Below are 143,376 nucleotides of genomic sequence, written 5' to 3'. Positions count from 1 at the left end.
GCTAGGGAGAGGGCGGGGCTCAAGAGCCAGAGCCTATCAGAAGGAGAAGGGGGCTGTCTCTTTGGAAACGCTTCCTACAGTACAATAGAAACATTAAAAATGTCTTTCAAACATTTAAAAAAAAAATGTATGCTACAAGTTTGTTCTCATAGTACAGAACTAATTTATTTAAAAATGTTATTTCTATTACTATTGGGGAAAAAAAACCAGATGGGACTCGAACCCACAATCCCTGGTTTAAGAGGCCATAGTTTCTTATGATATTTCATTATAATTTCAATTGTGCAATCATTCTTACTGCTTTACTACCAATAAAATACCAGTGAATGCTCAAATATTTCAAAACGAGGAAAAGAAAGCTAATTGGTGGTATAATTGTGAGCATAGCTGCCTTCCAAGCAGTTGACCTGGGTTCGGGTTCCTGGCCAACGCAGGTGTTATTATTTTTAAATACTAAACCATTATTTAGCAAATCATGTTTGCGTGCAGATATAGGACATAGTTACAGTGTGCGTAAAAACAGCTTTTTTAAAGTAATATTGATTCTGGAAATTTGTTAATTTCTTTTTCATAGCTAAAAGTATATGCCTCGTTAGCGCAGTAGGTAGCGCGTCAGTCTCATAATCTGAAGGTCGTGAGTTCGATCCTCACATGGAGCATTACTTTTCATTTACTTTTTAATACAATTGTATTTACTTTTTGTTTACATTTGCATTTACTGTACGGTAGTAAATTTTTTGTATTTTGTATGAATATTGTTGTATCACTTTTATGTAACTATTGTTTTTTATAAATATTTGTAAATATTAATAAAAACTCATTGACCAATTACAGTACGCTCATGCCATCCAACAAACAACAAAAAAATGCGACGACCCCACGGGATGCCTCCTTTGTCTTTTAAAAACACAGTATGATCAAGAATCGTTGGTTGCGGGTGAAGACGCAGACCCAGAACCAGACTCCAATGAGGAAGTAGACACCCCACTCACTCATAAAGAAATGCTGGTATTTGTTCAGGATATCAAGAGCTCTTTTCACTCTGAGATACACAGCATCCACCGCAGTCACAAAGACAAAATAGCGTCTATAGGAGACCATATTGCGGACTTGGAAGAGAAGGTAGCTACAAACGCTCATGCTCAAAAAACCCAGGCCCAGGAAGTCCATGAGCTAAAACCCCAAGTTAAAATAATCTTTGAGAAACTGGAGAACACAGAGAACCGGTCAAGACACAACAATCTGCAGATCAGAGGAGTGCCGGAAGAAGTGGACAATGCCAAATTAGACACATATCTTACCTGGATTTTCACGTCCCTTCTACCAGAAACATTGGTAGATAAACTCATGATGGACAGAGCTCACAGGCTTCCTAGTCCTAAAAATCGTGACCTAGCAAAGCCACGGGATGTGATCACACGTCTGCACTATATCCGTACCAAAGAGGAGTATTAGATCATTTAGTGTTTCAAGTCATGTGGCAGAGAACGAGTGTTTTTACTTTGATCAGATTCTGATTCCCCATTAGATTTCTATTATTTAGAGAGAAGAATAATTTAATACAGCACTAGAGCTTTGGAAATGTGTTGTTTTTTATATACTATTATTCCTATAAAAATGGTTTATTAAGGCAGGGGTGCACAAACTTGGGGCCCTTGATTATTTATGGGGGGTACGGAGCTTACAGAGGCTCCGCTCTCTTCCTGAAAATCTTGCCTCAATATATAAATGCACTCATAACTTCCTTTTTCTAATACTTAGACAGACGCCATTTCACTGGTGGCGTCTTTGCTCTCCACATGCAAACATGCACACATGCACCTAATTTTTCCAGTCTTAATTCTTTTTTATAACTGCCATTTATGCTATCTTTATACAGCGTTGGTGGTATAGTGGTGAGCATAGCTGCCTACCAAGCAGTTGACCCGGGTTCGATTCCCAGCCAACGCAGGTGTTGCTATTTTTAAATACTAAAACATTATTATGAAATCATATTTGCGTGCTGATATATGTATGTGGTTTGTGCTAGTTTTATCTCTTTTTGATGACTTCCTAGTGACTCAACTCAGAATCATTTTAACTTTTTGGCAAGGACGACATACCTATATAAAGGCTAATTTTGTAAGCATCAAAACTCCAGAGTTATGAAGTGTAACATAAATCTTTTTGGACTTCAACTATTTTTTTGTACAATTAATTAACATCCAGAAAAGAAGTGGACGAAGAAAACATTAAAAGGCTAATAAGTGGTGCATGCGCGACACCAGATGGGATGGTCAAATATATTTATTTTTTGTTCACATTTGCATTTATGGTAGTAAATATTTGGTATTTTGAATGAATATTGCCACCAATCACACCAGTCACACCTTTGTTTACCGCGGTTGATTTCCTTGAATTACCTGGATTCTGATTTCTTTGGGTGCAATTCTTCGCGTATCTGCCAGGTGGCAGAAATGAATGAATACTAATGTGTACAGTACTGTGCAACTGCGTCAATTTGCAGGTGTTTAAAAAACAAATAAAAGCCAAGTCTACAGAACCACAGTGGTCCATTGTGAATCGATCTTGATCCTTAAAGACGCTGAAGACGTTATCAAACTTAGGCGTTGCATAATAAAAACCTCTAAAACACAATGTTGTGGGCTTTTTTCTACATTCTTATCCCTGCACAATTGCTGACTGAACTAGACACCATGTGTACACCGTAAACGTATAAGAAACCTGACTGTAGTTATGCATTTTTAATATGTTCTGCAATTAATGCTGCAACAGATAAGCTGGTGACTTTATCAGAAATATATGAATATTTCATTTCGAACTATGATTTTTACAAATGTTCACCTGACGTTCATGAGTGGAAGCATTCGGTAAGGCAAACCTTAACTAACGACCATTGCTTTTTTCGCATTGTCCCTCCTCCCGAAGATAGAAGAGGGTATTGGTGTATGATCCCAGATTTGGCAACTGCAAAATGAGAAAGGTCGGGTTTAATCCATTACGTTTAAAGCTGCAGTTCAAGCTGCTGTTTAAAAAAAACAAATGTATTCCTGCATTGTGATTGACTGAGCAGTTACTACAGTAGATACAATTGGTGAACTGCTAGGGAGAGGGCGGGGCTCACGAGCCAGAGCCTATCAGAAGGAGAAGGGGGCTGTCTCTTTGGAAACGCTTCCTACAGTACAATAGAAACATTAAAAATGTCTTTCAAACATTTAAAAAAAAAATGTATGCTACAAGTTTGTTCTCATAGTACAGAACTAATTTATTTAAAAATTTTATTTCTATTACTATTGGGGAAAAAAAACCAGATGGGACTCGAACCCACAATCCCTGGTTTAAGAGGCCATAGTTTCTTATGATATTTCATTATAATTTCAATTGTGCAATCATTCTTACTGCTTTACTACCAATAAAATACCAGTGAATGCTCAAATATTTCAAAACGAGGAAAAGAAAGCTAATTGGTGGTATAATTGTGAGCATAGCTGCCTTCCAAGCAGTTGACCTGGGTTCGGGTTCCTGGCCAACGCAGGTGTTATTATTTTTAAATACTAAACCATTATTTAGCAAATCATGTTTGCGTGCAGATATAGGACATAGTTACAGTGTGCGTAAAAACAGCTTTTTTAAAGTAATATTGATTCTGGAAATTTGTTAATTTCTTTTTCATAGCTAAAAGTATATGCCTCGTTAGCGCAGTAGGTAGCGCGTCAGTCTCATAATCTGAAGGTCGTGAGTTCGATCCTCACATGGAGCATTACTTTTCATTTACTTTTTAATACAATTGTATTTACTTTTTGTTTACATTTGCATTTACTGTACGGTAGTAAATTTTTTGTATTTTGTATGAATATTGTTGTATCACTTTTATGTAACTATTGTTTTTTATAAATATTTGTAAATATTAATAAAAACTCATTGACCAATTACAGTACGCTCATGCCATCCAACAAACAACAAAAAAATGCGACGACCCCACGGGATGCCTCCTTTGTCTTTTAAAAACACAGTATGATCAAGAATCGTTGGTTGCGGGTGAAGACGCAGACCCAGAACCAGACTCCAATGAGGAAGTAGACACCCCACTCACTCATAAAGAAATGCTGGTATTTGTTCAGGATATCAAGAGCTCTTTTCACTCTGAGATACACAGCATCCACCGCAGTCACAAAGACAAAATAGCGTCTATAGGAGACCATATTGCGGACTTGGAAGAGAAGGTAGCTACAAACGCTCATGCTCAAAAAACCCAGGCCCAGGAAGTCCATGAGCTAAAACCCCAAGTTAAAATAATCTTTGAGAAACTGGAGAACACAGAGAACCGGTCAAGACACAACAATCTGCAGATCAGAGGAGTGCCGGAAGAAGTGGACAATGCCAAATTAGACACATATCTTACCTGGATTTTCACGTCCCTTCTACCAGAAACATTGGTAGATAAACTCATGATGGACAGAGCTCACAGGCTTCCTAGTCCTAAAAATCGTGACCTAGCAAAGCCACGGGATGTGATCACACGTCTGCACTATATCCGTACCAAAGAGGAGTATTAGATCATTTAGTGTTTCAAGTCATGTGGCAGAGAACGAGTGTTTTTACTTTGATCAGATTCTGATTCCCCATTAGATTTCTATTATTTAGAGAGAAGAATAATTTAATACAGCACTAGAGCTTTGGAAATGTGTTGTTTTTTATATACTATTATTCCTATAAAAATGGTTTATTAAGGCAGGGGTGCACAAACTTGGGGCCCTTGATTATTTATGGGGGGTACGGAGCTTACAGAGGCTCCGCTCTCTTCCTGAAAATCTTGCCTCAATATATAAATGCACTCATAACTTCCTTTTTCTAATACTTAGACAGACGCCATTTCACTGGTGGCGTCTTTGCTCTCCACATGCAAACATGCACACATGCACCTAATTTTTCCAGTCTTAATTCTTTTTTATAACTGCCATTTATGCTATCTTTATACAGCGTTGGTGGTATAGTGGTGAGCATAGCTGCCTACCAAGCAGTTGACCCGGGTTCGATTCCCAGCCAACGCAGGTGTTGCTATTTTTAAATACTAAAACATTATTATGAAATCATATTTGCGTGCTGATATATGTATGTGGTTTGTGCTAGTTTTATCTCTTTTTGATGACTTCCTAGTGACTCAACTCAGAATCATTTTAACTTTTTGGCAAGGACGACATACCTATATAAAGGCTAATTTTGTAAGCATCAAAACTCCAGAGTTATGAAGTGTAACATAAATCTTTTTGGACTTCAACTATTTTTTTGTACAATTAATTAACATCCAGAAAAGAAGTGGACGAAGAAAACATTAAAAGGCTAATAAGTGGTGCATGCGCGACACCAGATGGGATGGTCAAATATATTTATTTTTTGTTCACATTTGCATTTATGGTAGTAAATATTTGGTATTTTGAATTAATATTGCCACCAATCACACCAGTCACACCTTTGTTTACCGCGGTTGATTTCCTTGAATTACCTGGATTCTGATTTCTTTGGGTGCAATTCTTCGCGTATCTGCCAGGTGGCAGAAATGAATGAATACTAATGTGTACAGTACTGTGCAACTGCGTCAATTTGCAGGTGTTTAAAAAACAAATAAAAGCCAAGTCTACAGAACCACAGTGGTCCATTGTGAATCGATCTTGATCCTTAAAGACGCTGAAGACGTTATCAAACTTAGGCGTTGCATAATAAAAACCTCTAAAACACAATGTTGTGGGCTTTTTTCTACATTCTTATCCCTGCACAATTGCTGACTGAACTAGACACCATGTGTACACCGTAAACGTATAAGAAACCTGACTGTAGTTATGCATTTTTAATATGTTCTGCAATTAATGCTGCAACAGATAAGCTGGTGACTTTATCAGAAATATATGAATATTTCATTTCGAACTATGATTTTTACAAATGTTCACCTGACGTTCATGAGTGGAAGCATTCGGTAAGGCAAACCTTAACTAACGACCATTGCTTTTTTCGCATTGTCCCTCCTCCCGAAGATAGAAGAGGGTATTGGTGTATGATCCCAGATTTGGCAACTGCAAAATGAGAAAGGTCGGGTTTAATCCATTACGTTTAAAGCTGCAGTTCAAGCTGCTGTTTAAAAAAAACAAATGTATTCCTGCATTGTGATTGACTGAGCAGTTACTACAGTAGATACAATTGGTGAACTGCTAGGGAGAGGGCGGGGCTCAAGAGCCAGAGCCTATCAGAAGGAGAAGGGGGCTGTCTCTTTGGAAACGCTTCCTACAGTACAATAGAAACATTAAAAATGTCTTTCAAACATTTTAAAAAAAAATGTATGCTACAAGTTTGTTCTCATAGTACAGAACTAATTTATTTAAAAATGTTATTTCTATTACTATTGGGGAAAAAAAACCAGATGGGACTCGAACCCACAATCCCTGGTTTAAGAGGCCATAGTTTCTTATGATATTTCATTATAATTTCAATTGTGCAATCATTCTTACTGCTTTACTACCAATAAAATACCAGTGAATGCTCAAATATTTCAAAACGAGGAAAAGAAAGCTAATTGGTGGTATAATTGTGAGCATAGCTGCCTTCCAAGCAGTTGACCTGGGTTCGGGTTCCTGGCCAACGCAGGTGTTATTATTTTTAAATACTAAACCATTATTTAGCAAATCATGTTTGCGTGCAGATATAGGACATAGTTACAGTGTGCGTAAAAACAGCTTTTTTAAAGTAATATTGATTCTGGAAATTTGTTAATTTCTTTTTCATAGCTAAAAGTATATGCCTCGTTAGCGCAGTAGGTAGCGCGTCAGTCTCATAATCTGAAGGTCGTGAGTTCGATCCTCACATGGAGCATTACTTTTCATTTACTTTTTAATACAATTGTATTTACTTTTTGTTTACATTTGCATTTACTGTACGGTAGTAAATATTTTGTATTTTGTATGAATATTGTTGTATCACTTTTATGTAACTATTGTTTTTTATAAATATTTGTAAATATTAATAAAAACTCATTGACCAATTACAGTACGCTCATGCCATCCAACAAACAACAAAAAAATGCGACGACCCCACGGGATGCCTCCTTTGTCTTTTAAAAACACAGTATGATCAAGAAGCGTTGGTCGCGGGTGAAGACGCAGACCCAGAACCAGACTCCAATGAGGAAGTAGACACCCCACTCACTCATAAAGAAATGCTGGTATTTGTTCAGGATATCAAGAGCTCTTTTCACTCTGAGATACACAGCATCCACCGCAGTCACAAAGACAAAATAGCGTCTATAGGAGACCATATTGCGGACTTGGAAGAGAAGGTAGCTACAAACGCTCATGCTCAAAAAACCCAGGCCCAGGAAGTCCATGAGCCAAAACCCCAAGTTAAAATAATCTTTGAGAAACTGGAGAACACAGAGAACCGGTCAAGACACAACAATCTGCAGATCAGAGGAGTGCCGGAAGAAGTGGACAATGCCAAATTAGACACATATCTTACCTGGATTTTCACGTCCCTTCTACCAGAAACATTGGTAGATAAACTCATGATGGACAGAGCTCACAGGCTTCCTAGTCCTAAAAATCATGACCTAGCAAAGCCACGGGATGTGATCACACGTCTGCACTATATCCGTACCAAAGAGGAGTATTAGATCATTTAGTGTTTCAAGTCATGTGGCAGAGAACGAGTGTTTTTACTTTGATCAGATTCTGATTCCCCATTAGATTTCTATTATTTAGAGAGAAGAATAATTTAATACAGCACTAGAGCTTTGGAAATGTGTTGTTTTTTATATACTATTATTCCTATAAAAATGGTTTATTAAGGCAGGGGTGCACAAACTTGCGGCCCTTGATTATTTATGGGGGGTACGGAGCTTACAGAGGCTCCGCTCTCTTCCTGAAAATCTTGCCTCAATATATAAATGCACTCATAACTTCCTTTTTCTAATACTTAGACAGACGCCATTTCACTGGTGGCGTCTTTGCTCTCCACATGCAAACATGCACACATGCACCTAATTTTTCCAGTCTTAATTCTTTTTTATAACTGCCATTTATGCTATCTTTATACAGCGTTGGTGGTATAGTGGTGAGCATAGCTGCCTTCCAAGCAGTTGACCCGGGTTCGATTCCCAGCCAACGCAGGTGTTGCTATTTTTAAATACTAAAACATTATTATGAAATCATATTTGCGTGCTGATATATGTATGTGGTTTGTGCTAGTTTTATCTCTTTTTGATGACTTCCTAGTGACTCAACTCAGAATCATTTTAACTTTTTGGCAAGGATGACATACCTATATAAAGGCTAATTTTGTAAGCATCAAAACTCCAGAGTTATGAAGTGTAACATAAATCTTTTTGGACTTCAACTATTTTTTTGTACAATTAATTAACATCCAGAAAAGAAGTGGACGAAGAAAACATTAAAAGGCTAATAAGTGGTGCATGCGCGACACCAGATGGGATGGTCAAATATATTTATTTTTTGTTCACATTTGCATTTATGGTAGTAAATATTTGGTATTTTGAATGAATATTGCCACCAATCACACCAGTCACACCTTTGTTTACCGCGGTTGATTTCCTTGAATTACCTGGATTCTGATTTCTTTGGGTGCAATTCTTCGCGTATCTGCCAGGTGGCAGAAATGAATGAATACTAATGTGTACAGTACTGTGCAACTGCGTCAATTTGCAGGTGTTTAAAAAACAAATAAAAGCCAAGTCTACAGAACCACAGTGGTCCATTGTGAATCGATCTTGATCCTTAAAGACGCTGAAGACGTTATCAAACTTAGGCGTTGCATAATAAAAACCTCTAAAACACAATGTTGTGGGCTTTTTTCTACATTCTTATCCCTGCACAATTGCTGACTGAACTAGACACCATGTGTACACCGTAAACGTATAAGAAACCTGACTGTAGTTATGCATTTTTAATATGTTCTGCAATTAATGCTGCAACAGATAAGCTGGTGACTTTATCAGAAATATATGAATATTTCATTTCGAACTATGATTTTTACAAATGTTCACCTGACGTTCATGAGTGGAAGCATTCGGTAAGGCAAACCTTAACTAACGACCATTGCTTTTTTCGCATTGTCCCTCCTCCCGAAGATAGAAGAGGGTATTGGTGTATGATCCCAGATTTGGCAACTGCAAAATGAGAAAGGTCGGGTTTAATCCATTACGTTTAAAGCTGCAGTTCAAGCTGCTGTTTAAAAAAAACAAATGTATTCCTGCATTGTGATTGACTGAGCAGTTACTACAGTAGATACAATTGGTGAACTGCTAGGGAGAGGGCGGGGCTCAAGAGCCAGAGCCTATCAGAAGGAGAAGGGGGCTGTCTCTTTGGAAACGCTTCCTACAGTACAATAGAAACATTAAAAATGTCTTTCAAACATTTAAAAAAAAAATGTATGCTACAAGTTTGTTCTCATAGTACAGAACTAATTTATTTAAAAATGTTATTTCTATTACTATTGGGGAAAAAAAACCAGATGGGACTCGAACCCACAATCCCTGGTTTAAGAGGCCATAGTTTCTTATGATATTTCATTATAATTTCAATTGTGCAATCATTCTTACTGCTTTACTACCAATAAAATACCAGTGAATGCTCAAATATTTCAAAACGAGGAAAAGAAAGCTAATTGGTGGTATAATTGTGAGCATAGCTGCCTTCCAAGCAGTTGACCTGGGTTCGGGTTCCTGGCCAACGCAGGTGTTATTATTTTTAAATACTAAACCATTATTTAGCAAATCATGTTTGCGTGCAGATATAGGACATAGTTACAGTGTGCGTAAAAACAGCTTTTTTAAAGTAATATTGATTCTGGAAATTTGTTAATTTCTTTTTCATAGCTAAAAGTATATGCCTCGTTAGCGCAGTAGGTAGCGCGTCAGTCTCATAATCTGAAGGTCGTGAGTTCGATCCTCACATGGAGCATTACTTTTCATTTACTTTTTAATACAATTGTATTTACTTTTTGTTTACATTTGCATTTACTGTACGGTAGTAAATTTTTTGTATTTTGTATGAATATTGTTGTATCACTTTTATGTAACTATTGTTTTTTATAAATATTTGTAAATATTAATAAAAACTCATTGACCAATTACAGTACGCTCATGCCATCCAACAAACAACAAAAAAATGCGACGACCCCACGGGATGCCTCCTTTGTCTTTTAAAAACACAGTATGATCAAGAATCGTTGGTTGCGGGTGAAGACGCAGACCCAGAACCAGACTCCAATGAGGAAGTAGACACCCCACTCACTCATAAAGAAATGCTGGTATTTGTTCAGGATATCAAGAGCTCTTTTCACTCTGAGATACACAGCATCCACCGCAGTCACAAAGACAAAATAGCGTCTATAGGAGACCATATTGCGGACTTGGAAGAGAAGGTAGCTACAAACGCTCATGCTCAAAAAACCCAGGCCCAGGAAGTCCATGAGCTAAAACCCCAAGTTAAAATAATCTTTGAGAAACTGGAGAACACAGAGAACCGGTCAAGACACAACAATCTGCAGATCAGAGGAGTGCCGGAAGAAGTGGACAATGCCAAATTAGACACATATCTTACCTGGATTTTCACGTCCCTTCTACCAGAAACATTGGTAGATAAACTCATGATGGACAGAGCTCACAGGCTTCCTAGTCCTAAAAATCGTGACCTAGCAAAGCCACGGGATGTGATCACACGTCTGCACTATATCCGTACCAAAGAGGAGTATTAGATCATTTAGTGTTTCAAGTCATGTGGCAGAGAACGAGTGTTTTTACTTTGATCAGATTCTGATTCCCCATTAGATTTCTATTATTTAGAGAGAAGAATAATTTAATACAGCACTAGAGCTTTGGAAATGTGTTGTTTTTTATATACTATTATTCCTATAAAAATGGTTTATTAAGGCAGGGGTGCACAAACTTGGGGCCCTTGATTATTTATGGGGGGTACGGAGCTTACAGAGGCTCCGCTCTCTTCCTGAAAATCTTGCCTCAATATATAAATGCACTCATAACTTCCTTTTTCTAATACTTAGACAGACGCCATTTCACTGGTGGCGTCTTTGCTCTCCACATGCAAACATGCACACATGCACCTAATTTTTCCAGTCTTAATTCTTTTTTATAACTGCCATTTATGCTATCTTTATACAGCGTTGGTGGTATAGTGGTGAGCATAGCTGCCTACCAAGCAGTTGACCCGGGTTCGATTCCCAGCCAACGCAGGTGTTGCTATTTTTAAATACTAAAACATTATTATGAAATCATATTTGCGTGCTGATATATGTATGTGGTTTGTGCTAGTTTTATCTCTTTTTGATGACTTCCTAGTGACTCAACTCAGAATCATTTTAACTTTTTGGCAAGGACGACATACCTATATAAAGGCTAATTTTGTAAGCATCAAAACTCCAGAGTTATGAAGTGTAACATAAATCTTTTTGGACTTCAACTATTTTTTTGTACAATTAATTAACATCCAGAAAAGAAGTGGACGAAGAAAACATTAAAAGGCTAATAAGTGGTGCATGCGCGACACCAGATGGGATGGTCAAATATATTTATTTTTTGTTCACATTTGCATTTATGGTAGTAAATATTTGGTATTTTGAATGAATATTGCCACCAATCACACCAGTCACACCTTTGTTTACCGCGGTTGATTTCCTTGAATTACCTGGATTCTGATTTCTTTGGGTGCAATTCTTCGCGTATCTGCCAGGTGGCAGAAATGAATGAATACTAATGTGTACAGTACTGTGCAACTGCGTCAATTTGCAGGTGTTTAAAAAACAAATAAAAGCCAAGTCTACAGAACCACAGTGGTCCATTGTGAATCGATCTTGATCCTTAAAGACGCTGAAGACGTTATCAAACTTAGGCGTTGCATAATAAAAACCTCTAAAACACAATGTTGTGGGCTTTTTTCTACATTCTTATCCCTGCACAATTGCTGACTGAACTAGACACCATGTGTACACCGTAAACGTATAAGAAACCTGACTGTAGTTATGCATTTTTAATATGTTCTGCAATTAATGCTGCAACAGATAAGCTGGTGACTTTATCAGAAATATATGAATATTTCATTTCGAACTATGATTTTTACAAATGTTCACCTGACGTTCATGAGTGGAAGCATTCGGTAAGGCAAACCTTAACTAACGACCATTGCTTTTTTCGCATTGTCCCTCCTCCCGAAGATAGAAGAGGGTATTGGTGTATGATCCCAGATTTGGCAACTGCAAAATGAGAAAGGTCGGGTTTAATCCATTACGTTTAAAGCTGCAGTTCAAGCTGCTGTTTAAAAAAAACAAATGTATTCCTGCATTGTGATTGACTGAGCAGTTACTACAGTAGATACAATTGGTGAACTGCTAGGGAGAGGGCGGGGCTCAAGAGCCAGAGCCTATCAGAAGGAGAAGGGGGCTGTCTCTTTGGAAACGCTTCCTACAGTACAATAGAAACATTAAAAATGTCTTTCAAACATTTAAAAAAAAAATGTATGCTACAAGTTTGTTCTCATAGTACAGAACTAATTTATTTAAAAATTTTATTTCTATTACTATTGGGGAAAAAAAACCAGATGGGACTCGAACCCACAATCCCTGGTTTAAGAGGCCATAGTTTCTTATGATATTTCATTATAATTTCAATTGTGCAATCATTCTTACTGCTTTACTACCAATAAAATACCAGTGAATGCTCAAATATTTCAAAACGAGGAAAAGAAACTAATTGGTGGTATAATTGTGAGCATAGCTGCCTTCCAAGCAGTTGACCTGGGTTCGGGTTCCTGGCCAACGCAGGTGTTATTATTTTTAAATACTAAACCATTATTTAGCAAATCATGTTTGCGTGCAGATATAGGACATAGTTACAGTGTGCGTAAAAACAGCTTTTTTAAAGTAATATTGATTCTGGAAATTTGTTAATTTCTTTTTCATAGCTAAAAGTATATGCCTCGTTAGCGCAGTAGGTAGCGCGTCAGTCTCATAATCTGAAGGTCGTGAGTTCGATCCTCACATGGAGCATTACTTTTCATTTACTTTTTAATACAATTGTATTTACTTTTTGTTTACATTTGCATTTACTGTACGGTAGTAAATTTTTTGTATTTTGTATGAATATTGTTGTATCACTTTTATGTAACTATTGTTTTTTATAAATATTTGTAAATATTAATAAAAACTCATTGACCAATTACAGTACGCTCATGCCATCCAACAAACAACAAAAAAATGCGACGACCCCACGGGATGCCTCCTTTGTCTTTTAAAAACACAGTATGATCAAGAATCGTTGGTTGCGGGTGAAGACGCAGACCCAGAACCAGACTGCAATGAGGAAGTAGACACCCCACTCACTCATAAAGAAATGCTGGTATTTGAACAGGATATCAAGAGCTCTTTTCACTCTGAGATACACAGCATCCACCGCAGTCACAAAGACAAAATAGCGTCTATAGGAGACCATATTGCGGACTTGGAAGAGAAGGTAGCTACAAACGCTCATGCTCAAAAAACCCAGGCCCAGGAAGTCCATGAGCTAAAACCCCAAGTTAAAATAATCTTTGAGAAACTGGAGAACACAGAGAACCGGTCAAGACACAACAATCTGCAGATCAGAGGAGTGCCGGAAGAAGTGGACAATGCCAAATTAGACACATATCTTACCTGGATTTTCACGTCCGTTCTACCAGAAACATTGGTAGATAAACTCATGATGGACAGAGCTCACAGGCTTCCTAGTCCTAAAAATCATGACCTAGCAAAGCCACGGGATGTGATCACACGTCTGCACTATATCCGTACCAAAGAGGAGTATTAGATCATTTAGTGTTTCAAGTCATGTGGCAGAGAACGAGTGTTTTTACTTTGATCAGATTCTGATTCCCCATTAGATTTCTATTATTTAGAGAGAAGAATAATTTAATACAGCACTAGAGCTTTGGAAATGTGTTGTTTTTTATATACTATTATTCCTATAAAAATGGTTTATTAAGGCAGGGGTGCACAAACTTGCGGCCCTTGATTATTTATGGGGGGTACGGAGCTTACAGAGGCTCCGCTCTCTTCCTGAAAATCTTGCCTCAATATATAAATGCACTCATAACTTCCTTTTTCTAATACTTAGACAGACGCCATTTCACTGGTGGCGTCTTTGCTCTCCACATGCAAACATGCACACATGCACCTAATTTTTCCAGTCTTAATTCTTTTTTATAACTGCCATTTATGCTATCTTTATACAGCGTTGGTGGTATAGTGGTGAGCATAGCTGCCTTCCAAGCAGTTGACCCGGGTTCGATTCCCGGCCAACGCAGGTGTTGCTATTTTTAAATACTAAAACATTATTATGAAATCATATTTGCGTGCTGATATATGTATGTGGTTTGTGCTAGTTTTATCTCTTTTTGATGACTTCCTAGTGACTCAACTCAGAATCATTTTAACTTTTTGGCAAGGACGACATACCTATATAAAGGCTAATTTTGTAAGCATCAAAACTCCAGAGTTATGAAGTGTAACATAAATCTTTTTGGACTTCAACTATTTTTTTGTACAATTAATTAACATCCAGAAAAGAAGTGGACGAAGAAAACATTAAAAGGCTAATAAGTGGTGCATGCGCGACACCAGATGGGATGGTCAAATATATTTATTTTTTGTTCACATTTGCATTTATGGTAGTAAATATTTGGTATTTTGAATGAATATTGCCACCAATCACACCAGTCACACCTTTGTTTACCGCGGTTGATTTCCTTGAATTACCTGGATTCTGATTTCTTTGGGTGCAATTCTTCGCGTATCTGCCAGGTGGCAGAAATGAATGAATACTAATGTGTACAGTACTGTGCAACTGCGTCAATTTGCAGGTGTTTAAAAAACAAATAAAAGCCAAGTCTACAGAACCACAGTGGTCCATTGTGAATCGATCTTGATCCTTAAAGACGCTGAAGACGTTATCAAACTTAGGCGTTGCATAATAAAAACCTCTAAAACACAATGTTGTGGGCTTTTTTCTACATTCTTATCCCTGCACAATTGCTGACTGAACTAGACACCATGTGTACACCGTAAACGTATAAGAAACCTGACTGTAGTTATGCATTTTTAATATGTTCTGCAATTAATGCTGCAACAGATAAGCTGGCGACTTTATCAGAAATATAAGAATATTTCATTTCGAACTATGATTTTTACAAATGTTCACCTGACGTTCATGGGTGGAAGCATTCGGTAAGGCAAACCTTAACTAACGACCATTGCTTTTTTCGCATTGTCCCTCCTCCCGAAGATAGAAGAGGGTATTGGTGTATGATCCCAGATTTGGCAACTGCAAAATGAGAAAGGTCGGGTTTAATCCATTACGTTTAAAGCTGCAGTTCAAGCTGCTGTTTAAAAAAAACAAATGTATTCCTGCATTGTGATTGACTGAGCAGTTACTACAGTAGATACAATTGGTGAACTGCTAGGGAGAGGGCGGGGCTCAAGAGCCAGAGCCTATCAGAAGGAGAAGGGGGCTGTCTCTTTGGAAACGCTTCCTACAGTACAATAGAAACATTAAAAATGTCTTTCAAACATTTAAAAAAAAAATGTATGCTACAAGTTTGTTCTCATAGTACAGAACTAATTTATTTAAAAATGTTATTTCTATTACTATTGGGGGAAAAAAACCAGATGGGACTCGAACCCACAATCCCTGGCTTAAGAGGCCATAGTTTCTTATGATATTTCATTATAATTTCAATTGTGCAATCATTCTTACTGCTTTACTACCAATAAAATACCAGTGAATGCTCAAATATTTCAAAACGAGGAAAAGAAAGCTAATTGGTGGTATAATTGTGAGCATAGCTGCCTTCCAAGCAGTTGACCTGGGTTCGGGTTCCTGGCCAACGCAGGTGTTATTATTTTTAAATACTAAACCATTATTTAGCAAATCATGTTTGCGTGCAGATATAGGACATAGTTACAGTGTGCGTAAAAACAGCTTTTTTAAAGTAATATTGATTCTGGAAATTTGTTAATTTCTTTTTCATAGCTAAAAGTATATGCCTCGTTAGCGCAGTAGGTAGCGCGTCAGTCTCATAATCTGAAGGTCGTGAGTTCGATCCTCACATGGGGCATTACTTTTCATTTACTTTTTAATACAAATGTATTTCCTTTTTGTTCACATTTGCATTTACTGTACGGTAGTAAATATTTTGTATTTTGTATGAATATTGTTGTATCACTTTTATGTAACTATTGTTTTTTATAAATATTTGTAAATATTAATAAAAACTCATTGACCAATTACAGTACGCTCATGCCATCCAACAAACAACAAAAAAATGCGACGACCCCACGGGATGCCTCCTTTGTCTTTTAAAAACACAGTATGATCAAGAATCGTTGGTCGCGGGTGAAGACGCAGACCCAGAACCAGACTCCAATGAGGAAGTAGACACCCCACTCACTCATAAAGAAATGCTGGTATTTGTTCAGGATATCAAGAGCTCTTTTCACTCTGAGATACACAGCATCCACCGCAGTCACAAAGACAAAATAGCGTCTATAGGAGACCATATTGCGGACTTGGAAGAGAAGGTAGCTACAAACGCTCATGCTCAAAAAACCCAGGCCCAGGAAGTCCATGAGCTAAAACCCCAAGTTAAAATAATCTTTGAGAAACTGGAGAACACAGAGAACCGGTCAAGACACAACAATCTGCAGATCAGAGGAGTGCCGGAAGAAGTGGACAATGCCAGATTAGACACATATCTTACCTGGATTTTCACGTCCCTTCTACCAGAAACATTGGTAGATAAACTCATGATGGACAGAGCTTACAGGCTTCCTAGTCCTAAAAATCGTGACCTAGCAAAGCCACGGGATGTGATCACACGTCTGCACTATATCCGTACCAAAGAGGAGTATTAGATAATTTAGTGTTTCAAGTCATGTGGCAGAGAACGAGTGTTTTTACTTTGATCAGATTCTGATTCCCCATTAGATTTCTATTATTTAGAGAGAAGAATAATTTAATACAGCACTAGAGCTTTGGAAATGTGTTGTTTTTTATATACTATTATTCCTATTAAAATGGTTTATTAAGGCAGGGGTGCACAAACTTGGGGCCCTTGATTATTTATGGGGGGTACGGAGCTTACAGAGGCTCCGCTCTCTTCCTGAAAATCTTGCCTCAATATATAAATGCACTCATAACTTCCTTTTTCTAATACTTAGACAGACGCCATTTCACTGGTGGCGTCTTTGCTCTCCACATGCAAACATGCACACATGCACCTAATTTTTCCAGTCTTAATTCTTTTTTATAACTGCCATTTATGCTATCTTTATACAGCGTTGGTGGTATAGTGGTGAGCATAGCTGCCTTCCAAGCAGTTGACCCGGGTTCGATTCCCGGCCAACGCAGGTGTTGCTATTTTTAAATACTAAAACATTATTATGAAATCATATTTGCGTGCTGATATATGTATGTGGTTTGTGCTAGTTTTATCTCTTTTTGATGACTTCCTAGTGACTCAACTCGGAATCATTTTAACTTTTTGGCAAGGACGACATAAATATATAAAGGCTAATTTTGTAAGCATCAAAACTCCAGAGTTATGAAGTGTAACATAAATCTTTTTGGACTTCAACTATTTTTTTGTACAATTAATTAACATCCAGAAAAGAAGTGGACGAAGAAAACATTAAAAGGCTAATAAGTGGTGCATGCGCGACACCAGATGGGATGGTCAAATATATTTATTTTTTGTTCACATTTGCATTTATGGTAGTAAATATTTGGTATTTTGTATGAATATTGCCACCAATCACACCAGTCACACCTTTGTTTACCGCGGTTGATTTCCTTGAATTACCTGGATTCTGATTTCTTTGGGTGCAATTCTTCGCGTATCTGCCAGGTGGCAGAAATGAATGAATACTAATGTGTACAGTACTGTGCAACTGCGTCAATTTGCAGGTGTTTAAAAAACAAATAAAAGCCAAGTCTACAGAACCACAGTGGTCCATTGTGAATCGATCTTGATCCTTAAAGACGCTGAAGACGTTATCAAACTTAGGCGTTGCATAATAAAAACCTCTAAAACACAATGTTGTGGGCTTTTTTCTACATTTTTATCCCTGCACAATTGCTGACTGAACTAGACACCATGTGTACACCGTAAACGTATAAGAAACCTGACTGTAGTTATGCATTTTTAATATGTTCTGCAATTAATGCTGCAACAGATAAGCTGACGACTTTATCAGAAATATATGAATATTTCATTTCGAACTATGATTTTTACAAATGTTCACCTGACGTTCATGGGTGGAAGCATTCGGTAAGGCAAACCTTAACTAACGACCATTGCTTTTTTCGCATTGTCCCTCCTCCCGAAGATAGAAGAGGGTATTGGTGTATGATCCCAGATTTGGCAACTGCAAAATGAGAAAGGTCGGGTTTAATCCATTACATTTAAAGCTGCAGTTCAAGCTGCTGTTTAAAAAAAACAAATGTATTCCTGCATTGTGATTGACTGAGCAGTTACTACAGTAGATACAATTGGTGAACTGCTAGGGAGAGGGTGGGGCTCAAGAGCCAGAGCCTATCAGAAGGAGAAGGGGGCTGTCACTTTGGAAACGCTTCCTACAGTACAATAGAAACATTAAAAATGTCTTTCAAACATTTTAAAAAAAAATGTATGCTACAAGTTTGTTCTCATAGTACAGAACCAATTTATATAAAAATGTTATTTCTATTACTATTGGGGGGAAAAAACCCAGATGGGACTCGAACTCACAATCCCTGGGTTAGGAGGCCATAGTTTCTTATGATATTTCATTATAATTTCAATTGTGCAATCTTTCTTACTGCTTTACTACCAATAAAATACCAGTGAATGCTCAAATATTTCAAAACGAGGAAAAGAAAGCTAATTGGTGGTATAATTGTGAGCATAGCTGCCTTCCAAGCAGTTGACCTGGGTTCGGGTTCCTGGCCAACGCAGGTGTTATTATTTTTAAATACTAAACCATTATTTAGCAAATCATGTTTGCGTGCAGATATAGGACATAGTTACAGTGTGCGTAAAAACAGCTTTTTTAAAGTAATATTGATTCTGGAAATTTGTTAATTTCTTTTTCATAGCTAAAAGTATATGCCTCGTTAGCGCAGTAGGTAGCGCGTCAGTCTCATAATCTGAAGGTCGTGAGTTCGATCCTCACATGGGGCATTACTTTTCATTTACTTTTTAATACAAATGTATTTCCTTTTTGTTCACATTTGCATTTACTGTACGGTAGTAAATATTTTGTATTTTGTATGAATATTGTTGTATCACTTTTATGTAACTATTGTTTTTTATAAATATTTGTAAATATTAATAAAAACTCATTGACCAATTACAGTACGCTCATGCCATCCAACAAACAACAAAAAAATGCGACGACCCCACGGGATGCCTCCTTTGTCTTTTAAAAACACAGTATGATCAAGAAGCATTGGTCGCGGGTGAAGACGCAGACCCAGAACCAGACTCCAATGAGGAAGTAGACACCCCACTCACTCATAAAGAAATGCTGGTATTTGTTCAGGATATCAAGAGCTCTTTTCACTCTGAGATACACAGCATCCACCGCAGTCACAAAGACAAAATAGCGTCTATAGGAGACCATATTGCGGACTTGGAAGAGAAGGTAGCTACAAACGCTCATGCTCAAAAAACCCAGGCCCAGGAAGTCCATGAGCTAAAACCCCAAGTTAAAATAATCTTTGAGAAACTGGAGAACACAGAGAACCGGTCAAGACACAACAATCTGCAGATCAGAGGAGTGCCGGAAGAAGTGGACAATGCCAAATTAGACACATATCTTACCTAGATTTTCACGTCCCTTCTACCAGAAACATTGGTAGATAAACTCATGATGGACAGAGCTCACAGGCTTCCTAGTCCTAAAAATCGTGACCTAGCAAAGCCACGGGATGTGATCACACGTCTGCACTATATCCGTACCAAAGAGGAGTATTAGATCATTTAGTGTTTCAAGTCATGTGGCAGAGAACGAGTGTTTTTACTTTGATCAGATTCTGATTCCCCATTAGATTTCTATTATTTAGAGAGAAGAATAATTTAATACAGCACTAGAGCTTTGGAAATGTGTTGTTTTTTATATACTATTATTCCTATAAAAATGGTTTATTAAGGCAGGGGTGCACAAACTTGCGGCCCTTGATTATTTATGGGGGGTACGGAGCTTACAGAGGCTCCGCTCTCTTCCTGAAAATCTTGCCTCAATATATAAATGCACTCATTACTTCCTTTTTCTAATACTTAGACAGACGCCATTTCACTAGTGGCGTCTTTGCTCTCCACATGCAAACATGCACACATGCACCTAATTTTTCCAGTCTTAATTCTTTTTTATAACTGCCATTTATGCTATCTTTATACAGCGTTGGTGGTATAGTGGTGAGCATAGCTGCCTTCCAAGCAATTGACCCGGGTTCGATTCCCGGCCAACGCAGGTGTTGCTATTTTTAAATACTAAAACATTATTATGAAATCATATTTGCGTGCTGATATATGTATGTGGTTTGTGCTAGTTTTATCTCTTTTTGATGACTTCCTAGTGACTCAACTCAGAATCATTTTAACTTTTTGGCAAGGACGACATACCTATATAAAGGCTAATTTTGTAAGCATCAAAACTCCAGAGTTATGAAGTGTAACATAAATCTTTTTGGACTTCAACTATTTTTTTGTACAATTAATTAACATCCAGAAAAGAAGTGGACGAAGAAAACATTAAAAGGCTAATAAGTGGTGCATGCGCGACACCAGATGGGATGGTCAAATATATTTATTTTTTGTTCACATTTGCATTTATGGTAGTAAATATTTGGTATTTTGAATGAATATTGCCACCAATCACACCAGTCACACCTTTGTTTACCGCGGTTGATTTCCTTGAATTACCTGGATTCTGATTTCTTTGGGTGCAATTCTTCGCGTATCTGCCAGGTGGCAGAAATGAATGAATACTAATGTGTACAGTACTGTGCAACTGCGTCAATTTGCAGGTGTTTAAAAAACAAATAAAAGCCAAGTCTACAGAACCACAGTGGTCCATTGTGAATCGATCTTGATCCTTAAAGACGCTGAAGACGTTATCAAACTTAGGCGTTGCATAATAAAAACCTCTAAAACACAATGTTGTGGGCTTTTTTCTACATTCTTATCCCTGCACAATTGCTGACTGAACTAGACACCATGTGTACACCGTAAACGTATAAGAAACCTGACTGTAGTTATGCATTTTTAATATGTTCTGCAATTAATGCTGCAACAGATAAGCTGGCGACTTTATCAGAAATATATGAATATTTCATTTCGAACTATGATTTTTACAAATGTTCACCTGACGTTCATGGGTGGAAGCATTCGGTAAGGCAAACCTTAACTAACGACCATTGCTTTTTTCGCATTGTCCCTCCTCCCGAAGATAGAAGATAGAAGAGGGTATTGGTGTATGATCCCAGATTTGGCAACTGCAAAATGAGAAAGGTCGGGTTTAATCCATTACGTTTAAAGCTGCAGTTCAAGCTGCTGTTTAAAAAAAACAAATGTATTCCTGCATTGTGATTGACTGAGCAGTTACTACAGTAGATACAATTGGTGAACTGCTAGGGAGAGGGCGGGGCTCAAGAGCCAGAGCCTATCAGAAGGAGAAGGGGGCTGTCTCTTTGGAAACACTTCCTACAGTACAATAGAAACATTAAAAATGTCTTTCAAACATTTAAAAAAAAAATGTATGCTACAAGTTTGTTCTCATAGTACAGAACTAATTTATTTAAAAATGTTATTTCTATTACTATTGGGGAAAAAAAACCAGATGGGACTCGAACCCACAATCCCTGGCTTAAGAGGCCATAGTTTCTTATGATATTTCATTATAATTTCAATTGTGCAATCATTCTTACTGCTTTACTACCAATAAAATACCAGTGAATGCTCAAATATTTCAAAACGAGGAAAAGAAAGCTAATTGAGCATAGCTGCCTTCCAAGCAGTTGACCTGGGTTCGGGTTCCTGGCCAACGCAGGTGTTATTATTTTTAAATACTAAACCATTATTTAGCAAATCATGTTTGCGTGCAGATATAGGACATAGTTACAGTGTGCGTAAAAACAGCTTTTTTAAAGTAATATTGATTCTGGAAATTTGTTAATTTCTTTTTCATAGCTAAAAGTATATGCCTCGTTAGCGCAGTAGGTAGCGCGTCAGTCTCATAATCTGAAGGTCGTGAGTTCGATCCTCACATGGGGCATTACTTTTCATTTACTTTTTAATACAAATGTATTTCCTTTTTGTTCACATTTGCATTTACTGTACGGTAGTAAATATTTTGTATTTTGTATGAATATTGTTGTATCACTTTTATGTAACTATTGTTTTTTATAAATATTTGTAAATATTAATAAAAACTCATTGACCAATTACAGTACGCTCATGCCATCCAACAAACAACAAAAAAATGCGACGACCCCACGGGATGCCTCCTTTGTCTTTTAAAAACACAGTATGATCAAGAAGCGTTGGTCGCGGGTGAAGACGCAGACCCAGAACCAGACTCCAAGGAGGAAGTAGACACCCCACTCACTCATAAAGAAATGCTGGTATTTGTTCAGGATATCAAGAGCTCTTTTCACTCTGAGATACACAGCATCCACCGCAGTCACAAAGACAAAATAGCGTCTATAGGAGACCATATTGCGGACTTGGAAGAGAAGGTAGCTACAAACGCTCATGCTCAAAAAACCCAGGCCCAGGAAGTCCATGAGCCAAAACCCCAAGTTAAAATAATCTTTGAGAAACTGGAGAACACAGAGAACCGGTCAAGACACAACAATCTGCAGATCAGAGGAGTGCCGGAAGAAGTGGACAATGCCAAATTAGACACATATCTTACCTGGATTTTCACGTCCCTTCTACCAGAAACATTGGTAGATAAACTCATGATGGACAGAGCTCACAGGCTTCCTAGTCCTAAAAATCATGACCTAGCAAAGCCACGGGATGTGATCACACGTCTGCACTATATCCGTACCAAAGAGGAGTATTAGATCATTTAGTGTTTCAAGTCATGTGGCAGAGAACGAGTGTTTTTACTTTGATCAGATTCTGATTCCCCATTAGATTTCTATTATTTAGAGAGAAGAATAATTTAATACAGCACTAGAGCTTTGGAAATGTGTTGTTTTTTATATACTATTATTCCTATAAAAATGGTTTATTAAGGCAGGGGTGCACAAACTTGCGGCCCTTGATTATTTATGGGGGGTACGGAGCTTACAGAGGCTCCGCTCTCTTCCTGAAAATCTTGCCTCAATATATAAATGCACTCATAACTTCCTTTTTCTAATACTTAGACAGACGCCATTTCACTGGTGGCGTCTTTGCTCTCCACATGCAAACATGCACACTTGCACCTAATTTTTCCAGTCTTAATTCTTTTTTATAACTGCCATTTATGCTATCTTTATACAGCGTTGGTGGTATAGTGGTGAGCATAGCTGCCTTCCAAGCAGTTGACCCGGGTTCGATTCCCGGCCAACGCAGGTGTTGCTATTTTTAAATACTAAAACATTATTATGAAATCATATTTGCGTGCTGATATATGTATGTGGTTTGTGCTAGTTTTATCTCTTTTTGATGACTTCCTAGTGACTCAACTCGGAATCATTTTAACTTTTTGGCAAGGACGACATAAATATATAAAGGCTAATTTTGTAAGCATCAAAACTCCAGAGTTATGAAGTGTAACATAAATCTTTTTGGACTTCAACTATTTTTTTGTACAATTAATTAACATCCAGAAAAGAAGTGGACGAAGAAAACATTAAAAGGCTAATAAGTGGTGCATGCGCGACACCAGATGGGATGGTCAAATATATTTATTTTTTGTTCACATTTGCATTTATGGTAGTAAATATTTGGTATTTTGTATGAATATTGCCACCAATCACACCAGTCACACCTTTGTTTACCGCGGTTGATTTCCTTGAATTACCTGGATTCTGATTTCTTTGGGTGCAATTCTTCGCGTATCTGCCAGGTGGCAGAAATGAATGAATACTAATGTGTACAGTACTGTGCAACTGCGTCAATTTGCAGGTGTTTAAAAAACAAATAAAAGCCAAGTCTACAGAACCACAGTGGTCCATTGTGAATCGATCTTGATCCTTAAAGACGCTGAAGACGTTATCAAACTTAGGCGTTGCATAATAAAAACCTCTAAAACACAATGTTGTGGGCTTTTTTCTACATTTTTATCCCTGCACAATTGCTGACTGAACTAGACACCATGTGTACACCGTAAACGTATAAGAAACCTGACTGTAGTTATGCATTTTTAATATGTTCTGCAATTAATGCTGCAACAGATAAGCTGGCGAATTTATCAGAAATATATGAATATTTCATTTCGAACTATGATTTTTACAAATGTTCACCTGACGTTCATGGGTGGAAGCATTCGGTAAGGCAAACCTTAACTAACGACCATTGCTTTTTTCGCATTGTCCCTCCTCCCGAAGATAGAAGAGGGTATTGGTGTATGATCCCAGATTTGGCAACTGCAAAATGAGAAAGGTCAGGTTTAATCCATTACGTTTAAAGCTGCAGTTCAAGCTGCTGTTTAAAAAAAACAAATGTATTCCTGCATTGTGATTGACTGAGCAGTTACTACAGTAGATACAATTGGTGAACTGCTAGGGAGAGGGCGGGGCTCAAGAGCCAGAGCCTATCAGAAGGAGAAGGGGGCTGTCTCTTTGGAAACGCTTCCTACAGTACAATAGAAACATTAAAAATGTCTTTCAAACATTTAAAAAAAAAATGTATGCTACAAGTTTGTTCTCATAGTACAGAACTAATTTATTTAAAAATGTTATTTCTATTACTATTGGGGAAAAAAAACCAGATGGGACTCGAACCCACAATCCCTGGCTTAAGAGGCCATAGTTTCTTATGATATTTCATTATAATTTCAATTGTGCAATCATTCTTACTGCTTTACTACCAATAAAATACCAGTGAATGCTCAAATATTTCAAAACGAGGAAAAGAAAGCTAATTGGTGGTATAATTGTGAGCATAGCTGCCTTCCAAGCAGTTGACCTGGGTTCGGGTTCCTGGCCAACGCAGGTGTTATTATTTTTAAATACTAAACCATTATTTAGCAAATCATGTTTGCGTGCAGATATAGGACATAGTTACAGTGTGCGTAAAAACAGCTTTATTAATGTAATATTGATTCTGGCAATTTGTTCATTTCTTTTTCATAACTAATAGTATATGCCTCATTAGCGCAGTAGGTAGCGCGTCAGCGCAGTAGGTAGCGCGTCAGTCTCATAATCTGAAGGTCGTGAGTTCGATCCTCACATGGGGCATTACTCTTCATTTACTTTTTAATACAAATGTATTTCCTTTTTGTTCACATTTGCATTTACTGTACGGTAGTAAATATTTTGTATTTTGTATGAATATTGTTGTATCACTTTTATGTAACTATTGTTTTTTATAAATATTTGTAAATATTAATAAAACCTCATTGACCAATTACAGTACGCTCATGCCATCCAACAAACAACAAAAAAATGCAACGACCCCACGGGATGCCTCCTTTGTCTTTTAAAAACACAGTATGGGGACTAAAGATCAAGAAGCGTTGGTCGCGGGTGAAGACGCAGACCCAGAACCAGACTCCAAGGAGGAAGTAGACACCCCACTCACTCATAAAGAAATGCTGGTACTTGTTCAGGATATCAAGAGCTCTTTTCACTCTGAGATACACAGCATCCACCGCAGTCTCAAAGACAAAATAGCGTCTATAGGAGACCATATTGCGGACTTGGAAGAGAAGGTAGCTACAAACGCTCATGCTCAAGAAACCCAGGCCCAGGAAGTCCATGAGCTAAAACCCCAAGTTAAAATAATCTTTGAGAAACTGGAGAACACAGAGAACCGGTCAAGACACAACAATCTGCAGATCAGAGGAGTGCCAGAAGAAGTGGACAATGCCAAATTAGACACATATCTTACCTGGATTTTCACGTCCCTTCTACCAGAAACATGGTAGATAAACTCATGATGGACAGAGCTCACAGGCTTCCTAGACCTAAAAATCTTGACCTAGCAAAGCCACGGAATGTGATCACACGTCTGCACTATATCCGTACCAAAGAGGAGTACTAGATCATTTAGTGTTTCAAGTCATGTGGCAGAGAAGGAGCGTTTTTACTTTGATCAGATTCTGATTCCCCATTAGATTTCTCTTATTTAGAGAGAAGAATAATTTAATACAGCACTAGAGCTTTGGAAATGTGTTGTTTTTTATATACTATTATTCCTATAAAAATGGTTTATTAAGGCAGGGGTGCACAAACTTGGGGCCCTTGATTATTTATGGGGGGTACGGAGCTTACAGAGGCTCCGCTCTCTTCCTGAAAATCTTGCCTCAATATATAAATGCACTCATAACTTCCTTTTTCTAATACTTAGACAGACGCCATTTCACTGGTGGCGTCTTTGCTCTCCACATGCAAACATGCACACATGCACCTAATTTTCCAGTCTTAATTCTTTTTTATAACTGCCATTTATGCTATCTTTATACAGCGTTGGTGGTATAGTGGTGAGCATAGCTGCCTTCCAAGCAATTGACCCGGGTTCGATTCCCGGCCAACGCAGGTGTTGCTATTTTTAAATACTAAAACATTATTATGAAATCATATTTGCGTGCTGATATATGTATGTGGTTTGTGCTAGTTTTATCTCTTTTTGATGACTTCCTAGTGACTCAACTCAGAATCATTTTAACTTTTTGGCAAGGACGACATACCTATATAAAGGCTAATTTTGTAAGCATCAAAACTCCAGAGTTATGAAGTGTAACATAAATCTTTTTGGACTTCAACTATTTTTTTGTACAATTAATTAACATCCAGAAAAGAAGTGGACGAAGAAAACATTAAAAGGCTAATAAGTGGTGCATGCGCGACACCAGATGGGATGGTCAAATATATTTATTTTTTGTTCACATTTGCATTTATGGTAGTAAATATTTGGTATTTTGAATGAATATTGCCACCAATCACACCAGTCACACCTTTGTTTACCGCGGTTGATTTCCTTGAATTACCTGGATTCTGATTTCTTTGGGTGCAATTCTTCGCGTATCTGCCAGGTGGCAGAAATGAATGAATACTAATGTGTACAGTACTGTGCAACTGCGTCAATTTGCAGGTGTTTAAAAAACAAATAAAAGCCAAGTCTACAGAACCACAGTGGTCCATTGTGAATCGATCTTGATCCTTAAAGACGCTGAAGACGTTATCAAACTTAGGCGTTGCATAATAAAAACCTCTAAAACACAATGTTGTGGGCTTTTTTCTACATTCTTATCCCTGCACAATTGCTGACTGAACTAGACACCATGTGTACACCGTAAACGTATAAGAAACCTGACTGTAGTTATGCATTTTTAATATGTTCTGCAATTAATGCTGCAACAGATAAGCTGGCGACTTTATCAGAAATATATGAATATTTCATTTCGAACTATGATTTTTACAAATGTTCACCTGACGTTCATGGGTGGAAGCATTCGGTAAGGCAAACCTTAACTAACGACCATTGCTTTTTTCGCATTGTCCCTCCTCCCGAAGATAGAAGAGGGTATTGGTGTATGATCCCAGATTTGGCAACTGCAAAATGAGAAAGGTCGGGTTTAATCCATTACGTTTAAAGCTGCAGTTCAAGCTGCTGTTTAAAAAAAACAAATGTATTCCTGCATTGTGATTGACTGAGCAGTTACTACAGTAGATACAATTGGTGAACTGCTAGGGAGAGGGCGGGGCTCAAGAGCCAGAGCCTATCAGAAGGAGAAGGGGGCTGTCTCTTTGGAAACGCTTCCTACAGTACAATAGAAACATTAAAAATGTCTTTCAAACATTTAAAAAAAAAATGTATGCTACAAGTTTGTTCTCATAGTACAGAACTAATTTATTTAAAAATGTTATTTCTATTACTATTGGGGAAAAAAAACCAGATGGGACTCGAACCCACAATCCCTGGCTTAAGAGGCCATAGTTTCTTATGATATTTCATTATAATTTCAATTGTGCAATCATTCTTACTGCTTTACTACCAATAAAATACCAGTGAATGCTCAAATATTTCAAAACGAGGAAAAGAAAGCTAATTGAGCATAGCTGCCTTCCAAGCAGTTGACCTGGGTTCGGGTTCCTGGCCAACGCAGGTGTTATTATTTTTAAATACTAAACCATTATTTAGCAAATCATGTTTGCGTGCAGATATAGGACATAGTTACAGTGTGCGTAAAAACAGCTTTTTTAAAGTAATATTGATTCTGGAAATTTGTTAATTTCTTTTTCATAGCTAAAAGTATATGCCTCGTTAGCGCAGTAGGTAGCGCGTCAGTCTCATAATCTGAAGGTCGTGAGTTCGATCCTCACATGGGGCATTACTTTTCATTTACTTTTTAATACAAATGTATTTCCTTTTTGTTCACATTTGCATTTACTGTACGGTAGTAAATATTTTGTATTTTGTATGAATATTGTTGTATCACTTTTATGTAACTATTGTTTTTTTATAAATATTTGTAAATATTAATAAAAACTCATTGACCAATTACAGTACGCTCATGCCATCCAACAAACAACAAAAAAATGCGACGACCCCACGGGATGCCTCCTTTGTCTTTTAAAAACACAGTATGATCAAGAAGCGTTGGTCGCGGGTGAAGACGCAGACCCAGAACCAGACTCCAATGAGGAAGTAGACACCCCACTCACTCATAAAGAAATGCTGGTATTTGTTCAGGATATCAAGAGCTCTTTTCACTCTGAGATACACAGCATCCACCGCAGTCACAAAGACAAAATAGCGTCTATAGGAGACCATATTGCGGACTTGGAAGAGAAGGTAGCTACAAACGCTCATGCTCAAAAAACCCAGGCCCAGGAAGTCCATGAGCCAAAACCCCAAGTTAAAATAATCTTTGAGAAACTGGAGAACACAGAGAACCGGTCAAGACACAACAATCTGCAGATCAGAGGAGTGCCGGAAGAAGTGGACAATGCCAAATTAGACACATATCTTACCTAGATTTTCACGTCCCTTCTACCAGAAACATTGGTAGATAAACTCATGATGGACAGAGCTCACAGGCTTCCTAGTCCTAAAAATCGTGACCTAGCAAAGCCACGGGATGTGATCACACGTCTGCACTATATCCGTACCAAAGAGGAGTATTAGATCATTTAGTGTTTCAAGTCATGTGGCAGAGAACGAGTGTTTTTACTTTGATCAGATTCTGATTCCCCATTAGATTTCTATTATTTAGAGAGAAGAATAATTTAATACAGCACTAGAGCTTTGGAAATGTGTTGTTTTTTATATACTATTATTCCTATTAAAATGGTTTATTAAGGCAGGGGGGCACAAACTTGGGGCCCTTGATTATTTATGGGGGGTACGGAGCTTACAGAGGCTCCGCTCTCTTCCTGAAAATCTTGCCTCAATATATAAATGCACTCATAACTTCCTTTTTCTAATACTTAGACAGACGCCATTTCACTGGTGGCGTCTTTGCTCTCCACATGCAAACATGCACACATGCACCTAATTTTTCCAGTCTTAATTCTTTTTTATAACTGCCATTTATGCTATCTTTATACAGCGTTGGTGGTATAGTGGTGAGCATAGCTGCCTTCCAAGCAGTTGACCCGGGTTCGATTCCCGGCCAACGCAGGTGTTGCTATTTTTAAATACTAAAACATTATTATGAAATCATATTTGCGTGCTGATATATGTATGTGGTTTGTGCTAGTTTTATCTCTTTTTGATGACTTCCTAGTGACTCAACTCGGAATCATTTTAACTTTTTGGCAAGGACGACATAAATATATAAAGGCTAATTTTGTAAGCATCAAAACTCCAGAGTTATGAAGTGTAACATAAATCTTTTTGGACTTCAACTATTTTTTTGTACAATTAATTAACATCCAGAAAAGAAGTGGACGAAGAAAACATTAAAAGGCTAATAAGTGGTGCATGCGCGACACCAGATGGGATGGTCAAATATATTTATTTTTTGTTCACATTTGCATTTATGGTAGTAAATATTTGGTATTTTGTATGAATATTTCCACCAATCACACCAGTCACACCTTTGTTTACCGCGGTTGATTTCCTTGAATTACCTGGATTCTGATTTCTTTGGGTGCAATTCTTCGCGTATCTGCCAGGTGGCAGAAATGAATGAATACTAATGTGTACAGTACTGTGCAACTGCGTCAATTTGCAGGTGTTTAAAAAACAAATAAAAGCCAAGTCTACAGAACCACAGTGGTCCATTGTGAATCGATCTTGATCCTTAAAGACGCTGAAGACGTTATCAAACTTAGGCGTTGCATAATAAAAACCTCTAAAACACAATGTTGTGGGCTTTTTTCTACATTTTTATCCCTGCACAATTGCTGACTGAACTAGACACCATGTGTACACCGTAAACGTATAAGAAACCTGACTGTAGTTATGCATTTTTAATATGTTCTGCAATTAATGCTGCAACAGATAAGCTGGCGACTTTATCAGAAATATATGAATATTTCATTTCGAACTATGATTTTTACAAATGTTCACCTGACGTTCATGGGTGGAAGCATTCGGTAAGGCAAACCTTAACTAACGACCATTGCTTTTTTCGCATTGTCCCTCCTCCCGAAGATAGAAGAGGGTATTGGTGTATGATCCCAGATTTGGCAACTGCAAAATGAGAAAGGTCGGGTTTAATCCATTACGTTTAAAGCTGCAGTTCAAGCTGCTGTTTAAAAAAAACAAATGTATTCCTGCATTGTGATTGACTGAGCAGTTACTACAGTAGATACAATTGGTGAACTGCTAGGGAGAGGGCGGGGCTCAAGAGCCAGAGCCTATCAGAAGGAGAAGGGGGCTGTCTCTTTGGAAACGCTTCCTACAGTACAATAGAAACATTAAAAATGTCTTTCAAACATTTAAAAAAAAAATGTATGCTACAAGTTTGTTCTCATAGTACAGAACTAATTTATTTAAAAATGTTATTTCTATTACTATTGGGGAAAAAAAACCAGATGGGACTCGAACCCACAATCCCTGGCTTAAGAGGCCATAGTTTCTTATGATATTTCATTATAATTTCAATTGTGCAATCATTCTTACTGCTTTACTACCAATAAAATACCAGTGAATGCTCAAATATTTCAAAACGAGGAAAAGAAAGCTAATTGGTGGTATAATTGTGAGCATAGCTGCCTTCCAAGCAGTTGACCTGGGTTCGGGTTCCTGGCCAACGCAGGTGTTATTATTTTTAAATACTAAACCATTATTTAGCAAATCATGTTTGCGTGCAGATATAGGACATAGTTACAGTGTGCGTAAAAACAGCTTTATTAATGTAATATTGATTCTGGCAATTTGTTCATTTCTTTTTCATAACTAATAGTATATGCCTCATTAGCGCAGTAGGTAGCGCGTCAGTCTCATAATCTGAAGGTCGTGAGTTCGATCCTCACATGGGGCATTACTCTTCATTTACTTTTTAATACAAATGTATTTCCTTTTTGTTCACATTTGCATTTACTGTACGGTAGTAAATATTTTGTATTTTGTATGAATATTGTTGTATCACTTTTATGTAACTATTGTTTTTTATAAATATTTGTAAATATTAATAAAACCTCATTGACCAATTACAGTACGCTCATGCCATCCAACAAACAACAAAAAAATGCAACGACCCCACGGGATGCCTCCTTTGTCTTTTAAAAACACAGTATGGGGACTAAAGATCAAGAAGCGTTGGTCGCGGGTGAAGACGCAGACCCAGAACCAGACTCCAAGGAGGAAGTAGACACCCCACTCACTCATAAAGAAATGCTGGTACTTGTTCAGGATATCAAGAGCTCTTTTCACTCTGAGATACACAGCATCCACCGCAGTCTCAAAGACAAAATAGCGTCTATAGGAGACCATATTGCGGACTTGGAAGAGAAGGTAGCTACAAACGCTCATGCTCAAGAAACCCAGGCCCAGGAAGTCCATGAGCTAAAACCCCAAGTTAAAATAATCTTTGAGAAACTGGAGAACACAGAGAACCGGTCAAGACACAACAATCTGCAGATCAGAGGAGTGCCAGAAGAAGTGGACAATGCCAAATTAGACACATATCTTACCTGGATTTTCACGTCCCTTCTACCAGAAACATGGTAGATAAACTCATGATGGACAGAGCTCACAGGCTTCCTAGACCTAAAAATCTTGACCTAGCAAAGCCACGGAATGTGATCACACGTCTGCACTATATCCGTACCAAAGAGGAGTACTAGATCATTTAGTGTTTCAAGTCATGTGGCAGAGAACGAGCGTTTTTACTTTGATCAGATTCTGATTCCCCATTAGATTTCTCTTATTTAGAGAGAAGAATAATTTAATACAGCACTAGAGCTTTGGAAATGTGTTGTTTTTTATATACTATTATTCCTATAAAAATGGTTTATTAAGGCAGGGGTGCACAAACTTGGGGCCCTTGATTATTTATGGGGGGTACGGAGCTTACAGAGGCTCCGCTCTCTTCCTGAAAATCTTGCCTCAATATATAAATGCACTCATAACTTCCTTTTTCTAATACTTAGACAGACGCCATTTCACTGGTGGCGTCTTTGCTCTCCACATGCAAACATGCACACATGCACCTAATTTTCCAGTCTTAATTCTTTTTTATAACTGCCATTTATGCTATCTTTATACAGCGTTGGTGGTATAGTGGTGAGCATAGCTGCCTTCCAAGCAGTTGACCCGGGTTCGATTCCCGGCCAACGCAGGTGTTGCTATTTTTAAATACTAAAACATTATTATGAAATCATATTTGCGTGCTGATATATGTATGTGGTTTGTGCTAGTTTTATCTCTTTTTGATGACTTCCTAGTGACTCAACTCGGAATCATTTTAACTTTTTGGCAAGGACGACATAAATATATAAAGGCTAATTTTGTAAGCATCAAAACTCCAGAGTTATGAAGTGTAACATAAATCTTTTTGGACTTCAACTATTTTTTTGTACAATTAATTAACATCCAGAAAAGAAGTGGACGAAGAAAACATTAAAAGGCTAATAAGTGGTGCATGCGCGACACCAGATGGGATGGTCAAATATATTTATTTATTGTTCACATTTGCATTTATGGTAGTAAATATTTGGTATTTTGTATGAATATTGCCACCAATCACACCAGTCACACCTTTGTTTACCGCGGTTGATTTCCTTGAATTACCTGGATTCTGATTTCTTTGGGTGCAATTCTTCGCGTATCTGCCAGGTGGCAGAAATGAATGAATACTAATGTGTACAGTACTGTGCAACTGCGTCAATTTGCAGGTGTTTAAAAAACAAATAAAAGCCAAGTCTACAGAACCACAGTGGTCCATTGTGAATCGATCTTGATCCTTAAAGACGCTGAAGACGTTATCAAACTTAGGCTTGCATAATAAAAACCTCTAAAACACAATGTTGTGGGCTTTTTTCTACATTTTTATCCCTGCACAATTGCTGACTGAACTAGACACCATGTGTACACCGTAAACGTATAAGAAACCTGACTGTAGTTATGCATTTTTAATATGTTCTGCAATTAATGCTGCAACAGATAAGCTGGCGACTTTATCAGAAATATATGAATATTTCATTTCGAACTATGATTTTTACAAATGTTCACCTGACGTTCATGGGTGGAAGCATTCGGTAAGGCAAACCTTAACTAACGACCATTGCTTTTTTCGCATTGTCCCTCCTCCCGAAGATAGAAGAGGGTATTGGTGTATGATCCCAGATTTGGCAACTGCAAAATGAGAAAGGTCGGGTTTAATCCATTACGTTTAAAGCTGCAGTTCAAGCTGCTGTTTAAAAAAAACAAATGTATTCCTGCATTGTGATTGACTGAGCAGTTACTACAGTAGATACAATTGGTGAACTGCTAGGGAGAGGGCGGGGCTCAAGAGCCAGAGCCTATCAGAAGGAGAAGGGGGCTGTCTCTTTGGAAACGCTTCCTACAGTACAATAGAAACATTAAAAATGTCTTTCAAACATTTAAAAAAAAAATGTATGCTACAAGTTTGTTCTCATAGTACAGAACTAATTTATTTAAAAATGTTATTTCTATTACTATTGGGGAAAAAAAACCAGATGGGACTCGAACCCACAATCCCTGGCTTAAGAGGCCATAGTTTCTTATGATATTTCATTATAATTTCAATTGTGCAATCATTCTTACTGCTTTACTACCAATAAAATACCAGTGAATGCTCAAATATTTCAAAACGAGGAAAAGAAAGGTAATTGGTGGTATAATTGTGAGCATAGCTGCCTTCCAAGCAGTTGACATGGGTTCGGGTTCCTGGCCAACGCAGGTGTTATTATTTTTAAATACTAAACCATTATTTAGCAAATCATGTTTGCGTGCAGATATAGGACATAGTTACAGTGTGCGTAAAAACAGCTTTATTAATGTAATATTGATTCTGGCAATTTGTTCATTTCTTTTTCATAACTAATAGTATATGCCTCATTAGCGCAGTAGGTAGCGCGTCAGTCTCATAATCTGAATGTCGTGAGTTCGATCCTCACATGGGGCATTACTCTTCATTTACTTTTTAATACAAATGTATTTCCTTTTTGTTCACATTTGCATTTACTGTACGGTAGTAAATATTTTGTATTTTGTATGAATATTGTTGTATCACTTTTATGTAACTATTGTTTTTTATAAATATTTGTAAATATTAATAAAACCTCATTGACCAATTACAGTACGCTCATGCCATCCAACAAACAACAAAAAAATGCAACGACCCCACGGGATGCCTCCTTTGTCTTTTAAAAACACAGTATGGGGACTAAAGATCAAGAAGCGTTGGTCGCAGGTGAAGACGCAGACCCAGAACCAGACTCCAAGGAGGAAGTAGACACCCCAATCACTCATAAAGAAATGCTGGTATTTGTTCAGGATATCAAGAGCTCTTTTCACTCTGAGATACACAGCATCCACCGCAGTCTCAAAGACAAAATAGCGTCTATAGGAGACCATATTGCGGACTTGGAAGAGAAGGTAGCTACAAACGCTCATGCTCAAGAAACCCAGGCCCAGGAAGTCCATGAGCTAAAACCCCAAGTTAAAATAATCTTTGAGAAACTGGAGAACACAGAGAACCGGTCAAGACACAACAATCTGCAGATCAGAGGAGTGCCAGAAGAAGTGGACAATGCCAAATTAGACACATATCTTACCTGGATTTTCACGTCCCTTCTACCAGAAACATGGTAGATAAACTCATGATGGACAGAGCTCACAGGCTTCCTAGACCTAAAAATCTTGACCTAGCAAAGCCACGGAATGTGATCACACGTCTGCACTATATCCGTACCAAAGAGGAGTACTAGATCATTTAGTGTTTCAAGTCATGTGGCAGAGAACGAGCGTTTTTACTTTGATCAGATTCTGATTCCCCATTAGATTTCTCTTATTTAGAGAGAAGAATAATTTAATACAGCACTAGAGCTTTGGAAATGTGTTGTTTTTTATATACTATTATTCCTATAAAAATGGTTTATTAAGGCAGGGGTGCACAAACTTGGGGCCCTTGATTATTTATGGGGGGTACGGAGCTTACAGAGGCTCCGCTCTCTTCCTGAAAATCTTGCCTCAATATATAAATGCACTCATAACTTCCTTTTTCTAATACTTAGACAGACGCCATTTCACTGGTGGCGTCTTTGCTCTCCACATGCAAACATGCACACATGCACCTAATTTTCCAGTCTTAATTCTTTTTTATAACTGCCATTTCTGCTATCTTTATACAGCGTTGGTGGTATAGTGGTGAGCATAGCTGCCTTCCAAGCAGTTGACCCGGGTTCGATTCCCGGCCAACGCAGGTGTTGCTATTTTTAAATACTAAAACATTATTATGAAATCATATTTGCGTGCTGATATATGTATGTGGTTTGTGCTAGTTTTATCTCTTTTTGATGACTTCCTAGTGACTCAACTCGGAATCATTTTAACTTTTTGGCAAGGACGACATACCTATATAAAGGCTAATTTTGTAAGCATCAAAACTCCAGAGTTATGAAGTGTAACATAAATCTTTTTGGACTTCAACTATTTTTTTCTACAATTAATTAACATCCAGAAAAGAAGGGGACGAAGAAAACATTAAAAGGCTAATAAGTGGTGCATGCGCGACACCAGATGGGATGGTCAAATATATTTATTTTTTGTTCACATTTGCATTTATGGTAGTAAATATTTGGTATTTTGTATGAATATTGCCACCAATCACACCAGTCACACCTTTGTTTACCGCGGTTGATTTCCTTGAATTACCTGGATTCTGATTTCTTTGGGTGCAATTCTTCGCGTATCTGCCAGGTGGCAGAAATGAATGAATACTAATGTGTACAGTACTGTGCAACTGCGTCAATTTGCAGGTGTTTAAAAAACAAATAAAAGCCAAGTCTACAGAACCACAGTGGTCCATTGTGAATCGATCTTGATCCTTAAAGACGCTGAAGACGTTATCAAACTTAGGCGTTGCATAATAAAAACCTCTAAAACACAATGTTGTGGGCTTTTTTCTACATTCTTATCCCTGCACAATTGCTGACTGAACTAGACACCATGTGTACACCGTAAACGTATAAGAAACCTGACTGTAGTTATGCATTTTTAATATGTTCTGCAATTAATGCTGCAACAGATAAGCTGGCGAATTTATCAGAAATATATGAATATTTCATTTCGAACTATGATTTTTACAAATGTTCACCTGACGTTCATAGGTGGAAGCATTCGGTAAGGCAAACCTTAACTAACGACCATTGCTTTTTTCGCATTGTCCCTCCTCCCGAAGATAGAAGAGGGTATTGGTGTATGATCCCAGATTTGGCAACTGCAAAATGAGAAAGGTCGGGTTTAATCCATTACGTTTAAAGCTGCAGTTCAAGCTGCTGTTTAAAAAAAAACAAATGTATTCCTGCATTGTGATTGACTGAGCAGTTACTACAGTAGATACAATTGGTGAACTGCTAGGGAGAGGGCGGGGCTCAAGAGCCAGAGCCTATCAGAAGGAGAAGGGGGCTGTCTCTTTGGAAACGCTTCCTACAGTACAATAGAAACATTAAAAATGTCTTTCAAACATTTAAAAAAAAAATGTTTGCTACAAGTTTGTTCTCATAGTACAGAACTAATTTATTTAAAAATGTTATTTCTATTACTATTGGGGAAAAAAAACCAGATGGGACTCGAACCCACAATCCCTGGCTTAAGAGGCCATAGTTTCTTATGATATTTCATTATAATTTCAATTGTGCAATCATTCTTACTGCTTTACTACCAATAAAATACCAGTGAATGCTCAAATATTTCAAAACGAGGAAAAGAAAGCTAATTGGTGGTATAATTGTGAGCATAGCTGCCTTCCAAGCAGTTGACCTGGGTTCGGGTTCCTGGCCAACGCAGGTGTTATTATTTTTAAATACTAAACCATTATTTAGCAAATCATGTTTGCGTGCAGATATAGGACATAGTTACAGTGTGCGTAAAAACAGCTTTTTTAATGTAATATTGATTCTGGCAATTTGTTCATTTCTTTTTCATAACTAATAGTATATGCCTCATTAGCGCAGTAGGTAGCGCGTCAGTCTCATAATCTGAAGGTCGTGAGTTCGATCCTCACATGGGGCATTACTTTTCATTTACTTTTTAATACAAATGTATTTCCTTTTTGTTCACATTTGCATTTACTCTACGGTAGTAAATATTTTGTATTTTGTATGAATATTGTTGTATCACTTTTATGTAACTATTGTTTTTTTATAAATATTTGTAAATATTAATAAAAACTCATTGACCAATTACAGTACGCTCATGCCATCGAACAAACAACAAAAAAATGCAACGACCCCACGGGATGCCTCCTTTGTCTTTTAAAAACACAGTATGGGGACTAAAGATCAAGAAGCGTTGGTCGCGGGTGAAGACGCAGACCCAGAACCAGACTCCAAGGAGGAAGTAGACACCCCACTCACTCATAAAGAAATGCTGGTATTTGTTCAGGATATCAAGAGCTCTTTTCACTCTGAGATACACAGCATCCACCGCAGTCTCAAACACAAAATAGCGTCTATAGGAGACCATATTGCGGACTTGGAAGAGAAGGTAGCTACAACCGCTCATGCTCAAGAAACCCAGGCCCAGGAAGTCCATGAGCTAAAATCCCAAGTTAAAATAATCTTTGAGAAACTGGAGAACACAGAGAACCGGTCAAGACACAACAATCTGCAGATCAGAGGAGTGCCGGAAGAAGTGGACAATGCCAAATTAGACACATATCTTACCTGGATTTTCACGTCCCTTCTACCAGAAACATTGGTAGATAAACTCATGATGGACAGAGCTCACAGGCTTCCTAGACCTAAAAATCTTGACCTAGCAAAGCCACGGAATGTGATCACACGTCTGCACTATATCCGTACCAAAGAGGAGTACTAGATCATTTAGTGTTTCAAGTCATGTGGCAGAGAACGAGCGTTTTTACTTTGATCAGATTCTGATTCCCCATTAGATTTCTCTTATTTAGAGAGAAGAATAATTTAATACAGCACTAGAGCTTTGGAAATGTGTTGTTTTTTATATACTATTATTCCTATAAAAATGGTTTATTAAGGCAGGGGTGCACAAACTTGGGGCCCTTGATTATTTATGGGGGGTACGGAGCTTACAGAGGCTCCGCTCTCTTCCTGAAAATCTTGCCTCAATATATAAATGCACTCATAACTTCCTTTTTCTAATACTTAGACAGACACCATTTCACTGGTGGCGTCTTTGCTCTCCACATGCAAACATGCACACATGCACCTAATTTTTCCAGTCTTAATTCTTTTTTATAACTGCCATTTATGCTATCTTTATACAGCGTTGGTGGTATAGTGGTGAGCATAGCTGCCTTCCAAGCAGTTGACCCGGGTTTGATTCCCGGCCAACGCAGGTGTTGCTATTTTTAAATACTAAAACATTATTATGAAATCATATTTGCGTGCTGATATATGTATGTGGTTTGTGCTAGTTTTATCTCTTTTTGATGACATCCTAGTGACTCAACTCGGAATCATTTTAACTTTTTGGCAAGGACGACATACCTATATAAAGGCTAATTTTGTAAGCATCAAAACTCCAGAGTTATGAAGTGTAACATAAATCTTTTTGGACTTCAACTATTTTTTTGTACAATTAATTAACATCCAGAAAAGAAGTGGACGAAGAAAACATTAAAAGGCTAATAAGTGGTGCATGCACGACACCAGATGGGATGGTCAAATATATTTATTTTTTGTTCACATTTGCATTTATGGTAGAAAATATTTGGTATTTTGTATGAATATTGCCACCAATCACACCAGTCACACCTTTGTTTACCGCGGTTGATTTCCTTGAATTACCTGGATTCTGATTTCTTTGGGTGCAATTCTTCGCGTATCTGCCAGGTGGCAGAAATGAATGAATACTAATGTGTACAGTACTGTGCTACTGCGTCAATTTGCAGGTGTTTAAAAAACAAATAAAAGCCAAGTCTACAGAACCACAGTGGTCCATTGTGAATCGATCTTGGTCCTTAAAGACGCTGAAGACGTTATCAAACTTAGGCGTTGCATAATAAAAACCTCTAAAACACAATGTTGTGGGCTTTTTTCTACCTTCTTATCCCTGCACAATTGCTGACTGAACTAGACACCATGTGTACACCATAAACGTATAAGAAACCTGACTGTAGTTATGCATTTTTAATATGTTCTGCAATTAATGCTGCAACAGATAAGCTGGCGATTTTATCAGAAATATATGAATATTTAATTTCGAACTATGATTTTTACAAATGTTCACCTGACGTTCATGGGTGGAAGCGTTCGGTAAGGCAAACCTTAACTAACGACCATTGCTTTTTTCACATTGTCCCTCCTCCCGAAGATAGAAGAGGGTATTGGTGTAGGATCCCAGATTTGGCAACTGCAAAATGAGAAAGGTCGGGTTTAATCCATTACGTTTAAAGCTGCAGTTCAAGCTGCTGTTTAAAAAAAACAAATGTATTTCTGCATTGTGATTGACTGAGCAGTTACTACAGTAGATACAATTGGTGAACTGCTAGGGAGAGGGCGGGGCTCAAGAGTCAGAGCCTATCAGAAGGAGAAGGGGGCTGTCTCTTTGGAAACGCTTCCTACAGTACAATAGAAACATTAAAAATGTCTTTCAAACATTTAAAAAAAAATGTATGCTACAAGTTTGTTCTCATAGTACAGAACCAATTTATTTAAAAATGTTATTTCTATTACTATTGGGGAAAAAAACCCAGATGGGACTGGAACCCACAATCCCTGGCTTAGGAGGCCATAGTTTCTTATGATATTTCATTATAATTTCAATTGTGCAATCTTTCTTACTGCTTTACTACCAATAAAATACCAGTGAATGCTCAAATATTTCAAAACGAGGAAAAGAAAGCTAATTGGTGGTATAATTGTGAGCATAGCTGCCTTCCAAGCAGTTGACCTGGGTTCGGGTTCCTGGCCAACGCAGGTGTTATTATTTTTAAATACTAAACCATTATTTAGCAAATCATGTTTGCGTGCAGATATAGGACATAGTTACAGTGTGCGTAAAAACAGCTTTTTTAATGTAATATTGATTCTGGCAATTTGTTCATTTCTTTTTCATAACTAAAAGTATATGCCTCATTAGCGCAGTAGGTAGCGCGTCAGTCTCATAATCTGAAGGTCGTGAGTTCGATCCTCACATGGGGCATTACTTTTCATTTACTTTTTAATACAAATGTATTTCCTTTTTGTTCACATTTGCATTTACTGTACGGTAGTAAATATTTTGTATTTTGTATGAATATTGTTGTATCACTTTTATGTAACTATTGTTTTTTATAAATATTTGTAAATATTATTAAAAACTCATTGACCAATTACAGTACGCTCATGCCATCCAACAAACAACAAAAAAATGCGACGACCCCACGGGATGCCTCCTTTGTCTTTTAAAAACACAGTATGGGGACTAAAGATCAAGAAGCGTTGGTCGCGGGTTAAAGAGGAGCAGCCGAGCATGGATCCCGTCCGTCAGCGGGCGCTGGTGCGGCCTGAGGCCCGGATCAGTCCCACAACCGTGGTGACCCGGATCAGTCCCACAACCGTGGTGACTCCCAGTGCTGAGGAGGGGGCGATCGATAAGACCCTCGAGGAGCCCGATCTCATCAAAAGCCAGCGGAGCGGTAAGGAGTGTCCATCACCCCCTTATTCCCGCCAGGAGGAGACCATAACCACGGAAGACGAGAAGGAGAGGCTTGAGGCCTACTTGTTCGGCAGTACCGCGGATGCTCTGCCAACGCCCATGCCGGTCCTCGACGCACGTCCGGTGCGTGACCACGGGGCGGATGGTGACTCGGCGGGCACCCCTGATGACATCGCATCCGGTTCCACTGGAAAGAGAAGGCCGTGAATGATGTTTTCAACCCAGAGTATCGAAGCGGCCCTTGCCCTGGCTAACCTACGGAGCCGCGGCTCATCGAGAGAAACAAGGAGTCTGCGGAGAACGAGTCAAGGAGAGGGTCCCTTGGTCGCGGGATTACCCGTTTGCTGGACACTGATCTTGACGTTTCCCCAACCCCAGCCCCTAGTTCCACTGCCCCGGCCACTGCCCCTGCTCCGTCACAAGAGGTGCCACTGGGACCTACCAGGGATAAGTTGTGTAAATTCCCCAAATACTCTAAGGACTTGTGGGATTTGGAACTAAGTGATGTGGGATCTGATGGGGAGATACCATAGTCAAGTAGAATACCTGTGCCTAACCCTGTACCATTTTGTCCTACAGCTAGAGGGAGAGCTCGCGGCTCGCATACTCCAGCAGACACTGGGCCTTCCAGACCACTGGTGCACAAATTGAATCCGACAGTGTACATAAATGCTAAGGGGAGGAGAGATTGCTCGCGGTCTACTGATGCGGGTATGTCCGGTGTATCGTCTCAGGTAGAGTCAGAGGGAGAACACACGAAGCGTGTCACAGAATACGAACACCGCGACAAGTGGTGGGCACCCCTATTCACTGGTTACCACGAAGGGATGGACCGTACGCGGTTCCTATTAATCAAAAATATTGTTGTTGATCATTGGTGGGTGGCTGGTTCTTTCACTCAACAAGAGGTGGAGGATGAGTTAGACCATAGGTACAGGGAAATAGAGCAGAAGCTTATTGTACCCCAAGGCCCTAGTATTTTGTACGACGAAGTAGCTCCAGAAGAGCCATAGTTTTGGGTACTGCCAAGCAGGGTGGGTCACAGAACGCTTACCAAGTTGAGTAGGGCTGACAGAGCCATAGTGGCCAGATACAGAAAGTCACACAGTTATGAGTACCCTTATGTGCCTGAGCCTATCATACGAGAGATTGAAGAGAACCGGGACAATTGGCTTAGGGAAGCAGTCCAAGAGTACTTACGGATCAAGTTCGGTAAGGCCGGTTATCATAATGAGGATAAGATCAGCGAGCTAGTACGCATATGGAGCATAGTGAGATGTATCTACATGCATGGTGTGAATTATCGACCAGAACATGGGTCAGTTCAGTCGTTTGCTGTAACGGTCACTGATCACAACGGCAGGAAGATAAGGAAGCCGGACCCAAAGCATTATTATTAGGTTCGCCATGTTAGGAGTAACTGGGTTTCAGTTGTGTGACAAATACTACCTCATAAATGTTTGATTAAGATGTGTATAACCTGTGTTTGTTCCCCAGGTTTTTCACTGCAGGATGGTACTGCCAAAGCGAGGTCCAAGTGGGGACCATTGGGAGAATGTAGCCCCCTGTAAACAGCGACCCCGTGCAGAGGGGGGGTGTCTTGTTGATGTCATAGGGGCGGGGCTGACCAAACTTAGGTGGCTGTCCCTGCCGGTGAGGAGGTCAGTCTGGGTTAGTCCTAAGAGAGTCTAGTTTTGGAGCGGAGGAGTGTTGGAGTGTCTGGCTGGATAGTCAGACAAGACTATAGAGTGTGTAGCTAGGTTCCTGTGGAGTTAGGGACTAGCGAGCTAGTGGTGGACCGATGCCTCTCGCCCTGATTAGGGGGTGAGGGAAGAGCTAGCCCCACCCGTGGTGCCCTCGGTTGCGGGTGGAGGCAGGGAGAAATATACCCCTCAGACCATCCTGCGGAGAGCGATCTGGCGGGAGAGGAGGAGGAGGAGGAGGTGTACCGTGTACCTGCACATCTGCCTGTGTGCTGCTATTTCGTGCCTGCTACAGGAGTACAATAAAGGCTCTGTTACTTTTCACCACTGTGCCGTGTGATTCTGGAGCATTCACCCCGGGACCAAGGGGGTTCTTCTATAAGGGTCTCTTCCCACATCCCTGGGAATTATAGGAGATGGAGGCGCTGCACCACTAAGATACCATGGAGGCCAATACCTCAGAAGCCGAGTCCTGTCTCCCCCATAACATCGCGGGAAGCTCAGGCCCTCCTGTTCCTCACAGGTATGCACCACCACTCACAACCATGTAATCCGCCCTCAAGCACCCTAGATACATCAGTTGAGTCTAGGGGGGGGGGAGGAGAAAGGGGTTACATAACTATAAGAGTAGAAATATTTTGTGTAGTGGTGGAGAAAATGTGGTATTTATATATCTGACAATACGGCTAATATTATACATGATATACTAGGTATAAAAAGAATAGTATTTAAATTGGAAGACTTTTTGAAAAGTATTCTATAGCAGGAATTTGGGATTTGGCACATGGTTTAAATTACTAGAAGCGAAACTTGTGTGGTGATGATTATATGTGTATGTGTGGTTGTTGTCATAATCCTTCTTATCCTTTGCATTAAAGGATTGATCACCAATCTAACCGTTAATGTTATTCTCTCCATGCCCCACTAAGAAGATATATAGGAAGAATAAACAGAAATCTCTCTTGTATAATAATACTCTCCTGATGTGACCCAACAACAAATAAATGCTTGCCAGGAGAGGGAAAAACAACTGCGAATGGATATGGCGTGGGTGAGACTCCAAGAGATTGAGATTAAAGTAACGCCCATATTCCTAGTGAGAGTTGGAATCTGGAACCTATTTATGGCTGTTTGAGGCCATTTTTAACCAAGTTTAATGAGCTGCAAGATGATTGGTTTAAGAATTAAGGAGGGGTTAGTATAATCTGTCTAGTAACAGTTTTAGACAAAGGAACAAAAAAATGTATAAAGAGGCTGCCTGGACACTCCCTGGCAGAGAGTCTTGTGGACTTTTGAATGAATATGATCATACTAGACTATGTATTAAAATAAACTACTTATTATCAACTGAACCCCGTTTGTCAATTTGGAACATTGACAATCACTATGAAGGCCATCCCGGTAATTCGATTAGCCGGGATGCCTGCACAGAGATAGTGGATCAAAGGGGAGGATGGGAGTCGAAAGTGCAGGGGCATCTGGTGAGCGTGGAAGGGCGGAGAACCAGGTCCAGAGACAAAGCTCCCCTTGGGGAAGACTCTTTGTTCTCTCAGCTGGGAGGTATGTGGCTGGCAAATGGAAGCCATTGCTCATAGACACGGTTCCTATTGGCTAGTTTGAATTTCCTGCTCGCTGTCTACCTGAACCCCTCAGCACGCCCCCTCCTCTGCCGTGTGCAGCAAACCAAACCTCCAGCTTATGATTGGCTGTTGCAGTTACAATCTGTTCTCTGATTGGTCGCCAGTCCCTCTTCCATGTTAAACATAGGACACCGAGGTCTATGTAAGGGGACTGCCCAATCAGAGAACCAGACTATTCCTAGACTTGGTCCGGTGAAGCGCTGGAGGGATTTCAAAAGTGCTTTGCTCGGAATAGCACAGCACTAGGTATTGAGGTGCCAGGGAAGCCTAGCTTAGCTGAGGACAAGTTCTAGGGACTCGTGGCCAAGTTCTACAATCGAATGAAGATCCGGCCAGCAGGGTAAGCCAGGTATCAATCCCGTAGATAGTACCGTGGTGTTCCTGGTTGTGGAGCAGACAGGGTAAGTCTTCCCGAAGCAGGCGCCGTGCACCTAGTGAGGCTAAAGACTTTGGTATGTTTTCCCTGTTTTGTGCTATTTTTTATGCCTGATAGTTTTACCAGAATAAACCTAATTTTATTCCACTATCTTGTCCTGCCTAGTGAAATTGATCCGGAAGGTAAAGGTGTTAAAAGTACTGGTCTCCCGTGGCATCCCCCCAATGTGGAAAGATCACAGAACACCTGGGCCCCAGCCACAGCCTGTTACACATCGGAGAGGACGTGTCCCCGAATAACCCCCGTGTGCTGAAACAAATCATGAATTTAAATCTCCTAAACACGCCAAAATCTACTCCCTACTCCCCAACACAACCCCCCCCCATGTAATGAATGCCAGCATCTTTACCGCCGCCGTGCTCTAATGTGTACCTGCCACACTGCTTACGGAAACTCTTGCTAGCCGCGTGGTCTCTGCCACACGTTGAACGCTTGTGGCAAAACTTACAGGTCTTGTTGAACCTGCATGCGCTGTCATTATAAAGCCGGCGCCCCTCCCCCCTCCCTCCGAAGGCCATGAGCTTTGCAAACCGCCGGCCGCTGACCCAAATGGACCCGGCCTCCGAGGCATCATTATGGGCAGCCACAGATCCATATCCTTATAATCTCACCTGATCTTCCTTCTTGTTTACTGATGCGTGTTACTGAAAAGCCTCACCGTAACGCACCCACAATCCCTCCCACTCCCCCAACAAATCTGGTGAGCCCCCGAATGGGGTCTGTTGCAGGGTACATGCAACTACACACGCGGGTTTCTTGACAAGGCTTATTTATTTAGCCTTAAAAGATATACAGCACACAAAACAAAAATAGCTTTTCTTCAGCAGACAAAACAAAATTCCTTGTCTTCAGCATGGCAAATAAAAGAACTTCTCTTCAGCATGATAAACACAACAGTTCATAACACATGTGGTTTGCAAAACAGACCTCAAATCAAGCTGTTCTCTCTCCAGAGTTTCAGGTTATTTCCCTGCTTCAAGTAACAATAGGTCTGTCATGCGCATCAGTGCAATTGACCAGGTCTGGATGCTTCAGACACTGGAGCCATGCGAGGGAGTAATGCCAGGCCACAGATATAACCGGTGCAGGGAGAGGGGTATGATACTTCACCTGCTTTCCTCCGGTTTGGGGCCCACTCTCCTCGTTAGCTCCTGCGTGCCGCCGTCAATAGGTATCAGGAAACTGGAAGGAAAACGGCGCTACTGCGCATGTCCGGAAAAAAGCTCCCAGAGTAATCTTCACACAACTTTATTGAACACACACAGGGCTACACCAGCATCTCCCCCTCTACGCGTTTCACCCTTTCACAGAGGGTGAAACGCGTAGAGGGGGAGATGCTGGTGTAGCCCTGTGTGTGTTCAATAAAGTTGTGTGAAGATTACTCTGGGAGCTTTTTTCCGGACATGCGCAGTAGCGCCGTTTTCCTTCCAGTTTCCTATTTCCCTGCTTCAGACAGTATACAAAAAGACAGACCTTATAGCAGTAATCTAGTTCAGTATTCCATTCCTCTCTCCTGACCAGCTAGGCAGCATGTGTCTTTGCCTGGGTTTTTTAACACACCTTGATTAGGCAGCTGGGATCCAACTAATTGTCCTGAGGTTCCTAGTTGAAGTTAACCTTGTCACTGCTGCACTGCAGACTAAACATATGTCTGCCAGGCATATAGCTGGTGGCTTTTATTTACCCTGTCAAATTCCTCCCCTGTTAGTGTGTGGCTGGGGCTACGCATGGCTGAAGCCCGACCATCCACCCCTTCTCTAGAAAAGAAGTCAGTATTTGCGTTTTCTTTTCCCGGCCTGTGCTGACTCTCAAAGGAGAAGGGTTGGAGGGCCATATACCACCTAGTCAATCTAACAATGGAATCCTTCATACTATTTAACCACTTCAGTGGAGCATGGTCCGTCACCAAAGTAAAATGGACTCCTGCCAGGTAATGTCTCAAAGCCTCGATTGCCCACTTTACTGCGAGGCACTCCTTCTCAATCACTGAGTAGTTTTTTTTCCCTCGGGAACAATTTCCTACTCAGGAAAAGGACACGGTGTTCAACTCCCTCAAACTGTTGTGACAACACTGCCCCTAGCCCTATCTCTGATGCATCTGTTTGCACTACAAAAGGGCTGTTGAAGTCTGGGCTTCTAAGGACGGGACCCTCTAATAGACACCATTTTATGTCCTCAAAGGCTCTCTGACACTCCCTTGACCATACCACTTATGTAGGGGCACACTTTTTTGTGAGGTCCGTTAAAGGGGCTGCCACTTCTGAATAGTTGGGGATGAACTGCCGGTAGTACTCTGCTAAACCCAGCAGAAAGCATACCTGCGTTTTTGTTTGGGGGGTCAGAACTTTTTTCAGGGCAACTACCTTGTCGGCTAGTGGCCTTACTTTTCCACCTCCCACTGCATACCCTAAGTATTTGGTTTCCGCCTTACCCAAGGCACATTTCTTAGGGTTGGCTGTGAGCCCTGCCTCTCTTAGAGATTTGAAGACTGCTGTCAGCGTATTTAGATGGGCCCGCCAGTGTTTACTATAAATGACAATGTCATCTAGGTAGGCTGCGGCATAAGTCCTATGGGGTCTCAGCACCTTATCCATGAGTCTCTGAAATGTGGCTGGGGCTCCATGCAGTCCAAATGGCATTGTCACAAACTGGTATAAACCCATGGGAGTGGCAAAGGCTGTTTTGCACTTGGACTTTTCCTCTAAGGGTATTTGCCAGTATCCTTTTGTCAAGTCCAGCGTGGATATATATTCCGCGTTACCAAGGGCTTCAATTAATTCTTCCACCCTTGGCATCGGATATGCGTCAAACTTGGATACCGCATTGACCTTTCGAAGGTCCACACAAAATCTTACCTTCCCATCGGGTTTAGGGACCATAACTAGTGGACTACACCACTCACTGCATGATTCCTCAATCACTCCTAAGTGTAACATTTCTTGTACCTCCTTCTATACCAGAGCTCTACGACTTTCAGGCAACCTATAAGGACGGGAACGTACTTTTACACCAGGTGCTATCTCGATCGTATGTGAAATTAAGTTAGTTTGCCCTGGTAAATCAGAAAAAACATCATGGAATTGTGTAATTATTGCTAACAAATCCCCTTTTTGTTCAGAGGACAACTGTTTACCCATTGGGATTTTATCATCACTCACGATGTTCTCCCGTAAAGGCTGAGGACCCAAGTCCGTTTCCTCCTCCACCGGGTGGATGAATAGAGACCGCTGCATCTTCCAGGGTTTTAGCAAGTTCACATGGTAAATTTGTTTACCCTTCCTGGACCCCGGTTGAGCGATCTCATAATCCACATCACCCGTACGGCGGAGTACTTCGAATGGGCCCAGCCATTTGGCCAGGAGTTTACTCTCGCAACTGGGTAATAATAACATCACCTGGTCTCCCGGGTGAAACACTCTCATGCGAGCATTCTGATTGTAATGTCTCTCCTGACTGTCCTGGGCTGATCTAAGATTCTCCCTAGGAAAATAGCCGACCACATATAGGCGCTTCCTAAGGTCTAGTACATATTGCAGGGTATTCTTAGAAGGGGGACACTGTTCCTCCCAGGACTCCTTTAGGAGGTCTAGGATACCCCGGGGTTAGCGGCCATAGAGCAGTTCAAATGGAGAGAATCCCGTGGAGGCCTGGGGAACTTCCCGCACTGTAAACAGCAGAAATGGGAGACGTTCATCACAGGCTCTCTTTTCTGAGTCTACAAATTTCCTCAGCATCCCTTTTAGAGTTTGGTTAAATCTTTCCACCAATCCATCAGTCTGTGGATGGTAAACCGATGTCCAACAGACGACCTCTAGTAACTTTAAGACATCCTGCATCAGTTTAGCCATAAAATTTGTACCTTGGTCTGTCAACATAACCTGGGGATGTCCAACCCGTGAGAACAGTTCCAACAACTTGTTGGCTACTTGCTTCGCCGTTGCTGTTCTCAGGGGGAACGCCTAAGGATATCTTGTTGCATAATCAAGAATACACCTGTGTCCTTTCGCAAAAGGTTCTAGAGGTCCTACCAAGTCTACCCCAATCCTCTCAAAGGGAACTGACACCAAGGGTAGAGGAACCAAAGGGGCTGGTTTTTGTCTCTTTGGACTAGTTAGCTGGCACCCTGGACATGCCGCACATAACTTAGCAATATCACTATGCATCCCTGGCCAATTGAATCGGGATGAAATACGGTCCAATGTTTTATCCCTGCCCAGGTGACCACCCCAAGGGACAGTATGGGCTAGAGTGAACACAGATTTAACAAACGCCCTGGGAATCAATATCTGTCTGGTGACCTCCCCTGCTTGTGTCTGTCTATTCACCCTATACAGGATATCATTTGATAGCTCAAAATGGGGGAATACTACCACCCCCTGTGCATTCAAAATTTGCTCATCAATTTTTACCACCTTGTCATACTGTCTAGCAAGGACTGGGTCTTCCTATTGCCTTTGGCAAAAATCAGGGAGATATAGGTCTGGTAAATATCCAGGGCCCATATCCCCCTCCCTCTGGCCATCCCCAGTCATCACTTGTGACTTCTGGCTATTAGAATGGTCACCTTGAGACCCAAATTTCTGCAACCAGTCCTGTTTGTCAGAGCGTTTTTGCTTCCGAGTCTTTTGAACCCGGTGTCTACTGGGAAAAAGGTCTGCCAAGAAGGGAAACAGTTTGCCACAGTTCTCCTGAGCCATAGAATAAGGCTCCTCGTTAAAGATTGGAGCCATTAGGTCTGAAAAGAAAGGCCAGTCCTGGCCGAGCACAACGGGGGCAGGGGGCCAATGAGCCACTCCTACTTCGAGGTAGGCCTCCTGGCCTTTTACCTGTAGCCAGAATTTGGCCGTCGGATACCGCTTTATATCGCCGTGTATACATTCTACACTCCATGGAGAGTCAAAAGAACACACGTTAGGCGGTAACAGTTCCTGGAAGACCAGAGTTTTCCCAGAGCCCGAATCTACAAAGGCCTGGATGTTTTTTTCCCCAACCTGGGCTGGAAGTTGCCAGGGCTTGTAATTTTCTCGAGTGAAGGCGAGGTGACGGTCCTGCTGAAGGAACAATCCATCTGTGGACAGTCCACGTACCGGTGGCCTTGTTCTCCGCAGGCGGAACATGGAGAGGGTTCCCTCGCAGGAGGGGGCCATGGATAGTGCTCCGCTGGACCGGATACTGGAGACCAGACATCTGGTGGGTCTTGTGGGCAACGTCCTCAGAAGTTCCTCTCATTTTGTGACAAGCCGACATCAGGAATGAGATGAGGGTCTCGACGGGGAGCAGAATTTTGACTCCACAATTGCTGGAATGACTGCTCCTTCTGTTGGACTTGGCGGTTGCGCGTGGACGGGCCGTAGGTTCCCCGTTGGTCCGAGCTCCCTCTTTGGGTGTCCGCAGGTGCCGGTGGAGTCGGATCCGTCGAGTTCAGGACACTCGCCTGTTCCTCAGCCCAAAGGACGTTCTCCACGAGTCGGACCGCCAATGCTAGGGTTTCAGCCGCATGGAGTTTTACCCACGAGCGTGCGGAGGGGGTATTATTTGTAGGAATTGTTCCAAAACCACCTGCTCAAGAATTTCCTACTTAGTGCACTCCTCAGGTTGTATCCAGCGTGTACACAAGTCCAATAACCGCTGAGCGAGGACCCGGGGTCTCATCTTAGCGGTGTACTTCATGTTCTGGAACTGCTGCCGGTAGGTGTCTGGGGTCAGACCTAAGTGATCCAGTATGGCGGCTTTCACTTGTCGGTAGTCCATTGCCTGATCTGCCGGGAGGCCCTGATATGAGGCCTGGGCTTCTCCTATGAGGAGCGGGGCCAAAGCAGTTGCCCAGCGATCTGAGCTTCGGCAACCCTTTCAAATGTCAGTAAAAAAGCCTCTGGATCCTTGTTCAGAGCCATTTTCCTCAGGAGTATTGGGCGTTTGTTTGCAAGCTCTGGACTGGCAGACCCCTTGAATTGGTTCAGCAGCTTGGCCATCCGCTCCTCCTGTGTTGCATGCTGCTGGGCAAGGAGCTGGGTTTGCTGCTGCAAGAGTCTTTCATCTCTCTCTGCTTGTAGTTGGGCCTGCTCCTGCATTAACAGTCCCTGCTGTTTGGTCTGCTCCTGCATTAACTGTCCCTGCTGTCTGGTCTGCTCGCACAGAAACTCTTAAAAAAATTCTTCCATTTTTCTCATCCTTGTGTGTGTGTGTGGCCCTTTAACTGCAGGAGCCTTTTGAAAATCCCACAGCTAACACCATATGTTGCAGGGCACATGCAACTACACATGCGGGTTTCTTGACAAGGCTTATTTATTTAGCCTTAAAAGATATACAGCACACAAAACAAAACTAGCTTTTCTTCAGCAGACAAAACAAAATTCCTTGTCTTCAGCATGGCAAACAAAAGAACTTCTCTTCAGCATGATAAACACAGCAGTTCATAACACATGTGGTTTGTAAAACAGACCCCAAATCAAGCTGTTCTCTCTCCAGAGTTTCAGGGTATTTCCCTGCTTCAGACAGTATACAAAAAGACAGACCTTATAGCAGTAATCTAGTTCAGTATTCCACTCCTCTCTCCTGACCAGCTAGGCAGCATGTGTCTTCAGCCTGAGGTTTTTAACACACCTTGATTAGGCAGCTGGGATCCAACTATTTGTCCTGAGGTTCCCAGCTGAAGTTAACCTCGTCACTGCTGCACTGCAGACTAAACATATGTCTGCCAGGCATATAGCTGGTGGCTTTTATTTGCCCTGTCACAGGGTCCATATAGGGAATTAGTGCCGGGCACTTCCATGGCTCTTTCTCCATGATTATCATGGCCAAAGTGGCATACGCCTCTAGCCAATTCCAAAATGTTTTTGGAATAGTGTCCCTGTCCACATCCTTATCTTTGTCCTTTGACCTATCCGACCTCCCCTTAGCATCCTTATAACCTGGCAACAGAGAGAATATTTCTACGTAATTGTCACGGGAGACCAGATTATTTTCACCTTTTTACCGGGATCATTCATTGAGCAAAACAAGGTACAGAAATAAATTGTAATTTATTCGGCATAAATTATCTTACACACAATGATACACAAAATACAGACGAAAAGACACACTTTCTTTGGGGCTGGGGTTGAAAACTAGACTCTCCTAGGTGCAGGGAACTCAATGGGAGAGTTTTACCCTGACCGAGACTTAGCCCGGAATCTCCTGGAACCCAAATCGGCATAAAATTCCACACGCCACCGCTATGTTCTCTTTGAAAAACTCTTTCTATAGACGAAACGCGTCAGAGTGGTGCTATGTATGCTCACTGTGGAGCTTAATAAAGTTTTTTGAATTTTCCAAGCGTTGGTTGTGTGGAGTGCTGTGACCACGGTTACCAAATCCTCCAACTCTATGGGAGAGTTTTACCCTGACCGAGACTTAGCCCGGAATCTCCTGGAACCCAAATCGGCATAAAATTCCACACGCCACCGCTATGTTCTCTTCTGAGAACTTGGTCCCTCCTGACCGTGAGTCAGCCCAACTCTCCTGGAACTCAAATCGGCATAAAATCCCAGCCGTGTCCGCCATGTTCGTTTCTGAGAACGTGGGTGCAAAAGTCGAGACTTAGTTTCTGGTGGGAATGCTTTTCAGGCTTGAAATCGAAGCCGATTGCTTTGTATTACTTACCAGAACACCTTCCTACTGTCTCTGTACGTTCTTCCAACAACCAATTAGATTGTAAGCTCTTCGGAGCATGGACTCCCTTTCATAAATGTTACTTTTATGTCTGAGCACTTCTTCCCCTTGTGTTATTTATATCTTATTATTTAAATGATTGTAACTATTACTGCTGTGAAGCGCTATGTACATTAATGGCGCTATATAAATAAATACATACGTATATATATACATACAAATATACATACATACTGCTGCCAATTGGCATGCTCATGTTAGGGCCGTGAATTCTGCTACTTTTACTCATGCCCCGCCTGTGTGCCATACTCCATACTCATCTTTACTACAAGAACCAACCAGCAAACCAATTCCAAAATGATCTCATTTTTAGTTAGCCTGGCCCCCCAACAGGTCAGATTCTCAGGATATCCCTGCTTCAGTGCAGGTGACTTAGCCTCTGATTGAGCCATCTGTGCTGATGCAGGGACTGATTGAGTAATCTGTGCTGAAGCAGGGACTGCTTCAGCAACCTGTGCTGAAGCAGGGATGGATTGAGCCACCTGTGCTGAAGCATAAACTGAGCCACCTGTGCTGAAGCTGGGACTGATTGAGCCACCTGTGCTGAAGCAAAGACTGTACTGAAGCTGGGACCAATTGAGCCACCTGTGCTGAAGCAGGGCCGATTGAGCAACCTGTGCTGAAGAAGGGACTGATTGCGCCACCTGTGCTGAAGCAGTAACTGAGCCACCTGTGTTGAAGCTGGGACTAGTTGAGCAACCTGTGCTGAAGCAGGGACCAATTGAGTCATCTGTGTTGAAGCAGAGATTGATAGAGCCACTTGTGCAGAAGAAGGGACTGATTGCGCCACCTGTGCTGAAGCAGTAATCGAGCCACCTGTACTGAAGCTGGGACTGATTGAGCCACCTGTGCTGAAGCAGGGACTGTGCTGAAGCTGGGACAGATTGAGACTCCTGTGCTGAAGCAGGGACCAATTGAGACTCAGGTGCTGAAGCAGGTACTGATTCAGCCACCTGTGCTTAAGCAGGGACCCATTGAGCCACCTGTGCTGATGCAGGGACTGATTAAGCAACCTGTGCTGAAGCAGGGATGGATTGAGTCACCTGTGCTGAAGCAGTAACCGATTGAACCACCTGTGCTGAAGCAGGGACTAGTCAAACAACCTGTGCTGAATCAGGGACCAATTGAGTCATCTGTGCTGAAGCAGGGACTGATTAAGCCACCTGTGCTGAAGCAGGGAATGATTGAGCAACCTGTGCCGAAGCAGGGATGGATTCAGCCACCTGTGCTGAAGCAAGGACTGCACTGAAGCTGGAACCAATTTAGCCACCCATGCTAAAGCAGTAACCGATTGAGCCACCTATGCTGAAGCAGGGACTAGTTGAGCAACCTGTGCTGAAGCAGGGACCAATTGATTCATCTGTGCTGAAGCAAGGATCTATTCAGCCACCTTTGCTGAAGCAGGGATCTATTGAGCCACCTGTGCTGAAGCAGGAACTGATTGAGCCACTTGTGCTGAAGCACAAATAAAGACATACATACATCTTTCAGCTCAGACTCATGGGGAACACACAATCTGATTGGCTCGCGGCTTCTTATAGTATTCTCCGCATCATTCATAAAATAGAAGCAGAGAGGACAGCCAATCAGCGCGTGGAACCTTCCCCGAGCAGCCAATCGGAGCCGAGCCGGCTACAAAAGCCACGTCAGCGGGAAATTCTGGCAGAACAAGTGGCTTCCGAAGGACGGCCATTGATCTCCGGACCTAGTACCCCACATTTCCCCGCTGACCAAATGCTGTTCGCACCTCCGGACTTCCTCTGGCTGCTTTGAACACCGATGTCCAGCAGACATACCGGCGCCTATGGGTTTGCACTGGATGCCGGTTTGGACATCGGTTCCGAATGTTTAAACATATTAAAATATACTTTAATACACACTGGGTCTCAAGGACCCCTGTAGCTAGGTGGGACGCTAGGTGGGACGCTAGGTGGGACGCTAGGTGAAGAGCTTGGGGTACTGGAGACAGAAAAGGAAGAATGTTATCTCTTTATTTCTGCTTGGCAGCAAAATACAGATAAACTGTCCGTGCTGGAGCTGACCAGTTAGGAAGGTCCCCCCCTCGCTGCTATCCGTGTGAGAGCGTCTCCTCAAAAACGCGTCTAAAGGAGTCCCCAGAAACAAGAACAAAATGCACACAGAGCGCACCGGGGGTTAGCAACAGGACTTAAATAAAGTAAATTACGGAAAATAAAATATAAATGCAAAAGACTATAAAATGAAGGTGCCAGTAACTACACAACAGCTGCTGAGCAGACAATTGTAAATGTATTGATCAATTGTTAGGAATGTGAGCACACAGCGCCTCAGGCGGACCTCACGGCTCTCTCCTTACACTGCTCAGACCCTTCCACTACAACCACGCAAGCCCCCTTCAGCTTCATCACTTACCCCTCGGCATGGTGGGACGCTCCACGAGGTTCTTCCTCCACCCTCTGCGCCACAGCCGTCGGCACGGAATCGCCATCCCGCGCGGACGTGCTCACCCCACGTTGCTTCCTCTCATGCACACGTTGGACTTACAGTGCTCACACAAAAGCCCTTGAACTTATCCCCACTCAGGCTCTGCCCCCAAACACCGCATGGTTACAATCTGGCTCTTGCTGAGTGTCACCTGAGCTCTAAGAACAGCATCCAATGCACTGAAGCTCCCTGGGCTCCTCCAGGCACGCCCCCTCTCCTGGTTGGCTGTTCCAGCTTTATATACCCTCTCTGTTCTGTGCTTCCTCGCTCGTCATAGTTTTTGTATGGGTGTTTCACAGTGCTTGTTCTTTGATTCTCTCGGTTTTGACGCGGCTTGGCTGACTACCCCCTTTGGCTCTCGACTTCGGATTGTTCCTGTTTACGTACCTTCTGGCTCCCTTCGACCACGGCACTCATCTCGATCCCTCCATACGTCTCCTACCCCTGATCTCGGCAACGGCAACGACCATTCTTCTGGGAAAACGGTATCGGCAAGTATTCTCGCAATACACCCCATCTGGCCTGGCACCATCTAATACCACAACCCGGACACGTCCCTCGCTCTGTCGGTGTCTGTATTCATACCTACCACCTCAGTTCTAGGGACAGGTCTGGTCTGCGGGCTACTCCGGCGTAACATTTTGACGAGCTCACAAGACGCAGACCAGGCCGAACTGGGGCAAGCAATCTCTACGCTGATACAGCAAAACCAGGCCATGGCCGATCAGATTGTGGCCCTAACACGCCAAATGGCCAAACTTTCGGCTCTGGTACCGGAAGCACCTTTTCCTCTTTCTCCTCCACAGGCTGCAGAACCAGTCAGACCCAGCAGTCAGGACGTGAAGATACCGCCTCCCAAGCCGTATGCTGGCAACCCGCAGGAGTGCAGAGGTTTCCTTAACCAGTGCGAGGTTCAATTTGAAATGGCACCCCTTCAGTACGACACCGGCCGGAAGAAGGTAGCCTACGTGTAAAACCTACTGATGGGCAGCGCGTTGGCATGGGCCTCGCCAGTCTGGGAGTTGCACCCGGACTTGACACAAGACTACCTAGCCTTCAAGGGTGAGTTCCGACAAGTCTTTGATTCCCCTGCACGCCGGGAGATGGCGTCTGTTTCTCTCCTCCATATAACTCAGGGGCGAAGATCGGTGACACAGTATGCGGTGGAATTTCGCATGCTCGCCGCCGAGATGAACTGGGGACAAGAGCCGCTCGTCTCCATCTTCTGGCAAGGTCTCTCGGAGTCCATCAAGGACGAGCTTGCTCGGCAACCCAGGCCAGACCAATTGGAGGCGCTCATCGACTTGGCCGTACGCATTGATCAACGCATCCAGGTACGACGCTCGAAGCGTCAGCATGCCCGGCCACTAACCTTCCAAGCACCCTTCCCCAACTCTCCTCTGGTTCCTAGACTGCCTCCTTCGCAGCAGCTGGCATTGGAGCCTCCCGAGCCAATGCAAATAGGGGTGCAACAGATCCGGAATCCACTACGACAACACCGCTACGTCAGCGGACTCTGTTTCTACTGTGGATCCCCTGAACATCTGGTCCGTGCATGCCCTTTGCGTCCGGGAAATGGGAACACTCAGTGAGTATGGAGGGGCTCTCACTGGGTGTTATCTCTTCTCGTCCACTCCCCAAGGAGGCACTGCCTAAGAAACTTACGATTCCATCTCTCTCGCAGGCGCTGAGTTTCGCACATCTACTGCTGCCTTTATCGACTCCGGTGCTGGAGGAAACTTTGTAGACCTCGATTTCGACAAACAGAACCGGATACCTTTGGTGAAGAAGGCCCAACCTATAGCCTTGGTTGGGATTGACTGTCGTTCGCTGTCTCCAGCCTTAATCTCGCTACAGACCGTACCTCTCCTCCTATCTACCTACTCCCACAGCGAGACTCGGGTCCTTGACGCCATACAGGCCCCAGGTACGCCAGTAACCCTCGGCCTACCTTGGTTGCAGAAGAACAACTCTCCAATTGACTGGGTCTCACCTACCCCCATCACCTGGAAACCGAGGTCAGGGAAGTCTCCCAAACTCTTGGCTAACACAATAACTCAGGACTACATTCTTCCCCCTGTGTATCACCCTTTCCGCGAGGTCTTTAACAAGGTCCGCTCAGAACAATTGCCTCCTCATCGGTCCTACGATTGCCCCATCGATTTTGTGATACACCTTGCCCAAGTCCAAGACTTACCCATTGTCGATACCTGAGTCTCAAGCCATGGAAGACTACATAAAGGAGAATCTTGAGAAAGGATTCATACGGCCCTCCAGTTCCCCGGCGGGAGCAGGGTTCTTCTTCGTGAAGAAAAAGGATGGTACTCTGAGGCCATGTATTGATTACCGGGGCTTGAACGGTATCACCATCAAGAACCGCTATCCTCTCCCCTTGATCACGGAACTCTTCGATAAACTGCGTGGGGCTAAGATATTTTCCAAATTGGATCTCCGTGGTGTTTACAACTTGGTCCGCATCAGGCAGGGCGACGAGTGGAAGATGGCCTTCAACACCCGCTGTGGGCATTATGAGTACCTCATCATGCCTTTTGGTTTATGTAACGCCCCGGCTGTCTTTCAGGACTTTATTAATGACGTATTTCGGGAGGTGCTCAACATCTTTGTTATTGTCTATTTAGATAACATTTTGATCTTCTCCAAAAATCTCCAGGATCACATTCGTCACACCTCGTATGTCCTCTCACATCTACTCAAACATCACCTGTACGCCAAACTAGAGAAGTGTACCTTCCATCAACGCTCTACCCAATTTCTGGGCTACATTATTTCGGACGAAGGCTTTTTGATGGATCCAGGTAATCTCCAGGCAGTTACGGAATGGCCCAGACCAGAGACTCTCAAGGCTATCCAGCGCTTTTTAGGATTTGCGAACTACTATCGGAAGTTCATTCGCAATTTCTCCACTCTGGTGGCCCCCATCACGGCGTTAACTAGGAAAGGGGCTGACCCTTCTGCCTGGTCCGCCGAAGCTATCTCCGCCTTCCAGGCCCTTAAAGAGGCATTCGTCACGGCACCGATCCTGCGCCACCCCAACACGGATCTTCCCTTTGTCATAGAAGTTGACGCATCAGACTGCGGTGCAGGGGCTGTACTATCACAGAGTTACTCCCCCCAGGATAAACTTCACTCTTGTGCGTATTTCTCCAAGAAATTTTCCTCCACCGAGAGGAATTACGATGTCGGCAACAGAGAGTTATTGGCCGTTAAAATGACACTACAAGAGTGGAGACATCTGTTGAAAGGGTCAAGGGAGCCATTTTCTATTTTAATGGACCACAAAAATTTACTTTATATCGAAGGAGCACGTCGCCTCGGTCCTCGACAAGCTCGCTGGGCACTCTTTTTTTCTCGCTTCAACTATCACCTTTCTTATATCCCGGGAACGAAGAACGTGAAGGCAGATGCGTTGTCCAGACAATACTCCTCGGAAGACAGGCCTGAGGCAACTTTGGAACCTATCCTACCTCCCGAAAGAATTTTGGCTACTTCCACCTTCAAATCGCTAGACAAGATCAAAAGGGACCAGCAACAGATCCCTTCAAACACGGCGATCCCCTCTAACAGGCTCTTCGTCTCGCCCAGGTTCATTCCAGAGGTCCTAGATTGGGGACACTCTTCTAAACCCGCAGGTCACCCGGGCTTCAGAAGGACATTAGACTTAATTCGTCGGAACTTTTGGTGGCCCAGTATGTCTAAAGACATTGCGGAATACACTTGCGCTTTTCCTGTATGCACCCAGAACAAGACACTTCCACAGAGATCTCAGGGACTTCTCCTCCCATTGCCAGTGCCTGCTCGTCCATGGATTTCATAGTCGACCTCCCTAGGTCTAGGGGCTTCAACACCATTTTAGTTGTCGTAGACAGGTTTTCGAAGATGGCCCACTTCATCCCCCTCAAGGGACTGCCCTCCTCTCCCGCCCTAGCAGACATTTTCTCCTAGCATATCTTTAGGATCCATGGCATTCCGTCTTCCATTGTCTCTGACAGAGGATCCCAGTTCGTCTCCAAGTTCTGGAGGACCTTCACCAAAGGACTGGGAATTGTCTCTTCCTTCTCCTCTGCATACCACCCCCAGTCCAATGGACAGACAGAGAGAACTAACCAGTCGCTGGAGAAATACCTCAGATGTTTCATCTCCGATTCCCAGGACGATTGGTCCCAACTCCTCCCGTGGGCAGAGTACGCGGTCAATTCGGCCCAAAGTGAATCCACCCGAGAATCTCCATTTTTTGTCAATTATGGGTTTCACCCTCCCTGCCTACCCATTTCCAATCTGGCTTCTGGGGTACCGGCGGTAGACGAACGGATTTCCACTCTCCAAGACATTTGGTCCAAGGTACAAAAGTCTCTCCACAAGGCCGCCGATACTGCTAGACTTCAGGCCAATCGCCACCGTCGGCCAGCACCCAACTACAAGCCAGGGGATTTAGTATGGCTCTCGTCAAGAAACATCCGCTTGAGAGTCCCTTCCCCTAAACTGGCTCCTAGGTTTTTGGGACCCTTTCCCGTCGTGGAGCAGATTAACCCAGTGGCATTTCGCCTTAAACTACCACCCTCCATGAGGATCCCAGACGTTTTTCATGCCTCGCTATTAAATCCCCACATTGCCAATCGTTTCCTAAACAGACCAGCAAGCCAGATCCAGTCACGGTACTCAATAACGAGGAATACGAGGTACAACCCTTACTGGACTCCCGCATCTCCAGGGGGCAGCTTCAGTTTTTGGTCCACTGGAGGGGTTTCGGACCCGAGGAGAGGTCTTGGGTTCCGCTCAAAGACATCTATGCACCCAGCCTCCTGAAGACTTTTAGGAGGAAATTTCTGGACAAGCCGTTCTTGGATCGTCCTGAGGCCGATCCTGAGGAGGGGGGTACTGTTAGGAATGTGAGCACACAGAGCCTCAGGCGGAGCTCACGGCTCTCTCCTTACACTGCTCAGACCCTTCCACTACAACCACGCAAGCCCCCTTCAGCTTCATCACTTACCCCTCGGCATGGTGGGACGCTCCACGAGGTTCTTCCTCCACCCTCTGCGCCACAGCCGTCGGCACGGAATCGCCATCCCGCGCGGACGTGCTCACCCCACGTTGCTTCCTCTCATGCACACGTTGGACTTACAGTGCTCACACAAAAGCCCTTGAACTTATCCCCACTCAGGCTCTGCCCCCAAACACCGCATGGTTACAATCTGGCGCTTGCTGAGTGTCACCTGAGCTCTAAGAACAGCATCCAATGCACTGAAGCTCCCTGGGCTCCTCCAGGCACGCCCCCTCTCCTGGTTGGCTGTTCCAGCTTTATATACCCTCTCTGTTCTGTGCTTCCTCGCTCGTCATAGTTTTTGTATGGGTGTTTCACAGTGCTTGTTCTTTGATTCTCTCGGTTTTGACGCGGCTTGGCTGACTACCCCCTTTGGCTCTCGACTTCGGATTGTTCCTGTTTACGTACCTTCTGGCTCCCTTCGACCACGGCACTCATCTCGATCCCTCCATACGTCTCCTACCCCTGATCTCGGCAACGGCAACGACCATTCTTCATCTGGCCTGGCACCATCTAATACCACAACCAGGACACATCCCTCGCTCTGTCGGTGTCTGTATTCATACCTGCCACCTCAGTTCTAGGGACAGGTCTGGTCTGCGGGCCACCCCGGCGTAACATCAATAAAACACAGTATTTAAAACTAGGGTCCACCAAGGACCACAAACCCACACAAAGCAAGCGGTACCTAGACCGCTAATACACTCCTAAAATAGCCAGGCACTAAGCTGTGCAATTATACACACATACTAATAGCCCCTGTGCTCACAATCAGGAATCCCTCTGGCACCGCAGTAGAACTGTGTCAGAACCTGCTACCGGGTACAAGCTGAGAGGGGGGGGGCACTTACCCAAAGAAGCACGAGCTGGAACCGCACACTGATGCCAACGGTCCGGACTGCACCAGCGGCGGAGATCGCATCATAACAGGAGCTTCCTGGTTCTGCCTCTATCCCAGCCTAACAGCACACGCGTAGTGACCTCTCGTGACCTCTACGCATTTCGCAACCACGTGCCGCTGGTGCAGTCCGGACCTTTGGCATCAGTGTGCGGTTCCAGCTCGCGCTTCTTTGGGTAAGTGCCCCCCCCCTCTCAGCTTGTGCCCGGTAGCAGGTTCTGACACAGTTCTACTCAGATGTGGGTCAAAACAAGAAGGGTCTAGGGGGAAAAGGGGGGGGGGGATAACTCTCCTTTTCCCCTCCACCATCAGCTTTGCTGCTACAGATATGCGTTCTATGGTATCTCTAGAGGATGTAATTCTTAGTTTTCTTAGTCTTCAGGCCATACCTCCCAAACCTCATAGAATAGGTCTACTCTTTGATTGAGTTGTGCTGAGAGGAGTTCCATCAGTTTAACTTCTTTGACCCTTCTTAATACGGTTTGTCTAGAGGGGACATTAGTTTTTTACTAGGCCGCTGCAATAGAGCAGCGGGCTGCTGTGAGGACATGCGAGATCATTTTCTTCATTTGAGGTATGCAAGGGAGACTTGTTAAGGTGAAATTAAATAAGGCTTTTATTGCGCCTGTTTCCTTAACATCAGAAAACCATCCAAACATGTCGAGTGAAACCTATGCAGTCCACAACTCCCTTTAGATAAGCATGTCTCCCAGCCCCAAACATATCTCTTGATATGAGCAGATATACCAAAAAGTCTTATAAAGGAAAGTCTTATCTGTTTCTTGTGATTGGAGGGAAAGTCTTCTCTGTTCCTGGGTTGCTGCCTTTTCCTCGGGTTTTGTCAGCATTCAGGTTTAGATGTGTTTTCCCCTGTGTCTTGCAAGCAGCTCTGCTATTTCTTCTGGCAGGCTCAAGACATCTGTCCCCATGGTCAGTCTCACAACTTGTGAGACTCAGGCACAATCTCTCTTCCTGTCTTAAAAGACAGGCTTTTCTAAGAAGCTAATCAGGCAGGTGGTGTTGGATAATTGACTACCAGCAGTTAACCACCACACTGCTGGATTAGAGGCACATTTCCTGAACAGGGATAACTCCCCTGTTACATACCTCCCCTGTTTGTGGGAAGCTCGGGCTTGCCACGGCCAAAGCCCATCCTTCCACTCTCATTCGAGATATCTCTGTGACTTGAATGAGAGTGGATGGAGGAAGAGAACCCTCAGTCCCGCTGGGATTGGAGCCCTTTGTCCAGTTTATTCGTGTCTCCTCCCAAAGGTGCTTGAGATCAGCACTCCTCAGTCGCTCGAGGAGGACTTTTTCTAAGTATAGTCTTTTTGCTACGTGCGCGGTCATGAGATTTCCCTCACGTCGAGTGCTCGTCTTATTGTAGGCAGACTGTATGGCAGCAGTTGCAGAGTGTTTAAAAACAGCCCTTTGAGTTTTCCACTTTTGAAGCTGTCCCACTGTACTTTTCCCACTCAATGGATTTGCTTCAGCCTCTTTGGGATTAAGTTGCAATTCCACATCCACTTCCAGAGAATGTCCCATCTTTTCAGCTTCATCAGCTATGGATTCTTCTGGTTTTGATTCGGCACGTGTACCTTCTTTTATTGCCTGTTGGGTGGCTGAAGGTTTTGCTAGTGCTTGTTTAGGTGGTTCAAATTTTGCAACCTTGTCTTTCAAACGAGCGGTATTCCCAGCTCTCAGTGTACCCTTATCTTCATGGGTTTTTGTGGCTGTGGGATACTGACGCTTAGTTAGGGTCAATACTTGTCCTTGTAGAACCGTCACCTCATCCGCGAGAGATCCCTGTTTTTTGAGTGCGCCTTGTAAGCCTCTTCTCAGGGAATTTATCTGCACACTTTGCTTTCTCTGAGCTTGCTTCCACATTTTCACTGCATTGTGGAGCACTATGAATTTCTTTGCTCGGGCCACAGTTACTTGTCTCAGTTTCTGGAGCTTCTTGTGCTCCCTTTTGTGCCGAGTCACCTGGGTTCTAAGCTTGGCCTCTAGCGATGCTTTGGTGATGCTCAGGGTACCCTTCAGTTTCTCATGCTGCTTTGCTGGGACATACTGGGTAATCAGACGTTCCTGCAGCACTTGTATTTCTTTAACAGCCTGCAGATTGTCTTCCTGCAGAGTTCGCTGCTTCTCCCTGGCCTTCTGGAGGTGCATACGCAGACCTTGCAGTTGGTTCTGCAGTCGGTGCTCTGCTTCAAACTTCTCACCTTCCAAAATTCTAATTATTTCTTTAAGCTCGTGCAGCTTTTCATTCTTTTCCTTGACGTTGTCTGTCAAATGAAAATTTTCTTCTTTCAGTTTTAAGTTTTCTCTTTTTAATCTTAAATTGTCTCCTTTTTCAGTCTCTGTATTATTCAGGGCCTCCTTGCAGTCCTCTTTCCATTTATGCACATCTGCTTTGAGAATGACAGTCTCCTGGCATGAGACTTCCTTCTCTAGGTTGAGGGTCCTTCTGAGAGACTTTGAGATCTGTATTAAGATTGACAATAGTTTCTTTAGAAATGTCCAGCTCCTCAGTGAGACTGTGTAGTTCCTTTCTGGAGACTTCCAGGTCTATGCGGCAGCTGTTGGTCTCATGATGTGAGGCATCCAGTGCTCTGCGGAGTTTCTGAACCTCTTTCTGATATACGTCCACCTCTGTCCGGACACTGTTGACCTCCTGTTGTGAGGCATTCAGCTCTATGCGAAGAGTGTGAACCTCTTGCTGGAAGACTGTCATCTGCTTCAGTGCCTCCTCATACTTCCGCTTCAGCTTAGCCATCATTTTATCAGATTGGCTCTGCTTTCATCCATGGTGGAAATAGTAGCGTTTGCAGTATCTAGCTCAGTCTTGAGATTGTCCAATACATTGGCCGAAGAGTACATTGCGAGCACATGTTAACGTAGCTTCACGTTATTTTTCAGTAGCTCTGCGTAATCATCTTTCTTTTGTTTCAATTGTTCACGGAGCATATCACAGTCATGCCTGGCATTTTTTAGGGCATCCTCAGGGCTGGTTAAGGGATCGACACTCACTGGTTCCGGCTCCGCTTCCCTGGGATGGTTGGTTGAGGGTTCCTCACTGTTGGCACCGGACAAACACTTCTTTGGGGTACACGACTTCTGTCTTGGGCCCTCTGGATATTCGGTTATCCGCGGGACAAATTCTTCATTTTCTCTAGGCTGCAGGGCATCTCGGTCCCCCTTTTTCTCCACATGATCTGCGGACGTGTCTGTTCCTTTCACGGTAAGTGAAGAACCGCTTTTCTTTTTTCACCTTTTTGTTTTGGATGACATCGTCCCCTCAGGGATACTGGGGTCTCCATCTTCATTTGAAATTTTAGCAGTGTCACTGGATCCAACCCGGCTTTTCTTGAAACTGTAATAGCTGACGGAAATATTTGGTGATCCACTGCTCCCGCTCTTTCTCCTGCTGATCATATTCGTCATCATAGGGAGCGGTCTTTTCTGTTCGTACCGAGTTCCGGCAACCCCACCATTCTTGGGGTGTTTTGTGGGTTTGACTCGGTTTGGGTTCCCCATAAGAGATGTCTTCCTCCTCATCGGACTGGAAGGGCCACTCTACCGTGGGGTAGTGTTCATTACACGTACGCTGCATCTTGTCCTCCATTTTGGGGCTATCAGGTGTAATTTTCTTCCTGACCTCAGGAGGCGCTATTGCAGCTGTTGCCACTGTATTTGCTAGAACCCACAATTGTGGTAGTCCTACAGGTGGGCATATTTTGCTTGTAGAGGTCGTAGCTCTCACAGGCATCTCAGTAGAATTTTTCTTTCTCTTGGGTAAGTTTTACAATATCAGCAGTACTGTGCACGCATTCTCTCTCTTTAGGTATACTGAATGTGCAGTTTCTAGGAAAAAACAACTTCTATTTGCTTTACACCATTTACTTGCTAGGTTTAATCTCTCATTAGGTATACTGGATGTGCAGTTGCTTGGTAAAAACTAATGTTTGCTTTACACCATTTACTTGCTAGGTGCAATACCCTCCGCTTCAGCCAAATAATGTGGTTTTCTGCTTGAGTTCAGTAATGTTCAGTCTCAATTTGGGGTATTATGGCATTCACTCTTCACACTTTGGGATACCTTTTACACAGCTCAGCAATTCCTTTTTCCCCAGTAGGGCAATTTTACCCTCAGCACTTGTTTACTGAATATTCCCCTGCTTCAGCACAGTCTTGCATCAATTTTCACACTTTTCTGCATATACTCCATTCACAACTGGTAGTCCTATGCGGTGTGGCAGCCTTTACTTGCAGAATCAGTACCGCTCGTGTCACCATCTGTATTTACTGCTTCAGTGAAACATTTGAAAACAACAAACGCCTATTCCGTTTAAGGGCTAACTTACTTCTTGAACCCTGAACACAGCTGGAAGGAAAAAACCCTATTTCAATGACCATATTACACTTTATTTGTGATAGGCAAATAAGGTTTACCTGCTTCAGCACTGTCTCTCTCTCTCCTCTTGGAATCAGGGAAAAGAGTCCATCTGTGGTTTTGTAAGTTTCAGTGCAGTGTAGATTTCCTGCCTGAGTGTGTATCCCTTTAACTCTGATCTCTGCTGCATGAGCTCTTTGTTTATGTTGCTCACACTGTTTGTAGGCAAAAAGCACAAAAAAAAATTCACAGGCAATCTCCGGGCCCCTTTTAACTTCAAGGACCACCTCTCATCCCACCCTGACACCATATGTAGGAGGACGCGCACAGAGGTATGCAAGGGAAACTTGTTAAGGTGAAATTAAATAAGGCTTTTATTGCGCCTGTTTCCTTAACATCAGAAAACCATCCAAACAAGGGGTCAAACAAAGCTTCTATTCACTTGGGAGTATGTCTAGTGAAACCTATGCAGTCCACAACTCCCTTTAGATAAGCATGTCTCCCAGCCCCAAACATATATCTTGATATGAGCAGATATACAAAAAGTCTTATAAAGGAAAGTCTTATCTGTTTCTTGTGATTGGAGGGAAAGTCTTCTCTGTTCCTGGGTTGCTGCCTTTTCCTCAGGTTTTGTCAGCATTCAGGTTTAGAGGTGTTTTCCCCTGTGTCTTGCAAGCAGCTCTGCTATTTCTTCTGGCAGGCTCAAGACATCTGTCCCCATGGTCAGTCTCAACTTGTGAGACTCAGGCACAATCTCTCTTCCTGTCTCAAAAGACAGGCTTTTCTAAGAAGCTAATCAGGCAGGTGGTGTTGGATAATTGACTACCAGCAGTTAACCACCACACTGCTGGATTAGAGGCACATTTCCTGAACAGGGATAACCCCCCTTTTACAGTCCACCTCCACTTCAACCCCCAGAAAGCCTCGGATCATGGTTTGGATCATGACCCAGAACCTCTAGATCTTCGGACAGATATGAGCCATGTTTCCTCTTTGTCCGCATCCCCTCCAGCACAAATCTGGGGTTCCGGGGAAAATCTGGCTCAGCCTATTCTGGGTTAAGTACCATTGAAATAGAATTGTATATATATTTTCCTTGATGGTTGTGCATATTGATATTTTAGATGCTGATTCCCAGATATCCTCCCAGTCATCTCCATCAATCTCTACATTCAAATGTTCTGCCCATTTTAACATATAATTGTGGTTGGAATTTTCCGCAGATATTGCCATTCCCAGATATACCTCTGAAATCAAACCTCTACAGTAAAAGCCTCTTCTGCATAATTTCTCACATTTTGTTTGGGATGAAAACCCCAAGTCTTTGGAGACTGCTTGCAAAAAATGCCTGATCTGAAGATATCCGAAAATCGGAAGGTTTGTTATGCGGTATTTTTTTTGCAAGTCTTGGTATGGTAAAATCTTACCTTTAACTACAAAATCATCAGCTAATACGATGTTTAACTCCCTGTATTGCTTAAGTTCTTTCGGGAGACAGCCAGGTAGAAATTCAGGATTACTAAATATTGGGGTCAATAGTGATGGGGAAGAAACCAAATTATATTTCCCCTTGTTCTTGGACCATATCTTCCATGTACATCTCATTGCTCCAAGCTTAAGGTTTTTGGTGAAGATCTCTCCACCTCTATCAGACCAAAGAGCGGCTGGGAGAGAGAGAGGGCTTGCATAGGAAGACTCAATCCCTAGCCAGCAGCATGTTGCCGGGTTATTGTCCCACATTATAACTTGTTTTAATTGGGCCGCCTGATAATATTGAATGATATCCGGGACTCCCAAACCTCCGCATTCCTTTTGGGCTAATAAAGTTGATTTAGCAACCCTTGGTCTTTTATTTTTCCATATAAATTGAAAGATTCTATTTGGGATGTTTTTGAGCTCCAAAAGTGGTCTATCTATTGGTAGAGTCTGAAAGTAATATAGAAGTCTTGGCAGTATGTTCATTTTAACTGTGGCTATTCTTCCTAGCCAAGATATCTGATATTCATTCCAGCTCTGGAGATCTTTTTTTATCCTTTCAAAAGGGGAGGGGGGGGGGGGAATTGTGTTGGTATAATGATTTATAGGAGCTTGTTATATGTATTCTCAAATACTTAATTTTTGAGGAACTCCATTTATAGTTAAAATTTGTTTGTAGCAGTTTAATTTCAGATGTTGTCATAGTGAGGTTTAATGCCTCTGACTTATCTGTGTTAATTTTGTATCCTGAAATTTTTCCAAATTGATCTAGTTGGGATTGTAGATTCGGGAGGGAAGGCAAGGGGTTAGCCAATGTTAAAATAATATAATCTGCGAATAAGGACATTTTGTAATTTGTCCCTATTTCAATTCCTTTGATATTGTTTTCGTCTCTGATTGTCTGATTGTTGCTGCCAAGGGTTCGATGGTAAGAGCGAATAGGAGCGGAGATAAGGGGCATCCCTGTCTGGTACCATTATTAATTTTTATGGGGCTTGAGTCTCCTCCTGGGAGCTTTACAAATGCTGTGGGGGTTTTGCAGAGAGCTCTAATGCCCTCCAGAAACGGGCCCTTAAATCCAAATTTGATCATTGTTTGGTCTAAAAAGTCCCATCTTATTCTGTCAAATGCTTTTTCAGCATCTAGACTCAATAAGATTGCCTTCGTGTTGGAGAGATGTACATGATCGATAATATTAATAATTTTCCTAATATTATCTGAGGCTTGTCTTCCTGAAACAATGCCGACTTGATCTATATGTATTAGGCTGGTCAAAATTGGGGTAAGCCTATTTGCTAGAATTTTACTGAAAATTTTTAAATCTGAGTTGAGGAGGATATAGGTTGATAATTACCACACTGTAGTGGGTCCCTTCCTTCTTTATGGATAATTGCCAATTTCGCTTTAGACATTGATGTTGGAAAGGCTGCTCCTTCTAGAAATGAATTAAAAACTTCGAGCACATACGGGGATAACACCGTCTTGAATTTCTTATAATATTGATTTGAGAAACCATCTGGTCCTGGCGTCTTGTTTATTTTCAATTGTTTGATGGCATCTGATAGTTCCTCCTGCGATATAGATTTGTTTAGTTCTTGGGATTTTGCTTCCGATAATTCTGGAAGATTACATTTTTCTAGGTAACTAGAGATAGCTTCCGGTCCTAATGATTGGTTCTGGGGGCAATTTAGATTATATAATTTAGAATAAAAATCTGAGAACTCTTTCGCTATTTGTTTTTCATTGAACGCTTTAACTCCTGTCTTAGTTTGGATGACGGATATTTGTGATTTAGTTCTCAGGCCCCTAAGTTTGGAAGCCAAGAGGCGGTCCGCCTTGTTACCCTTATCATAAATTTTTTGCTTGGTCCACGTTAGTGCCCTCTCCACTTCATCTAGTTGAATCTGTTTAAATTCAGTCCTGGTTTTGTCTAGTAATTAAAATTATTTTTTTGATGGGTTGTTTTTATGTTTTTGTTCTTGTAATTGTAATTTTCAAATAATTAGTTGTAAAGCTTTTGCTTCTTTTTTTTCTTATGCGATGCTATGGAGATAAAAGCTGCCCTTATTGTTGCCTTATGGGCTTCCCATAGCATTGCTGGAGACTCCACGAGCCCTCATTTAGCATAAAGTATTCTGTAAGTTTTTGTTTGATGTTACACTCAACATCTGGGTGGTTGAGTAGGGAGTTATTTACTTTCCAGTTATATTGATTATTTTTTACCAAAGGGGAGAGAGCACTAGTTCAACCGGGGTGTGGTCTGTCCAAGATATAGAGTCTATTTCTGGCTGGGAGGATGCCTGGAGAATATCTTTGGTACCCAGAAAGTAGTCAATCCTCGAATAGGTCTGGTATGGGGAGTAGAACGTGAAGTCCCGCTGGCCCTGGTGTTGTGCTCTCCAAATATCAGTGAGCGAAAATTCTTTTAATATATCTCAGAATTCTTTGGCATTTTTTTCTGTTTGTCAGGGATGGGGGGCTCCTACCACACTTGACCGATCTTGGTCTGGAACGGCCACCATGTTCATATCTCCTGCTATAATTATCGCGGTGTTAGACTGAGATGATAGGGGTTCGCAAACTTCCCTCAGAAACTTTGTCTGACCTTCATTAGGAGAGTAAACATTGACCAAGACTATTTCTACTCCTGATAAAGATCCATACAAAATTAAAAACCGGCCCTCTGGGTCTGCAACCTCTTTGTTTAGGATGAATGGTATACTGTGCTTAAATAATATAGCCACTCCTCATTTTTTGGCTGAGTAAGATGCATAGTATGCTTGGGGGTAGACTATCTTGAAAGTGTTTGGGGGGGATGTGGTGTTAAAGTGGTTTTTTTGTATAAACAAGATATCCCCATTCGATTTTTTGAGTTCCTGTAGGGCTAGTTTTCTTTTTATCACTGAGTTAAGGCTCTTAACGTTCAGTGATATCAATTTTAATGACATTTTATTGGCCATATTTTGTTTAGATAAGAAAAATCATGGAATTCCTCCACTTTCCCAAGTTGGGGGCATCTCTTTTTACTTTTATTTTATAGACCCCTGTGTACGTTTTTTGGTCTAAAAGGAGGTCATACCTTCTCATCGACCACCTTCTCAGCCGATGGGTGGTGGGAAGTGCGAGGGGAGAGAGGGGAAGGAGAGAGTGGAGGGGGGGGAGAGAAAGGAGAAAGAAAAGTGGGCTGTATACACACCCTACACTGGCGACACACTTTATTCGAGCTCGGCTAGTCCCACGAATTCGGGTATACTCGGGTGTATTGAGGTTTGTGACTGTTTTCTGCCCGAGTGCATTGCGTTATTTTCCAGGCAGGGATTGAAGCATTTTATTCCCGCTGGCTGCAATACTGCACAGTATATCTATATATATATATATACTGCATTACAATTCATGAATTTATGCCATCTGGTAGACACGCGAAGCATTGCAGCCTATTAAATCCTAATCGTTATCATTTAACAGATCAGCCGCCCGTCAGCCAGGCATGAACCGTGGCTGGGAAGGCAAACGCAACGGGGCTTGTCTGAGGTGAGGAGTGGCGCATTCCAGGTATCTGCCAGGTACATACTGGGTATTTGCTCGAATAAAGTGTGTCGCAGCAGTAACATAGAAATCCTCATCTCTCTAAGTATGAGGGGAGTGGGCTTAGTGCCTCCGGGAGACTTTCCCGAGTGCCGTACTCTGGAACCCATTAAGGAGAGCATAGAGCCCTCCGAAAGTATCAATAAAATCAATCATAACATTTTAATGAAAACTCCTAAGACATCAGGTAGTTGGACTCCTTAGGTCTTTAAATAATTTACTCATTCTCATATTATTATTATGGGAGCCTTTCATCTCCCCGTCTTCTTAGGGAGTCAGTCATCAAGCATCTTTTAAGAAATTTACGATTATGTTATTTACATTTCTTAAGCTTGCAGTTCTTGCCCTCAACTCCTCTGTGCTTTGATTCCGGTATAGGAAAAGAAAAACAGAGAGATATAACAGAGAATACATAAAATATATAAACCGACAGCTTAGTTATAATTAAAGCTAAGTATCTTATGTCTCTATAGCATATATACATTTCTTCTTCCCTTGATCATTCCTGAGCCTACTTCAGTCTTATTTCCAGGGGAGGAGCGGACGGGAGGGGTGTAGGGGACTGTGGGGGGGGACAAGAAAGGGGATGGGGGGACTAAAGGGAGAGGGGCAGAGTGGGGGGGTGGGAAGGTCCCGGGGAAGAGTATGGGGCGGGAAGTTGAATGCTAGAGGAGCTGAAAGAAGGGTACTCCGTGTTGGGAGGGTTTGTCTGGGGTGTGCACCCTTTACATAGGTGTGAAATTAAGACATATCTGAATTTACAACAGTTTTAGCAGATATCCATATGGGACTTACAACCTTCTTTTCTAGTTTCCTACATCTGAGGACTAACACAGCTATCTCACAATTTTTTCGAGCCCCCACAAGATGGCGCCAGAGGTCTTTTAATACACAACATATAAACATGTACCTCAGTTTACAGCCATTAAACTTGGTTTAACTAAAATAAACTCTCCCACATATTAACTTGTCTATATACAATACCCTAACATTTTGGATTCTACTTATCGGAGATGGAGAGGGTGATCTTCATTACAATAGAACGAACAGTTATACAACCTGGGGCTTCAGATACCCTTCCGTGGATTATTTCTTCTCTCCCCTTGAACCGTTCAGAGATGCTCCTGAGGGACTAGTTCTGTTATCTGTGGTGAGATCCTCTAGTGTCCCCAGCAATCCTCGCGGTATTGACAGGATCTGATGGCTCCAAACCCCCCCCACACACGTCCAGCACCTCCCAACGGAATTCCCTGTGTCTTTCGCTGGGTACTCGTTGCTGTGAGGGAGCAGAGCAGAGCCGTGGCGGTTAGCAGAGCGGTCCTGGAGCCACTGGGGAGCAGAGGGAACTCCAAATCAGCTAAAGGCTATAGGTCGAGAGATTGTTCTGAGGACAGTTGCAGAGGTGTCATCCGGGGACCCATTCATGCCATCAATGGGGGATAGTTTCTTCTTTCTTTCCAGGGAGAGCATCTGCTTACTGGGTTGGGGTAGGAATAGCCTGAGGTAGCGTGAGGTAGCTGGATGCGTTGGGAGTGTCCCTCTTCACTCCTCATGAGCCGGATTCCTCTGTGTGGCTAATCTTTGTGAGGTTCTTGGGACTCTCGTAGGCGGTTGGTGACTCTGCTCCTCTTCAGCATCCTCAGGAGTTGATCCATCATTCATATGAGTGAGTCCCAGCCGTCTTAGGAATTGCGGACCATCTTCCGGATACGATAAGGTATGAAATTTCCCCCCCATTTGCACCACAAGTTTGAAGTGGAATCCCCACCGGTACCTCATTTTATTTTCTCTCAACTTTTGTATCAGGAGCTTCAGTTCTCTGCGTCTACCTATGGTTGCCCTAGATAGATCGCTGTATATTTCGATATGGGCATTTCGAAATTTCAGGTCTACCCTCTCTCTGCTAGCTGCTTAAAAAAATTATTTTATTGTATAAGAGGGAAATCTTATAAGGACATCCCTGGCTCTCTTGGGGTATGTCGATTTAGGGCCCTGTGTGCACGGTCCACTTCTATTGACTCGTGTTCAAGATCAGGTACCGGGTGAGTGAATAGATCATCATTTAGGTAGGGGTGCAGTAGTTCTGTGTCTACCGTCACCGGTATATACCTCACTCGGAGGTTCTGCCGGCGATCTGTTTTCCTGCTCTTCTGCGTTTTCCTTGAGCGCACAAATTTCATAGTTCAGGCGGTTGATCTCATCCTCAGCCGAGGAATCGGCCTGCTCTATTGCGTCCACTTTCTTATTTAGGGTGTCCGTCTTTGCAGCAAGAGAGTTCATGTCAGACCTGAAGGTGTTTATTGCTTTGGATAGGTCCTCTTGAAACCCGTCGCATCCTTATAAACAGGTCCTCTAGGTAATCTTTATTTCTGCGCCTACCCCTATCATTTCCCGATCTGGGGCACCGCCAGGGCCTTCCATTGAGCACGCCCGGCCGCCATCTTGGGTGGTCTCGCAGATCCCTGCGGACCTCTGGCTCGGCGTGAAGAAGTTTGAGACGCTCTGCTGAGCTGGTTTCTTTAGTTTATTGTTCATCTACTATGTTTTCCCTACCTCACTGTCAGTTTTGGAGGATATTTTCTTCCGATTCGTGCTTACTTTATCAGTTTATTCGGCGGAGGGCTCCGGAGCGATCTCCTCAAGCGTCCATGTGCGGTGACGTCACCGGAAATCTCCCGTCGACCAGGATTTTGATTTCAGTTTCTCTTACGGGTGAGAATTTTTGTTTTCCACCGCGCTGGCATTTGTGGATTCAGGATCTGGAAGCAACTTTATTGACCAGGTTTTCGCAGAGAAGAACAACATCCAGCTTATCCACAAGAGGATTCCGGTAGGATTGGAAGCTATCGACGTCGACCATTACAACCTGCCTTCATTTCCCTGCAGACCATTCCCTTCCACTTACTGATGGGGGAGGACTACATGGAGATCTATCTGGACGTGATTCACATCCCTTCCGTTGAAGTGATCCTGGGCCTTCCTTGGCTTCAATGCCATAATCCCTGCTTCGACTGGACCAATAAACAACCTATCAAGTGGAGTACACTTTGTGCCGAGAGCTGTGCGGTTCCCGCCATAAGATATGTGGGTTGGTCACCCCCGGAGAAGAAACAAGTTTTCTACCCGAGATACGTGATGTTTTTGACAAGGCATGATCTGAGGTTCTACTACCGCACCGCCCCTTCGATTATCCTTTCGACCTTTTGCCTGGTTCTGTTCTTCCTAGGGGAAGGTCTTACCCACTCTCACTTCCGGCGACTAAAGCCATGAATGAATACATTCGAGAAAATCTTAAAAGGGGGTTAATTCAGAAGTCCTCTTCTTCAGCCGGAGCAGGTTTTTTTCGTTAAAAAAAAAAAAGGGTGGATCTTTTCGCCATGCATCGACTACAGAGGGCTTAACAAGATTACCCTCAAGAACCGTTACCATTTAGCTTTGATCTCAGAACTTTTCAACCGCCTTCAAGGGTCAACCATCTTCACCAAGTTGGACTTGCGTGGTGCCTACAATTTGGTGAGAATTCGCCAGGGTGACGAATGGAAAATGGCCTTCAACACACGAGATGGTCATTATGAGTACGAGTACCTCGTCATGTCCTTTGGTCTCTGCAACGCTCCTGCCGTCTTCCAAGACTTTTTCAACGAGATCGCAATAAGGAAGTGGTTGAGAAGGTCCCGGACGATCTCGTTGACAAAGTTCTTTTGTAAATAAAATTTTATTCTTTTTTTTCTAATATTTCTGATCCCTAATGGTCATTAGACTGACCAACCGAAAAAATTAACTGGCGGGCCATTGCTGTCTGAAATAAATTATCCTAGCATTGAGTGCAATTATATGGGGAATCTTTTGACTCTTCTTGTCATGCCTGTGTTCTATATTCTGTGCCCCCTTGCACCCGCTGTTTTGTCTTTTATACTAGGATTATACCTAGGGACAGCAGTCTGATTAATCTTTCTCCTTTAAGGAATTTCCAATTAACAGTACTTAAAAAAAAAAAAACAATACAAATTTCAAAAAAGCAAAACATTCCCCAGAATTATAAGAAATGTACAGAATTATGTTTTCATAAGTTTAAAGATATTTTTTTTACAAAAATAAAATAATTTTCAGCATGCAATATTACAAAGTAAACTTGTGTGAGTAAAACATTGACGACATTTAGAGAAAACATAATTTTTCTCCTATGTGAACTCTCTGATGTGCAACATGACTTATTAGCAAAACATTTCCTGCATTCAGAACACACAAATGTATTTATTTATCAAATGTTTTACCAGGAAGTAATACATTGAGAGTTACCTCTCATTTTCAAGTATGTCCTGGGCACAGAGTTATGATGACAAATAATACATGGTTACAAATACATCGTTACATAAGTGAACAGGGTATACATTATATACAAGACCTAGCATGCACAGTTAGAGATAATATATATTATAGGCGTATGTAACAGTTACAGACCAGATTAAAATGAGAGACAGCTTTAGTTTTGAAAGAACTTAGACTGTTGGTGGCTGTGAGAGTCTCCGATAGATTGTTCTGGTGATCTTGTTTTTCTCATGTGAACTCTTTGATGTGTAACAAGAGCAGAGTCATATGTGAAACATTTCCCACATTCAGAACACACAAATGGTCTTTCTCCTGTGTGATGTCTCTGATGTATAACAAGATGAGCGTTCTGGGTAAAACATTTCCCACATTCAGAACATACAAATGGTTTTTCCCCTGTGTGAATTCTCTGATGTGTAATAAGATTAAAGTTATTAGTAAAACATTTCCCACATTCAGAACATACAAATGGTCTTTCTCCTGTGTGTATTCTCTGATGTCTAAGGAGAGCAGAGTTATAGGTGAACCATTTCCCACATTCAGAACATACAAATGGTTTTTCCCCTGTGTGAATTCTCTGATGTGTAACAAGATCAAAGTTATTTGTAAAACATTTCCCACATTCAGAACATACAAATGGTTTTTCCCCTGTGTGAATTCTCTGATGTGCAACAAGATTAAAGTTATGAGTACAACATTTCCCACATTCAGAACATACAAATGGTCTTTCTCCTGTGTGACGTCTCTGATGTCGAAGGAGACCAGATTTACATGTGAAACATTTCCCACATTCAGAACAAACAAATGGTCTTTCTCCTGTGTGACTTTTCTGATGTATAACAAGATGAGCGTTCTGGGTAAAACATTTCCCACATTCAGAACATTCAAAGGGTTTTTCTCCTGTATGAACTCTCTGATGTGTAACAAGAGCAAAGTTACCTGTGAAACATTTCCCACATTCAGAACATACAAAGTGTCTTTTTCCTGTGTGACTTTTCTGATGTATAACAAGATGAGAGCTCTGGGTAAAACATTCCCCACATTCAGAACATACAAATGGTTTTTCTCCTGTATGAATTCTCTGATGTGTAACAAGAGCAAAGTTTTTTGTGAAACATTTCCCACATTCAGAACATACAAATGTTTTTTCTTTTACTGACAAGTTCTTGTGAACGTTCCCTGCATTCATGTTTCCTTTGTTACACGTTGTAATAGGAGATGCATATTCCGTCCCTGTATGTTCTCTGATAGTATAAATGTGGGAGCCTGGGAGATTTCCTTCTTCCTGTGAGGTTGATTCCTTAGCCATAATGCTCACAGTTTCTCTCAGACTCTGGCTTGGTATATCCTGACTAATGTGATTTGCTCTGTGATACATTTGGGTAACACTGGTATCTTCCATTACACAATCTGGTGAACAGAGCAAAATGTGATATCCTTCAGGGGAATTGCTGCTCCTGAATCCATCAGCTGGGAAAAACATTTATAAAGAAATTCATTAACATCGGATACAAAAAATTATTTTCAAACGTCAAATTTAGTTTAAGAATGTAAAGACAGGATACACATGGTAAGATGTATAACAAATTGGGTATTCAGTAAATGTTTCAAATGCATTCAAAATTGCAATAAACTTAATTTGTGAGGATATGGCCACCCTGATATATATATATATCTATTTATAAAATCAGGAAGCGTGTACCACATACATTTCCACTTTATTATGGGAAAGGTAAAGTTACAAAAGGACATTTTTTAAATTATTGATAGATATACTAATTTGTGATCAAGTTTCCTTTTGTTATGAAATATGTTATACTAGCTGATCTACCTGGCGTTGCCCGGGATTTAATTTTCCTGCTCCCCATGTCTCTCCGCTCCCCTCCTCTGTTCGCTCCCCTGGTCTCTCTCCGCTCCCTCCCGTCTCCGTTCCATCCTTCTTTCTCCACTCCCCCCCCTGTGTCTCTGTCCCAATTACCCTCTCTGTGTCCCACTTCCACTCTCTCCCCCAATCTCTTTTCTCCGGCGTTTCCCCCCCTTCACATTAATGCGCCTCCCCCATGCACAACGTGGCCTCCCTCCCGTTCCGCCAGCTTAGTGGGGGGGCGCTCCCCCTCTCACTGCTCTCCGGCTCTCTCCGTTCCCACCCTCTTTCTCCGCTCCCCCCTCTCTGTCTCTCTTCCCTTTCCCCTCTCTGTTTCCCACTTCCCTTCTGTCCTCACCCTCTCTCTCATGTCCGGCGTTTTCTCCCCTTCATAGTAATGCAGCCCCCCCGTTCAGAGCGCCGACCCCCCCGTTCAGATCTTCATTTCCCCCCGTTCACAGCTGGGCTCCCCCGCCCATTGACAGGCATTGAGGGTGGTGCGCTGCGGAGGCGGTTGATGGCGGTGCGCTGCGAGGACATGCAGGCTGGTTCCCCGCGGGGGTGGCGGCGGTGCGCTTCAGTGGCGGCGGCGGTTGGTTGTCAGCGCCGGCTCCGTGGGGGGGTGGGGGAGTGCGGGAGACGGGAGGGTGTTCGCAGGCAATGGGGGGTGGCGGCGGTGCGCTGCGGGGGGACTGGCTTCAGGCTCACTGGGGGTGGCGGCGGCCAGGGGGGCTGGTTCCCGGCTCCCGGCTCACTGGGGGTGGCGGCAGTGTGCTAAGGGTGGTGTGACTGTCACGTCCTGCGTAGGCGTGACCGTGACGTCAGCCCACCCGCAGGACAATGAGCTGTGGCCATCCGCCAGCCAATCACAGGGGGCACAAAGTGACAGACAAACATTTTTTCACTTTTATATATTTATATATATATATATATATACATGTAGAAGTATGAGTTCGTGTTAGCCGAGCTTCAATAATCAAAAAATAAATAGATGATACCGTTCTGTGGCTAACAAAATGCTTTTATTTGTGTGAGCTTTCGAGATACACTGATCTCTTCTTCCGTATATATATATATATATATATATATATATATATATATATATATATATATATATAAATATAAATATATATATATATATATATATATAATCAAAGGCTCCTTACCAGGCAGACCAGAGAATCCAGGGAATCCAAAGTAGGCACAGCAAGGAAGAGACAGCACACTAATTAGCAAAAAGAATTGTATTAGTAAAGCAGGCACAAAACACCAACGTTTCGGAAACATTGGAGGCAGCACTGGGCTCAGACAAAGCCTCTGATGTCTTTAATGACCTGCACGGATCTCCTGCCTTTCCTCCCTCCCTGAGAGAGTGTGTCTGAGAGAGTGAGAGAGAGAGTGTGTCTGAGAGAGTGAGAGTGTCTGTCTGAGAGATGTCAGAGTGAGAGTGTGTCTGTGAGTGAGAGTGTCTGTCTGTGAGTGAGAGAGTGTCTGTCTGTCTGTGAGAGAGTGTCTGTCTGTGAGAGAAAGTGTCCGTCTGTCTGTGTCTGACAGAGTGAGGTCTGAGAGAGTGAGGTCTGAGAGAGTGAGGTCTGAGAGAGAGTGAGGTCTGAGAGAGAGTGAGGTCAGAGAGAGTGAGGTCAGAGAGAGAGGTCTGAGAAAGAGAGAGGTCTGAGAAAGAGAGAGGTCTGAGAAAGAGAGAGAGGTCTGAGAAAGAGAGAGAGGTCTGAGAGAGAGAGAGAGGTCGGAGAGAGAGAGAGAGAGAGAGGTCTGAGAGAGAGAGTGAGGTCAGAGAGAGAGAGAGATCTGAGAGAGAGAGGTCTGAGAGAGAGAGAGAGGTCAGAGAGAGAGAGAGGTCAGAGAGAGAGAGAGGTCAGAGAGAGAGAGAGAGGTCTGAGAGAGAGAGAGAGGACAGCGAGAGAAAGAGGTCAGAGAGAGAGAGAGGTCTGAGAGAGAGAGAGAGGACAGCGAGAGAAAGAGGTCAGAGAGAGAGAGGTCAGAGAGAGAGAGGTCAGAGAAAGAGAGAGAGGTCAGAGAGAGAGAGAGAGGTTAGAGTGAGAGAGGTCAGAGAGAGAGAAGTCAGAGAGAGAGAGATGTCAGAGAGAGGTCTGAGAGAGAGGTCTGAGAGAGAGAGAGAGAGAGAGAGAGAGAGAGAGAGAGAGAGAGAGAGAGGTCTGAGAGAGAGAGGAGAGAGATAGAGAGAGAGGTCTGAGAAAGAGAGGTCTGAGATAGTGAGGTCAGAAAGAGAGATCAGAGAGAGAGGTCTGAGAGAGAGAGAGGTCAGAGAGAGAGAGAGGTCAGAGAGAGATAGAGGTCAGAGAGAGTGAGGTCAGAGAGAGTGAGGTCAGAGAGAGAGAGGTCTGAGAGAGAGGTCTGAGAGAGAGAGAGTGAGGTCAGAGAGAGAGAGATCTGAGAGAGAGGTCTGAGAGAGAGAGGTCTGAGAAAGAGAGAGGTCAGAGAGAGAGAGAGGTCTGAGAGAGAGAGGTCTGAGAGAGAGGTCAGAGAGAGAGAGGTCAGAGAGAGATAGAGGTCAGAGAGAGTGAGGTCAGAGAGAGTGAGGTCAGAGAGAGTGAGGTCAGAGAGAGTGAGGTCAGAGAGAGAGAGAGTAAGGTCAGAGAGAGAGAGAGATCTGAGAGAGAGGTCTGAGAGAGAGAGGTCTGAGAAAGAGAGAGGTCAGAGAGAGAGAGAGAGGTCTGAGAGAGAGAGGTCTGAGAGAGAGAGAGGTCTGAGAGAGAGAGAGAGAGAGAGAGAGAGAGAGAGAGAGTGAGGTCTGAGAGAGAGAGTGAGGTCTGAGAGAGAGTGAGGTCTGAGAGAGAGTGACGTCTGAGAGAGAGTGGGGTCTGAGAGAGAGAGAGGTCAGAGAGAGAGAGGTCAGAGAGAGAGAGGTCAGAGAGAGAGAGGTCAGAGAGAGAGAGATCAGAGAGAGAGAGGTCTGAGAGAGAGAGGTCAGAGAGAGAGAGGTCAGAGAGAGAGAGAGATCTGAGAGTGAGGTCTGAGAGAGTGAGATCTGAGAGAGAGTGAGGTCTGAGAGAGTGAGATCTGAGAGAGAGAGTGAGGTCAGAGAGAGAGTGAGGTCAGAGAGAGAGTGAGGTCAGAGAGAGAGATGTCAGAGAGAGAGAGAGGTCAGAGAGAGAGAGAGGTTAGAGAGAGAGGTCTGAGAGAGAGAGGTCAGAGAGAGAGAGATCTGAGAGAGAGCGTGAGGTCTGAGAGAGAGCGTGAGGTCTGAGAGAGAGAGTGAGGTCTGAGAGAGAGTGAGGTCAGAGAGAGAGAGGTCAGAGAGAGAGAGAGGTCAGAGGGAGAGAGGTCAGAGAGAGTGAGGTCAGAGAGAGGTCTGAGAGAGAGAGGTCTGAGAGAGAGAGTGAGGTCAGAGAGAGAGAGATCTGAGAAAGAGAGGTCTGAGAGAGAGGTCAGAGAGAGAGAGAGAGGTCTGAGAGTGAGAGGTCTGAGAGAGAGAGGTCTGAGAGAGAGAGAGGTCTGAGAGAGAGAGAGGTCTGAGAGAGAGTGAGGTCAGAGAGAGTGAGGTCAGAGAGAGAGAGGTCTGAGAAAGAGAGAGAGGTCTGAGAGAGAGAGAGTGAGGTCAGAGAGAGAGAGGTCTGAGAGAGAGAGAGAGATAGAGGTCAGAGAGAGAGAGAGGTCAGAGAGAGAGAGAGAGAGAGAGATCAGAGAGTGAGGTCAGAGAGAGAGAGGTCAGAGAGAGAGAGGTCTGAGAGAGTGAGGTCAGAGAGAGAGAGAGAGATCTGAGAGAGAGAGAGGTCTGAGAGAGAGAGAGGTCAGAGAGAGAGAGAGGTCAGAGAGAGAGAGGTCAGAGAGAGAGAGAGGTCAGAGAGAGAGAGAGGTCAGAGAGAGAGAGAGGTCAGAGAGAGAGAGAGATCTGAGACAGAGAGTGAGGTCAGAGAGAGAGATCTGAGAGAGTGAGGTCTGAGAGAGAGAGTGAGGTCTGAGAGAGAGAGTGAGGTCTGAGAGAGAGAGTGAGGTCTGAGAGAGTGAGGTCTGAGAGAGAGAGTGAGGTCTGAGAGAGAGAGTGAGGTCTGAGAGAGTGAGGTCAGAGAGAGAGAGGTCAGAGAGAGGTCAGAGAGAGAGAGGTCAGAGAGAGTGAGGTCTGAGAGAGAGAGAGATCTGAGAGAGAGAGGTCTGAGAGAGAGGTCTGAGAGAGAGGTCATAGAGAAAGAGAGGTCTGAGAGAGAGAGAGGTCTGAGAAAGAGAGGTCTGAGAGAGAGGTCTGAGAGAGAGTTCTGAGAGAGAGAGAGAGAGAGTGAGGTTTGAGAGAGAGAGTGAGGTTTGAGAGAGAGAGAGAGAGGTCTGAGAGAGAGAGAGATCTGAGAGAGAGGTCATAGAGAAAGAGAGGTCTGAGAGAGAGAGAGGTCTGAGAAAGAGAGGTCTGAGAGAGAGGTCTGAGAGAGAGAGGTCTGAGAGAGAGTTCTGAGAGAGAGAGAGAGAGAGAGAGAGAGAGAGAGAGAGAGAGAGAGAGAGAGTGAGGTTTGAGAGAGAGAGTGAGGTTTGAGAGAGAGAGTGAGGTCTGAGAGTGAGGTCTGAGAGAGAGTGAGGTCTGAGAGAGAGTGAGGTCAGAGAGAGAGTGAGGTCAGAGAGAGAGGTCTGAGAGAGAGGTCAGAGAGAGAGAGAGATCTGAGAGAGTGATGTCTGAGAGAGTGAGGTCAGAGAGAGAGTGAGGTCAGAGAGAGGTCAGAGAGAGAGAAGTCAGAGAGAGAGAGAGGTGAAAGAGAGAGAGAGGTCAGAGAGAGAGGTCTGAGAGGTCAGAGAGAGAGAGGTCAGATAGAGAGAGAGGTCTGACAGAGGTCAGAGAGAGAGAGAGTGAGGTCTGAGAGAGAGAGTGAGGTCAGAGAGAGAGAGAGATCTGAGAGAGAGAGTGATGGTCAGAGAGAGTGAGGTCAGAGAGAGAGGTCTGAGAGAGAGGTCAGAGAGAGAGAGATCTGAGAGAGTGATGTCTGAGAGAGTGAGGTCAGAGAGAGAGTGAGGTCAGAGAGAGGTCAGAGAGAGAGAAGTCAGAGAGAGAGAGAGGTGAAAGAGAGAGAGAGAGAGGTCAGAGAGAGAGGTCTGAGAGGTCAGAGAGAGAGAGGTCAGATAGAGAGAGAGGTCTGACAGAGGTCAGAGAGAGAGAGAGTGAGGTCTGAGAGAGAGATTGAGGTCAAAGAGAGAGAGAGATCTGAGAGAGAGAGTGATGGTCAGAGAGAGAGTGAGGTCAGAGAGAGAGAGGTCAGAGAGAGATCTGAGAGAGCGTGAGGTCTGAGAGAGTGAGGTCAGAGAGAGAGTGAGGTCAGAGAGAGAGAGGTCAGAGAGAGAGAGGTCAGAGAGAGAGAGAGGTCAGAGAGAGAGAGAGAGAGGTCAGAGAGAGAGAGAGAGAGAGGTCTGAGAGAGAGAGGTCAGAGAGAGAGAGAGAGGTCAGAGAGAGGTCAGAGAGAGGTCAGAGAGAGAGAGAGAGAGGTCAGAGAGAGGTCAGAGAGAGAGAGAGAGAGGTCAGAGAGAGAGGTCAGAGAGAGAGGTCTGAGAGAGAGACAGGTCAGAGAGAGAGAGCGGTCAAAGAGAGTGAGGTCAGAGAGAGAGAGGTCTGAGAGAGAGAGGTCTGAGAGAGTGAGGTCAGAGAGAGAGAGATCTGAGAGAGTGAGGTCAGAGAGAGAGAGATCTGAGAGAGAGAGGTCTGAGAGAGAGAGAGAGAGTGAGGTCTGAGAGAGAGTGAGGTCAGAGAGAGAGTGAGGTCAGAGAGAGAGTGAGGTCAGAGAGAGTGAGGTCAGAGAGAGAGTGAGGTCAGAGAGAGGTCAGAGAGAGAGAGAGATCTGAGAGAGTAAGGTCTGAGAGAGTGAGGTCAGAGAGAGTGAGGTCAGAGAGAGGTCAGAGAGAGAGAAGTCAGAGAGAGAGAGAGAGGTCAGAGAGAGAGGTCTGAGAGGTCAGATAGAGAGAGAGGTCTGACAGAGGTCAGAGAGAGAGAGAGTGAGGTCTGAGAGAGAGAGTGAGGTCAGAGAGAGAGAGAGATCTGAGAGAGAGAGTGAGGTCAGAGAGAGAGTGAGGTCAGAGAGAGAGGTCAGAGAGAGAGAGAGAGAGGTCAGAGAGAGATCTGAGAGAGCGTGAGGTCTGAGAGAGTGAGGTCAGAGAGAGAGTGAGGTCAGAGAGAGAGAGGTCAGAGAGAGAGAGAGGTCAGAGAGAGAGAGAGAGAGGTCAGAGAGAGAGAGAGAGAGGTCTGAGAGAGAGAGAGAGAGGTCAGAGAGAGAGGTCTGAGAGAGAGGTCAGAGAGAGGTCAGAGAGAGAGAGAGAGAGGTCAGAGAGAGAGAGGTCAGAGAGAGAGAGAGGTCAGAGAGAGAGAGAGAGAGAGAGAGAGGTCAGAGAGAGAGGTCTGAGAGAGAGAGAGGTCAGAGAGAGTGAGGTCAGAGAGAGAGAGGTCTGAGAGAGAGAGGTCTGAGAGAGTGAGGTCAGAGAGAGAGAGATCTGAGAGAGTGAGGTCAGAGAGAGAGAGATCTGAGAGAGAGAGGTCTGAGAGAGAGGTCTGAGAGAGAGAGGTCTGAGAAAGAGAGGTCTGAGAGAGAGAGGTCTGAGAGAGAGAGGTCTGAGAGAGAGGTCTGAGAGAGAGAGAGGTCCGAGAGAGAGAGGTCTGAGAGAGAGAGAGAGAGAGAGTGAGGTCTGAGAGAGAGTGAGGTCTGAGAGAGAGTGAGGTCTGAGAGAGGTCAGAGAGAGAGAGAGGTCAGAGAGAGAGAGAGATCTGAGAGAGAGAGTGAGGTCTGAGAGAGAGAGTGAGGTCAGAGAGAGAGTGAGGTCAGAGAGAGAGTGAGGTCAGAGAGAGAGAGGTCAGAGAGAGAGAGAGGTCCGAGAGAGAGAGAGGTCCGAGAGAGAGATCTGAGACAGAGAGAGAGATCTGAGAGAGAGAGTGAGGTCTGAGAGAGAGAGTGAGGTCTGAGAGAGAGAGTGAGGTCTGAGAGAGAGTGAGGTCTGAGAGAGTGAGGTCTGAGAGAGAGAGTGAGGTCTGAGAGAGAGTGAGGTCTGAGAGAGTGAGGTCAGAGAGAGAGGTCAGAGAGAGGTCAGAGAGAGTGAGGTCAGAGAGAGAGAGGTCTGAGAGAGAGAGGTCTGAGAGAGAGAGATCTGAGAGAGAGAGGGCTGAGAGAGAGGTCTGAGAGAGAGGTCATAGAGAAAGAGAGGTCTGAGAGAGAGAGAGGTCTGAGAAAGAGAGGTCTGAGAAAGAGAGGTCTGAGAGAGAGGTCTGAGAGAGAGAGAGGTCAGAGGGAGAGAGGTCAGAGAGAGTGAGGTCAGAGAGAGGTCTGAGAGAGAGAGGTCTGAGAGAGAGTGAGGTCAGAGAGAGAGATCTGAGAAAGAGAGGTCTGAGAGAGAGGTCAGAGAGAGAGAGGTCTGAGAGTGAGAGGTCTGAGAGAGAGAGGTCTGAGAGAGAGAGAGGTCTGAGAGAGAGAGAGGTCTGAGAGAGAGTGAGGTCAGAGAGAGTGAGGTCAGAGAGAGAGAGGTCTGAGAAAGAGAGAGAGGTCTGAGAGAGAGAGAGTGAGGTCAGAGAGAGAGAGGTCTGAGAGAGAGAGAGAGATAGAGGTCAGAGAGAGAGAGAGGTCAGAGAGAGAGAGAGAGAGAGATATCAGAGAGTGAGGTCAGAGAGAGAGAGGTCAGAGAGAGAGAGGTCTGAGAGAGTGAGGTCAGAGAGAGTGAGGTCAGAGAGAGAGTGAGGTCAGAGAGAGAGTGAGGTCAGAGGTCAGAGAGAGAGAAGTCAGAGAGAGAGGTGAAAGAGAGAGAGAGAGAGGTCAGAGAGAGAGTGAGGTCAGAGAGAGAGAGGTCAGAGAGAGAGAGGTCAGAGAGAGAGAGAGGTCCGAGAGAGAGATCTGAGACAGAGAGTGAGGTCAGAGAGAGAGATCTGAGAGAGAGATCTGAGAGAGAGAGTGAGGTCTGAGAGAGAGAGTGAGGTCTGAGAGAGTGAGGTCTGAGAGAGAGTGAGGTCTGAGAGAGTGAGGTCTGAGAGAGAGAGTGAGGTCTGAGAGAGAGTGAGGTCTGAGAGAGTGAGGTCAGAGAGAGAGGTCAGAGAGAGGTCAGAGAGAGTGAGGTCAGAGAGAGAGAGGTCTGAGAGAGAGAGGTCTGAGAGAGAGAGATCTGAGAGAGAGAGGGCTGAGAGAGAGGTCTGAGAGAGAGGTCATAGAGAAAGAGAGGTCTGAGAGAGAGAGAGGTCTGAGAAAGAGAGGTCTGAGAAAGAGAGGTCTGAGAGAGAGGTCTGAGAGAGAGAGAGGTCTGAGAGAGAGTTCTGAGAGAGAGAGAGTGAGGTTTGAGAGAGAGAGAGAGAGAGAGAGTGAGGTTTGAGAGAGAGTGAGGTCTGAGAGAGAGTGAGGTCTGAGAGAGAGTGAGGTCTGAGAGAGAGTGAGGTCTGAGAGAGAGTGAGGTCTGAGAGAGAGGTCAGAGAGAGAGAGATCTGAGAGAGTGAGGTCTGAGAGAGTGAGGTCAGAGAGAGAGTGAGGTCAGAGAGAGAGTGAGGTCAGAGGTCAGAGAGAGAGAAGTCAGAGAGAGAGGTGAAAGAGAGAGAGAGAGAGGTCAGAGAGAGAGGTCTGAGAGGTCAGAGAGAGAGAGGTCAGATAGAGAGAGAGGTCTGAGAGAGAGGTCAGAGAGAGAGAGAGAGAGGTCTGAGAGAGTGAGGTCAGAGAGAGAGTGAGGTCAGAGAGAGAGTGAGGTCAGAGAGAGGTGAGAGAGAGGGGTCAGAGAGAGAGAGGGGGGTCAGAGAGAGAGAGAGGGGTCAGAGAGAGAGGTCAGAGAGAGAGGTCAGAGAGAGAGATTTGAGAGAGTGAGGTCTGAGAGAGAGTGAGGTCTGAGAGAGAGAGTGAGGTCTGAGAGAGAGTGAGGTCTGAGAGAGAGAGTGAGGTCTGAGAGAGAGTGAGGTCTGAGAGAGAGAGAGAGAGAGAGAGAGAGAGAGAGAGAGTGAGGTCTGAGAGAGAGAGAGAGAGAGATAGAGGTCAGAGAGAGAGGTCAGAGAGAGAGGTCAGAGAGAGAGAGAGAGAGAGAGAGAGATCAGAGAGTGAGGTCAGAGAGAGAGAGGTCAGAGAGAGAGAGAGGTCTGAGAGAGTGAGGTCAGAGAGAGAGAGAGATCTGAGAGAGAGAGAGGTCTGAGAGAGGTCAGAGAGAGAGAGAGGTCAGAGAGAGAGAGGTCAGAGAGAGAGGTCAGAGAGAGAGAGAGATCTGAGACAGAGAGTGAGGTCAGAGAGAGAGATCTGAGAGAGAGAGAGTGAGGTCTGAGAGAGAGAGTGAGGTCTGAGAGAGAGAGTGAGGTCTGAGAGAGAGAGTGAGGTCTGAGAGAGAGAGTGAGGTCTGAGAGAGAGAGTGAGGTCTGAGAGAGTGAGGTCTGAGAGAGTGAGGTCTGAGAGAGAGAGTGAGGTCTGAGAGAGTGAGGTCAGAGAGAGAGAGGTCAGAGAGAGAGAGGTCAGAGAGAGGTCAGAGAGAGAGAGGTCAGAGAGAGTGAGGTCTGAGAGAGAGAGGTCTGAGAGAGAGAGAGATCTGAGAGAGAGAGGTCTGAGAGAGGTCTGAGAGAGAGGTCATAGAGAAAGAGAGGTCTGAGAGAGAGAGAGGTCTGAGAAAGAGAGGTCTGAGAGAGAGGTCTGAGAGAGAGAGGTCTGAGAGAGAGTTCTGAGAGAGAGAGAGAGAGAGAGTGTGGTTTGAGAGAGAGAGTGAGGTTTGAGAGAGAGAGAGGTCTGAGAGAGAGAGAGATCTGAGAGAGAGAGGTCTGAGAGAGAGGTCATAGAGAAAGAGAGGTCTGAGAGAGAGAGAGGTCTGAGAAAGAGCGGTCTGAGAAAGAGAGGTCTGAGAGAGAGGTCTGAGAGAGAGTTCTGAGAGAGAGAGAGAGAGAGAGATAGAGAGTGAGGTTTGAGAGAGAGAGAGAGTGAGGTTTGAGAGAGAGAGAGTGAGGTCTGAGAGAGTGAGGTCTGAGAGAGAGTGAGGTCTGAGAGAGAGTGAGGTCAGAGAGAGAGTGAGGTCAGAGAGAGAGTGAGGTCAGAGAGAGAGTGAGGTCAGAGAGGTCAGAGAGAGATCTGAGAGAGTGATGTCTGAGAGAGTGAGGTCAGAGAGAGAGAAGTCAGAGAGAGGTGAAAGAGAGAGAGAGGTCAGAGAGAGAGGTCTGAGAGGTCAGAGAGAGAGAGGTCAGATAGAGAGAGAGGTCAGATAGAGAGAGAGGTCTGAGAGAGAGAGTGATGGTCAGAGAGAGAGTGAGGTCAGAGAGAGAGAGGTCAGAGAGAGAGAGAGAGTGAGGTCTGAGAGAGAGTGAGGTCAGAGAGAGAGAGAGATCTGAGAGAGAGAGTGATGGTCAGAGAGAGAGTGAGGTCAGAGAGAGATCGGAGAGAGCGTGAGGTCTGAGAGAGTGAGGTCAGAGAGAGAGTGAGGTCAGAGAGAGAGAGGTCAGAGAGAGAGAGAGAGAGAGAGGTCAGAGAGAGAGAGAGGTCTGAGAGAGAGAGAGAGGTCAGAGAGAGAGAGAGAGGTCAGAGAGAGAGGTCTGAGAGAGAGGTCAGAGAGAGGTCAGAGAGAGGTCAGAGAGAGGTCTGACAGAGGTCAGAGAGAGAGAGTGAGGTCTGAGAGAGAGAGAGATCTGAGAGAGAGAGTGAGGTCAGAGAGAGAGTGAGGTCAGAGAGAGAGAGGTCAGAGAGAGAGAGAGAGAGGTCAGAGAGAGATCTGAGAGAGCGTGAGGTCTGAGAGAGTGAGGTCAGAGAGAGAGTGAGGTCAGAGAGAGAGAGGTCAGAGAGAGAGAGAGGTCAGAGAGAGAGAGAGAGGTCAGAGAGAGAGAGAGATAGGTCTGAGAGAGAGGTCAGAGAGAGAGAGAGGTCAGAGAGAGAGGTCTGAGAGAGAGGTCAGAGAGAGGTCAGAGAGAGAGAGAGGTCAGAGAGAGAGAGGTCAGAGAGAGAGAGAGAGAGAGGTCAGAGAGAGAGAGAGAGAGGTCAGAGAGAGAGAGAGAGAGAGAGAGAGACAGGTCAGAGAGAGAGAGAGGTCAGAGAGAGTGAGGTCAGAGAGAGAGAGGTCTGAGAGAGAGAGGTCTGAGAGAGTGAGGTCAGAGAGAGAGAGATCTGAGAGAGTGAGGTCAGAGAGAGAGAGATCTGAGAGAGAGAGGTCTGAGAGAGAGGTCTGCGAGAGAGAGAGAGAGGTCTGAGAGAGAGAGGTCTGAGAAAGAGAGGTCTGAGAGAGAGAGGTCTGAGAGAGAGAGAGGTCCGAGAGAGAGGTCTGAGAGAGAGAGAGAGAGAGAGAGAGAGAGTGAGGTCTGAGAGAGAGTGAGGTCTGAGAGAGAGTGAGGTCTGAGAGAGGTCAGAGAGAGAGAGAGGTCAGAGAGAGAGAGATCTGAGAGAGAGAGTGAGGTCTGAGAGAGAGAGTGAGGTCAGAGAGAGAGTGAGGTCAGAGAGAGAGTGAGGTCAGAGAGAGAGAGGTCAGAGAGAGAGAGAGAGAGGTCCGAGAGAGAGATCTGAGAGAGAGAGTGAGGTCTGAGAGAGAGAGAGTGAGGTCTGAGAGAGAGAGAGTGAGGTCTGAGAGAGAGAGTGAGGTCTGAGAGAGAGTGAGGTCTGAGAGAGTGAGGTCTGAGAGAGAGAGTGAGGTCTGAGAGAGAGTGAGGTCTGAGAGAGTGCGGTCAGAGAGAGAGAGGTCAGAGAGAGGTCAGAGAGAGTGAGGTCAGAGAGAGAGAGAGGTCTGAGAGAGAGAGATCTGAGAGAGAGAGGTCTGAGAGAGAGGTCTGAGAGAGAGGTCATAGAGAAAGAGAGGTCTGAGAGAGAGAGAGGTCTGAGAAAGAGAGGTCTGAGAAAGAGAGGTCTGAGAGAGAGGTCTGAGAGAGAGAGAGGTCTGAGAGAGTTCTGAGAGAGAGAGTGTGAGGATTGAGAGAGAGAGAGAGTGAGGTTTGAGAGAGAGTGAGGTCTGAGAGAGAGTGAGGTCTGAGAGAGAGTGAGGTCTGAGAGAGAGTGAGGTCTGAGAGAGAGTGAGGTCTGAGAGAGAGAGATCTGAGAGAGTGAGGTCTGAGAGTGAGGTCAGAGAGAGAGTGAGGTCAGAGAGAGAGTGAGGTCAGAGGTCAGAGAGAGAGAAGTCAGAGAGAGAGGTGAAAGAGAGAGAGAGAGGTCAGAGAGAGAGGTCTGAGAGGTCAGAGAGAGAGAGAGGTCAGATAGAGAGAGAGGTCTGAGAGAGAGGTCAGAGAGAGAGAGAGAGATCTGAGAGAGAGAGTGAGGTCTGAGAGAGTGAGGTCAGAGAGAGAGTGAGGTCAGAGAGAGAGTGAGGTCAGAGAGAGGTCAGAGAGAGAGAGAGAGGGGTCAGAGAGAGAGAGAGAGAGGGGTCAGAGAGAGAGGTCTGAGAGAGAGGTCAGAGAGAGAGAGGTCAGAGAGAGAGATCTGAGAGAGTGAGGTCTGAGAGAGAGTGAGGTCTGAGAGAGAGAGTGAGGTCTGAGAGAGAGTGAGGTCTGAGAGAGAGAGAGTGAGGTCTGAGAGAGAGAGAGAGAGAGAGTGAGGTCTGAGAGAGAGAGAGAGAGAGAGAGAGAGAGAGAGAGAGAGAGAGAGGTCCGAGAGAGAGATCTGAGAGAGAGAGTGAGGTCTGAGAGAGAGAGAGTGAGGTCTGAGAGAGAGAGAGTGAGGTCTGAGAGAGAGAGTGAGGTCTGAGAGAGAGTGAGGTCTGAGAGAGTGAGGTCTGAGAGAGAGAGTGAGGTCAGAGAGAGAGTGAGGTCAGAGAGAGAGTGAGGTCAGAGAGAGAGAGGTCAGAGAGAGAGAGAGAGAGGTCCGAGAGAGAGATCTGAGAGAGAGAGTGAGGTCTGAGAGAGAGAGAGTGAGGTCTGAGAGAGAGAGAGTGAGGTCTGAGAGAGAGAGTGAGGTCTGAGAGAGAGTGAGGTCTGAGAGAGTGAGGTCTGAGAGAGAGAGTGAGGTCTGAGAGAGAGTGAGGTCTGAGAGAGTGCGGTCAGAGAGAGAGAGGTCAGAGAGAGGTCAGAGAGAGTGAGGTCAGAGAGAGAGAGAGGTCTGAGAGAGAGAGATCTGAGAGAGAGAGGTCTGAGAGAGAGGTCTGAGAGAGAGGTCATAGAGAAAGAGAGGTCTGAGAGAGAGAGAGGTCTGAGAAAGAGAGGTCTGAGAAAGAGAGGTCTGAGAGAGAGGTCTGAGAGAGAGAGAGGTCTGAGAGAGTTCTGAGAGAGAGAGTGTGAGGATTGAGAGAGAGAGAGAGTGAGGTTTGAGAGAGAGTGAGGTCTGAGAGAGAGTGAGGTCTGAGAGAGAGTGAGGTCTGAGAGAGAGTGAGGTCTGAGAGAGAGTGAGGTCTGAGAGAGAGAGATCTGAGAGAGTGAGGTCTGAGAGTGAGGTCAGAGAGAGAGTGAGGTCAGAGAGAGAGTGAGGTCAGAGGTCAGAGAGAGAGAAGTCAGAGAGAGAGGTGAAAGAGAGAGAGAGAGGTCAGAGAGAGAGGTCTGAGAGGTCAGAGAGAGAGAGAGGTCAGATAGAGAGAGAGGTCTGAGAGAGAGGTCAGAGAGAGAGAGAGAGATCTGAGAGAGAGAGTGAGGTCTGAGAGAGTGAGGTCAGAGAGAGAGTGAGGTCAGAGAGAGAGTGAGGTCAGAGAGAGGTCAGAGAGAGAGAGAGAGGGGTCAGAGAGAGAGAGAGAGAGGGGTCAGAGAGAGAGGTCTGAGAGAGAGGTCAGAGAGAGAGAGGTCAGAGAGAGAGATCTGAGAGAGTGAGGTCTGAGAGAGAGTGAGGTCTGAGAGAGAGAGTGAGGTCTGAGAGAGAGTGAGGTCTGAGAGAGAGAGAGTGAGGTCTGAGAGAGAGAGAGAGAGAGAGTGAGGTCTGAGAGAGAGAGAGAGAGAGAGAGAGAGAGAGAGAGAGAGAGAGAGAGTGAGGTCTGAGAGAGTGAGGTCTGAGATAGAGAGAGTGAGGTCTGAGAGAGAGAGTGAGGTCTGAGAGAGAGAGAGAGAGAGTGAGGTCTGAGAGAGAGAGTGAGGTCTGAGAGAGAGAGAGAGAGAGAGAGAGAGTGAGGTCTGAGAGAGTGAGGTCTGAGATAGAGAGAGTGAGGTCTGAGAGAGAAAGAGAGGTCAGAGAGAGAGAGATCTGAGAGAGTGAGGTCTGAGAGAGAGAGTGAGGTCTGAGAGAGAGAGGTCTGAGAGAGAGGTCTGAGAGAGGGAGAGAGAGAGTGAGGTCTGAGAGAGAGAGAGAGAGTGAGTGTCTGAGAGAGACACCAACTGCGCACTGCAACTGTTGGGTATGTATATACACCATTGTTTTTACTTTGGGCGCCGTGGATAAATCCTGATCGCCTTGGGGAGCCTTGAAAAAATTCTGATTGCTTTGGGGAGCCTTGAACCGAAAAAGTTTGGGAACCACTGGTATAAAGTGATATATATATTTAGCTAAATACTCACCATCTGGAGCTGGTTCTGGAGCTGGAAGACAAAGGGACATGTTGTAGAAAGATGATCACAAACAGACTGATACGAACTCTGTTCCGTTCTGTTCTGACTGACAGATTTAATCTGTCAGTGGTGATATTGGATACCGAGGCTTGAGCCAAGTTCTCGTTTTGAATATATTGTAGCACATTTTAGAAAGCTTTTTCATCTGTGTTACTTACCACAGTTGAGTTGGTTTCACAGGGTCAGCGCTGTGATGGGTTGATAAGAACTGTATCAGCTCCTGCCTTTTTTACCATGACCTGCTGTGTCCTGTTCCCTCCTCCACCTCCTCTGTCCAATAAGGAGCTTTGGTGAAGATCCCTGACCAATCAGAACATTGGAATTGGCCACACTTAGCTCTGCCCCCTGACTGCAGCTTCTCACTGAACGGAATGCAGAACCAGTTTGAGATAAGAACTATTCCTATGTAAAACTCCCATTTGTGAGTGAATGAGTTTGCTAAATAATTGGAAGTTAGGAACAGAAAAGATTAAAACTTGGTTCTCCTGCTTCTCCTTATTTTTTAATAACAGCCCTAAACTTAGGAAGGTGATAATTGTGTGGTCACAGGAAACATCACACCAGAGGTGAGCCAAAGTGCAAACGTAATGTATTAAAAACCTGTATTTTCTGGTATTGATTAGGTATCCATATCATTAAAAGGTCAACCCCTCCTGGAGGGGCGTATTATTATAATTTTCTATAGTCATAAGCCAGCCATCTGGGGGCATGTATTATACCTCAGCAGTGTATAAAGATGATGTGTTTTTCACTGTAGGGTAGAAGAGTTCTGGCATTGAGCTCTCCACAGTGTATACTCGTAATGAAATAAACTCTTACTTGGTTAACTCTGAAAAATAATGAACCCGTAATGATTGCATTTTTTCTCGCATTCACAATATACACACAGAGAGAGGAGAGATACTGTACATATTCATTCACAAATGGGAGCTCCCTATTGGACAGAGGAGGTGGAGGAGGGAACAGGACACAGCAGGTCATGGTATAAAAGGCAGGAGCTGATACAGTTCTTATCAACCCATTACAGCCGCGGCCCCCTTAATTCTCCAACATCTCCGAATTTTTTCGGGGATTTTTTCCGAATGCCACGCACTTCACCACGTTCATGCCGCATTCATGTTGCATTCACACCCGCAGTTGATGTGTTTATTGATAATGGTTCGGATTTAATTGGTTGCAATTCTTCGCGTATCCGCCAGATGGCAGATATTCATGAATTGTAATGCGCTTCAGTAATGTGGCGATTTGCAGTTGTTTAAAAAAATACCACAATGGTTCATTGTAAATTGACCTTGGTACTGAAGAAGTTACAATAATGTATCAATTTCGGCTTTTCATATTAAAAAATACATGCAGTGTCTGGTGTTGTTTTATTGTCCTGAGAGTTCCGAGATGAGTGCACCACCGCAGTCGGTGTTCCAAAAACCCGACAGAACGTACGCTTATTTAATATGGGCCGCGATTAATACAACAGATGATAAGATGGTAACAGTTGGTCAAATTTATCAGTATTTTATCGAAAACTATGACTTTTACAAATTTTCACCAGATGCTCATGTGTGGAAGCGTGCAATAAGGAAAAAGTTATGTATCGATCCGTGTTTTTTTCGTATTGATCCCGGTGTTATAGGAGGGTATTGGTGTGTATCACCGGATTTGTCCCATATCTATGATCACGGAGAAAAGGCGAAAGGTCATGTTAAAACCAACTAAGGACGAATGAGCGCATGCGCGAGGTTGGAGAGCATGGAGGCATAATACTATAGCTCTGTGCCCCTCTCCAACAGAAATAAATAGACAGAACGTAATATTACACCAAATCCCACAGAAAATATCACACAAGCTGCAAGAAGACCCCAGGATGTCGAAGAAATCGACGAAAACACCCGGAAAGCGGGGGCTGCCAGAATATTTTAACGCAGGGAGAACCCGCAGGGCAGTGACAGCAATGGCCCCCGCATCGAGAACGGGCTCCGAGTCGGAAGGTGAGGGAGACCCGAACGACCAGGGGCTCCTACCGGTCAGGCGATGTGACATTGAAAGGCTCTATCAGGACCTAAAAGACGTATTACAAGCCGAAATATGAGCCTTAGCTAAAGAAGTGGGGGGCCTGGGAACCCGGACACAGGAACTAGAGGTGCGGGTTGATAAAAACTCTAAGGCCATTCAAAAAACCACCAAAGTTACAGCAGATCTGCAGTCCCAGATAAATGAACTCCGCGACCGGCAAGAGGACGCGGAGAACAGGGATCGCCGGAACAATGTGCGCCTACGCGGGATCCCAGAAGACAGAGTGGACTGCGAGGAGTTCGTAGAGAGGTGGCTGGCGCACGTTTGCCCGGAGGCCCCTAAAGACAAATTATTGATGGACCGGTGTCACCGGGCGCTGCGTTCAAAACCCCAACCCAATGAGCTGCCAAGGGACATCATAGTGCGTTTCCATTACTACCGCACCCGGGAAGAGATCCTGCAGAAATCAAGAAGCACGCCTGTCATGGAGTTTGAGGGGGCTAAAATCGCCGTCTTTCAAGACATCTCACCTATCACACTGGCTCGCCGAAGAGACCTGTGGCCCATCACCAGGGTACTGCGGGAGAAGGCGGTCAGATACCACTGGACTTTTCCCTTCGGTCTCATGGTGATCCGCAATGGCCGCCGAATCCATCTAAAAGCCCCTGAGGAGGGAAATAAATTCCTCCAGAAGCTGGGGCTGGGACCTGCTCCCGGCACCACAACGGCCGAACCAGATCCCCCAGCGATGGGCCCAGCGTGGACCACGGTGGGAAGCCCACCCAGCGGAGAGACCGAGTGAGGCAGACACTGCCACCCTATCAGGTTCATAACCCTGAAGTTGCAAAGTTAAGACGAAAACGTTTTTTTTTCTTCATCTCAAGTTACCCCGTTTAAGCTGCATCAGCCCCGACGCTGTCACTCAAAAACCCCGTATACCGGAGACCCCCCCACGTTAACGAAACCCCTAAGAACCGTCAGCGGGATTAAAGCAAAGTTCCAAGGCACCCTGGAAAAAGAAAAATCAATAAGACTTATCACGCACCTCGTGGTCCAATCATGGCGTCTAATCCAGCGATGGACGGTCCCCCAGCGTGAAACGCAGAAGGAGGTTGAGGAGAAAGCGGGAATCCCTCTCCAGGCGGGAAACTGGATCGAGTTGGAGGAGCGGCTTCGGAAGCGTCCGCCTCGCAGGTCAGCCCAATCCAAGATGGCGGAGGAGGAACGCCGTCACCGGAAGAGACGGGAGTAGAAACGGCGGCCATCTTGCGAGGGGCGGAAGTGTCACAGACACCGCAGAGAGACGGCGCAGGGATGCCGTCACAGCCCCTGAGGAGATAGCCACGCGAGAGCAGGGACCTCCGGCGCACGGCCGTACCGGATATCAGGAGATTCTACACAGACATCGCGAGAGGGCCCGTATACAACACCATGAGCAGGGACCGAGACTGAACTTGGGACACGGCGCGAACAGGGAGGAGGGGAGCAGGGGTAGACTGCGCCTTCCAATAAAGCGAAAGGGAAGAAGGCTACGAGGACCAGGCATACGGAGCGGATAGATGGATAGGGGATAGGTTAAGACGGGCGGAAAGGCAAAAGAGTAGGAGCCGCAGCGAGGGAAGTAGTAGGATGGTAGGGGGAAGTGATCAGTAATGACGAATAAGGATAAGAAAGGTGAAAGCAGGTGGCGCGAAAAGAAGGGGGACGTGTATATAGAGCAAGGCACAAGCATGTTGGGAGAGGGGAGAGGGGTGGAGAGAGCGAAGAGGTGGAGGTAGTAAGTGAGAAGGACGAGTAAGTAAGACGAGAAAGGACATGGCAGAAAGTATAGTAAGTAGACAGACGAGGTAAGTTAAAGAGAGAAGGGGAGGGCAAGGGAACGCAGGGAGGAAGAGCCCATGGAGGACGGACGGAAGGATCACAATAGCTGGAGAAACAAAATGAGAGGGAAATGATCAGAAGTGACGACTAAGCACGAGAAAGTTGAAAGCAGGTTGCGTGAAAAGAAGGGGGACGTGCATACGGAGCAAGGCAAAAGTAAGATAGGAGTTGGGAGAGATGCGGAGAGAGTGAAGACGCGGAGATAGGAAGGGAGAAAGGCTAGTAAGTAAAAGGAGAAAGGACAGTGCAGACAGTATAGTAAGTAGACAGATGAGGCAGAGGCAAGATGCTGCTAAGGGGTCGAGTTAAAGTTACAGTTCAAGTTGAGGTTACACGTTCTGTCTATAGCTTCTATTAGCTAACCGGAGAGGGGCGGGGGGTTATAACCCGGCCTCGACCTCCGCATGTACTCCAGGTCGGGACTAGCCGGTCTTAGGCTAGAGGTTACCGACAAAGTCCCTTGGGAGGGGGAGGCGGCATGGGAAGGGGAGGGATGCCAAGAGAGAGGGCGGACGAGCTCCCCCGCCGTTTACCCAAGGGCTAGGATCGCAGGACTACGGTACGGGTACCTAAGTCATGTGACCATTGTTCTAATACTTGTCTTTTTGTGTGTGTATATGTTCCCCTCCCCACCCCCCTTGTGTGTCAGCCCCCCTACCCCCTCAGCCACCGATATAGCTCCATCGATACTGGAGGGAAGGATACCAGCTGAAGGCCGGAGACGGAATCAGCAGGCGCAAAGAACCCACCAGAGCCAGCGGCCGTTACACAGCTTACCCACAACATACAGCTCAGATGAGTAATGACATCACAATGATTTCCCATAATGTGAAGGGATTTAATAGCCCTGCTAAACGAAGAATGGCTTTTAGGGATTACAATCGGCGGAAAGCTGACATTGTCTTCCTACAGGAAACGCATTTTTCCCGCCTAAACCACCCAAGGTTCCTTGATAAAAGTTATAGAACATATTATCTTGCATCCGCAGATGTCAAAAAAAAAGGGTGGCAATTATTATACATAATAGGCTCGCCTTTACCATAGAGAATCAACATGCTGATGTACAGGGGAGATTTCTGATCTTAACGGGCACTATACAAGGCCAGCAAATCACTTTAGCAACCATATACGCCCCTTGTGAACAGGACCCTGTTTTTTTTGAGCAATTTTTTGCTAAACTGCATAAACGGGCCAAGGGCAGTATATTCCTTGCGGGAGAATTAAATCGAACGATGGACCCTGACTTGGACAGATGCACCCAATCTAACGTGGCCCACAGACAGGACTTACTAACAATACGTGACGGCCTACAGGTCTGCCAGCTGATAGATATGTGGCGGGAACAACACCCGACTACCAGGGAATACACTTTTTACTCGCACCCCCATGACAGATATAGCCGCATAGACTACTTCCTAGTATCAAACAGAGTGGTTCCAGTGGTGGGCCATACAGAGATCCACGAGATCTCGTGGTCCGACCACGCACCTATTGAGCTGAGGTGCACACTGATCGGGCTGGACAGACCCGGAGCAAATTGGAAGCTCAACGAGCTTCTTCTCAAAGCCCCCGCTACTGAAAGGGCGATACGAGACCGGATAAAAGACTTCTTTAGTGAAAACATAGGAAGTGTACAATCGCAAGCCACACTCTGGGAAGCCCATAAGGCTACTCTCAGAGGATTTCTCATGAATATAGCTGGTAAGCGGAAGCGGGAGAAAACACTTAAAATAAAGGAGCTGCAGGCGAAACTAACACTCCTCACTGCACAGCATTCCGCGGATAAAAACCAGCACACGTGGCAGGAATTAATAGATACAAAGGCGGCCCTTAATCTAGTGTTATCATCCCAGGCCGAGAGGGAGTTGACCTGGTCCAAGCGCAGATTCTATGAAAAAGCCAACAAGCCAGATACCTTACTAGCCAATAAGCTCCGAAACAAGCTTCCAAATTTTAGAATAGCGGCAATTAAAACGCAGCGGGGTGATCTTACCTCCGATCCTAGACAAATAGTGGAAGCTTTCCGACAATACTATGCTAAACTATACGATGGAGATAAGGTCACCCACAACCAAAAAACATCAGCTACATTACGGCGGTTTCTAGCTGAGGCACGACTCCCGACCCTGGGCAGGGTCGAAAGGGCAGCCCTACAGGGTGATTTCACCCTGGAAGAGATAACGGAGGTAATCAAGTCCCTCAAACCAGCTAAAGCTCCAGGCCCTGATGGATACTCCAATTTGTACTATAAAAAATTCTGTAAAACACTAGCCCCACATCTACTGAAATTATTCAATGGGATCCTGGAGGGAGAGCCCTTCCCGGCCCAGATGCTCCAGGCGTCTATCTCAGTGATCCACAAACCCGGTAAGGACCCGGCAGACTGCAAGAGCTACCGGCCAATCTCCCTGATCAATTCGGATCTAAAAAAAATTTCCAAACTGATAGCAAACAGGGTGGGTAGTGTCCTTCCGGGCTTGATCCATCCGGATCAAGTAGGATTTATCGCAGGCAGACAGGCAGCAGATAACACCAGGCGGGTAATTGATCTGATAGATTTGGCAAAAAAGAAAAGCATACCGTCAATGGTGTTGAGCCTGGACGCCGAAAAGGCATTCGATCGTATTGATTGGTCCTATTTAAGAGAGACGCTTGGGGCGTTTGGGTTCGGGGGCCGCCTTCTTGAGGCAATAATGGCACTCTACGCAGGACCCACGGCTAGGGTAAGACATCAGGGTTTCCCTTCAGAAATATTCAATATACGCAGTGGGACCCGCCAGGGTTGCCCGCTGTCCCCATTACTTTTTGCTCTCTGCATTGAACCCCTCGCTGCCCATATTAGACTAAGCCCCGATATAACAGGAATCCAACTGGGAGAGCAACATCACAAGGCTGCGCTATATGCAGACGACGTGATCCTAACTATCTCTAAACCGTTGACGTCCCTGCCCAATGTCTTTGAGATCCTGGGCACCTTTGGCATGGTCTCAGGGTTCAAAATTAACCAGGCTAAGTCAGAGGCGCTCAATATCAACTTGCCAAAACACACAGAAAAACTATTGGAACTTAACTTTAATTTTCAATGGCAATCCTCCGCAATCAAATATTTAGGGGTATATATCACCAGGGATTACAATACCTTGTATAAGGCAAATTTCCCCAAAATGATGAAGAAGTTAAAGGACGATCTCAAGGTTTGGGCGGGTTACGGGATATCGTGGTTCGGCAGGATTAACAGCGTAAAGATGAACCTGTTGCCCAAGCTATTGTATCTGTTTCAAACCCTACCAATCCCGGTGATTAAGTCAGAGATCCATGCCCTTCAAACTCACATCATACAATTTATTTGGAATAAGAAACGTCCCCGAATTGCAAAAAGTCTACTGACAAAACCAGTGACAAAAGGAGGATTATCGGTACCTTGCTTGATGGCATACTATAAAGCGGCACAATTGTCCCAAATCATCCTGTGGCACGCGGACCCCACAAATAGACGTTGGACAGAATTAGAGGGAGAATGCTGTGCGCCAGTTGCACTCCATAACTTGATCTGGCTACCAAAACGATGCAAAAAAGGCATTGGAACGCCGCTCTGCGCAGTGGCGAACTCTTTAGCGGTCTGGGAGACATCTAAATTTAAAGCTAACTTAACCACCCCCCACACATTGATGGCCCCCCTATGGGGCAACCCGGATTTTGCTCCGGGGCTGCTGAGCGAGAAATTTGTAAAATGGACGCAGGCAGGGTACAACCGATTAAAAGACCTGGGGGGTAAGGGATCTATCAAGACGTTCGATTGGTTCAAAGAGGTATCAAATTTTCCAAATTCAGAATTATTTAGATTCCTCCAGGTCAGGGCATTTTATAACAAATTTCTTGTTCGTCCTGCACGAACTAATTTCGAACAGCTGTGTTCCAGACCAACGGACACACGGGGACTGACATCTCGGATGTACAGGGAGGTAGTCTGTCCGGCTCATATAGACCACCCCCGACTGCGGTACATGCGACAATGGGAGACGAATCTAGGGGAAAGTTTAGAGGACGAAGACTGGGACTACATATTGCAAGCTGCCGCTAAGAGCTCAATATGTGTCACATTGAAGGAGAACGCGTATAAGGTCCTAATGCGGTGGTACCATACCCCAGTGAAATTAGCTAAATTTGTTAGAGGTTATTCGCCGCAGTGCCCAAAACAGTGCGGGGAATTGGCTGACATTAAACACATGCTGTGGTCTTGCCCTAGGGTGGTCCCGATTTGGGAAGCAATTCGAGACTGGCTACAAGGGATTCTCGAATTAGAGATCCCCCTGGACCCGTGGCTGTTCCTCGTGGGCAGGCGGCCCCAGGCAATGTCTAGGACAACACATAAACTGGTCACGCACTTCGCGACCGCCACCCGGTGCGAGATCGCAGCACTGTGGAAGCAGAATGCGATTCCAACTATCCCCAAAATCAGGAACCGAATTTGGCACGTTTGCCAGATGGAACAGTTGACGAGTTGGGTCAACGACTCTGGCACCAAATTTCTAAAAGTCTGGAGCCCGTGGCTAGACCAACCCAACATCCCAAGGGTGGAGGCCGCTACAATTTTGCATTAATATTCACAAATGCGTTCTCCTTGGATGGGACAGACACGACATCGACGTAGGGTCACACTGGGTAGTGCCATCCAGCAGTTATTGTAGGCAGTACGGCCAGCAGTACCGCGACACAGTTGTATTGGCTCGCAGGAACTCTTCTCCAGAATCCAGCAAGAGACCCCCCCCCCGTCCCCTCCTACCCTCTGTGCCCTCCCACCAGTCCAGTGAGTCCAGTTAGTCATGTCCTGCTTCCCTTTATGTCGTTCGTCTGATGCTGTCATTGTTGACGGTTGTTAAAAGTGGCCTATCTGTAATGTACGCCTATGGGAGGTGCGTTTCTGTATACCTGATAACCACAAATAAAAATTGAAAGTTGAAAAAAAAAAAAAAACAACTAAGAAACGTCAGTCGCTGGCAAGCAATGCGCCATCTTCCAATAACTGTCCGACCGTCAGTGAAAACCTGGTGACCGGCAAACCTTGTTGTCTGTCCCCGCCCGGATACCTGCAGCCTGAGCCAGATTTCACGTACAGATTCCAGCAAGCTTGCATGTACCTAAGTGATTTCAAGCCTCTTCAGCTGATTACAGGTGTAGTAGTCCCGCTGTCACCTGTCAACGACGTGTATAATCAAGAATACGGGACTGGCAGTGGCACTGCGTCAGCTGATTGGCAAAGTCTATGGTGAGTAATGTTGCCGTATTTTATTCTTTTTTTGAAATATCAATATCAATGCACAGTCAAGCGATTCTCCTGTAAGCAATATCATTGGCTTAGCAGCTTCTACAGTAGATACTGCACAATTGGTGGAAAGCTAGGCGCATGCGCATTGGAACCTTCTTGAAACGCATATGCGTGTCATCACATCTACAGTGGGCGCATGCGCATGTGAACAGGAGACGCCCCCCGAGAAAATTATTGGTGGGACTGACTGTGGGAATTTCTTTAGGGGGCTGACTGACCATTACAGTAAAACTTGTACTTTTGTTTTTCCTCAGAAAAGAAAACTTTGTCATCTCATGTGGAAAACGGCACATGGAGGGATTTCGATGGATAATATCGCTTTGTGTAACAATGCCTGCACATTGCTGAATCGGATTTAAAAAACCACGTACCGGAGTCTACAGTTTAGTGGCCGTTGTTATTGATTAGGATAGAATACTGTAACTGAGAGCTTCATAGAAAACCTGAAACAGTATGCTGTTGTTTTCAGACCGTATACAATACTTTTTTTATATATACTGTATAATAAATCCGAAAAATAAAAAGTATGCATTTATTCTACATGTATTCCAGTACATATGTGTATTCTATACATGTATTGTTTTAATACTCTTGTGATGTATAGTACTGAGCATGCCTACAGTATACAATACAGTACTGTACAGTATGCCTGGACAGTGCAGTATGTTCTAGAAATACTATTTTGTTACAGTATACAAGGGGACAATGGAACAATTTAAAACAAATCAACATTTTCGTTTATTTGAGCAAGTACAAAAACATTTATTTACCAATACAATTTAAAAACATTTAAAGTGTACAGCAATTCCAAACATTAACAGGTGTATGGTTTACTGCTAGTGAAAACATTTATGTACAGAAAGTCAAAACATTTACAGTAGGATGGTGTATAGTACAGTAAGTGAGGACTGCAAAACTCCAGTCCTCGAGGGCCGTAAACAGGCCCGATTTTCAGGATAACCTTGAAAACCGGGCCTGTTTGCGGCCTTCGAGGACTGGAATTGTGCAGGTCTTGTTTAAGTAAAAACATTTCTTTATTAATACAAGTTAAAACACGCAAAAAGTAAAAAAATAAACAACAGTTGAACAGTCACGCAAATTTGATCCCCACCAGATTGTCCTTCCAGGGCCGATGCCTTGTATGACGCAAAATGCCATTAATGGAGTCTCGAACGATTTTTCATTAAAGGATCTGGAGTTGAAAAATAGCGCCGCAATTCCTCCACAATAATTAGAGGAAATTTTCAGGAAGCGCCCTTTTTTCGCGATTTCCTTCGTAGTTTACATTGTTGGCCCACCCGCAGTACACCAAGTAGGTCACGTGGTGCTTAAAAATTAACATGCCATACTTCTGTGGTAAACCAGCACTCATCACCCTATACTTCTCCCCGAGTGCCAGTGGCAGCTCGCGCAGGATAATGTCGGGCACTGTAAGCGTATGTAGGTTGGATTCTGGGAGCGGGTGTGCTTCTGGGAGCGGGTGTGCTTGTGGCGGCGGGCGAGGGAAGGTTGTCTGGGAGGAAGCTTTCCTCCTGTCTTGGTCGCCGTGTTGTCTCCTGGCGTGGTCTTGACGGGGTTGTCATGTTATCCTCCTCCTCAACGGCATACATGTACACAAATTCTTCTGGTAGAGGGAGTACGCTTGGAATTGGAAGGTGGTCGAAAGTCCCATTCATCACATTCATGCCACCCTCCTGCTCCGGCGTCGGGATACAGGGGCATGAACACCGAGCAAATTGTGTATCCCCGCTATGTCAGTCTCTATCTTCTCCATCCATCGATCCATCTTCTCCATCCGTTGATCCATATTTAGCATGGTCTCTAAAATAAGATCTATCTTTACCAGTATAGTAAAGTTCCCGGGGATATCGACACTTAAGCCATTCAGCATGCGGTCTAACGAGCTGGTACTTGTGCATGGGGTGCTGTGGACATCAGGGTGGATGGGTGCTATGGAGGATGAGATGGGGGTTCCCTGGAGAGAAGCGGCAGCGTCGTCGAAGAGGGATGGAGGAGGCGACCTGTGGATTTCCAGGAGAGAAGCGGCAGCGTCGCCGAAGAGGGATGGAGAAAGTGACCCGTGGATTTCCGGGAGACATGGGGCAGCGTCGTCGAAGAGTAGTGGAGAAGATGGGCTGTGGGTTTCTGGGAGAGCGGCGGCAGCGTCGTGGACGAGTAGTGGAGAAGATGGGCTGTAGATTTCCGGGAGAGCAGCGGCAGAGACGTCGAAGCGTAATCGAGGAAGTGGCCTGCGGGTTCGATGGGTTGGCTGCCATTTGTTTTGCCTCGAGTGTACATCACCGAATTTCTTCCTGACATAATAAGGCTTACGTGTATTAAAACCCTTAGCCTTTGGGGTCAGCAGAAGGTTTTCTTTATTAGCCTTAGCCTTTCACTTTGGACTTGGCTTGGAAATGGCTCTTGTCTTTCGCTTTTTCTGTGTGCTAGGCACAGCAGAGGCGAGTGGCTTCCTGCGTCCGTAGAATCGGGGTTGATCCATGGAAGCAGATGGCACAATGCAGTTTCTGGACAAGGTAAAGTTCAGATACAGATCATCGCGTGGTGGGCTACTGTATGCAAAGTGTGTAACCTTTTATGCTTGGCGACGAGGTACATGTGTTAAAAGTGGGCGTACTCTAATGTAAGTCATTAACGTATAAATACACCATCCATTTTGTGGATGCACTACACATTGAATACACAGACTAAACATCGAATATACATTCTTGTGCTTGTATTTCTTTCTACTCGCAGCAATACCTGTTAAAAAGATTTCAAAGGATCTCAGCATGAGAATTAAGGAGATGTACACGAGTGGACAATGAATTGCAGATATCCAACGCTGGTTAGCTGCTTCTGGCCTCGTTGTGCCATCAACCACCATGTGCTATCATGCACACGGAAAAACCAAACAACGCACGAGGACACCAACGGTAACTACCGCGTAAGTATATTTATATAACTATATAATACAGTATATCTATTATTGTTGATATTGCTGCATATTAATATAACTATATAGTATAGATCTATCTAATTTTATAGTTATGTCGGTATATGTATATAATACAGTATATCTATTATTGTTTATAATGCTGCATATGAGAAGAGTGCCTTAATGGTCAAATACACTCTGCTGCAAAATCACAATCTCACTGTATCCGAGACCAGCATAAAGAAGATGAGACGCAGAATTGGATGGAAATATGGACGTGTGAGGTTAGTACTGGACAGTACAGGAGGTTAAAGTGTTGTTTAAGAAACTGTACTGTACCTATAAAATTATTCCTTGTCATTACAGAGTGTACCCAATGATAAGGGATGTTAACAAGATCAAGAGTGGTCCAGGTCCAGGCATGGATCGACAGTGGAGAAACTTTCCAGGATTGCATCTTCACTGACGAGTCTACTGTATCGCTGGAGAGATTTGCCACCTTTGCATTCCACAAAAAAGGTCGCATATCTATGAAGCCACGTCCAAAACACCCAGTGAAGATGCATGTGTGGGGTGCCATCTCTAGGCGTGGACCAGGATGCATTGTCATCTTTGAAGGTAAAATAAGTCACACGCTTTTGCCTTATGCACTGTACTGTACTGTACTAGTGTGCAGTTTTTTGAGCACTTTTCTTTTCTTGTTATAGGAATCATGAATAAAGCTTTTTTTCCAAGATCAAATTGTGCCTGAGATTGTGGAATACATCACACGTGACTTCCCAGATGGTCACCGTTTCTACCAGGACAACGATCCGAAGCACACGCGTCAACAGCGTATATTCTTGAGCGCGGTATCAACTGGGTGAAGACGCCAGCGGAGTAAGTGTGGTAACCGTGTCTCATTTTTCCCCACTCATTTTTTCCCCCTCCAATGACAGATCTCCAGACTTCAATCCTATCGAAATGGTCTGGCATCAGCTGAAGGATCATATCCAGAAAGGCGTGAAACCCTCCAAGAAGGATGAGTTGGCGCAAGGCATAATGAGTTTTTGGAACGATGTACTCACGTGGAACGATGCAATAAATATATTGACCATATTGTGACTGTGTTGACCATTATAATCGCGCGTAATGGGCAAGCATCAGGAAGGTAGTATGGTATAGTACTGTAATGTAGTTTTGTAAGTACAGTATGATACAGGTAACTATGGCACAGATTTTTTCTTTCCTGAGAGAGCAGCTCTAGCCATCTGGTTACAAAGTACAGTATTTAACAGTAGTCACAGTATACAGTAGTTCCACTATAGACTAGTTTGGCAGTACTAACTGCATACTGTAGTCCAATATGGAGTAGCTATACAGTACACAATGCTATAATATGCACCTAACTACACAATTTTTTTCTTTCCTGAGAGAGCAGCACTAGCCATCTGGTTGCAAAGTATTTAACAGTAGTTCCAGTATACAGTAGTTCCAGTATAGACTAGTTTGACAGTACTAACTGCATACTGTAGTCCAATATGGAGTAGCTATACAGTACACAATGCCATAATATGCACCTAACTGCACTAATGTTTTCTTTTCTTGTCTTTTCAGAGAAAAAAATGATGTAAAGAGGGAGGGGGTATCATGTGTACATTGTGTGAACTGTGTGTACAGTAAAGTGTATCTAAAGTGCAGTCATGATGTACACAAAACCTCCCCTCTCTCAATGAACTACTGTACACAGAATGAGGAAGAAGATAAAGACAGAACATGTTATATTATTATATATTATATATTATTAATTAATATTATTATCAATGTGCATTATTCATGATTATCCACCGGCCCTCAATTTTCAACTGACAGAAGAACTGAATAAAGACTGCATTTTGTATTATTCATGATTATTTGTATATTTGTATTTTTTGTTCCTGATAAAATAAAATAAATATTTCTTTACATTCATGCTAATCATAATCATTGACCCCCCCCCCCCCCTTCACCAAAGAAAAATAAAGAATGACAAAAAGTTGTACCTTACTGCATCAAAAACATGAATCAGATTATGTTTTTTTTAACTCTCAATTTCACAGTGCTGTGCAAATCAGATTTACATATCAAATTCGAGAAGGGATTATCACAAGCGTTACCGTAAACAATGCCTCAAAGGTTTGGGGGGGGGGGTGGATGGGTGAGTCATGCACAGTAATCATCAGCTAGCACCCTTCCCAAAGAGGATTACAGAGAGGTGTGCTACAGTACTGTATGTTGCTCCCTTCCCAAAGAGGATTACACGCAGGCGCAGAGAGGTTATGCTCGGCCAGGGTCGATTAAAAGCACAATGACAAGCTTTAGAAACGGAATGGTTCTGCAGAGGTGTCGATAAGAAGTTCAAATCCTTGAGCGAGCCCTGTGTGTGTCTGCGGGGGGGGGAGGAGGTACAGGCTAAAGCTGCATGAAGGATTAGCTGTACTGTAGTTCAAAGACATGACATATTTTCAACAGGCAGGTCATAATAATTTGATCCCCACACCCCCATATACATAAAAACCACACAAATCAACCATGTGCAGTAAAAAGCACAGTGTCGCTGTCAAAAGCTACAGCACAGATTGAATATCATAATATCAAGATGGTTTAGGCAGGCTTGTGTAGAAAATAAAAATAAAAAATGACGAGAATTTTTTTTTGGTCACTTACTTTTGAACTTTGCAAGCAAGCAGTGGTAAAGTTATAGACGCATGCGCAGTAATCATCAGCTATGTAGCAAGCAGGAATGTGATTGAAACCAGAAAGACACACATTCAAAGGAATGGTGTGGGAGAGGTGTACTGTACTGCAAAACGGGCGGGTGCGCCCGGCGCGCATGCACAGACCGTAGTTTGCGCACTCATACCGTAGTTTGCGTGCGCAGACCATAGGTTGCGCATGCGCAGAACGGCGAAAATGCCGGTTTGCGCATGCATAGACCTGAAAATCGCCGGATACGCTTTCCGGCGATTTTCACTATACAGCGGGCCCCTAGAACGGAATCCGCTGTATACCCGGGGCCCTCCTGTATATGTATCTCCCCTCTCTCTGTGTGTATATATATATGTATCTCCCCTCTCTGTGTGTATATATAATATACTAGCTGAGAGACCCGGCGTTGCCCAGGATGTAATTTTGGGGGGGGCGTACGACAGGGTTAGGCTTCCCCCACCCCCCCTTGACAGCTAGGTGGGTGACTGAGTTGACTGAGTGTGTGGGTGACTGTGTGGGTGGGTGGGTGACACTTGACTGAGTGGGTGGGTGGGTTGGTGACTGAGTGGGTGACTTTGGGTCAGTGACTGGGTGGGTGACTTTGGGTCGGTTTGACTTTGGGTCGGTAGGTGGGTGACTTTGGGTCGGTGGGTGGGTGACTTTGGGTCGGTGGGTGGGTGACTTTGGGTCGGTGGGTGGGTGACTTTGGGTCGGTGGGTGGGTGGGTGACTTTGGGTTGGTGGGTGGGTGACTTTGGGTCGGTGGGTGGGTGGGTGACTTTGGGTCGGTTTGACTTTGGGTCGGTGGGTGGGTGACTTTGGGTCGGTGGGTGACTTTGGGTCGGTGGTTGGGTGGGTGAGTTGGGTCGGTGGGTGAGTTTTCAGTTGGGTCGGGGGGTGGATGACTTTGGGTCGGTGGGTGGGTGACTTTGGGTCGGTGGGTGGGTGACTTTGGGTCGGTGGGTGGGTGGGTGACTCTGGGTTGGTGGGTGGGTGGGTGACTTTGGGTGGGTGGGTGACTTTGGGTCAGTGGGTGGGTCGGTGACTGGGTGACTTTTTCAGGGTCGGTGACTGGGTGGGTCAGTGACTGGGGTCGGTGACTGGGTGGGTCAGTGAGTGGGTAGGTGGGGTCAGTGAGTGGGTAGGTGGGGTCGGTGAGTGGGTGGGGTCGGTGAGTGGGTGGGTGGGGTCAGTGACTGGGTGGGTGGTTTTGGGTGAGACTGGGTGGGTGAGTGTGAGACTGAATGGGTGGGTGAGTGGGAAACTGAATGGGTGGATGAGTGGGAAACTGAATGGGTGGATGAGTGGGAAACTGAATGGGTGGGTGAGTGGGAGACTGAGTGGGAGAGTGGGTGGGAGACTGACTGGGTGGGAGACTGACTGGGTGGGAGACTGACTGGGTGGGAGACTGACTGGGTGGGAGACTGACTGGGTGGGAGACTGACTGGGTGGGAGACTGACTGGGTGGGAGACTGACTGGGTGGGAGACTGACTGGGTGGGAGACTGACTGGGTGGGAGACTGACTGGGTGGGAGACTGACTGGGTGGGAAACTGAATGGGTGGGTGAGTGGGAGACTGACTGGGTGGGTGAGTGGGAGACTGACTGGGTGGGTGAGTGGGAGACTGACTGGGTGGGTGAGTGGGAGACTGGCTGGGTGGGTGAGTGGGAGACTGACTGGGTGGGTGAGTGGGAGACTGACTGGGTGGGTGAGTGGGAGACTGACTGGGTGGGTGGGAGACTGACTGGGTGGGTGAGTGGGAGACTGACTGGGTGGGTGAGTGGGAGACTGACTGGGTGGGTGAGTGGGAGACTGACTGGGTGGGTGAGTGGGAGACTGACTGGGTGGGTGAGTGGGAGACTGACTGGGTGGGTAAGTGGGTGACTGACTGGGTGGGTGAGTGGGTGACTGACTGGGTGACTGACTGGGTGGGTGAGTGGGTGACTGACTGGGTGGGTGAGTGGGTGACTGACTGGGTGGGTGAGTGGGAGACTGACTGGGTGGGTAAGTGGGTGACTGACTGGGTGGGTGAGTGGGTGACTGACTGGGTGACTGACTGGGTGGGTGAGTGGGTGACTGACTGGGTGGGTGAGTGGGTGACTGACTGGGTGGGTGAGTGGGTGACTGACTGGGTGAGTGGGTGACTGACTGGGTGAGTGGGTGACTGACTGGGTGGGTGAGTGGGTGACTGACTGGGTGGATGAGTGGGTGACTGACTGGGTGGGTGAGTGGGTGAGTGGGTGACTGACTGAATGGGTGACTGACTGAATGGGTGACTGACTGAGTGACTGGGTGGGTGACTGAATGGGTGGGTGACTGAGTGACTGGGTGTGTGACTGAGTGACTGGGTGGGTGACTGAGTGGGTGGGTGGGTGACTGAGTGGGTGGGTGGGTGACTGAGTGGGTGGGTGAGTGGGTGGGTGACTGAGTTGACTGAGTTGACTGAGTGGGTGGGTGGGTGACTGGGTTTTGACTGGGTGGGTGGGTGACTGGGTGAAAGTGACTGGGTGGGTGTGTGGGTGGGTGGGTGACTGGGTGGGTGGGTGCGTGACTGACTGACTGGGTGGGTGACTGACTGGGTGGGTGGCTGACTTGACTGACTTGACTGACTGGGTGGGTGGGTGGGTGGCTGACTGACTGGTTGTGTGGGTGACTGACTTGACTGGGTGGGTGACTTGACTGAGTGAGTGGGTGGGTGACTAAGTGAGTTTTTGGGTGACTAAGTGAGTGGGTGACTGAGTGGGTGGGTGGGTGACTGAGTGGGTGGGTGACTGAGTGGGTGACTGAGTGAGTGGGTGGGTGACTGGGTGGGTGGCTGACTGGGTGAAAGTGACTGGGTGGGTGTGTGGGTGACTGGGTGGGTGACTGGGTGACAGTGCGTGGGTGGGAGACGGTGGGTGACTTACCTTGACCCCGTGGCATCTGGCTGGGGCAGGAGGTGAGTTCGGGAAGCCGGGGGTGGGGGGGGGGGGCAAGAGTGGCAGGAGTCCCGCGCCGCGCTTCCCCTCCGTCCGGGAGCCGGCGCACGTGAGGGGGAGTGCCGCGCCGCGCTTCCCCTCTCCGGTAGCGGCGCACGTGAGGGGGAGAGCAAAAGGCCCGGGCCGCGCTTCCCCTCTCCGGTAGCGGCGCACGTGAGGGGGAGTCCCGCGCCGCGCTTCCCCTCTCCGGTAGCGGCGCACGTGAGGGGGAGTCCCGCGCCGCGCTTCCCCTCTCCGGTAGCGGCGCACGTGAGGGGGAGAGCAAAAGGCCCGGGCCGCGCTTCCCCGCTACGGTAGCGGCGCACGTGAGGGGGAGAGCAGGAGGCCCGGGCCGCGCCGCGAGGGGGGAGGAGCCTGGAGTTTGCTGCTGAGCAGGAGGGCCGCGGCGCACGGTGAGGGTGATGGTGCGGCTGGGGATGTTGCGGAGCGTGGGGATTTGGGTGAGGTGGGGGGAGAGAGTGAGGGGCACCGGGAGAGGAGGGGGGGGTGTGTGTGGAAGGTGAGCTGCGGTCCAACTGACGGGGGAGAGTGTGTGTGTGTGAGGGGTGTGTGTGTGTGTGTGTGTGTGTGTGTGTGAGGGGGGTGTGTGGGTGTGTGTGTGTTTTTGCCCGTCACTCTGCCTCAGGCCAATGAGAGGTGCGGGGGCGGGCAGGCCAAGGGACCAATGAGATTGCCGCTAGGGACGCAGACATACAGTGCTTTCAGAAATATATAGTAGATGTATCTCCCCTCTCTCTGTGTGTATAATATATGTATCTCCCCTCTCTCTGTGTGTGTATATAATATATGTATCTCCCCTCTCTGTGTGTATATAATATATGTATCTCCCCTCTCTCTGTGTGTGTATATAATATATGTATCTCCCCTCTCTGTGTGTGTGTATATAATATATGTATCTCCCCTCTCTCTGTGTGTATATAATATATGAATCTCCCCTCTCTCTGTGTGTATATAATATATGTATCTCCCCTCTCTTTGTGTGTATATAATATATATATCTCCCCTCTCTGTGTGTGTATATAATATATGTATCTCCCCTCTCTCTGTATGTGTATATAATATGTATCTCCCCTCTCTCTGTGTATATAATATATGTATCTCCCCTCTCTCTGTGTATATAATATATGTATCTCCCCTCTCTGTGTGTGTGTATATAATATATGTATCTCCCCTCTCTCTGTGTGTATATAATATATGTATATCCCGTCTCTCTCTCTGTGTATATAATACAGCACGGCCCCGCTTCTAGGCGCTCTGCTTTTCGGCGATACGCCGATACTGCGGCACCGAGAAGGGGGCCACCTTGTTGGCTCGTAAAACGCGCATGCGCAGAATGGGCGGTGCACCCGGCGCGCATGCACAGACCGTAGTTTGCGCGCTCATACCGTAGTTTGCGCGCGCAGACCATAGGTCGCGCATGCGCAGAACGGCGAAAATGCCGGTTTGCGCATGCATAGACCTGAAAATCGCTGGATCTGCTTTCTGGCGATTTTCACTATACGGCGGGCCCCTGGAACTGAACCCGCTGTATACCCGGGGCCCTCCTGTATATGCATCTCCCCTCTCTCTCTGTGTGTATATAATATATGTATCTCCCCTCTCTCTCTGTGTGTGCATATAATATATGTATCTCCCCTCTCTCTCTGTGTGTATATAACAATATATGAATCTCCCCTCTCTCTGTGTGTGTATATAATCAGTGGTCGACAAATAACCAAAAAATCTACTCGCCACCTAGTACTAAACGTGTGCTGCTTGGCCAATAGGAGCTCGCCACGATGTTAAATCCACTCGCCCGGGGCGTGCAAATGTATAGGTTTGTCGAACACTGTATATAATATATGTAACTCTCCCCTCTCTCTGTGTGTATATAATATATGCATCTCCCCTCTCTCTGTGTGTATATAATATATGTATCTCCCCTCTCTCTCTGTGTGAATATAATATATGTATCTCCCCTCTCTCTGTGTGTATATAATATATGTATCTCCTCTCTCGTGTGTGTATATATTGACATCACCCTGTCTTGCACTCAGAGACCGAGAGAGCCAAGGCCCGCCCCGCAGTCAGCCAATGGGAGAGCTTGACAGTCAATGACAGCCAATGAGAGCGCGCACAAACACACAGACACAGATTTTGAGTTTTGTATATATAAATAATAATGGGAATAAGCACTTAAGACATAAAAGTAACATTAGGAAAAGGAGTACCTGCCCGAAGAGCTTACAATCTAATTGGAAAGTAGGACGAAAGTACAGAGACAATAGGAGGGTGTTCTGGTAAGTGCGTCTGCAGGGGGCCAAGGTCAGTGTATTAGGTGTATAGTATCAGTCACGGAGCTACTCATATGCTTCATTAAAGTGGTGAGTTTAAAAATTGGTCCTAAAGGTGGATAGAGAGGGTGCTAGTCGAATATTGAGGGGAAGGGCATTACAGAGGTGTGGGACAGTCTGTGAGAAAGGTTTCAGGTGGGAGAGGGCTTTAGATACAAAAGGGTTGGAGAGAAGACATCCTTGAGCATAACGCAAGAGTCGGGATGGTGTAAAGTGGACAGCAGGAGGTTACAAGACGGGAGAGAATACAATATATACAGAGCACAGTTACAGATTGTACAGAGCACAGTTACAGATTGTAGGGGAGCCAGGGGAGAATACAATATATACAGAGCACAGTTACAGATTGTAGGGGAGAGAGGCAGGAAGGCCGGACAGCAGGAGGTTACAAGAGACGGGAGAGAATACAATATATTCTGAGCACAGTTACAGATTGTAGGGGAGACAGGTGTGAGGCAGGAAGGCCGGACAGCAGGAGGTTACAGGAGACAATACAATATATACAGAGCACAGTTACAGATTGTAGGGGAGACAGATGAGAGGCAGGAAGGCTGGACAACAGGAGGTTACAGTAGTCAAGATGAGAGAGAATGAGGGCCTGTGTTAGAGCTTTAGCAGAGCTGGGTTTGGGTTCTGACCTTGCAGGGGCTGCATCAGTTTAGCTGTGTTTGTGCGTATGCTTCCTATAAGTATGATCAGATGCCTCCTTGCTGTTGCCTTCCATCTCCTTGCGAATCGCGTCAAATGACGCAGTGGACGTCACACGGCGTTGAGTTGCCATAGTAATGCAGTGTCATAATGTCATTTGAGATTATATATTTATCTTGTTCTTTATGAAGTGATTGTCAGGAATCGGCGTTCTCCACGCTCCTCACACAGAGCACTCCCTCCCCGCAGGGAGCCCCTGGACACACAAAACAATCCTGCCTTACCGGCCTCCACGGCTCCCCGCCGCCGTCGCGGGATCACTCCCCTCGGCGATTCCTCTGTACAGCTCAGCGCGCGCCCACGCCCTCCAGCACGCACACCTGCACCATCAACTGGCTCGGGTCACGCGCGTACACGAGTTACGGAGCACGCTCAGTCTGCACACTCTTCTTCCCGTCCCCCGGACCTCAGGCTCCGCCCCCGCACACTGCACGAGCATACTCAGGTTACCAACAAGACTCACCTGGCCTGTTATGCCTGCACCAATCTGCAGTGTCTCCCTGTAGCTCTTCCTGTCCCGCCTCCATTCCTAATTGGACCTTCCTGCTTTATCTAGCTCCTCTCTGCTCTCAGTCTTTGCTCGACATAGTCTCTGTATGGAAGTACTTCGGGATTCTCTCAGTGTTTTCACAGGTTCTGACGCGGCTTGTACGACTACCCCCTCTGGCTCTCGATCTCGGCACTCCTTGGACAACGCTCACTCTGGTAACCCCTTGAACCACACTCCGGACACGCTCCCTTTACTGCGGGTGCGTGTATTACTACTTCCCCCTTCAGCTCAGGGGACGGGTCTGGTCTGCGGGCAGCACCGGCGTAACATTATGTCGAGCCCACAAGACGCAGACCAGACCGAACTACAGCAGTTTCTCTCTAATCTGCTTCAGCAAAACCAGGCCATGGCGGATCAAATTGTGGCACTTACACGCCAGGTCGCAGTACTCTCAGACAGGGTACCGACCGCGACCCCGCCAGATGTAAGCCCCCACTCCGCAAGCGCAGTTAGCAGCTCAGATGTAAGGATTCCTCCCTCCAAGCCTTATGCAGGTGAACCGCAAGATTGTAGGGGTTTCCTAAACCAGTGTGAGGTGCAGTTTGAAATGGCCCCCCATCTCTACAATACTGATCGCAAGAAGGTAGCCTACATTTATAACCTCCTCACTGGCAGCGCCCTGGCTTGGGCTTCCCCGGTTTGGGAGCGACGTTCTGACCTTACCCAAGATTACACGGCATTTAAAGCCGAGTTTCAACGGGTATTCGATTCCCCCGCTCGTCGGGAGATGGCATCTGTTTCTCTCCTCCAGATCACTCAGGGACGGCGGATGGTGACGCAGTATGCTGTGGAATTCCGGACTCTTGCAGCCGAGACTAACTGGGGACAAGAGGCTCTCGTCTCCGTATTCTGGCAAGGCCAGGCAGATCCCATCAAGGACGAACTCTCTCGCCAATCCAGGCCGGATCAACTGGAGGTCCTGATTGATTTGGCCGTCCGAGTGGATCAACGCATCCAGGTACGCCGCTCAGAGCGTCAGCGCACTCGCTTCCATAACTTTCAAATTTCGTTCTCCAGTACTCTCAGCAGCACTCCTGCTCCCCCAAGTGCTACCACACCTCTTCGTCCTGCACTGGAGTTGCCAGAGCCAATGCAATTGGGGGTACAACGACCGATACGGCAGTTCCGCCACGCCGGGGGATTGTGTTTCTACTGCGGATCCATGGAACATCTGGTTCGGCAGTGTCCACTGTGTCTGGGAAACGGGAACACCCAGTGAGTACAGAGGGGCTCTCTCTGGGTGTAATGTCTCCACGTCCCCTTCATAATGATGAACTCCCTAAGAAACTTACATTTTCAGTCTTCCTTTCAGGCGATAAGTTCAAGACTTCTACTGCCGCTTTCATTGACTCAGGAGCTGGAGGAAACTTTGTGGATCTTGAATTCGCCAGGGTAAACCGCATACCACTAGTGAGAAAGAAGGTTCCCATCACACTCGTCGGTATCGATGGACGTCCTCTTACCCCGGCTCACATCTCCTTAGAGACGGCTCCCTTGCTTCTGTCTTCACATCTGCACAAGGAGACCTTAGTTCTCGATGCCATTCACGCTCCTGGGATACCCATCACCCTTGGTCTTCCTTGGCTACAGCTTAACAATCTTCTCATTGACTGGACTTCCTCCGCTCCCATTTCCTGGAGGCCGAGGTCAGGCGAGACTCATCAACTGCTGGCCAATACCTCTGTTCCCGAAGTTATTCTACCTTCCGTTTACCATCAATTCTGGAACGTTTTCAATAAGGTACAGTCAGACCTCTTGCCGCCACACAGGACTTACGATTGTCCAATCGATCTAGTTCCTGGTTACTCCCTACCCAAGTCCAAGACCTACCCCTTGTCGTTACCAGAATCTCACGCTATGGATGAATATATCCAGGAGAATCTCAAAAAAGGCTTTATTCGTCACTCCAATTCCCCATCAGGGGCGGGGTTTTTCTTCATCAAGAAAAAGGACGGGTCGTTGAGGCCTTGCATCGACTACAGGGGTTTAAACCACATCACTATTAAAAATCGTTACCCCCTTCCCCTTATTACCGAACTGTTCGATAAATTACAGGGGGCCAAGATTTTTTCCAAGTTGGATCTGCGTGGTGCCTATAACCTGGTGCGCATCAGGAAGGGGGATGAATGGAAGACGGCCTTCAACACGCGTAGTGGACACTACGAATATCTGGTAATGCCTTTCGGCTTATGTAATGCTCCCGCTGTCTTCCAGGATTTCATCAACGACGTCTTTCGTAAGGTACTCAATGTTTTTGTTATTGTATACTTGGATGATATCCTGATTTTTTCCAAAGATCTCCAGGACCGCATACGCCAAACCTCCTACGTCCTTTCCCGTCTCCGGGAACACCATTTGTACGCCAAACTGGAGAAGTGCGCCTTTCATACGACCTCTACTCCGTTCCTGGGGTACATCATTTCCGATGAGGGGTTTATGATGGACTCCGGTAAACTTCAAGCAGTCACTGAATGGCCAAGACCCAACTCTCTCAAGGCCATACAATGTTTTTTAGGGTTCGCTAATTATTATCGTAAGTTTATACGGCGTTTTTCCACCATTGTGGCACCCCTTACTGCGCTCACCAAAAAAGGAGCCGATCCTTCTGCTTGGTCATCCAAGGCCATCTCCGCCTTCGAGACACTCAAGGAAGCCTTTATATCCGCACCTATTCTCCGTCATCCCGACATGAACTTCCCTTCATCCTGGAGGTCGACGCTTCTGATTGCGGCGCTGGTGCCGTTCTTTCTCAGAGACCCACGCCCCAAGATAAGTTACATCCCTGTGCATATTTTTCCAAGAAATTCTCGTCTGCCGAGAGGAACTATGACGTGGGTAACAGGGAACTTCTGGCCGTGAAGATGGCTCTTCAAGAGTGGAGACACCTGCTGGAGGGGTCGAAAGAGCCGTTTACTATCCTCACGGACCACAAGAACCTTCTTTACATAGAGAACGCTCGACGCCTTGGTCCACGACAGGCTCGTTGGGCCCTTTTTTTTCCCCGATTCGATTTTCACCTTTCCTATATCCCCGGGACCAAGAACGTTAAGGCAGACGCTCTCTCCTGAATACATTCTTCTGAAGAGAGGCCAGAGGAATCTTTGGAGACTGTCCTTCCGCATGAGAGGATTCTCGCCACGTCTTCTTTTAAGAATCTTGACAAGATTTTGCACTCCCAGAGACGCATTCCCAAGGACTTGGTCGTTCCCGACAACAAACTCTTTGTACCTTCTAAATTTGTTCCAGAGGTCCTGTCTTGGGGTCACTCCTTTAAATATGCAGGTCATCCAGGTTTTAAGAAGACTACTGATCTCATTCGTCGGAATTTCTGGTGGCCAAGGATGTCTCAAGATATTTTGGAGTTTACCCGCGCCTGTCCCACGTCCGCTCAAAGCAAGACTCTCCGTCAAAAGCCTCAGGATTTTCTGTTACCCCTTCCAGTTCCCGACCGCCCCTGGTCCCACATTTCGATGGACTTCATCATGGAGTTGCCCAGGTCCAGAGGAATGAACACTATCTTGGTGGTCGTGGACAGGTTCTCAAAGATGTCCCATTTCATTCCACTTAAAGGATTACCCACCTCCCCCGCCCTTGCTGATATCTTTACGGAGCAGATTTTCCGGATTCATGGGATCCCTTCGTCCATTGTTTCTGACAGAGGTTCTCAGTTCGTATCCAAATTTTGGAGAGCTTTCACGAAGAGATTGGGCATCTCTTCTTCTTTCTCTTCTGCCTATCATCCTCAGTCCAATGGACAAACGGAGAGAATCAATCAATCCCTGAAGAAGTACCTGAGATGTTTCATATCCGATTTCCAGGATGATTGGGCTCAACTCCTCTTTTGGGCAGAGTATGCCGTCAATTCTGCCAAAAACTAGTCCACCCGGGAGTCGCCCTTCTTTATAAATTATGGGTTCCACCCTCCCTGTCTTCCCATCCCCAACATTCCTTCTGGAGTACCAGCCGTAGATGAACGCATTTCTTCCCTCCAAACCGCATGGTCCAGGATTCAGTCTACCCTTCTCAACTCCTCCCGCGGGTCGAAACTACAGGCCGATCGTCGTCGTCGTTCGGCGCCCAGTTACATACCAGGGGATTTGGTATGGCTCTCCTCTAAGAATATCCACCTCAAGGTACCATCTCCTAAACTGGCACCCAAGTTCCTGGGTCCTTTCCCTATTTGTGAACAAATCAATCCCGTGGCATTCCGGCTCCAACTACCACCCAGTATGAAGATTCCCAATGTCTTTCATGTGTCCCTTTTAAAACCATTTATCTCCAGTCACTTCTTTCCGGATCAGCCCCGTAAACCGGATCCCATTACTATACAAAATAACGAGGAATACGAGGTTCACTCTCTTTTGGATTCTCGCCTATCCAGGGGTCAGCTCCAGTTCTTGGTGCAGTGGAAGGGCTTTGGCCCTGAAGAGAGATCCTGGGTTCCTTCAAAGGACATTCATGCCCCGGCTCTTCTTAAGTCCTTCAGGAAAAAGTTTCCAGAGAAACCGTTCTTGGACCGTCCTGAGGCCGTTCCTGAAGAGGGGGGTACTGTCAGGAATCGGCGTTCTCCACGCTCCTCACACAGAGCACTCCCTCCCCGCAGGGAGCCCCTGGACACACAAAACAGTCCTGCCTTACCGGCCTCCACGGCTCCCCGCCCCTGCCGCCGGATCACTCCCCTCGGCGATTCCTCTGTACAGCGCCGCGCGCGCCCACGCCCTCCTGCACGCACACCTGCACCATCCACTGGCTCGGTTCACGCGCGTACACGAGTTACGGAGCACGCTCAGTCTGCACACTCTTCTTCCCGTCCCCCGGACCTCAGGCTCCGCCCCCGCACACTGCACGAGCATACTCAGGTTACCAACAAGACTCACCTGGCCTGTTATGCCTGCACCAATCTGCAGTGTCTCCCTGTAGCTCTTCCTGTCCCGCCTCCATTCCTAATTGGACCTTCCTGCTTTATCTAGCTCCTCTCTGCTCTCAGTCTTTGCTCGACATAGTCTCTGTATGGAAGTACTTCGGGATTCTCTCAGTGTTTTCACAGGTTCTGACGCGGCTTGTACAACTACCCCCTCTGGCTCTCGATCTCGGCACTCCTTGGACAACGCTCACTCTGGTAACCCCTTGAACACGGCTTGGCCAACGACCTATCTCCACTCTCCACTCCGACCTCGGCAAGGCATTCATCACTCTATCTCTACAACCGGTACCGGCAAGTATTGTCTACCTTACTACACCTGGCCTGGCAACGCTTCATACCACACTCTGGACACGCTCCCTTTGCTGCGGGTGCGTGTATTACCACTTCCCCCTTCAGCTCAGGGGACGGGTCTGGTCTGCGGGCAGCACCGGCGTAACAGTGATATATAGATCTATTTGAAACGTTACACAACCCGACACATGTAACCTGCATCGAAGGCCTTTTCATCATATGTACACGATTGGCTGTGTTCAAACAATATACCGCCCCTAACCGTCCTGTTATCTCATTTACGCAGCGCTCACCTAACTAAACCGCCTGACACATATATAGGGGATATAAGCCATATTACTAAGCGCCCTCCCAGGCGCTTTCCCGTGAGCGACTACAGGGAGATTTTGTCGACGTCATCAGCGTCACAGAGTGGTAGCTCTGCCTGACCATCACCCTGATACCTCTGGAGACCAACCTCAATTTATCACCGCCTGTTGTCACCCTGCTTCTTGTAAGTAGGGTTTTTATTTTACCATCTCCGGATCAACAGCTCTCTTTCATTGTACTGCGGTTCCTTGTTTAATGACATAGTTCATTATGTTTTAATCAATTATTTTAGTCTGTTACTTTAAGTCTGTATGTATTGTCTTTAGCATAGGCTGACATCACCCAGCAGTTATATGCTATGATCTGTTCTCTGTTTGTTTTTTCTGGTTACATGACCTGAAAGCACTTGTGCGGGTTCCTGAGGATCACAGGACCTTCTTATTGGACAATATTTGGCGCCAGGTGTATTTTGTTTTACGTTTGATTCTGTCAGTACTGGACAGTAGGTATCAGGCAGCCTATCTTTATATAAAGAGTGTATTATTGATTGTATCACTAGCTAGTTATTTAGGCACTTTAGCGCTTTATTCACAGCATTTTTTTCGGATATTACTAAGCAGCGCTGCTCCATAAAGCATTCTGGCCCAATCATATGAATAGCAGCACTTAGTATATCTGTCCCACAGCAATCTACTCCAGGTCACACACAGTAGCACTGGGTCACCTCATCTCACATGTGACCGGCTCTCACCACCCCCCCCCCCCCACCTCATCCCACGTGTGACCGGCTCCCACCGTCCCCCCCACCTCATCCCAAGTGTTACCGGCTCCCACTGTCCACCCCCCCCACCTCATCCCAAGTGTTACCGGCTCCCACTGTCCCCCCCCCCACACCTCATCCCAAGTGTTACCGGCTCCCACTGCCCACCTTTCATCTCATCCCACATGTGATCGGCTCCCACTGTCCCCTCCCCCCTCACCTCATCCCACGTGTGACCGGCTCCCACTGCTCTGCCCACTTCCTGTCCCCGTGGAAATCTCTCCCCCCGTAACAAAATCCCTGCAGCGACACCCCCAGTACGGCGGCTGAGTGAGATCAAACAGGAGAGACATGCAAAAGCCTCTAGCGGTTACTATGGAAACTCTGAGTCACTAACCTAAAGCTGGGAGATATATACAGTCACTAATCTAAAGATGGGAGGTAATTCCGATGCCTGTCCGGTATAAAATCGGAGGTAATACAATCCTAGTCTCGTGTGTGTGTGTGTGTGTCTGTGTGTGTGTTCTGAGCTATATCTATATATAGTGGGTACTGTTATCTCATGTACGCAGCGCTCACCTAACCGCCTGACACATATATAGGTGATATAAGCCATATTACTAAGCAGCACTGCTCAATAAAACATTCTGGCCCAATCATATGCATAGCAGCACTTAGTATATCTGGCCCATAGCAATCTACTCCAGGTCACACACAGTAGCACTGGGCCACCTTATCCCACGTGTGACCGGCTCCCACTGCCCCCCCCCCCCCACCTCATCCCACGTGTAACCGGCTACCACTGTACCCCCCCACGTCATCCCACGTGTGACCGGCTCCCACTGTCCCCCCCCACCTCATCCCACATGTGACCGGCTCCCACTGTCCCTTCCCACCTCATCCCACATGTGACCGGCTCCCACTGTCCCCCCCCACCTCATCCCACATGTGACCGGCTCCCACTGTCCCTTCCCACCTCATCCCACGTGTGACCGGCTCCCACTGCCCCCCCACCTCATCCCACGTGTGACCGGCTCCCACTGTCCCCCCCCCCCCACCTCATCCCACGTGACCGACTCCCACTATCCCCCCCACCTCATCAAATGTGGGACCGGCTCCCACTGTCCCCCCCCCCATCTCATCCCACGTGTGACCGGCTCCCACTGTCCCCCCCAACTCATTCCATGTGTGACCGGCTCCCACTGTCCCCCCCCCCCATATCATCCCACGTGTGACCGGCTCCAACTTCCCCCCCCCCCATCTCATCCCACGTGTGACCGGCTCCCACTGTCCCCCCCCCCATCTTATCCCACGTGTGACTGGCTCCCACTGTCCCCCCCCCCCATCTCATCCCATGTGTGACCGTCTCCCACTGTCCCCCCCCCCCACCTCATCCGCTGTGTGACCGGCTCCCACTGTCCTCCCCCCACCTCATCCCACGTGTGACCGGCTCCCACTGTCCCTTCCCACCTCATCCCATGTGTGACCGGCTCCCACTGTCCCCCCCCCCCCACCTCATCCCACGTGACCGACTCCCACTATCCCCCCCACCTCATTAAATGTGGGACCGGCTCCCACTGTCCCCCCCCCCCCCCATCTCATCCCACGTGTGACCGGCTCCCACTGTCCCCCCAAACTCATCCCATGTGTGACCGGCTCCCACTGTCCCCCCCCCCATATCATCCCACGTGTGACCGGCTCCCACATCCCCCTCCCCATCTCATCCCACGTGTGACCGGCTCCCACTGTCCCCCCCCCATTTCATCCCACGTGTGACCGGCTCCCACTGTCCCCCCCCATCTCATCTCACGTGTGACCGTCTCCCACTGTCCCCCCCCCCCACCTCATCCGCTGTGTGACCGGCTCCCACTGTCCCCCCCCGTCCCCACCGTGACCGGCTCCCACTGTCCCCCCCCCCACCTCACCCCACGTGTGACCGGCTCCCACTTTGCCCCCCCCCCACATCATCCCACGTGTGACCGGCTCCCACTGTCCCCCACCACCTCATCCCACGTGTAACCGGCTCCCACTGTCCCCCCCCCATCTCATCCCATGTGTGACCGGCTCCCACTGTCCCCCTCCCACATGTGACCGGCTCCCACTGTCCCGTCCCCCACTTCATCCCACGTGTGACCGGCTCCCACTGTCCCCCCCACATAATCCCACGTGTGATTGGCTCCCACTTTACACCCCCCCCATCTCATCCCACGTGTGACCGGCTCCCACTGTCCCCCCCCATCTCATCCCACGTGTGACCGTCTCCCACTGTCCCCACCCCCACCTCATCCTCTGTGTGACCGGCTCCCACTGTCCCCCCACCCCCCCATCCCACGTGTGACCGGCTCCCACTGTCCCCCCCCCCCCCCACCTCACGTGTGACCGGCTCCCACTGTGCCCCCCCATACCTCATCCCACGTGTGACCGGCTCCCACTGTGCCCCCCATACCTCATCCCACGTGTGACCGGCTCCCACTGTCCCCCACCACCTCACCCCACGTGTGACCGGCTCCCACTGTCCCCCCCACCCCACGTGTGACCGGCTCCCACTGTCCCCCCCACCCCACGTGTGACCGGCTCCCACTGTCCCCCCCACCCCACGTGTGACCGGCTCCCACTGTCCCCCCCACCCCACGTGTGACCGGCTCCCACAAGATATTATATTATTATTCCTGTTACAGAGACTCACCCAGCGATAACTCCGGTGTGGGCACTTCCTGTCTGCTCTGCTCACTTCCGGTCCCCGTGGTAATGTCTCCCCCCCGGTAACACAATCACAGCAGTGACAGCCCCAGTCCGGCGGCTCAGTCTCATTCATTGCACATCTGGGGGGAAGTTATGAGATCTCTACTCACATGCTGACCGGACTTCAGATGAGAGAGCAAGCCGGGAGGTATATAGTATATACAGTCACTAACCTAAAGCTGGGAGGTATATAGTATATACAGCCACTAACCTAAAGCTGGGAGGTATATAGTATATACAGCCACTAATCTAAAGCTGGGAGGTATATACAGTATATACAGTCACTAACCTAAAGCTGGGAGGAAATAGTATATACAGTCACTAACCTAAAGCTGGGAGGTATATAGTATATACAGCCACTAACCTAAAGCTGGGAGGTATATAGTATATACAGCCACTAACATAAAGCTGGGAGGAAATAGTATATACAGCCACTAACCTAAAGCTGGGAGGTATATAGTATATACAGCCACTAACCTAAAGCTGGGAGGTATATAGTATATACAGCCACTAACCTAAAGCTGGGAGGAAATAGTACATACAGCCACTAACCTAAAGTTGGGAAGTATATACAGTATATACAGTCACTAACCTAAAGCTGGGAGGTATATAGTATATACAGCCACTAACCTAAAGCTGGGATGTATATACAGTCACTAACCTAAAGCTGGGAGGTATATAGTATATACAGCCACTAACCTAAAGCTGGGAGGAAATGGTATATACAGCCACTAACCTAAAGCTGGGAGGTATATACAGTCACTAACCTAAAGCTGGGAGGTATATAGTATATATAGTATATACAGCCACTAATCTAAAGCTGGGAGGTATATAGTATATACAGCCACTAATCTAAAGCTGGGAGGTATATACAGTCACTAACCTAAAGCTGGGAGGTATATACAGTTATTAATCTAAAGCTGGGAGGTATATACAGTTATTAATCTGAAGCTGGGAGGTATATACAGTCACTAACCTAAAGATGGGAGGTATATCCAGTCACTAACCTAAACCTGGGAGGTATATACAGTTATTAATCTAGAGCTGGGAGGTATATACAGTTATTAATCTAAAGCTGGGAGGTATATACAGTTATTAATCTAAAACTGGGAGGTATATACAGTCACTAATCTAAAGCTGGGAGGTATATACAGTCACTAACCTAAAGCTGGGAGGTATATACAGTCACTAACCTAACGCTGGGAGGTATATACAGTCACTAACCTAAAGCTGGGAGGTATATACAGTCACTAACCTAAAGCTGGGAGGTATATACAGTCACTAACCTAAAGCTGGGAGGTATATTAAGTCACTAATCTAAAGCTGGGAGGTATATACAGTCACTAACCTAAAGCTGGGAAGTATATACAGTCACTAACCTAAAGCTGGGAAGTATATACAGTCACTAACCTAAAGCTGGGAGGTACAAATAAACCCCACTCCCCCCAATACATCTACAAATATACCCCACTCCCCCGCAATACATCTTCAAATATACCCTACTCCCCCCCACTACATCTACAAATATACCCCACTCCCCCCCACTACATCTACAAATATACCCCACTCCCCCCCAATACATCTACAAATATACCCCACTACCCCCCAATACATCTACAAATATACCCCACTCCCCCCCAATACATCTACAAATATACCCCACTCCCCCCCAATACATCTACAAATATACCCCACTCCCCCCCAATACATCTACAAATATACCCCACTCCCCCCCCCAATACATCTACAAATATACCCCACTCCCCCCCCAATACATCTACAAATATACCCCACTCCCCCCCCAATACATCTACAAATATACCCCACTCCCCCCCAATACATCTACAAATATACCCCACTCCCCCCCAATACATCTACAAATATACCCCACTCCCCCCCCCAATACATCTACAAATATACCCCACTCCCCCCCCAATACATCTACAAATATACCCCACTCCCCCCCCAATACATCTACAAATATACCCAACCCCCCCCTCCCAATACATCTACAAATATACCCCAACCCCCCCAATACATCTACAAATATACCCCACTCCCCCACAATACATCTACAAATATACCCCACTCCCCCACAATACATCTACAAATATACCCCACTCCCCCCCATACATCTACAAATATACCCCACTCCCCCCCCATACATCTACAAATATACCCCACTCCCCCCCAATACATCTACAAATATACCCCACTCCCCCCCAATACATCTACAAATATACCCCACTCCCCCCCCCAATACATCTACAAATATACCCCACTCCCCCCCCAATACATCTACAAATATACCCCACTCCCCCCCCCAATACATCTACAAATATACCCCTCTCCCCCCCAATACATCTACAAATATATCCCACTCCCCCCCAATACATCTACAAATATACCCCACTCCCCCCCACTACATCTACAAATATACCCCACTCCCCCCCACTACATCTACAAATATACCCCACTCCCCCCCAATACATCTACAAATAGACCCCACTCCCCCCCAATACATCTACAAATATACCCCACTCCCCCGCAATACATCTACAAATATACCCCACTGCCCCCCACTACATCTACAAATATACCCCACTGCCCCCCACTACATCTACAAATATACCCCACTCCCCCCCAATACATCTACAAATATACCCCACTCCCCCCCAATACATCTACAAATATACCCCACTCCCCCCCACTACATCTACAAATATACCCCACTCCCCCCCCAATACATCTACAAATATACCCCACTCCCCCCCCACTACATCTACAAATATACCCCACTCCCCCCCAATACATCTACAAATATACCCCACTCCCCCCCAATACATCTACAAATATACCCCACTCCCCCCCAATACATCTACAAATAAACCCCACTCCCCCCAATACATCTACAAATATACCCCACTCCCCCGCAATACATCTACAAATATACCCCACTCCCCCCCACTACATCTACAAATATACCCAACTCCCCCCCAATACATCTACAAATATATCCCACTCCCCCCCAATACATCTACAAATATACCCCACTCCCCCCCCCACTACATCTACAAATATACCCCACTCCCCCCAATACATCTACAAATATACCCCACTCCCACTCCCCCACACAAACTACCCACTCCCCACTACAAATATACCCCACTCCCCCCCACTACATCTACAAATATACCCACTCCCCCCCCTACATCTACAAATATACCCCACTCCCCCAATACATCTACAAATATACCCACTCCCCCCCAATACATCTACAAATATACCCCACTCCCCCCAATACATCTACAATATACCCCACTCCCCCCCAATACATCTACAAATATACCCCACTCCCCCCCAATACATCTACAAATATACCCCACTCCCCCCCCCCAATACATCTACAAATATACCCCACTCCCCCGCAATACATCTACAAAATATACCCCACTCCCCCCCACTACATCTACAAATATACCCCCAACCTCCCCCCCAATACATCTACAAATATACCCCACTCCCCCCCAATACATCTACAAATATACCCCACTCCCCCCCAATACATCTACAAATATACCCCACTCCCCCCCAATACATCTACAAATAAACCCCACTCCCCCCCAATACATCTACAAATAAACCCCACTCCCCCCAATACATCTACAAATATACCCCACTCCCCCCCAATACATCTACAAATATACCCCACGCCCCCCCCACTACATCTACAAATATACCCCACTCCCCCCAATACATCTACAAATAAACCCCACTCCCCCCCAATACATCTACAAATAAACCCCACTCCCCCCCCAATACATCTACAAATAAACCCCACTCCCCCGCAATACATCTACAAATATACCCCACTCCCCGCAATACATCTACAAATATACCCCACTCCCCCGCAATACATCTACAATATACCCCACTCCCCCCCACTACATCTACAAATATACCCCACTCCCCCCAATACATCTACAAATATATCCCCACTCCCCCCAATACATCTACAAATCATACCCCACTCCCCCCCAATACCATCTACAAATATACCCCACTCCCCCCCCAAAACATCTACAAATATACCCCACTCCCCCCCAATACATCTACAAATATACCCCACTCCCCCCAATACATCTACAAATATACCCTACTCCCCCCAATACATCTACAAATATACCCCACTCCCCCCCCCAATACATCTACAAATATATCCCACTCCCCCCCAATACATCTACAAATATACCCCACTCCCCCCAATACATCTACAAATAAACCCCACTCCCCCCAATACATCTACAAATATACCCCACTCCCCCGCAATACATCTACAAATAAACCCCACTCCCCCCACTACATCTACAAATATACCCACTCCCCCCCACTACATCTACAAATATACCCCACTCCCCCCCAATACATCTACAAATATATCCCACTCCCCCCCAATACATCTACAAATATACCCACTCCCCCCCCCCACTACATCTACAAATATACCCCACTCCCCCCAATACATCTACAAATATACCCCACTCCCCCCAATACATCTACAAATATACCCCACTCCCCCCCAATACATCTACAAATATACCCCACTCCCCCCCAATACATCTACAAATATACCCTACTCCCCCCAATACATCTACAAATATACCCCACCTCCCCCCAATACATCTACAAATATACCCCACTCCCCCCCAATACATCTACAAAATATACCCACTCCCCCCCCAATACATCTACAATATACCCCACTCCCCCCCACTATATCTACAAATATACCCCACTCCCCCCCACTACATCTACAAATATACCCCACTCCCCCCCCACTACATCTACAAATATACCCCACTCCCCCCCACTACATCTACAAATATACCCCACTCCCCCCCAATACATCTACAAATATACCCACTCCCCCCCCCCAATACATCTACAAATATACCCCACTCCCCCCCCCCAATACATCTACAAATATACCCCACTCCCCCCCCCAATACATCTACAAATATACCCCACTCCCCCCCCCCCAATACATCTACAAATATACCCCACTCCCCCGCAATACATCTACAAATATACCCCACTCCCCCCCAATACATCTACAAATATACCCCACTCCCCCCCAATACATCTACAAATATACCCCACTCCCCCCCACTACATCTACAAATATACCCCCACTCCCCCCAATACATCTACAAATATACCCCACTCCCCCCCACTACATCTACAAATATACCCCACTCCCCCCCAATACATCTACAAATATATCCACTCCCCCCCAATACATCTACAAATATACCCCACTCCCCCCCAATACATCTACAAATAAACCCCACTCCCCCCAATACATCTACAAATAAACCCCACTCCCCCAATACATCTACAAATATACCCCACTCCCCCGCAATACATCTACAAATATACCCCACTCCCCCGCAATACATCTACAAATATACCCCACTCCCCCCACTACATCTACAAATATACCCCACTCCCCCCCAATACATCTACAAATATATCCCACTCCCACCCAATACATCTACAAATATACCCCACTCCCCCCCAATACATCTACCAAATATACCCCACTCCCCCCCAATACATCTACAAATATACCCCACTCCCCCCCAATACATCTACAAATATACCCCACTCCCCCCCCAATACATCTACAAATATACCCACTCCCCCCAATACATCTACAAATATACCCTACTCCCCCCAATACATCTACAAATATACCCCACTCCCCCCCAATACATCTACAAATATACCCCACTCCCCCAATACATCTACAAATATACCCCACTCCCCCCCAATACATCTACAAATATACCCACTCCCCCCCCAATACATCTACAAATATACCCCACTCCCCCCAATACATCTACAATATACCCCACTCCCCCCCAATACATCTACAAATATACCCCACTCCCCCCCACTACATCTACAAATATACCCCACTCCCCCCCACTACATCTACAAATATACCCCACTCCCCCCCCAATACATCTACAAATATACCCCACTCCCCCCCAATACATCTACAAATATACCCCACTCCATCTACAAATATACCCCACTCCCCCCCAATACATCTACAAATATACCCCACTCCCCCCCCAATACATCTACAAATATACCCACTCCCCCCCAATACATCTACAAATATACCCCACTCCCCCCCCAATACATCTACAAATATACCCCACTCCCCCCCAATACATCTACAAATATACCCCACTCCCCCCCAATACATCTACAAATATACCCCACTCCCCCCCAATACATCTACAAATATACCCCACTCTTCCCCAATACATCTACAAATATACCCCACTCCCCCCAATACATCTACAAATATATCCCACTCCCACCCAATACATCTACAAATATACCCCACTCCCCCCCAATACATCTACAAATATACCCCACTCCCCCCCAATACATCTACAAATATACCCCACTCCCCCCCAATACATCTACAAATATACCCCACTCCCCCCAAATACATCTACAAATATACCCCACTCCCCCCAATACATCTACAAATATACCCCACTCCCCCCCAATACATCTACAAATTATACCCACTCCCCCCCACTACATCTACAAATATACCCCACTCCCCCCCACTACATCTACAAATATACCCCACTCCCCCCCACTACATCTACAAATATACCCACTCCCCCCCAATACATCTACAAATATACCCCACTCCCCCCCAATACATCTACAAATATACCCCACTTCCCCCCAATACATCTACAAATATACCCCACTCCCCCCCAATACATCTACAAATATACCCCACTCCCCCCCAATACATCTACAAATATACCCCACTCCCCCCAATACATCTACAAATATACCCACTCCCCCCCAATACATCTACAAATATACCCCACTCCCCCCCAATACATCTACAAATATACCCCACTCCCCCCCAATACATCTACAAATATACCCCACTCCCCCCCAATACATCTACAAATATACCCCACTCCCCCCCAATACATCTACAAATATACCCACTCCCCCCCCAATACATCTACAAATATACCCCACTCCCCCCCAATACATATAAAAATCAGGCTTACCTTGGGATTATCTCAGCTCGGGCTGGTGGCTGCAGGGGGGTGGCGGGCGGTGTGGTGGTGGGAGGGGCCGCTGGCAGTGGCGGGGACCCGGCAGCTGGCGGGATTGCAGGTGGTTGGTGGGGTCCTGGCGTCTGGCGGGACTGCGGGGTCTGGCGGTGGCAGGGGCCCAGCTGCAGGTTACAGCAGTTGCTACCGGCCCTGCCCGCTGCAGGCACCTCTCAATCCCACAATGGCTGCTCGTGCGTGCGCCGGGTCTCCCTCTCACGCCGGGCCACCCGTTCCGACCGCGGCTAGAACCGGGGTCGCGCTAATTGGAAAAAAAAATGGCCGCCGTGCGCCTGATCGGGAGGGAGTGAGGAGGGAAGGAAGGAAGAGGTGGCCAGAAGCCCTACACGTCCCATTGCAATGGCAAGTCCAGCCGCAACCTGCTCCTTACCTCCCACCACCGACATCCATTTCCTCCCCCCTCCCAGGCCCCCCCACACGGCCCTCCGTGTCCAGCCTGCTCCTCACTCACCCCCCCTCCCGACACCACCCCTCCTTCCGACACCCCCCCTCCTCCTGATGCCAGCTCCGCTCCGATCTCAGCAGCCGACACCAAAGGTAGGGAGTGGGAGGTGTGGTGTAGTGTGCTGTGTGCTGTGAGAGCTGTGCTGTGAGAGTGTGCTGTGAGTGCTGTGTGCTGTGAGAGCTGTGCTGTGAGAGTGTGCTGTGAGCAGTGTGCTGAGAGTGTGTGCAGTGAGTGTGTGCTGGGAGTGTGAGCAGTGTGCAGTGAGAGTGTGTGTGCAGTGTGCAGTGTGTGCAGTGAGAGTGTGTGCAGTGAGAGTGTGTGCAGTGAGGAGTGTGTGCAGTGAGAGTGTGTGCAGTGAGAGTGTGTGCAGTGAGAGTGTGTGCAGTGAGAGTGTGTGCAGTGAGAGTGTGTGCTGGGAGTGTGTGCTGGGAGTGTGAGCAGTGTGCAGTGAGTGTGTGCAGTGAGAGTGTGTGCAGTGAGAGTGTGTGCAGTGAGAGTGTGTGCAGTGAGAGTGTGTGCAGTGAGAGTGTGTGCAGTGAGAGTGTGTGCAGTGTGCTGTGAGAGTGTGTGCAGTGTGCAATTTTTTTTTTTTAAAAGCCACGATTTCGCATTATAACGGGTCGCGCTATAACGGTGTTCATATGTACTGCTCTTTCTGTCAGGTTATTATTCCCAGATACTATTGGTCTGCCAGTGGTTTCTCCTGATTCTTGTGTATCTTGGCAGGGTGTAAAAAGTTGCCGTGGTAGGTGTTTTAACTGACAAAATTTCGAAATTCTTTCATATCAATCAGTTTATTACCTAAGGCTTCTTTCAATAGTACATTAAGTTAACTTTTGAACTTCATAGTGGGATCCTGATCTAGAGTACAATAACTCTTCTTGTCCTTCAAGATGCGTTTACATTCTCTCACATAGTAATCTGTATCCATAATGATTATATTGCCCCCCCTTGTTGGAAGGTTTAATGGTTATATCTTGTTGAGACATTAGATCTTTTAGAGCTATGCTTTCGTCTCTAGTGATGTTATTATTTATATAACGTGGTGGTTTAAGTTTTTCAAGATCTCTGGTTACAAGATCTGTGAAAACCTTAACTTGTGGGCATGTCATCATTAATGGTGTAAATTTGCTTTTGGTTTCAGATTAGTGAATGGTCCTTCATGATTTGTCCTTGTAGTTTCATTGTCATCAAGAAGTGACATTAGATCTGTCAAATGTGTCTGTCTGTCGTTGTAATACCCTGATTCTCTAGTTCACGCCTGGCTTTTTTGGCATAAAATTTATGGAGCAGCAGTTTCCTAGAGAACAGGTTGAGATCCTTCACCCAATGAAAGAGCTTAAAGTCCATGGTTGGTGAGAAGGATAATCCTCTTTCCAATATTGAAATATGGGTCTCACTTAACTCCATCTTAGACAGGTTAAAGACTCTCAGCTTGTTCTCTTGATTAATATCAATATCTATTTCCTTTGTTGTTTTCTGGCTGTTGTTGCCCTTAGTTGTCTGCCCTCCTCGCCTAGTTGGTCTTTTTCGGGGGGGATTGCCTAAAAAAGTTTCCCTATCTGTTGTGAGTCTAGATACACCACTACCAGATGGTCGTGAACCTGATTGTTGTTGAGCACCGATATTAGTCTCAACCTCTGAGTTGTCAGCCTCTGAGGATGAATAATTGTTCGTTCTTGGTTTTCTTTTTTGTGATGTTTTATAACTATATACCTTGTTAGAGCTGTAATCCAGACTATCTCTCAAAAACTTCCTGTGTTTGCGATCTTTTATTTCACTTTTAAATTTAGCCGAATCCTTTTGAAGTCTAATCTCTAATTCCCTCAAATTGTGTTGATGGTCTAAAGTCTTCCAGTTTACTTAACTGTGCATCCAGTTCATTACCAATTGATAAGAGGGCGTGTCTGTTGTGTCTCAATTAGTAGATTGATTAATGTATGGGAGCATGTTGTTAATATGTTCTCCCATTTGTTGTGTGAACTCTGCTGATGTTATATGATAGGCTGGTGATATGCCAATCCTTTAGCCCCTAGGTATCATATTCTTAATTTTGTAGTTTTGTAAACTGGACACTTCCCACCATGTTTGTATTTGTGATTTAAACAGTTTTTGAGGTTTTTGAAATATTCTGAGATATTGTCTGTCTCACTCGTCAAGGTATATGTATTCTCTAGTGAAAAGACACTCTTAGCCTCCTCGTCCCACAAGCTTGTATCCCAACGATTGGATAGAAATCCAGTCATCGTAATTAACCTCTTATTAGAGTAGAAGAAAAGTTTTTCAGGCGGTTCACTGCAAACCGAGGGGGCTCACAAAATGGAAATCCTCACGCAAAGACTAAAAGGTTGTTTATTGAGTGCATTGGCACATAAAAATACACTGCTACATGGAAACTCTGACGCGTTTCGTCCGCAAGCAGGGACTTTTGAAAAATGCACTCAATAAACAACCTTTTAGTCTTTGCGTGAGGATTTCCATTTTTTGAGCCCCCTCGGTTTGCAGTGAACCGCCTGAAAAACTTTTCTTCTGTTGCATTTACCTCGGCTGGAGCACGCTTCATAGCACTTCCGGATCAGTGGAGCCTGACGTCAGCTGGTGGATCAGCTGTGGAGCTCCGAAGCTGGGACACGGCGTGTCAAGATTGTGAGTACTCCTTCTACCCCCCGGTGTGGGGTTTATTGCTGTGTGTGGACGCCGGTTTTGTGAGGGCAGTGGCAGAGGAGCAGGGTGCCTTAAGACCGTATTTAGTTCCCTGGCTGGGGACACGGCTGCACCGAGTTCATTCTTCCCCCTTACCACACTCTAGCCCCGTGCCGGAGGAGAGTCACAGGTACACAGTATCACTACTTTCATTTGTTATATATACCACTCATTGGGAGCCTGAACGGGAGTGCATTCATTGTATTATTTCTATGGACATATGGTAGAATTTTATAGGTGCACAATTCTGGTAGCATCAGTTTCATCTTGGAGCTTCTCTGGGACATTTCTACTCTTATTAGAGTAGGAGCTGCTATATGGAGATAAGGGATTCACAAGTTCCCTTACAAAAATATCTAGAACACCATGTGTAATATAACGCTCACTTGATTATATAATTTTGTTAATATGATTTTAGCCTATAATATCAAGATAGATATTGGGTGCTACCTATGTGCTGTTGTGAAATTGTATTTAGAAGGGAAAAGGGCCCTAAATCATAAGGACCTTCCCCAGCAAGAAGCACATTAACGGCGCACTCCCGGGCTGTTAAAACTTAACTTTTAATGTGCTATAGTTAAAATAATGATACACATATATAGTAATAATTCCTAAATCAACAATTGAACCATTTGTAACGTGTTTGCTATAAAAACTCAATATAGGAGACATGCAAATTGTAGACTCTGTTACTGAATCCTTCTCCCTCACTATTGTTTAATCATAGGGTATTTATATATATATATATCTATATCAATCCTATGGTAAGGGATAGGTGTAACTTCTAATATGTAGTTAGCTTAACAGGGTTGCAAGGTCAGGGGAATTGACCATATAACAATTGAATAAAGCCTTATAGTAAATGCCTTAGTGTGATTAATGGGGTATACGACACAGCTTACCTCATTACTCACCATAGACTCCACAGTGTGCTTATACATTTTTTTCTATATTCAGGGTACAAAAGCTAGTTTATTTCTAAAAATGTTTTACCGGGAATTATAGGCTAAAGCAGTCAAAATCCGGGCATTATTGAAATTCCTGCCCTCTGATTGGTTAAAATTCTGCATTATCCAAACAGTAATGCCCGGAAATTTAGCTGCTTGCAAAGTGTTGATTTCATGTGATGATTTTCAGCCAATCCGCTTTCAGAAGAGCTGAGACAGGGCAGGGGATTGGTCTAAAAGTAGGAACAGCTCTGAGACAGGGCAGGGGATTGGTTAAAAAGTATCAGCACTGTTTGTCTCCTCCCCTTGCACCGTGAACTGAGCAGATTCAGTTGAATTGGTGGGGTGGGGGAGAGAGAGAGTCTGCAAGGCAAGTGAGTGTCTGTCTGCAGTTTGTTTCTGTTGTAGTGTGTGTGTGTGTGTGTGTGTGTGTGTGTGTGTGTGTGTGTGTGTGTGTGTGTGGTGTGTGTGTGTGTGTGTGTGTGTGTGTGTGTGTGTGTGTGTGTGTGTGTGTGTGTGTGTGTGTTGAGCTGCTGTGTTGTGTGTTGAGCTGCTGTGTTGTGTGTTGAGCTGCTGTGTTGTGTGTTGAGCTGCTGTGTTGTGTGTGGTGTGTGTGTGTGTACAGAGGGGGCGGCAGTGTGTGGATATAGATATCTGCAGTGTAAGTGTATATAGAGGTGGTTTCATGTATTTTACCATTTTATTTTAATAAAAAAATCTATATAACTATACAAAAGTGTCTATTATTTCTGAAAAAAAGTCTACATTTAGCCTATAATTATTGCCAGTAATGCCCTGTTCTTCAGGGATTATTACTTAAAGCTGCAGTTCAGTCAATATCCTGCATGTGTGTTTTTTTTAATAAATCAGTTCTGTACTGTGAGAAAATACTTGTAGCATTTTCTTTTTTTTTTTAAAACAACTTTGAAAGACAATTTTTTATGTATTCTAATGTAACGAGCATTTTTGTTTCTATATCAACCCTTTAGAAAGGCACAGCCCCTTCCTTTTCTGTGACAGGCTCTGGCACACCCCTTTGTGAGTCCTGTCCCCACCACAGCTGTGCACGAGCATGTGGTCACATGATCTTCCCCACAGAACTGTCAGAGCAGCAGCAGCAGCAGCAGCAGCAGCAGCAGCAGCAGAAAAGGAGAGTAGCTCAGAATTAATTAAACCTTATTCATTGCACGTGTGTACTGTAGTTAATGTTAAATATTAACAACTCATTTAAAATCAGATCTGTATATATCATACTGTAAACAATATGTATATTTAATTTTGTGTGTATGTGAATGTGTACAATTTCAATGTGTGTGTTATTAAAATTAATAATGGCTTGTTCTTGTATAGCGCTTCTAGTTTTACATAGCACTTTACAGAGACATTTTGCAGGCACAGGGCCCTGCGGAGCTTAGGTGTGTATGTATGTGTGTTTTATAGATATATATGCACACGCATGCATATACATGCACACATACACATGCGCACACATACATGCACACACACGCACATATACATGCGCACAACGCACACATACACCCACCCCTGCCCCGGTCAGTCACCCACCCCTGCCCCGGTCAGTCAGTCAGTCACCCCTGCCCCAGTCAGTCAGTCAGTCACCCCTGCCCCGGTCAGTCAGTCAGTCACCCCCTGCCCCCGGTCAGTCAGTCAGTCACCCCTGCCCCGGTCAGTCAGTCAGGTCACCCCCTGCCCCGGTCAGTCAGTCACCCCTGCCCTGGTCAGTCAGTCACCCCTGCCCCTCTCTCTCTGGTCTCCCCCGTCTCCCTCTCTCTGGTCTCCCCCGTCTCCCCTCTCTCTGGTCTCCCCCGTCTCCCCTCTCTCTGGTCTCCCCCTCTCCCCTCTCTCTGGTCTCCCCGTCTCCCCTCTCTCTGGTCTCCCCCCGTCTCCCCTCTCTCTGTCTCCCCCGTCTCCCCTCTCTCTGGTCTCCCCCGTCTCCCCTCTCTCTGGTCTCCCCCCCCCCCGTCTCCCCTCTCTCTGGTCTCCCCCCGTCTCCCCACTCTGGTCTCCCCTCTCTCTGGTCTCTCTTTCTCTCCCCTCTCTCTTTCTCTTTCCCCCTTCTGTCTCCGTCTCTCTCCTCTGTCTCTTTTTCTCTCTCCTCTGTCTCTTTTTCTCTCTCCTCTGTCTCTTTTTCTCTCTCCTCTGTCTCTTTTTCTCTCTCCCTCTCTCTTTCTCTCCCTCTCTCTTTCTCTCCCTCTCTCTTTCTCTCCCTCTCTCTTTCTCTCCCCCCTCTCTCTCTCTCTCTCTCGCTCTCTCCCCCTCTCTCTCTCTCTCTCTCTCCCCCCTCTTTGTATCTGGATATCTTATTTACCCTATATATCTTAACTGTCCTATACTACACCAAAATAACCTATACCGCTTTCTTCCAGATCTGACTCAAGCTTCACACAGAAGACATCGGAACCCCCCCGCCCCTAACCCAGAAGACAGGTAGGGAACACCTCCCCTCCAATGTATAACATTGCGGGAATGAGGTACCTGGACATTGAGGGACTGCGGATCAGGTAAGATCCCAGGAGGGATTGCTGCTTTAGATATTGTGAAGCGGGGACGTTCCAGACACCGGTTAAGGTGTTCAGGAAACTAGTCATTCAAATGTGGCTTTTATTTCTAGATCCGACATTTACACACTTACACACACATTACACACACACACACACTTACACACACACACACACACACACGTAACAAGGACTAATTGTAGTATAATGTAATAAATACATTTGTCAAAAACGAATGTTGTTCTGACTAGGAATTTATTAAATGTATTTTATTTATATATTTTATTTTAAAGCGGGGGTTTGGGGCGGGGTTAGGGCGGGGACTAGGTGACGAGTAGATTTTTTGGTTGGGCGAGTAGATTTTTGGGTGATTTGTCGAACACTATATATATATATATATATAACACACAAATGAAAAGGACAAAGACAACCCCCTTGTAGCACTCTAAATTACACCTAAAGAAAATCTACTAATAAAGATTATATTGCAAGAACCAGATGCACTGCAGAGTCAGAAAAATGAACAAGATTTTATTGGAATAACAGCAAGAAACACTAACTTAAAAACATGAATATACTAAAGACAGCCTAACAAAATATATGTATCAAAATATATTGGATAAAAGGGGGACTGTTAATCTAGTGAATGAATTCTATTTTACCTCAAAAAAACTAAAAAGTGTCTCTAAGTGAATATAAATTGTAACACAAAAGTAGTTTAATATAACCCTTGAAGGTAATACAAAATATTATAAATCCCTACTGGCATGAATGCCTAATAGAGAGATATATGATGGGATTGTGGCATGGAGGAAAAGTATATAATCAATGACCCAGTATACAGCCAGGAAAAATAATATATTACCAAAAATAAAGGGGGGAGGAGAAAGGCAAACGGAAAAAAAAATGATATAAAAATAATAATCATACCCTGCCTAACAATTCCCCAAAAAAAAGAAAACAATGAGAACTGATGCAGCAAAAAAAAAAAAAAATATATATATATATATATATATATATATATATATATATATATATATATATATATATATATATATATACCTATAAATGACATGCTAACAAACAGAGTCATACAAATGGAAAATACAGCAGTGCATAGCACTGCAAGGACAAGTAATGCCCAGACAGCAAAGAGAGTTAATACTCAGCTGTAGCAGGGGTTGCGTGAGGCATGTGTCCATCAGATTGTAGAAGGTTTGTTCCAATGTTTGTGCCATAGCAGAAATAAAGAGAATCAAAAATGCTGCAACAGATCCTCACAAGTCATCCAAATAAAGATTACATGGGGGGCTGTCAGAGAGTAAACACTCAACGCGTAAAAACCACTCCGGGAAGAAGCCCACCGACGGGTGGAAACGCGTTGAGTGTTTACTCTCTGACAGCCCCATGTAATCTTTATTTGGATGGACTTGTGAAGGATCTGTTGCAGCATTTTTGATTCTCTTTATCTTTATATATAGTGTTCGACAAATCACCCAAAAATCTACTCGCCCAACCAAAAAATCTACTCGCCACCTAGTCCCGCCCCTAGTCCCACCCCCAACTCCACCCCTAGTCCCGCCCCAACCCCGCTTTAAAATAAAATATATAAATAAAATACATTTAATAAATTCCTAGTCAGGAACATTCGTTTTTGACAAATGTATTTATTGTATTACATTATACTACAATTAGTCCTTGTTACGTGTGTGTGTGTTTGTAAATGTTGGATCTAGAAATAAAAGCCAGGTGTGAATGACTAGTTTCCTGAACCCCTTAACAGTGTCTGGACGTCCCCGCTTCACAATATCTAAAGCAGAAATCCCGCCTGGGATCTTACCTGATCCGCAGTACCTCAATGTCCAGGAACCCTCATTCCCGCAATGTTATACATTGGAGGGGATGTGTTCCCTACCTGTCTTCTGGGTTAGGGGGGGTTCCGATGTCTTCCGTGTGAAGCTTGAGTCAGATCTGTAAGAAAGCAGTATAGGTTATTTCGGTGTAGTATAGGGCAGTTAAGATATATAGGGTAAATAAGAGATCCAGATCCAGAGTGTGAGAGTGTGGGGGAGAGAGAGAGTGTGGGGGGAGAGAGAGAGTGTGGGGGAGAGAGAGAGTGTGGGGGAGAGAGAGAGTGTGGGGGGAGAGAGAGAGTGTGGGGGAGAGAGAGAGTGTGGGGGAGAGAGAGAGTGTGGGGAGAGAGAGAGTGTGGGGGAGAGAGAGAGTGTGGGGGAGAGAGAGAGTGTGGGGGGAGAGAGAGAGTGTGGGGGAGAGAGAGAGTGTGGGGGAGAGAGAGAGTGGGGGGGAGAGAGAGAGTGGGGGGGGAGAGATAGAGAGAGTGTGGGGGGAAGAGAGAGAGTGTGTGGGGGGAAAGAGAGAGAGTGTGTGGGGGGGAAAGAGAGAGAGTGTGTGGGGGGGAAAGAGAGAGAGTGTGTGGGGGGGAAGAGAGAGAGTGTGTGTGGGGGGGAAAGAGAGAGAGTGTGTGGGGGGGAAAGAGAGAGAGTGTGTGGGGGGGAAGAGAGAGAGTGTGTGGGGGGGAAAGAGGGAGAGTGTGGGGGGGAGAGGGAGAGAGTGTGGGGGGGAGAGGGAGAGAGTGTGGGGGGGAGAGGGAGAGAGTGTGGGGGGGAGAGGGAGAGAGTGTGGGGGGGAGAGGAGAGAGTGTGGGGGGGAGAGGGAGAGAGTTGTGGGGGGGAGAGGGAGAGAGTGTGGGGGGGGAGAGGGAGAGAGTGTGGGGGGGAGAGGGAGAGAGTGTGGGGGGGAGAGGGAGACTGACTGACTGGGTAGGTGACTAACTGGGTGGGTGGGTAGGTGACTGACTGACTAACTGACTTGGTGAGTAGGTGACTGACTGACTGGGTGGTGGGTAGGTGACTAACTGACTGACTTAAGGTGACTGACTGGGGTGGGTAGGTGACTGACTGGTGGGTAGGTGACTGGGTGGGTAGGTGACTGACTGACTGGGTGGGTAGGTGACTGACTGACTGTGTAGGTGACTGACTGACTGTGTAGGTGACTGACTGACTGGGTGGGTAGGTGACTGACTGGATGGGTGGGTAGGTGACTGACGGGGTGGGTAGGTGACTGGGTGGGTGGGAAGGTGACTGACTGGGTGGGTAGGTGACTGACTGGGTGGGTGGGTAGGTGACTGGGTGGGTGGGAAGGTGACTGACTGGGTGGGTGGGAAGGTGACTGACTGACTGGGTGGGTGGGAAGGTGACTGACTGGGTGGGTGGGAAGGTGACTGACTGACTGGGTGGGGTAGGTGACTGACTGACTGGGTGGGTGGGAGGTGACTGACTAGGTGGGCAGGTGACTGACTGGGTGGGTAAGTGACTGACCTGGGTGGGTAGGTGACTGGCTGACTGGGTAGCCACACACACACACACACACACACACACACACACACACACAATGTCTGTCACACACACACACATACACACACACACACACGTTAGTAGCACCCAGACTAATAACACATACACCAGATAACCACTAAGACCACTACATGCACCCCTCAGGGGTAAGAGCAACACCTTTAGGACCACTTGCATGCAACGAGTGACCCCGACTAACCTCCTTGATCTTGTCCCTCTGCTCTCTCACTGCTGGGTCCTCCGGCTCCTTCCCCACCGCCCCCACCGGCAGCCTGAACACCATGCCGGGCAGCTGCTTCCCTGCCCCCAGCCGCCCTCGCCTTGCTGTCCTGCGCCAGCCTCTCCTTGTCCCTGCGGATGTCCCCGGGCTGCCGGGGGGGGGGGTGCCCTTGGCCTCCCTGAGCGCCCTCTCGTGCTCCTCCCGGATGCGGGCAAGACTGCCTCAGAGCTGCTGCTCCTCCCCAGCGGGCTGCGCTGAAGCGGGGGCTGCTGGAAGAACACGACACTCAGCAGCTTGGGCGAGTCCGGCAGGAAGAAGATGGCTCCGAAGCCTCTGAACACCAGCAGCTTCTCCCCATAGCTTCCGCGCCCCCCGGGACCCCCTGTCTGGCAACAGGCTGCCGCCCGGCATCGCTCACACGGCCACCGGCTCCACGCTAGGACCTGCGGCGGCATCGCTAAGACTCGGGAGGGGGGGACACGTGTGCAGCTGCCGGACTCCGGTCCAAGCCACTAGAGATTTGTAGGAGGAGGGAGGGCGCGCGGGTGTATCGTTGCTCGGCGGCGCACCGCTATGAGCGGCACATGTGTGCTCTTCTGGGGAGTAGCGAGACCTGTGTAATAACATGGGAGAGCGACACCTTCCGGCAGATATGTGTAATAACACCAGGAACAGAAATGCTTCAGATACGTGCTGCTACTCTAAAATTCAGCGCGAGCAGGGAAAATTAAAAAAAAACACGTGCGCTGCTTGGGCCAATATTTACTCGCCCGGGGGTTAAATCCACCCGCCCCGGGCGTGTAAATGAATAGGATTGTCGAACACTGTATATATATATATATATATATATATATAAACACACACACTATATATATCACACACACACTATATATATATATATATATATATATATATATATATATATACTAGCTGATATACCCAGCGTTGCCCGGGCGTGGAAGGGCACGGGGCATGGAGTGGAAGGGCGGGGGGGGAGTGGCGTGGAAGGGCGAGGGGGGGGCCAAGGGGCGTGGAAGGGCGGGGGGCCAAGGGGCGTGAAAGGGCAGGGAGGGGCGTGGGGAAAGGGCAGGGCAGGGGTGGGGAAAGGGCGGGGGGGGCAAAGGGCAGGGAGGGGTGCGTGTGTTATGGGTGTTGTGTGTGTGTGTGTAGAGTGTTTATGTCAGAAAGTACACAGACGGCAGAATTTATTTTGTTAAAATATATTTTATTATTTAATGTTTGAGGTGATTTTGTGTTGTGTGTGTGTGTTTAGGGGCAGGTTTTTGTGTGTGGCTGGTTCATGTTCCAGGGGAGAGGTGTTCCAAAGCACTTAATGTGCATTGTGTTGATTTTGAAGTGTTTGGGGGGTGGGGGTGGGGGGTGACGGGAGTGTTTGGGGGGTGTTGGGGGGGCATCCGTGCGACGGGAGTGTTTGGGGGGGTGGTGGGGGGGCATCCGTGGGACGGGAGTGTTTGGGGGGGTGGTGGGGGGGCATTCGTGCGACGGGAGTGTTTGTGGGGTGGTGGGGGGTCATCCGTAGGACGGGAGTGTTTGGGGGGTTGGAGGGGGGGCATCCGTGCGACGGGAGTTTATTAGTGTGGTGCGGGCGGTATAGAGGAGGGTTTGGTGTGGATGTAGTGTTGGCGCTCCACGTGCGCGCTTGGGATGCGGGCCCTGAACGGAGGTAGTGGGAGAGGGTTTGTGGGGTGTTGTGGTGTACGGGAGTTATTTGTGGGGGGGCATCCGGGCGATGGGACTGTTTGGGGGGGCATCCGGGCGTCGGGAGTGTTTGGGAGGGGGGTGTGGGGGTCATCCTTGCGACAGGAGTTTTTGGGGGGGCATCCGTGTGGCGGGAGTGTTTTGGGGGGGTGGGGGGGGCATCCTTGCGGTGGGAATGTTTGGGGGGGCATCCGTGGGACGGGACTGTTTGGGGGGGGTGGGGGGGCATCCGGGCGACGTTAGTGTTTGGGGGGGGGGGCATCCGTGCAACGGGAGTTTATTAGTGTGGTGCGGGCGGTATAGAGGAGGGTTTGGTGTGGATGTAGTGTTGGCACTCCACGTGCGCGTTTGGGATGCGGGCCCTGAACGGAGGTAGTGTTGGCGCTCCACGTGCGCGCTTGGGATGAGGGCCCTGAACGGAGGTAGTGAGAGAGGGTTTGTGGGGTGTTGTGGTGTACGGGAGTTATTTGTGGGGGGGCATCCGGGCGACGGGAGTGTTTGTGGGGGGTGGGGGGGGGCATCCGTGGGAGGGGTTGGGGGGGGGGCATTTTTGTGACGGGAGTGTTTTGGGGGATGGGGGGGGGCATCCGTGCGACGGGAGTGTTTGGGGGGGTTGAGGGGGGGCATTTGTGGGACGGGAGTGTTTGGGGGGGGTGGGGGGGGGCCGGTATCCAGGAGGGTTTGTTGTGTAGATTGAAACACGGATGTGGCAGCAGGGTGAAGGCGAGATGTGTGGTCCCTGGAGGGTTTTTTTTGTCGTGCATAAAGCAGACATGTGTGAGGAGGTGTTTTAGAATGGAATGCGTGCTATGTTATATAGTGAAGCATTGATGTTGCAGGAGTGTTAAGGTGATGTGTGAGGCCCTACTGGCGTGCGTTCGTTGTGTGCATTGGTGGGGGGGTGGCTGTTAACAGGTGGGTGTTGTTCCGTGTTGGTGCGTTGTGTGGAGGTGGGGTGACCGTGCGGTGTTGTGTGAGAGTGGGTAGTGTTGCAGTGGTGAAAAGAATATATATATAGCTAGGAGTCTGTACCTGATTCCGCAGTTGTTTTGGTTGAGAGGTGAGAGCTGTGAAGCGTCGTCTCCCAGTGCAGTGAGGTTTAGATGCTGTGAAGCATTCCCAAAGGTCAGTGAGGGCTGGGAGAGTGTGGCAGTGGTGTTGGTGTGTTTGGTGTGTTGGGCGCAGGCCTATGAGAGGTGTGCGGGGGCGGGTGTGGGGCCAAGGGAGCAATCTCATTGGCCTGAGGCAGTGGTGTGAGGTGTGCGGGGGCGGGTGGGCCAAGGGAGCAATGTCATTGGCCTGAGGCAGGTCCAATGGGATTGCCGCTAGGGACACAGGGAGGGACACAGGGAGACACATACAGACACGGACACATACAACACTTTCAGAAATATATAGTAGATATATATATATATATATATATATATATATATATATATATATATATATATATATATATATATATATATATATATATATATATATAGAAAAGAGAAGAAAAAAGCGCCCGATCCTTGTATAAAATCAGATAATAAGGTTTAATAATCCATGGATAAGACAAATGCACACTCACACTTTGTCAGTATAAAAAAGGCATGTTATGGGACCAGCCCATGCACCAGATGAACGTGAGGATTTACCGCCGTCCTCCGTTTTGGATGCGGTGGGAGTCTCTGCAAGTTGGTGTTGCTGCTGCTGTATTTGCTGGAAAGGGTTTTAAACCTTTAAAACCGGAACACCTCCGTTGCGTGGCCGCCGTTTGCTTCTTACAGCTCCGGGACCAAGGGAATCCTTCACTCACGTCCTCTCTCCTCACTCTGGCGTCTGAACTGGTCACCTTCCGTAGTTCCTATGCCACGTGACCCTACGCGTTTCTTCCGGCTCAGCGGATTTCATCAGGGGATAAACTCCAATTGAATAGACTGGTAATTTATAGTCCCATAGTCCAATAAAATATAGAGGTGGGTACGATTCAATTGGAGAGCTAAAAAAGCTCATCTGTGCTAGATATAGGTAATCAATGCATGAATAAATTTATAATATATACCTAATATAGAAATGAGGACAGTATTGAGAAAAGTAAACAATTACAAAATATATGCTTAAATTATAACAAATGAAATAAAAAATTAATGTAACATATAAATAATGAAAGAATAAAAGAAACATGATATAACATTAAATATATAATTGATACCAATGTATAAATTAATTGAGATCTCATTGCATATAGAAATGTAAACATGATGTAGAAAAATACAAAGCTGAACCACCTGTGGCTAGTAAAATGAGTAACTTAATTAGCATAATTTGCCATGATGTATTTAATCAATCTCAGCACTAGCTATGTCACTGTTATTGATATAA

General features: G+C 45.5%; 1 protein-coding gene and 23 non-coding genes across 24 annotated transcripts; 23 read left to right on the top strand and 1 right to left on the bottom strand.

Moving 5' to 3' along the window:
* Positions 1 to 586: 586 nt before the first annotated feature.
* TRNAM-CAU (transfer RNA methionine (anticodon CAU)) lies at positions 587 to 659 on the top strand. Its single transcript has one exon. It is a non-coding gene; the product is annotated as a tRNA-Met (tRNA).
* Positions 660 to 1,878: 1,219 nt separating this feature from the next.
* On the top strand, positions 1,879 to 1,950 carry TRNAG-ACC (transfer RNA glycine (anticodon ACC)). Its single transcript has one exon. It is a non-coding gene; the product is annotated as a tRNA-Gly (tRNA).
* A 1,737-nt stretch (positions 1,951 to 3,687) lies between these two features.
* TRNAM-CAU (transfer RNA methionine (anticodon CAU)) lies at positions 3,688 to 3,760 on the top strand. Its single transcript has one exon. It is a non-coding gene; the product is annotated as a tRNA-Met (tRNA).
* Positions 3,761 to 4,979: 1,219 nt separating this feature from the next.
* On the top strand, positions 4,980 to 5,051 carry TRNAG-ACC (transfer RNA glycine (anticodon ACC)). The gene has a single exon. It is a non-coding gene; the product is annotated as a tRNA-Gly (tRNA).
* Positions 5,052 to 6,788: 1,737 nt separating this feature from the next.
* On the top strand, positions 6,789 to 6,861 carry TRNAM-CAU (transfer RNA methionine (anticodon CAU)). Its single transcript has one exon. It is a non-coding gene; the product is annotated as a tRNA-Met (tRNA).
* Positions 6,862 to 9,889: 3,028 nt separating this feature from the next.
* On the top strand, positions 9,890 to 9,962 carry TRNAM-CAU (transfer RNA methionine (anticodon CAU)). Its single transcript has one exon. It is a non-coding gene; the product is annotated as a tRNA-Met (tRNA).
* Positions 9,963 to 11,181: 1,219 nt separating this feature from the next.
* On the top strand, positions 11,182 to 11,253 carry TRNAG-ACC (transfer RNA glycine (anticodon ACC)). The gene has a single exon. It is a non-coding gene; the product is annotated as a tRNA-Gly (tRNA).
* Positions 11,254 to 12,989: 1,736 nt separating this feature from the next.
* TRNAM-CAU (transfer RNA methionine (anticodon CAU)) lies at positions 12,990 to 13,062 on the top strand. The gene has a single exon. It is a non-coding gene; the product is annotated as a tRNA-Met (tRNA).
* Positions 13,063 to 14,281: 1,219 nt separating this feature from the next.
* On the top strand, positions 14,282 to 14,353 carry TRNAG-UCC (transfer RNA glycine (anticodon UCC)). The gene has a single exon. It is a non-coding gene; the product is annotated as a tRNA-Gly (tRNA).
* Positions 14,354 to 16,090: 1,737 nt separating this feature from the next.
* Positions 16,091 to 16,163, top strand: TRNAM-CAU (transfer RNA methionine (anticodon CAU)). Its single transcript has one exon. It is a non-coding gene; the product is annotated as a tRNA-Met (tRNA).
* Positions 16,164 to 17,382: 1,219 nt separating this feature from the next.
* On the top strand, positions 17,383 to 17,454 carry TRNAG-UCC (transfer RNA glycine (anticodon UCC)). The gene has a single exon. It is a non-coding gene; the product is annotated as a tRNA-Gly (tRNA).
* A 1,738-nt stretch (positions 17,455 to 19,192) lies between these two features.
* On the top strand, positions 19,193 to 19,265 carry TRNAM-CAU (transfer RNA methionine (anticodon CAU)). Its single transcript has one exon. It is a non-coding gene; the product is annotated as a tRNA-Met (tRNA).
* Positions 19,266 to 22,286: 3,021 nt separating this feature from the next.
* On the top strand, positions 22,287 to 22,359 carry TRNAM-CAU (transfer RNA methionine (anticodon CAU)). The gene has a single exon. It is a non-coding gene; the product is annotated as a tRNA-Met (tRNA).
* A 1,219-nt stretch (positions 22,360 to 23,578) lies between these two features.
* Positions 23,579 to 23,650, top strand: TRNAG-UCC (transfer RNA glycine (anticodon UCC)). Its single transcript has one exon. It is a non-coding gene; the product is annotated as a tRNA-Gly (tRNA).
* Positions 23,651 to 25,410: 1,760 nt separating this feature from the next.
* TRNAM-CAU (transfer RNA methionine (anticodon CAU)) lies at positions 25,411 to 25,480 on the top strand. The gene has a single exon. It is a non-coding gene; the product is annotated as a tRNA-Met (tRNA).
* A 3,022-nt stretch (positions 25,481 to 28,502) lies between these two features.
* On the top strand, positions 28,503 to 28,575 carry TRNAM-CAU (transfer RNA methionine (anticodon CAU)). Its single transcript has one exon. It is a non-coding gene; the product is annotated as a tRNA-Met (tRNA).
* A 1,220-nt stretch (positions 28,576 to 29,795) lies between these two features.
* On the top strand, positions 29,796 to 29,867 carry TRNAG-UCC (transfer RNA glycine (anticodon UCC)). The gene has a single exon. It is a non-coding gene; the product is annotated as a tRNA-Gly (tRNA).
* A 1,737-nt stretch (positions 29,868 to 31,604) lies between these two features.
* On the top strand, positions 31,605 to 31,677 carry TRNAM-CAU (transfer RNA methionine (anticodon CAU)). Its single transcript has one exon. It is a non-coding gene; the product is annotated as a tRNA-Met (tRNA).
* Positions 31,678 to 32,904: 1,227 nt separating this feature from the next.
* On the top strand, positions 32,905 to 32,976 carry TRNAG-UCC (transfer RNA glycine (anticodon UCC)). Its single transcript has one exon. It is a non-coding gene; the product is annotated as a tRNA-Gly (tRNA).
* A 1,736-nt stretch (positions 32,977 to 34,712) lies between these two features.
* On the top strand, positions 34,713 to 34,785 carry TRNAM-CAU (transfer RNA methionine (anticodon CAU)). Its single transcript has one exon. It is a non-coding gene; the product is annotated as a tRNA-Met (tRNA).
* Positions 34,786 to 36,012: 1,227 nt separating this feature from the next.
* On the top strand, positions 36,013 to 36,084 carry TRNAG-UCC (transfer RNA glycine (anticodon UCC)). Its single transcript has one exon. It is a non-coding gene; the product is annotated as a tRNA-Gly (tRNA).
* A 1,738-nt stretch (positions 36,085 to 37,822) lies between these two features.
* TRNAM-CAU (transfer RNA methionine (anticodon CAU)) lies at positions 37,823 to 37,895 on the top strand. Its single transcript has one exon. It is a non-coding gene; the product is annotated as a tRNA-Met (tRNA).
* A 3,038-nt stretch (positions 37,896 to 40,933) lies between these two features.
* TRNAM-CAU (transfer RNA methionine (anticodon CAU)) lies at positions 40,934 to 41,006 on the top strand. Its single transcript has one exon. It is a non-coding gene; the product is annotated as a tRNA-Met (tRNA).
* Positions 41,007 to 75,035: 34,029 nt separating this feature from the next.
* LOC142471316 (uncharacterized) lies at positions 75,036 to 121,879 on the bottom strand. The gene is made up of 4 exons (XM_075578156.1): positions 121,840 to 121,879; positions 91,372 to 91,392; positions 78,227 to 78,285; positions 75,036 to 76,666 (listed from the first exon to the last, which is right to left on the bottom strand). The coding sequence occupies exon 4, from the start codon at positions 76,596 to 76,598 to the stop codon at positions 75,351 to 75,353; it is 1,248 nt and encodes a 415-aa protein (XP_075434271.1). The 5' UTR covers positions 76,599 to 76,666; positions 78,227 to 78,285; positions 91,372 to 91,392; positions 121,840 to 121,879; the 3' UTR covers positions 75,036 to 75,350.
* Positions 121,880 to 143,376: the final 21,497 nt, after the last annotated feature.

This window comes from Ascaphus truei, chromosome 20, assembly GCF_040206685.1.
Source record: "Ascaphus truei isolate aAscTru1 chromosome 20, aAscTru1.hap1, whole genome shotgun sequence".
NCBI classification, from domain to species: domain Eukaryota; kingdom Metazoa; phylum Chordata; class Amphibia; order Anura; family Ascaphidae; genus Ascaphus; species Ascaphus truei.
The sequence above is the reverse complement of the archived record's forward strand: the minus strand, read 5'-3'. Positions and strand labels throughout refer to the sequence as shown.

Excerpts from the sequence above, each read along its gene's own strand:
- LOC142471316 (XM_075578156.1), bottom strand. The coding sequence starts at position 76,598 with ATGGAAGATACCAGTGTTACCCAAATGTATCACAGAGCAAATCACATT.